A 144,179-nucleotide genomic window follows, 5' to 3' on the forward strand; every position below is an offset into this window, starting at 1 on the left:
GATCTTTACTCTTGTATTCTCTGCCATTGCCAGATTTTAGTACTTTTAGTTCCAGACCTTCTGGTTCTCTATGAGATTCTTGTACACTTTCTATTTACTTGATACTTCGCTTTTGTTCTTCAGAAAATAAACATGTATAGTCCTTGTTGCATCAATGATGAGCATCATGAAATAACATTTCCCACTCATGGATTCCACCTCCAGTGGTCCACGCACATCAGTACTGTATGCACTAACTCCAATGGCACTTGTTCTCTGAATGCAAACTTAGGAAAGATAAAATGTGCTTGCTTGCCCTTCATTTAGCTGTCAGATGCTGGTCTTACAGGACCGTCCATTGACATACTAGTCGACATACCACTTTGAAGCTTCTGTACATTGTTATAGCCTGCGTGTCCTAGCTGCCAGCATCACAGTTCCATTGATTTGTTGAATTCAGCAGCTGCCAATTCATGGCACTCCACAGTGTCTAGGGTATAAAGTTATTGGTCCCTGGGTTGATGTCGGAATTACCCCTCTTTAGTTGTACACAAAGCACCGACCCTTTGCAAATAGGACTCTGTATCCTCGCAATTAGATTAGTTCCTAGGTTAGGCACAAAAATACATTTTCAATATCTCTGATAATTGCATTGCTTTTCACCTTTAAGCATAGAGTAATTGTCCTGACTTTTGTGACATTTAGGACTTGGTATCCAATTTCTCTGACATTCACTGACTCATGTCTTTAATGATTTTAACCAATATTTATTATAGCTAAAATGCCTTGTGCTCCTGAGTCCATGTACCAGCAATCCTTATGTTGGATATCTGCTGCATTTAAGGCCGAATCATTCTCACTATCTTGACTAGGTGATGAGGTGCCACTTTAAACTTTTGGACAGTAGAACAGAATTCTTAGCATTTATTCTGTAGGTATGTGTTCTTGAAATTGCAATAATTTAGAATGTATAGTCTCTGTGGTTAGCTTTGTAGTAGTGTACTTGTTCCTAATGCTACTACCAGGTAGTTGTACTTTTGTGTAAGATTTTGCAGCATTACCATTGCAACTCTTTGTCATCTATAATGACGCTGTCAAGCCCAGGGATAATTGACTTTCAGGTTTGTCTTCAGTAGCCATGCGGCTAGGGTGAATTGGAGGCAGGAGACGAGGTGGCTGTATCTAGGTCTTCCTCATAAGCATTTCCCAGATGTTTATGAAACCTAGTCCACTCAGTGGTGTTCACCAGTGACCCTTCCAAGCGGGATATGGGTTTTTGCGGCACCAAGTGAACAGGTCACGGCCCCCTAGAGTAGGTATCTGGGAATAGCAAGGAAACGAGAGCAGTGTGACTAGACTGGTAAACCAGACTAAGAAAGTGGCAGCACTGGAAATGGAAATCAGCCTGAATAGAGATGTTATTACTGGAAAGGATTTAGACGCTGGATAGAGATGTTAATGCTGGTAAATGCCCATATGCTGATTAGAGGTGTTAAACTCGGGAACGCAACTTAGTGAGAGACACTTAGGAAAGTGTGGAGCCTTAGGACGCAGTCTCAGTGAGTAAACACAACAGAAGCAAAGTTGCACAGGGAACTTCCTGTTCCAAGAGTCAGATTTAAATATCCTCATTGGTCGAATGAGGCAGCTGGCTGACCATAGACTACCATTGGAGAATACCCATCAGATGATTTGAACCAACATGGCGGCATCCATGTCCATGCTAATGGTAACTAAGACGCGCACATGAGGATTCTAGTGGGCCCTGGGGAGAATACTCAGCCGCAACGGGACCTAGGCCTGGCATCCACATGCCTTGGAGGACGGAGACGCCGGCATAGGGGTAAGAAACGACCAATCCCAGGCCGCATTCTGACAGACACCCACTGAAGTCAATTGCTTAGAGATGGATAACATTCTGTCTATGTATTAATTTATGGTCTTACACGGACTAAGCTTGTTTGCATACAATGTGTGCCTTAAATTATTCTTCTCATTAACCCGTTATCTTCATAAGCCATCTGCAAAGTCACCCACATATCATGCATAGTTGCTTTATAGTAAATTATGGAATATACATGTGATTCCACAGCTAGACCAACAGGCAGCTGAAGGCTACAGATTTTACTGGGAAATGTTCTATAACAAGGAAACTACAGACTTCGGCATGCAATAGGCTGCAGCAGGAATGTGAGGAAAAACTACCCCAAATAATGGTAGAAGACTGGAGCAGTTCCTGGGGAGAGGGGGGAGTGAAGGACTCCTCCCCCTGGAAGATCTCCATAGAGATAGTTCCCTTAGGAGAGACTCCACAGACAGAGTGGAGTGCTTTGTCCATAGCTATACCCGAGCACTGAGAGCTGCAGCACATCCTGGAGACCATCTGCTTAGTTACCTGTTTAACTCTATGGATGAAAGCAGCGCGGGAGTGCTTCTCATGCAACATTTAGGTCACTTACTGTGTAAATAAGGTGCTCCTGTCTCTGGTGTGCACCTCAGTGCAAGGTTTTATTTAGGGGGGTTGAGAGTGAGTGGATGAAATGTGTCCAACCACAGCCAGATTAAAGGGGGTGGGCACAGAGTGCATGTCCTAAGACTCACCCTGTTTTAGGGAGTCCCTTATCATTATTTGCAGATTATTGATAAATAGCAGGTAGAGCTGTACTCACTGTTACATGCACACTGGTGATGGAGCGGAGCTTGAGAGAAGCAAAGTTCTATGCAGCTCACCAGCAGGTGAGTGTATGCTGCTTGTGGGTAGTGGTGCAGGATGCTGGAACAGCATTATATGCAGGTAATTAACCAAGTTTCTCATAGGAGCTAAATAGGAGACTTCTGTCTCCTTCAATGTCACTTTACACAGATAAAAGACAAGATGGCATCTGCACATGCTCAGTAGTGATCTCAGTGGCCATCTTGAAACAGGGTATAAAGCCTCCCTGTAGAAACAGGAAGACTGGGGTCAACGCAGTAGCGCACTCTTTTTTTTAACAAGGTGAAGGGGCAGGGTCTCAGGCATGGAGTAGAAAAATAGATAGATAGATAGAGTAGTGGAGAGGAGGGGACATGAGGGGAGGGGTTATCAGGCAGAGACAGAGGGAGTAGAGGAATAGACAGACATTGTAGAAGAAAGGAGGGGGTGGGGACTTTGAGGGAAGGAGGAGTTGGGGTCTTAGACAGGGAGGGACTTCACTGTGCAGTACAAGCACTAACAGTTGGCTCTGGAGTAGGAACTAGCCACCACTAATCGGCTCACCATGGGGGGATTTCTCCCCAGCTGCACCCCCCACCCTCTATCACCTGGTGTATGTGCCTTGCCTCCACCCTCCCTAGCTGCGCCCCTGATTAGTCACACCTCTTCAGTGATTTGAATAAAAATTAAAGTAAATAAAATTTTAATGCACATAAGAGCTACATTACTTTGCTGTATTTGGTGGATTGTCCCCATTGTATTAATTTTTTTATTTCTGAATCCTAGGACCCATTTCTAGGATGTATAATTACCCTTTTAATCTCTATGGGAATGCAATTTATTTAGACTATTCTCATGTCCAGCTAACTGCTAGTCAGGCAGACAGCACAGGCAGTGATTTTATTTTACCATGTCAAACAGGTTTTATGATACTGTATTTTGAGTCAATAAACATTTAACGGCAATCTCCTGGAAACACTGTAACTGGGAGATGAGGTTCTGAAAGGTCAGGGATATGGTCAAAGTAATATTATAATTAGCCTCCTGGGGTAATAGTTTATTCCACTGGAATATGAAGGCAGTATTTAATCTTAGCCTGACAAAACATGCAGATGGCAGCCCCCACCTTCATCTGGACATTTATATGATTTCCAACTTGTCTGGGTATATAAATACACAAACTTCTTAAAGGGTCGCTAAACCTAAAAGTTTAACCTCCTAAAATGTTTTCACCATATCTTATTCTTAGCGCTAGTCTTGATATAATGTAATCCTCTAAGACACAGGTTCTCAAACTTGGTCCTCGGAACCCCAAACAGTGCATGTTTTCCATATCTCCTCACAGAATCCCAAGTGAAATAATTAGCTCCACCTGTGGATCTTTTAAAATGTGTCAGTGAGTAATGACTTCACCTGCGCGCCTGCTGGGTGACCTGGAAAACGTGAACTGTGTGGGGTCCTGAGAACCACTGCTCTAAGAGATGATAGAAAACATGATAACAAATAATGTGTAGTAATGTAAATAAGTCTTAATAGTTAGTATACACACCATAAGGGTTTTACTGACGAAGGATCAAAGCGGTTAAGCAGGGATCGAGAAACTCCCTTCTTGTGTAGTCAGACAGCGCCATTCCATCTGCACCAGCTGAGGAATTATACACCTGAGGTTTATCACTCCAACACTTTGGGGTCTATTTACTAAGCAGTGTTAGGTGACAGAGTGAAAAGTGATAAGGTGCCAGCCAATCAGCTCCCAACTGTCATTTTTCAAACACAGCCTGTGAGATGACAGTTGGGAGCTGATTGGCTGGTACTTTATCACAGACTTATCACTTTTCATTCTGTCTCCTAACACTGCTTAGTAAATAGACCCCTATATCTTTGTCACGACAATGGATTAAAACGCGTCAAGTAGGAATCGAGTAACTCCCTTTTAATCCAGTCAGGCTGTTCCATTCCATCTGCACCAGCTGAATAATACACCTGAGGTTTATGAGTTCTCGGGGCTCGTATTCTCTAGCGTGATATTGTTGAGTTTGACACTGAATTTTAAGTGCCCATCAATTAAAAGGCCGGATTTAAATGTAGCAGCGAACTCAGCGAAATAACACAGATTCCTTTCGTAATCTTGTTACATAACCCCTATTGTGTGGACTATACATGGATCGCTTAGATTGCTACACTATAATTGTTTCTATGTTTTCTATTATTGTCTCTGGGAGGATTACATTATATCAAGAATAGTGCCAAGAAAAAGATGCATTCATAGTGTAAAATAAAAATGATTTTGTAGTTTTGGCGAAATCTTCTTTTGTATCTTGTGGCTGTTTCTTGTCTTGTTTTGAGCTGTTGTTATTCACAATAAAAAATAAAAAAGTTATTGACTACACAATATTTAGTATTTTTGGTTGTAAGCTGAATACTAGGGAATCGTTTTCTGTAACCTTCCAGAAAGATTTCAATTTTATTTCTGTGATTCTCAGCCAATACTTTTCATCTTTAGGAGTCTTTGTACTAAGCCTTGGAGAGATACAAAGTACCAACCAATCTGCTGCTAGCTGTTATTTTTCAAACACATCCTGTAAAGTGATAGCTAGGAACTGATTGCTTGGTACTTTATCATTCTCCACTTTACCTTTCTCCAAGGGTAGTATATCTCCCCTCCCCGGGATACAATTGTACCTAATTCGGGAAACAACCTCAGACTAAAAAAAAGAATGCACTCTACCTGATGATGTAAATAACATTGTGAAAGACACAGAAGAAAGCCAGCGATATATTGAATACAACTCACAATTCACATGTCAATACATTCAAGTAATCTGAAGGTGGACAAGCCTTCAATGCGAGGTATAATAAAGAGACACAAATATACTATATTACACATGTGTTGGAATGTATACAAATTCACAGATTCCTCTGGAAAACCGTTTTTAAAGCTATTAGCTAAGTATAATAACGTAACGCCCTAAGGGGCATATGTATCAAAGCTTGATGTGAGATAAAATTGTGAAATATATATCACCAACCAATCAGCTCCAAACTATCATTTCTTAACACAGCCTGCAAAATGTAAGTTAGAAGCTGATTGGTTGGTGATATATATCTCACAAATTTATCTCACATCAAGCTTTGATACATATACCCCTAAAACCTGACTGTCCTGGGGAAATGCATTAGACTAAACGGAATCTTTGTCATACAGTTTATCTCTATTGTTAGGGATGTTTCCCGTAGTGAAGTGATACTTTAACAACGATCTGAAGTGACACTTCGTTGCCATTAGTTCCTGCACCGTACATGTTAGGAGGTTATATGGTTGCACATCTACAGTTAAAGTTTTCCAGAAATGCTCCTTTATAATAACTGTGAGGCTCTGCAACGAATATCTGTATCTCGCTCTTACTTGTCCCGCATTTCAGGATTAACCTCTTCAGTGCTGGAAATCCTAAAACGGTTGCTTGAAAATTGTATTTTATTATTATTATTATTATTACTGTAATTATCTTTATTTATATGGCACCACAAGGGTTCAGTAGCGCTGTTCATACACGTGTGAAACATATAGCAATGTACAGACTAATGCAGACAAGCACGTATTTTTACAAATGTACATAATTCAGTGCTCAGATTACAGGATTACATAACGAATACAAGGGGAAGAGGGCCCTGGTCACAAGAGCTTACATTCTAAACTCGAGGTAAAAAATCTAAATGTTTTTCAAAGAATATAAAGCAAACTTTTCAGAGCACAAAATGGTAAAAGGTCCTATAAAAAGTGACTTATTCCTCTGCTTCATACGGATCGATGGACCCCAGCCCCCAACTCTTTGCAGCGAAACAGACTACTCCTCAGCTATCTCTGGATATTGACTCCTGTGTTTGTTAATAAACAGTGCAGGTATCTCTTTAATTGTGCACAGAGGTGTGTGCTCAGGCAGGTATAGCACCGCCCTGGGCCTTGCCTACTTCCTAATTACAGCATGGAGAGAGCATTTATTTTAATGTGACCTTATATATTAAGCCCAGTGTCACTGTTCCCTCTTAGAGGTAGATGTGTGGCTGTCAGGTGCCTGTATTTTCCAATAAGGCTCCAGGAGGCTTTAATTTTATTTTATAAGACAGGTTGAAGTTACTTTGCACAGACTTCGAAAACTTTACATACTTTAATATTTAACTGGTTTTTAAAAGCACTTTTAATATAAATTCTACGAGGCTGCCACCTCCTGTAATCTAGTTTCCTATCTTGCATCTTAAACCAGTTTATCAAACGTTTGCTTAATTAACCCAACTGAACTGGAGGCTGTGCTAGTATTTTATCTAGGACAATCCAGGGGGGACCCATTGTGATAGTCAGTTGGAGCTTGGAGCCTTGTGATGCATTAACACACAGCTTTTACTCTCTATAACGGAAAAGAGTCGGAGGGAGGCCGCAGGGGTTTTAGGGTGACGCTGTTTATTATTATTTATAAGCATGGGGATATTTTACTGTAATAAAGCTTCCGGGATAACCAGTAACGTCTGGAATGGGATTAAGAGCCAGATCCAAAGCCACGCACCTGAAGGGCTGGAACTGGATGAGATTCACTTGCTGCAGCAGAAGTGGTGAGTAGGAATCTGTAACAGTCATTTGTCCTTTTTTTTTTGTTTGTTTCATAATAAAAGGTGGAATAGATTTGGGGTTTTAGTGACCGGGTTTGATTGATCTTCGGTGGCATATTTACTGAAGTGGCTATTATCTTCTAGAACCGTGGTTCTCAAACTCTGTTCTCAGGACCCCACACAGGTCATGTTTTCCAGTCACCCAGCAAGAGCACAGGTGTAGTCATTACTCACTGACACATTTTTAAAGAGATCCACAGGTGGAGATAATTATTTCACTTGTGATTCTGTGAGGAGACCTGGAAAACATGCACTGTGTGGGGTCCTGTGAATCAAGTATGAGAACCTGTGTTTTAGAAGTTGCTAGGTAAATTTGAAGTAGAATCTATTTGGTTACTATGGGCAACATCTCCACTTTTAAAAACTTGCACTTTAGTAAATCTGCCCCAGAGTGTGTGACTTCTGCCCGTACGATGACAGTTGCATTGTACACAGACACAGTTACTGCCGGTCTCTGACATTCTTGTTTGTTTAAAATAAGTTTCAGGTGAAGATTTGTCACCATTAATATGCCATATATCTCGCTCTATATACTGGATCTAGGTCTAGCTGTCGGTTATCCTCCTATACTGATAAGGTCACAGTACCTCCACTCTCACCTTGGATGCCATTCTGGGTATCCGTGTTATTGCATTTGTATAGGGAATATGAGCAGTATCGCTCCTCTTATCTTGTAATTCTCTGTATCCGTAGGCCCCTATGTAGTAAGTCCGAATCCGCGGAAAAGTATCGCGGGTGATGTCATTTCGCCAGGCGAAAACTTATCTCCGTATTCAATTCCCAAGACTTTTTGCGTACGTGGAAAGTCAATGCATTGGAATATGCTAAAAAGATTTTCCTATGAATAGGGGGTGGAAAAAAAGTGCAGAATTGCAGTTTTGGGGTGCACACTTCTGGAAGCCCCCCAGCACCCTTGGTACAGTCCCCCAAAGGTAAACTGCATCAACAAATTTTAAAAAATCACTCCAAAAAAGTACTTTCATTTAGGGGGCAAAAAAAAATGAAGTTGGGGGAGAAAGTTAAAAAGTAGCTAAATAGACTCATGGGGGGTCCCCAAGTATGCCCCAGGTGTTTTTTTTATTGCAGGTGATTGTAGCAGGTGGCTTTTTTACGTTTCATTAAAGTTCACTTTATCAACTTAAAAATATGCTAGCACTCATTTTCATGTACCCCAATATTGCTGGGATTACTTATTTAAAAAAATATTAATGCTAAATGCTATTCTTCACCACTTATGCAAAGACGCTAAATAGCAGCTATTGACATCATCTAAGTACCCCAAATACCTTCAGCAGGGTTATTTGGGGGGATCCATAGTGTTCCCCCATGTCAGTGCATCTTTTGAGGGGTGTCAGGCTGATTTCCCCAAATCTGACAGCACTTTTCGCCTATTTGAGTTTCGCCAGGTCCCGTTTTCTTGTCCATTGAAATTGAATAGGGCGAAAAGCGGGTGCGCGCCCGGAAAGTGTTTTCGCTAAAAACACGTGATGTAGGCGAAAAGTCCGGGACTTTTCTCCTGCAATTAAATACGGGCCATAGTCTGTGTGCTGGATGTGATTCTCTGTATCCATAGTTTGTGGATTTAAGTAACTGCACAGTACTACTTCTGTATGCTGAATAGGATTCTCACACTGTGGGGGATGCCCAGTACCATTCTCTAAGTGATTTACAATGAGCTATATTCAATAATTAAGAATGAAATCTCAGAATCTGGTTATTAATGGTTATTTTGGAGCTACATGACCTACAGTACTTTGTGCAGGATTAGTGCACTGTACGCACTTAAAGTGTTCTCTGTAAAATAGGCTCATTTACTGATGTACTGCTCGATAACTGGTGTCCTTAGTGCTGTAAATTCCTTGTGCTATCCATCCAGCTGCTGTGTATTACCATCAACTATAGTCTAGCTGTGTCCTGTGTAAGGGGGAAACGGTGTATGTGTGTAAACTCCTCGTTTTGAATTTTACTTGTCACATGTTTGGTGTAAAATCCACATCTGAATGTTTAATAAATGATCTTGATTCTGAGGGACACAGTGACAGCATGAGCCTATGTAAGTACCAGGGTTGGGTTTTGCCATGAAAAAAAAAATTTTAAAGCAGCAAAATTGCTGTAAAAGTGCAGGTTTTTTTTTTTTCAAACTCCTAGTTTATTACATCGTCCTCCTGATGTCTTTTTGGCCGTAAAGGCATGATGGAACTTATAGTTGCACGGATTTACTATCTTGTTGAAAGACTTTATGGGAGGAATTAAATTGAGCGTGATGGACGTGTTGTGCTATTCCAGATCAGCAAGTCTCGTCTATCCACATTGAAAGTTTTGCCTCGTACCCCATAGAGGTGCACAGGAAAAAAGTTGTGATGACAGCAGCACCGTTTATGGCACATGGTATGCGGCCAGTGAAATCCCGGCATGGGACTAATGATAGGCATTGAAATCCCAACGCCTATCATTATCCACCCGCCAAAATCCCAACGCCCGATATTCTGAACGAAGGTAAGCTGGCCGTCGGGAGCAGACAGCCGCATGGGGGGGAGGGTTAGGTTTAGAGGCTCCCAGGGGGAATTGAGGTTAGGCGCCCCCCCCCCCCCTCCTGCCGGGAGGGTTAGACTAGGGGAAGTGGGTTTAGGGTTAGGTACCCCCGGGGGGAGGTTACGGTTAGGCCATCCCCCCCGGAGGGTTAGGTTTAGGCATTAGAGGGGAGGTTAGGGTTAGGCACCCCTAATGGAGAGTTAGTGGGTGGATAAGGTTAGGGATAGTTAAAATACTTACCCTGTCGAGTTCTTCAGTCTTCTGCTTTTCTGCCGCTGGGCTTATGTCCGGCAGTGTGTCATACTGATTCCATGGCCGATATACGTGCATGAGAGCATTGTGGCAGTGAATTGAATTCCTATTAAAGTACAGGATGGTGGTCTGGTTTTGGACCATATTATCACAATATTTTCAGAAATTGGACGTTCTGATGTCAGAATGTGCCAGTTATTCTCTGTTAGATTATATACTATACAAATCCAGTTGACGTCACTCCCCAGGGCTGCGCTCATATCCTCATTGCTGTAAGGCCCTAGTTAAGAACAGCTCTATATAAAATCCTTGGACCTGATCATCGCTGCGGCGCAGGGGACGGCAGTAGCATCTGCTCCCACAGAGCAACAAGATGGGCAACAGTAGGGGATGGGGGAACGTCTGTCATTGTGAGTCTGGGGGTCTGTCAATGTGAGTTTGACCTGATCTAAGGTACAAATTCAGTTAGTTTATTATCTGTATAATAAGGAATAAAGTGCCTCAATAAATTGTTACTTGGTCACCATGGAGTTATATAAGCACAGTGACTGCATCCTTATGCTTTAATTTATTCATAAAATTATCATATGATATCTAATACCCCTATAATTTACAGTGTGTGAGGTGAGGGAATCAAATAGATCTCCTACAGTATATTTATTATACTACCATTATTTTTATATCCTCTACATTAATTCTTAGAGTGTAAAATAAACGGATTTGCAGGGGGTGATTACTGAAAGCCAGATACACAGATTACACACTAGATTCAGGCACAAGTCTTCTACAGCCTGGTATGGTCTCTGCTCCAGCCATCAGGGATATAGTAGTTGGCAAATGGCAACTAAGGGCGGTATCCAATTGGCCCTGAACATTGTTCGGGCACTAATGGATTTCCGCGATCAGCGACAAAACGGGGATTTTCCGCCGTTTTTCACCAATGTTTTTTTTTACCCTATCCTATTATTTCTAGGGATGAGTGGTTCTGGTTCTCCAGAAACCGGACCCACCCGAAATTCGGGGATCCGAGACACAGCTCTGATCTTCCTGCCTGTCCGGATCCCTTATTGAGGCAAAACCTCGCGATCCCGCTGTCTGATTGCGAGGTTTTCAATCGAGCGGGCTTAATGCTTATTGGCTGAGAGAGCCATCTGTCACAGCTCTCTGCCAATCAGCGTTAAGCCCATTGAATATGGGCACAGGAGGAAATTGGGAAGAAGCCACCTGTCCATCCCACGCTGCCTGACACCGCCGGCACCCTCTGCTGCTGACCACCACTGGCAGCATCCCCTGCTGCTGACACCTCTGTTGCCGACACTGCTGGCACCCTGCACTGAGCACCCATGCACTGCCAACACCATCAGGACCCCCACATTGACGACACCCCCGCTCTGCCAACACACCTGCACTGAGGACACTGCCAGCACTCCTGCACTGCTGCCCCATGTACTGAGGACACCATCAGTGACCCGACACTGCCGACACGCCCAACTGAGGACACCACCGGAACCCCTGTACTGCCAACACTGTCAGCACACGTGCACTGAGGACACCGCTGGTATCCCCGCTTTGCCGACACCCTGCACTGAGGACACTGCCAGCACCCCCGCACTTCCCACCTACTGAAGACAGTCAGCAATCTCACACTGCCGACACTCCCATCCTGAGGACACCACCGGCACCCCTGCACTGCCGACACTCCCATCCTGAGGACACCACCGGCACCCCTGCACTGCCGACACTCCCATCCTGAGGACACCACCGGCACCCCTGCACTGCCGACACTCCCATCCTGAGGACACCACCGGCACCCCTGCACTGCCGACACTCCCATCCTGAGGACACCACCGGCACCCCTGCACTGCCGACACTCCCATCCTGAGGACACCACCGGCACCCCTGCACTGCCGACACTCCCATCCTGAGGACACCACCGGCACCCCTGCACTGCCGACATTCCCATCCTGAGGACACCACCGGCACCCCTGCACTGCCGACACTCCCATCCTGAGGACAACACCGGCACCCCTGCACTGCCGACACTCCCATCCTGAGGACACCACCGGCACCCCTGCACTGTCGACACTCCCATAATGAGGACATCACCGGCACCCATGCACTGCCGACACTAACATACTGCGGACACCACCGGCACCCCTGCACTGTCGACACTGTCAGCCAGTGGCGGGCTGGGCAGGGTGCCATGTGACCCCCGGGCCGCAGCGCCATGCGGGCCACGGGCAGTCTGTGTCTTTGTGACACAGCTGCACCGCGTGTGTAGCGCTGACCGGACGGAGTTCAGTCAGCACTACACAGTGACAAACACACAGCCGTCAGCAGCTGCGTGGTTGTTTTAAGTAGCAACCAATGAGTCTGTCAGACTCTCACTGACTGCTGCTGCGCCCACTGCAGGAGCCGCTCCATCTTCCGGCTCCTGCAGTGGGTAATGGGATAGGCGTCATGACGTCTCTCCCATAATGCAGAACGGGCCGGCCTGGGAGGACAGACGGAGGAGCGAGGATTCAGGTAAGTGTTTTTTTTTTTTTTTTTTTTTTCATTTTCATTTTTTATTACGTGTCTACTGGGGGGGGGCTACTACTAGGGAGGACTACTACTGGGGGCACTACTAGGGAGGACTACTACTGGGGGCACTACTAGGGAGGACTACTACTGGGGGCACTACTAGGGAGGACTACTACTGGGAGCACTACAAGGGAGGGACCACTACTAGGGGCACTGCATAGGGGGGAGGGGACTTCCACTTTGGGCACTGCATCGGGGGACCACTGCTGGGGGCTCTATATAAAGGGCAATATTGGGGGTACTGCTTAGGGGGGAGACTACAACTGGGGCCACTATTTAAGGGGCACTGCATAAGGGTTACCACTATTGAGGGCACTGCATAAGGGTGGATTCAGTATGAAACACCGTCGGCCGCATGGCCGTCGGTTCAAATCCTGGCAGCGCCAGCCCGACCTGGAAGGAAATCCCGATCGTCTACAAGGTAAGTAAATACTAACCTAACTGAACCCCCTAACCCTCCTTTAGGGTGCCTAACCCTAACCTCCCCCCCCTGTGCCTAACTCTAATACCCCCTCTAAGTGCCTAAACCTAACCCCCTCCTTTCCCCGCCGCCTAAACCTAAGTCCCCCAGGGGGGTGCCTAACCCTAACCCTCCCACCCCCTAACCTCTCGGGGGGGGGGTGCCTAACCCTAGGTCCCCCACCGGGAACCCTAAACCTAACCCTACCCCCTAACCCGCGGCAGCCCCCGCGGCTGTCTGCGCTCGTCTATCGGGATGACGGGCGCCGGTCTCCTGGCATAGGTTAGTTAACCCTTGCCGGGATACTGTAGTCTAGATGTTGGCGGCCTGCATTGTGCCCGCCGGCATCATAAGCGCATACCCATAAGGGTTACCACTACTGGGGGCACTATATAAGGGGCACTGCATAGGACGTACCACTACTGGGGGCACTGTATAGGGGGGATCATTACTGGAGGCCTGCATAAGGGGGTACTCTACTGGGGCACAGGGTTGGCACTGCATATGGGCACCACTACAGGGGGCTGGCGCTGATTTTTATTATTACTTTATATTAATCCCATATGGACCCGCCTCCTCCCTGGAACACTTGAGGAGGGGGAGGGGGGGAGCACCGTAGCACGCATGTGCTCTGGGCACACCGGCTACACGCTACTCCTCTGCCAGGGCCGCCTGCATGCATTTGCCCCCCAGGCTAAAAGTTGCCAGCCAGCCCCTGCTGTTGGCACACATGCACTGAGGAAACCGTTGGCACCCCCGCTTTGCCGACACCACTGGCATCCTGCACTGAGGACACTGCCAGCAACCCCGCACTACTGCCCCACGTATTGAGGACTCCGTCAGTGACCCCGCAGTGCCACTACTCCCACACCGAGGGCGTCCCCGCACAGCCAACACTGTCAGCACTCCTGTCAGGACACGGCTGGCACCCCCGCTCTGCCGGCACTATGCACTCAGGACACTGCCATGACCCTCACTCTGCTAACACCGCCACACTGCCAACACCGCTGGCACTTCTGCTTTGAAGACACCACTGGCACTCTCGTGCTGAGGACACCGCCAGCACCCCGCACTGCCTGTCACAGTAAGTGCACTATTGGTGTATCCAACCCACACTCAGTGGCGTAAGTTCATCCCAGATGCCCGGAGGCAAGTTTTAATTTGGTGCCCCCCTGTCAAAGCTGCTGACACTATAATGTAGCAATTTGCATGCAGACAGGCTATAGGTAGACGAAGGCAGCAGCTGACATCGAGCTCTCCACTAGTGTATGGTGGTTTCTCGGGTGCCGGGAATGGGTGCTGTGTATTGGGCGGCCGTGATGGTACACTCTGTGTATATAGTTACAGCCCTAAGTGGGGTGAATATGTTGTGGACAAGGGGCCCCTTCAGAGGTGGAGCCCGGCGGCAGGCGCCTCCATTGTCTCCCATAGTTCTGCCCCTGCCCACACTGTATATCACACTGTATCCGTGGTGCAAGCTGAACTGCCACACGTTAGTGCTGCCCACTGCTGTCGCTTAGCTTAGTCAGCCAGCTAGCTGGATGCAACCTTTTGGACCTAAACTAAATGAAGAAAAAAATCAATATTGTGAGGTGATCAATATAAATAATACTATAATACTGTAGGAACAAAAACAGGCCCAACTCATACTTGCCTACCCTCCCGATTCGGCCGGGAGCCTCCCGAAAATCGGGAGCCGCTCCCGGCCCCCTGGAAAGGTAGGCAAGTCACCCGGCCCCAGCGACCCACCTGCATAAACCCCGGTAGCTGGGGGGCCGATGACGCGATTTGCGCTGAATTGCGTCATCGTAGTCCCGCCCCCTGTATCACAATGCCATTAATATCGGCATTGTGAAGAGGGGGCGGGGCTACGATGACGTGATCGCGCTGTCACGCCCCATGCCCCGCCCCCAATGACATGTCATCATCCTAACCACGCCCCCTTTTTGTCGTGATACTTTCCACTGTGATTGCCCGACAGCTCCATATATATATATATATATATGTGTGTGTGTGTGCAGGCTCGGATAGGTTCGAGTTTGCACGCCGAGTTCGGATTTTTCCCTCCAAAAAAACGGAACTCAGAGGGTAAACGTCATCTTGCATGGACAAACATAATCATTCCTTTTTTTTTTTTTTCCGGCAAAGTTCAATTCAACATACATCACAGGGGCATCAATATGCTCTTTAAATACACTAAATAATTTTTTTTTTAAGAAAAAATATCCAAAACATGGGGGTTGGCTCACATATCTAATTATTTTGGACAAATAATAGGATATATCTTGCGAAAACACATAGGGTCCACGATAAGCTCTCAGACCTATGTGTTTTCGCCTATTTTGGGGTGAAAAAACATTCTTTTTCGGGATGCATCTGGGGCGGGATGTACCAATCATCGCTTTTAGAATGTGATAGTTAACGGCGCCTACCGCATTTTACTAATAACTTTTGTTTTCTACCGCCAGTATGTGCTATCGCTCACCCGACACTCGGGTCATTGCGGTAACCAGCCCTCTCTGCGATCTCCGTCCGGTAGGAACCGGTTGCCACTGTACAGGCGCAGGGTGCAAGTTTCTAACATGTGCAGAGCATCTACTAGCCTGGAGGCTAAGGTCTCAGTCTCCGGTACCATTTCTGACAGGGAGGCTGTGGCTGAAGCTGTACACTGATACACTGATGTAGTATGTATGTACTATGCTGGTTATCTATGTTCGTCTCGCTCAGTTTTTTTCTTTGTATAATGTATCTATACATTATAAACTTTGGTCACCGCTACCACTGGCTAGCAGTAGGTGTTGTTACAACGCCTCCTGCCAATGACGCATACCCAGAAGAAGGGCTCGTCATGAGGACCAATGGAGTCCCTTCGCTCTGACGAAAGGGAAGGGTATACGATCATTTAAGACAGTGCGGCGGCGCTAACAGTTATGCTGCATATGCGGTCCCTGCATTTTTCGGGAAGTTAGTGCCGTTTGCTGTGATATTCAATTGGTGCATCTTTGGTGCTACTTTAGCGCTGCTAATTGGATACCCTCCCCTATGTATCAAACATTGAAAAAATGAATGTGTGTCCTGTAATGTGTGCGTGCATCTCCATGAGACCAGCAGAGATACAGTGATGGGTTTAAGAGGAATAATGGAGATGGCCTGATACTGTAGGTGATCATTTCCCCTGGGTGCAGTAACTGTAACAATAGGTGTGTATTTTGGAGTGTGTTTACTAAAGGCTCATTCATGCTTCTGTATAGTGACTTGGATTTAGCCTGAATGCAATTTCGAGAGCAGGGTTTCCACAACCCGGAGACAGAGGGTCCTTTCCCATCCACGATAAACAGAGACTATGTGCAAGCCAACGTGTACCAGCAGAACAGTCCCTGCCTCTGCAGATGACACCAAGTTCTGAGTGAGCCGAGTCATGTAAGATAGGGACTGCCCCACCAGAATCACTCTCCTACCTGTTCTTCCAGCTTTCACTACCTGCTGCTGCTCGTGACCTAAGCTCCGTGGCAGCTTGTCTGGATCCTGGAATGCTGAGGCTCTGTTTGGAGAAAGTCCATGTCCTAGGGAGCCTAGCAATATGCAAAGCCAAAATCTCTATACCTCCCTCCCCGCAGCCAGCCTCAACGGCAAATTCGGAAAGGGGTGTGGCCTCACAGGATGGGGGCAAGGTCTCATAGCACGCCCTGTTTTTGAACTCCTATCTGAGGGCGTTCACATCTCAGTCCCCCACACTGTTTAGGGGATGGGGCCTATTGATAGGGCCCACCCCCACCTCCAGTCAGCTGCATTTCTCCTTTGGACCTCTCCTGGAAGAGAGAGTACAACAATAGGCAAGATGATCTATATATATGGTTGAGCGCCTGCTCTCCAACCTCCCCTCCCTGCGGGAAACTGCTGTCTGTGAGACAGTGCCCCAATAAACGGGACTGTCCTGCCAAAAGCAGGATGTTGGGGGGAGTACGCCAACCTTCTCCAAAACTCATCCCAGCATTATACATTTCCCCCCCCCCCTCCTCCAAATCACTGAAGTATTACATTGATAGTAGTATCAGCCAGGTTGAGTACAAGATGCCGCCGGTCAGGATACAGACAGCGGCATGCCGACAGCCAGAATCCCGACACCAAGAGGTAAGTATGCTAATGCTAACCCTTCCCCCACCCCTACCCGGTGTCTAAACCTAACTCCCCCCCTCCCCCTGACCAGATACTTGCCTATGCGATGCCGGCGGTTGGGATATTGAAGCCTGGACCGGATTCCAGCGCAGGTATCTTGACTGTCGGCATCCCACATGCCTGGATGTTGACTACCTCCCGTATCAGCCCACCGTGATCTCATTATCCAACACCACCCTCACCATTAACATAATACCGAACTGCTACACTCCCTTTCTTCCATCTGGCACTGTATGTTTCAGGGCAGACTCTTCAGTCAGTTGCCCTTTCTGCCTGCACACGTGGAACAGCGCCCGTCGGGTAGAGAAAGTCCCATCTGTGAGGTGCATTTAAGAGGGGGTGGCGCACACAGGCTGGGGTAGAGGAACGGATCGGTGCAATCCACTGTCACATGCAGAAAGACTGCTTAGGAAGGGAACACTCTTACATACTTCATTCCCAGACATGACCCCCCCCCCCCCCTTTCCCAAGTGCACCCCCGATATGTGCTTTATACATACACTTGTGGCCAAAATTGCAGACACGGGGAGATGTATTAACGGCAAAATGCGGTAAAACCCCCGAAAATGCAGTTTTCGGGGGTTTTACCGCATTCCCCGTATGTATTAAGCAGCAGAATGCGCTGCATTCTGCTGTTTCGCGTCGCTAGGTAACGCCACCTTCAGGTGGCGTTACCCAATAGAAGCCTATGGGCTTCTTAGCGCGACGCTCGGGGCTGGGAGGGATCCGATCGAATCCCTCCCATGAGCCCCCACGGCCAGCGTCCTTCTGCGCATGCGCAGAAGGACTTCTGGGTGTTCAGCCCGGAAGTCCCTCTGCCCGGCAGCATCGCAAAGTACAGCTCTCATCGAGAGAGCCGTCCTTTGCGAAATCCTTGGTACATACCGCGGTAATGAACCGCGGTATGTACGCGAAGTCGGGGGGGGGGATGTACCGCAACGGCGATGTCGCCGTTAATACATCTCCCCCACATTTTGAAATGTGAATGTTCTTCAACTTTCGAATGCTTATAAAAACTGCTTCACTTCACGCAGTGCAATGATTCATATATCAAATGAAAGGAAATTTAATGCTGAATTCAACACAATAAACAGAGGTCAACTATTTGCATTACAAGGGAAGTTATGCTACTTTCAGTCAAAGAAGCACAGATGCGTGAGATTCAAGAAGCGGATTGTAGTAACAGCTACTACCAGCCAATCGGAATCGTCGTTCTGAGGACCAATCAGCTGTCGTTTATGAGCAGGTGCGAGGTCATGTTCAAAGGTGGGAAAGGTCAGTTTGGCTATTTTATTTTGCAGAATAAAGTTGGTTACTGAAGTGCAATTACGGTTGGATGTTTGTGTGTATTATTTAGTGCTAACGACTGTGTAAAAAATAAATACAACAATGTCGTCCAGGCAAAGTGGTGACTGGTCACCCAGGAAGAGATCCAGGATTGTGGTGTTACGTGAATGGTCTTTCGTATGCAGCAATTGCGAGAGAAGTTGGTGGGAATGTGAAAAATCAGGAGCACGAAAGTTTTGTTTACGCTATCAGGTAACACAATCTATACAAAACAAAGAAGGAAAAGGCCGGAAAAAGTGCACAACAGCTGTTGATAGGAGAATAAAACTAATTTGCGTCAGGGACAGATGGATGTCATCTGCGGCCATTAGCAGTACACTGAGTGCAACTGGTGTTTTTGTCAGTGCAAGAACGGAACGAAGAAGACTAACGGAGGTTGGCCTAAAAGGTAGGATTCCCCGAAAAAAGCCATTGCTGAATAAAAAGCAGCAGCAGAACCGAATACAGTGGGTAAAAGAACACATTGCATGGATAGAAGGTCAGTGGAAACAAGTGATATGGAGTGATGAAACTAAGATATCGATATTTGGTAGTGATGGGAGAGAATATGTGAGACGTCGCATTGGGGCAGAGGTGCATCCAGATTGCTTTCAAGCAACAACAAAGAATCCTACAAGTGTTATGATCTGGGCATGTATGACAGCAGATGCTGTAGGCTGCCTTTATGTCATAGATGGCACACTGAACAGCAGAAAGTACATTGACACCATCCTACAACCAAAACTTCTACCTGCTGTTGAATTCGTCAATAAACCTTTTAATATATTCCTTCCTATAAACCTCTAAGATTCACCTGCCTAGAACCTCTAAGACAAAATCCTGCCTAAAACCTCTAAACAGAACGCGAATTGCGTACGCAGTTTAACCGCAAATAAAGACAGGAGTGGAATCTGTGTTTCCAACGCACAAGTATTATTCAGGTAAAAGTACAGTCAGTTACACGCAATCTATACATACACAAGTTAGGCGTAAAAGGAAATAATACAGACCCAAGTACGGTTATACATACGCTGCGCCTCTGGACCCAGAGATAGACTTCTGACTAGATATCCTCAGTTCACCCAAAATTCAGCATGAACTGGCAAACCAGTGTTCGGACACATGTATTTATTCCCCCCCAGACTGAAACAGGACAAAGGGGGAACTTCCTGCTGATCTCATTGGTTCCCAGAGGAGAAGCATATGTAACGACACATTTAACAGGTTGTTTCAAATAGACTTTTTCCCTGCCTCTAACAGCCGGAGTCTTTCTGGTAACGCCTCCTGTAACATTCCATCAACTAAACATTTTGTTGCTTGTAAGTTCTGCGATCCGTAACTTGTTTGCATGATGCGATCTCTCCACCAATAACACCGGGATTCTGTAAAAAGCGTACGCATCAGAACGAAACCAAACACACCTTGCTTATCATGTATAATACCTTAGATATCAAAAACCTCTCTTTCTTAGCACTTAAACTAACTTAACCAACTTGAATCATACAATTTGATGCTAATGGAACCTTGTGTGCGAATATGTAGTGTGTGAGTATTCGGAGTTTGATATAAGGACGCTAGTTATTAATGGGTGAGATTTAAGTGCATAATTTCTCATACACGAAGTGAACATCCAGCAGTGTGGATGGCTGAGGGTTGTAGTTCTACATGCCCTCTGTCAGCAGGCCCCCACCTGTTGTGTGTTCAAAGGAAAACTAAACCTCTTTTGTTCTCACAGACTCTTGTGTGAAATGCAAATGTATTACCACCTCAAGCTGTGGAATTTGGGGCCATCCTGTCTAGGATTCAGACAAATCCAATTGTGTAGATATTATATTACAATTGCCACAACTATACTTTATCTGCATCCAGGGATTCCCAATTTGTATGTAAAAATACCCATTGTCTCTTCTTATTTACTTTTACTCAGCTTGTTTTTCCTGTTGCCCTTGGTAGGTTAACAAAAACATTGCCATCTGTTCTTAGCTCCTGAGTTATAACTTGAATTGACGCTGACCACAAAAATGGTGTCTTGCGATCTCATTTCCAAAATGGAGTCTTGCGGCCATTCGCAAGATGGCATCGCCGCGATTAAATTTTAAACTGAACTTGTCTCAGCCAATTATTCAGCTTCGACACTTCTATCAGGGATCTTTTTCCAGATCATGCCCCATTTTTTCCACAGCAGGATTCAGCTCCCTGCCACACTGCACGGGCTATTAGTCTTGTTGTGCGCGTACACGACACTTTGTAGCTAAAAAAATGGGCATTTAAATGCGGATTTGTCATTTACATGTACAACTGGGTACACTTCAATTTTTTCATCCTTTATAGAAGATAACACAGAGCTAACGTGGGAACGTGTCCATCATAATATATGCGCATGTTTTACAACACCCAGATTTAAATATACACGTCTTATATATGTAAAATGGTTCTAAGAAGTTGTTCTAATTTATTTACCAGGAATTACATGAGCGCGCTCGCGGGCAGGGAAAATAGTGCAATTACTAATTATGAGAGTGTTCGGATCTCTGAGATACGAACCCACTCATAATTAGTAATTGCACTATATGAATTTCGGGGATCCGGGGTGATCCGAGCGCCTGCCCCGGGACCCTGACCCGAGGCAAAACCTTGCGACCCCTCTTTCGAGTTGCGAGGTTTTGTTTTGAGCTAATTGGCTGAGAGAGCCGTCTGTCACAGCTCTCAGCCAACCAGCCTTAAGCCCATTGAAAACACAAAATAAGATAAGAAGATGGCACCCGCCGCCTGAGACCGCTGGCACCCCCTGCTGCCGGCACCGCCGGCATCCCCACTGGCAGCATCCCCCGCTGTCGACACTCCTGCACTGCTGCCCAACGTACTCAGGACACTGTTAGCGACCCCCACACTGCCGACACTCCCACACTGCGGACACCACCAACATCCCTACACTGCTGACAGTCAGCAAACCTGCACTGAGGACAACGCTGGCATCCCCGCTCTGCTGACACCACCGGCACCCTGCATTGAGAACACTGCCATTCCACGTACTGAGGACACCGCCAGCAATCCCCGCACTACCGACATCACCGGTACCCTTCACTAAGGACACTGCCAGCACCGCAGCACTGCCATTTCATGTACTGATGACACCGTCAGCCATCCCGCTCTGCCGACACTGCTGTCACAGTAACTGCACTATTGGTGTATCCAACCCACACTGTATAACACACTGTATCCGTGTTGGAAATTAGAAGCTGAACTGCCACATGTTAGTGCCGCCCACTGTGTCACTTAGCTTAGTCAACCAGCTAGCTGGATGTAATCTTTTGGCCTTAACTAGATGAAGCAAATAATATTGTGAGGTGGTTAAAATTGATTGGAAATTACTGGAAATAAATGTTATTGAGGTTAATTATACTGTAGGAACAAAAACAGGCCCATTTTATGTGAAATTTAGCTGTTTTTATGATTTTTAAAGAAAAAATCCAGATACAAAACCAAAACACGAAAACACGGGGGTCGGCGCACATCTCTAGTAATTACTCATTGCAGAGAGGGTCACCTTAAACAGCTTTTCAGGATAAGATATAATTTTATTGCCTTTTTAATAAAAGTCTGCAAAGGGAAATCTACACTGAAGTGCCAAAAGTCATGGGATGGATGCCTAGTATCGTGTAGGGCCCCCTCTAGCCCGGTGAAGTGCAGCAACTTGATGTGGCATCAATTTCATAAGTGCACAGAAGACCTCTGGAGAGATGTTGACCCATACCGCCTAAATAGCTTTCCCACAGCTCCGATATTTGTAGGTGCAGGATCTTTGGTGCGAATGGACCTCTCCACCATGTCCCATAAATAATTGATTGGGTCCATGTCGGGCGAACGTTGTGGCCACACCATTCGTTGGAACTCTCCAGAATGCTCTAGTTGCCGATGACATGGCGCACTATCCTGCTGGAATATTCCATGTTTTTTCGGGTAAGAAAAAGGAAAAACTCCTTTACATCCTGCTATGGGCGTTGAATGGTGGGAGTAAGGGGGCTGCGGATGGTCAGAGGCTGTGCTATATAGCAATAGACTGCACAGCCCCTATACTGCATGGAGGTATAGGTGTGTAATGTGCAGTCTTTAAGTTAAGACTGCACATTACAACGGAATCCGTATGATCCCGACAGCGGAAGCCTGGCAGTGAAGATCCCCACAGGTAAGTATTTTTTTCTATTAACTAACCTAACCTCCTCACCCTAACCCTCCCTTAGGGGTACCTAACCTTAACCTCCCCCCCCCCCCCCCCCTTCCCTGCAGCCTAACCCTAAGCCTCCAGGGGGGTAGCCTAACCCTAACCACCCCCCGGGAGCCCCTCACCTAACCCCCCACTCCCCATCGGCTGTCCGTGCTTGGCGCCTGGCTTACCTTCGATCGGTAAGCCGGGTGTCGGGCTCCCGGCGTAGGTCTAATGTCAGGTGTCGGTCATTAGACGCTTGGCGGGATTAGACAGTCAGGATGCCGACTGTCGGCATACAGACCGCATCCCCATTACACCTCCTCCATGCAGTGCAGGGGCCATGGCCACCGCTCCAGTCCCTGCAAGCCCAGCAACAGGTAAGTGGGAGGGAGGGTGGACCTCATTGCATTGAGGCAGGGGCGTTGGAATGATTTTATGTTGCCCCCCCTCCCCCCCAGCCTCACAATATAAAAACGTTTCGACGCCCCTGCATACTGCTGTACCATAACTATTGGCACTTCAGTGTAATGAGGCTGTTTCATTGAATCAAGGTGCCCAGTGTCTCAAGTTTACTTGTCTATTAGCCCAGCACCATGATCATGAATTTCCTGAACAGTCGTCGGCTCTCATTTATTTTGTTAAAAGAAAAAATATATTATATTATTTTTTACTTCTATTTAATTTTTTTAATGTTTTCATTGTGTTGCAAGAACTATTTGTACCTATATATACTTTCAAATGTTTTTCCTGTACACACTCACTTCAACACCTTAACCTTCATACTTTGCTGCCTTTCAGCCCCTTGGTTTGTATATATAAAAATATTGGTATTCTTGCTGATGTTTTGTGAGAGTCCTACGGGAAATGCTGGCGGGAAGTAAGTTCTCATTTATCGAAGCCCTGCCCGCAGCCCTTGCTCAGTTTCTCCCCCCTCTCCCTGCCCGTAGATCCTGCTCTGTGTCTCTCCTTCCCCACTGGTGTCCCAGACCATCCTTTCCGCGAGGCCACGCCACTTTGTTAGGCCACGTCTCCTTTTTGGACATACTCTGCTCCTCAATTCGCGTGGGGGATATGCAGTGCGCACTGAGTGTAACCAGATCCGGTGATGCCGCTGACCAGGACCGTAACTAGGGTAGTGCAACCAGGGAATGGATATGAAATACCGCCAAGTGCGACGCAGTGGAAGCCCGACAGCGCTGGAAATCCCGATCGTGGATAGGTAAGTATCCACTAACCTAACCTAACCCCCCTAGCCCTAACCCTCCTTAGGGGTGCCTAACCCTAACTTCCCCCCCCAAGTGCCTAACCCTAACCACCCCCTTCCCCGCTACTGAACCCTAAGTCCCCCGGGGGGGGGCCTAACCCTAAGTCCCCCCCGGGAGCCCTAAACCTAACCCTCCCCCCCCCCCCCGCGGCTGTCCGCTCGCGGCGCCCGGCATCACTACGATCGTGATGCCGGTCTCCCGGCGTCGGGGGAATGTGGGCGTCTACATCTAGACGCCTGGCATTTCACCCTTGCCGGGATAAGACAGTCGGGAAGCCGGCTGCCGGTATATAGGCAGTCGGCTTTCCGATTGCTTCCCGCAACCAGTGCCATGGCACAGGGCACCGCAGGGCAGGGGGCGCTGTTTGGACCTGTTTATTATCATTCTAACTTGTAGCTTCCTCTTCTTTTATCCCCAGCATCTCCTGGCCTCTCCTATCTCTTCCCTGGCCCTTCCCCGCGAGGCCATGGCCCTTTTTCAGGTGCACTATATTATGTCCCTATTTATCCTCAGCATCTCCTGGCCTCTCCTATCTCTTCCCTGGCCCTTCCCCACGTGCACTATATTATGTCCCTATTTATCCCCAGCATCTCCTGGCCTCTCCTATCTCTTCCCTGGTCCTTCCCCATGAGGACATGGCCCTCTCTCAGGTGCACTATATTATGTACCTATTTATCTCCTGACCTCCCCTATCTCTTCCCTGGCCCTTTCCCATGAGGCCATGGCCCTTTTTCAGGTGCACTATCTTCTATCCCTATTTTAAAAAAAAATGGGGAGGGGGGCACCAATGCTTTCTCTGGCACAGGGCACCAAAATGTCTAGTTACGGCTCTGCCGCTGACTGTAACCACACAGTTCCCATTCAGAAATGGCAATTTCATGGGTGGAGAGAAGAGGCGAGGCAGGAAGATCAAGACGAAAAATCTAAATTATTCTGCAAATACCCGGCTGGCACACGTGGATTAGCGGCTGATTGCCTGGGAACACTTAGGTGGTTGTAAAGATAAAGGGAGAAGTATAAACAAAGTGAAAGCATTTATTTTAGAAGTTCTGCAATCACCTGTGTGGGCATGGGAAGCTGCAGTGTGGTTATGAGAGGAAAGAGCACATAGCTGAGATTATTTACAGTCAATAGATCAGTATCTTCACACAGTCTCTTGGGTTACCAGTGGCTCTCTGGCTCCAGTTACATGCTGTGTTCCTCCCCACCGTCCTACTTTGAATGCAGCTGGCAATTCATGGGAAGGGAAGCACCGTTACTTGGTTACGGACGCCAGCTGTCCGGATACTGGGAAGACGGTCCTGATTTGAGGGCGCTGCTTCAATTTTATTGTTTATGTACCGTGGGGCAGGAGGTTCAGAAGCAATGGAGTATCTATAATGGGTGCAGGGTGTGCATTGCACATGGGGCCCTGGGTCCAGAGGGGTAGTGGGGGTGGGGGGTATTGAGAGAAATTGTCTCTGAGTTATCTGCTTTAGGACCTATCAACAGGGGCGCCGAGAGGAGGGGGGGCAGCGTGTACTAATTGCCCGGGCTTGCTGGAGGGGCACCGTGGGGCTGCGGTCTGCTTTGCGGCGCTGCAAATTTTTTTTTTTTTTTTTTACCTAAGGTGGCGTGACCACGCCTCCCGCGATCAGGCCACGCCCATTTTTTTTATATATTTTTTTTTTTTTTATTTATTTATTTTTTTTATACCAGGGCTTGGCTCTTGGCGGGCCTACCTATCAATGTTTGTTGTGTCAAATGTAGCTGGTTATAGCGCATGTGACACTTACCACCTTTTTTTTTTTTTTTATATCTCCCCCATAGCCCCAGCAAAATGGTGCTTGCATGAGCCGAATTGAACCTGGTCGCGGGGTGTGGTGCCGGCCCCTCATGACACCCTGCACCCATTATAGATACTCCTGTGACATTTGACACTTGCTGCCTCCACACTAGGGGGTCTATGTACTGAGCCTTAGGGCTCTATTTACTACAATCCGCATATTGAATGCGGATTGTAGTGTGATATTACCGAGTGAATTCGCATTGCGAATTCAGGCAATATCACAGGGATTTGCGATAAAGCTCTGTCCCTGCGGATCCCATCCGCACTCTAGTCGCTGTATTTTTGGAAAAAATACCACGACTAAGAGCCCGCTCATGCGCCGACCCACCGTCGCTGCTACCCCCACCGATGCTAAGCCCCGCTCCCCGCGATCGCGGACCCCCGCGACCCCCCCCCCTCCCTTCATTACACTTACCTGCATCCTCCTGGCCTCCGGTGATCTTCTCCGGGCTTCCTGATCAGGTGATCTCCCATACTGCACTGGGACCCAATCATCCGATCACCGGTCCCTGGATTCAGGTAAGTAAAAAAAAATTGTTTCAATTTTTTTTTTTATTAATTTTTTTTACAGCAATCGGCTTGCGGTCTGTTTAGACCACATAGCTGATTACTGGTACCGGCTCCCGCCTCTGCTCTCCCCGTTAGAGCAGAGTGGGAGCCCGGCAACCGGGGGAGACCCTGGATAACGCCACCTCCAGGTGGCGTTATTATCACAGGGCTTCCCCCTGTATTTTTTTACAATTTATTTTTAGTAACTCTAGTTGGATCACATTTCCCATTACAGTTATGGGAAATGCGATCTGCTTTACTAAAAATAAGTGATACTTAGGGGTTGGAGTAGAATTTTACTAATTCTACTCCAATTGCCCTGTAATAACTACAGGTGAAACTAAAATAATGTGAAAAGTGTGTGACAACACCCTTTTTCACTTTATTTTAGTAAAAATAATGTTAATAGAGCCCTTAGAGAGTTAAAAGTGGATGGAGATAAAGTACTGACCAATCAGCTCCTAACTTTCACAATACAGGTGATTGAAAAATGACAGGCACTGATTTGTTGGTACTTCGGGGTCTGTCATTTTTCCAACATCACCTGTATTGTGACAGGAGCTGATTGGTTGGTACTTTGTCTCTCCAAGGGTGGGATGCATGACGCATTGCAATTTGCAAGCAATGCATCCCGCCGCTCTTTGCATGCGTGCCAGTGTTTATTACACCGATAAGCATGAAGAAAATCGCAAAGGACAGCTCTCTCAGTAAGAGACTTCCAGGTCTATGACCCAGAAGGGGGTGCTGGGAGGGATCCGATTGGATCCTTGACACATCTTGCTATTAGAAGCCCATAGGCTTCTATAGGGTAAAGCAAGGGACGGTTCTAGGGGCGGGCTTACAGGGCCATCGCCCAGAGCGCCGGCCCCTCTAGGGCACCATTGAGTCCCCGAAAGGAAAAAAAAAAGCTGGGGAAGTCCCCTCACCTCCACCCTGCTAGCAGTCGCAGGGAGGCTCCATTTGCTGGGCACCCGCTGAGATTTGTTACCAATGGGCACCCGGCCCCCTCCCCGCTGTGGCAGCCGAAAGCTGGAGCTCACTTTTGACCGGCTCCCGCAGAGAGCACTATGGGAGAGATGTCAGGACGTCTCTCCCATAGATCCGAGGAGCTGTTTGACCGGACGGCAGCGGCTGCTGGAGCAGAGCTTAAGGTAAGTATTGTGTTTTGTATTTTTATTGTATTTTTTTTTTTTTTTGAGAAGCATTAGCACTGGGGGCACTACTATAGAGGGCATTACTACGGGGGCACTACTAATGGGGCCACTGCATAGGGGGTACCACTACTGGGGGCATTGTACAAGGGGCACCACTGCTGTGGGCATTGCATAAGAGTCACTACTACTGTGGGCATTGTGTATAGGGGGACTAATTTGGGCATTGTGTAAAAGGGGCACTACTGTGTGTCATAACATGAATAAGGGACTACTGTGTGGCATAATTTGAATTGGGGATAATGTGTTATAAACATTACTGCGTGTGGCATAATGTGTTATAAAGGGCATTACTGTGTAAGACATACTGTGTAAGTCGCATTACTGCGCATGGCAATTATTCAACATGAGGGGAGAGCTTGGGGGAAGCCCAGCACCACCGTAACTGCTGGGCACGCCTCAAAGTGTGATGAATTGGGGGTGTTCCACAAGGACACGCCCCCTCCCCGATCGGCCATGTCCCCTTTCTGGAAGTGCATGCACCTTCGACGCGCGCAGAGGAACGCAGTCTATAAAATTTGGATTTCTTTTTTTTTTTTTTTTTTGGGGGGTGGGGGGGTGCAACTGGGAACTTTTGCCCTGAGCTCCACAATATCTAGAACCGGCCCTGAGTAGTGCCATCTAAAGCATTCCAGGGCTTGGTCAGGGCTGCCGATATTCTGGCTGCCTCTTACGGGAGGGAGCGGCCAGGTCGTCATTGCAGGGGCACACGTTCGTGTCATTTTGGCCCCTGTTACCGGTGTTGTGAAGCAGGGGTGGGACCAAATAAAGCGATTCAGCAGCAATTGTGTCATTGCCCTCCCCCCCTGCGGGAGTCCCTTTTATAACTGGGGGGGAAGGGCGGTGAAAGGGTCGTCAGCCACCAGGCTTGCTTGCCTGCTTTTCCGGCGGGGGGGGGGGGGAGGGGGGCTGGGAGCGGCACCTGATTTTCGGGAGGGTAGGCAAGTATGGGCTTGGTGCATATGAGAAATGCGGTCAGACCCCCGAAAACTGCATTTTTGGGGGTTTGACCGCAATTATGGCTTTGCTACGTCCCACTCCAAGGCTTAGTACATAGGACTGCTCATTGCTAGATCTCTCCCATGGGAAAAGCCAGGACAGGAAATTATGCAGCCTGAGGACCTATTTACTATTTTGCATTCATAGGAGGTTTAACAGCTTAGGTAATTAACATGCTGGCACGGTATGGTTCATAATATATATTGAAGCGCTACAAAATATTGTGTAATGTGCAGTGTTCCCGTCTAAATACATTTACGCTGTAGAACAGTCCAGAGTTTTTCTACACCCGATCTAGTAGTGGAATCTATACAGATGTGTCCTCATAGACTGTGGCTTGTCTCGTGCCAAACAACCCCTCTCTGCGCCAGATCCTGGGTGGCTCGGCCGTGTCTCTTTCGCTCAAAATGCGCATCCTATTCACAGAAATAAAACAGTTGGAAGGGACAAAACTACTTTGCTAGATTGCACTGATCAATTCTATGTGTGACGTGTGTGTCTGTGAGTCTGAATCTCTATACAAAGTGCCACAATGCAGCTTCTTTTTCTCATGCCAAGTTACTATATGCTGCGGCTTTGCATGTGCGTAAAACTAATTCCCGTGTGGTTAAAGTCGCAGCCTGTAGTACACTTTGAGAGGTGTTTTCGCTGCAAATGAAATGCAAAATTTCAAGAAAGACAGTACATTACTAGTGTATGGGGACAGCGGGACAGACTGGGGCTATAAGGTAAGCAGACGATATCTGTGACATCTCCTGCATTATCTTTTTTTTTTTTTATAATGAATAGCTTCAATGCTTTAATTTTTTTTTTTTTTAAAGGCTCTTTTAGTTTAAGCATTTTTCCTGCAGACTGCCTGGACTTGAAATGGGGCAGATTTAGATTGAGAAATTCAGCAGATGGTTTCTCCAGCAGGTGGAAAAAAAACACTAAAACCTACCGTACTGTGTATTTTAATTACCAGCATAAAACCAGTTCAGGCTCCTTAATATTTAATTATGCCTTAATATAGTATTTGCATAGCTTAGTTGGATGAGGTTCAGATGAGCTGTGTCATGAGGCAGAATTGGCATGTTGAGCAATGCTGTACATGGACTAACGTGTTGTAAAGAGCAGGTAAACCTCATATGCCCCTGTGATGTATGTTGAATTGAACTTTGCCTATATAATATATATATATATTTTGCTAGGCTTGGCATGAACAAAAATGGTCTCCTAGGTGAAGGCACTGTATGTTTAGGTACAGTACATTACTGACCTAAGTGTAGTATTGGAGGCACGAGGCCCATCTTCTGTGGTGCTGCAGGGGAAAAAGGCAAATTCTGCTAGACCCAAAAGGCGCACCATGGGTAACTGCTCAGTTTACAGTAACACGCACCCAAACATGGCAAGTAAGAGCCATCACCACACCCAGGCCCTGATTCAGAGCCGGACGCTCTGACAGGGCGTCTCTTTTTTTTTTTTTTTTTTTTTTAATGGAGCGGCCTCCTGGCCCCCTCGAATTGCTGTGGGTTGCCACCCACAGCTAATGCGAGTGGCCAGGATGATGGTCGCGATAGTCAAGACCATCGCGACTCTCGGGCTTGCGACGAGACCCTTGTGGTAGGGTCTCATGGCCGCAAGCCCCAGAGGCTTTCGGCTCAAACAGAGCCGAAAGCTCTCCCACTGACATCACTTGCCTGTCGCTATCCGGGTCTCACGCATGCGCTCGACGGAGCCAGCTCCGTCGTGTGTGTGTGTGTGTGCGTACAGCACAGCGGACTTTCCCCAATGGAGATCCCTCCCTTCACACAGATCTCCCCTCCTATGCGTATCTCGACTGCTGTTTGGGATCACCTACTGAGTCTGAGCACATTGACATCAGTGCCTGTGGGTGGGGGACATAGGTTCCCATTTATCAACAAAGGAAAATACTAGCAGTATTTGTCATTTAGTATCGTTGTGATACAAATGAAAAATCCAGGGATACAGATATATATATATGTGTGTGAGCGGGCTTGGATTTCTGAAATCCGATCCCGAGTCAGGCTCGACTTTTCCCGTCTGGCTCTGATCTGAAATCGATGCAAAACGTCATCATCCCGCCTTCCGGGTCTCGCAGGTTTTGGATTCTATATAAGGTACCTGCGTCGGCGCCATTTTCTCACTCGGCTGTGGACAGTGAAGAGGGAGGGTGGCAGTTAGGGCTGGCTGGGCTGTGTAGTGTAGTGTTGTGCTGCTGTTGTCCGTAGGGGCTGTGTCCACTCCAAAGTCCTGTGCAGTGTCCCAGTCCTAAAGGGGTGCTGTAGTGTTGTCCAGGGGGTGCTCTGTCCAACAGGGGTGCTCCCCCCAAGTGCAAAAAAATAAATATTTTTCTGTGTTTGTTGATGCACGTGCGGCTACTGCGCGCACAATTCACAAAGTAGTGCCAAGCGTGCGCCTGTGTCATAAGTAAAGGGCCGGCTGGCTCGTCTGTTAAAGGGTGCTGTAACCCCCAAAGTGCATTCCAAACAAAATAAAAAAATATTTTCTGTGTTTGAGAATTGTGTGCACTGTGGCTGCACGTGAAACAAAGGAGCAGCGCCAAGCGTGCGCCTGTGTCCCATAAGTAAAGGGCCGGCTGGCTTGTCCGTAAAGGGCCGGCTGGCTCGTCTGTTACAGGGTGGTGTAACCCCCAAATTGTACTCCAAAAAAAATAAAAAAATATTTTCTGTTTGTGAATTGTGTGCGCAGTAGCCGCACGTGCATCAACAAAGTAGCGCCAAGCGTGCGCCTGTGTCATAAGTAAAGGGCCAGCTGGCTCGTCTGTTAAAGGGTGGTGTAACCCCCAAAGTGCACTCCAACAAAAATAAAATATTTTCTTCTGTGTTTGTGAATTGTCTGCACTGTATGTGCATCCTCAAAGCAGCAGCACCAAGCGTGCATCTGTCTGTTAAAGGGTGGTGTAACCCTCAAAGTGCGCCCCACAAAAAATAAAAAAATTCTTTTTTTCTCTGTCTTTGTGAATTGTGTGGGCTGTAACCGCACCTGCATCCTCAAAGCAGCAGCAACAAGCGTGGGTCTGTCTGTTAAAGGATTACATCAGTGACATCATCCAAGTAGGCATGTCAGACAGTCCGTACCTGTACTGGCAGGAAAAAAAGGCAATTTGGAGGCCCCTGTACACACTGGAGGGGGGGCAACTCAGGTAAAATAGAGCCAGTGTGTACTCCGATAGAGTATTTAGTGCATCCGGGAACCTTGTCAGCGAAAGGAGTAGGAGGTTGCTTCCACAAAATGTGGAGATGATGTTCATAAAACTGAATTACCAACTCTTCCAGGGAGACCAGCCTCCAGAACGTACAGAGGGACCTGTGTTTGTGGATTCCAGCGGGGATGAATTAATACTCTGTGAGGATGAGGATGTACACAACACTGAAGAGGGTGAGGAATCGGTGGATGAGGAGGATGAGGATGACATCTTGCCTCCGTAGAGCCAGTTTGTGCAGCAGAATAATTGCCAGCTTGTTTTGTGGGGGCCCAAACGAACCAATCATTTCAGCCACAGTCGTGTGGCAGCCCTTGGTGCTGAAATGATTGGTTTGTTAAAGTGTGCATGTCCTGTTTATACAACATAAGGGTGGGTGGGAGGGTCCAAAGATAATTTCCATCTTGCTCCTCTTTTTTTTTCTTTGCATTATGTACTGTTTGGGGCCTAGTTTTTCAAACTGCCATCCTGTCTGCCACTGTAGTGTCACTCCTAGATGGGCCACGTGTTTGTGCCGCCCACTCGTGTCGCTTAGCATAGTCATCCAGCTACCTCGGTGCAACCTTTTTTACATAAAAACACTATTGTGAGGTGTGAGGTGTTCAGAATAGACTGGAAATGAGTGGAAATTAATGTTATTGAGGTTAATAATAGCATAGGAGCAGAAAAACCCACAAATTCTGTGATATTAGCTGTTTTTATGCTTTTTTTAAAAAAAAATACAGATCGAAAACACAAAACCCAGAACCCAAAACACAGAAGGGTGGTTTTGGCAAAACCAATCCAGATCCAAAACACGAAGAAAGATCCAGATCCAAAACACGAAGAAAGATCCAGATCCAAAACCAAAACCCGAAAAGTGGCCGATGCACACCCCTAATATATTAATATACATATATGTGTATATATATATATATATATATGTATATGTGTATTTACCACTCCGGCGAAGTCCTCCTCGCCGGCGAGGTCCTCGCTGGGCTGCTGGCAGCCTAACAATGCCAGGGACGGGGGTCTTGTGTACTGCGCATTTAAAGATGGCAAGACCGAATCTGGGGCAAACAGCAGACCGCTGTCTGTGAAATCCAGAATGGACACCAGCGGCCATGTACCGACTGACATTTTGAGCAACCATAGGCTTGCTTGAATGACTATTGGTGCGGCCAGTGTCCAATTGATGGTACGCCTTTGTGTGCACATCGGCTGACTCATGCCGCGGGCAGTAGGTGTCTCCATAGGATGCCCATCGACCGTGACATTAGCATAAAGACTCAGTAGCGGCTGTGACTTTGTCGCAGCTGCTGCCTTAACGTTCTCCTCTAAATCAGGTCTTTAGCTGCCTACCCAGCAAGGGCGTATCTTCCCATTGGCCAGGATGGCACTCGCCAAGGGCGCCGACCAAAGGGGGGGCGCCGTCCAGCAGTGTCACCACCAGACAAGGGGTGGACTACCCCGCTAGTCCCCCGGCCCCACAAGTGTAGGGCAGACCGCAGTGAGAGCGGTCTGCCCTACACAGTTTACAAACACAAAGCCGCCAGCGGCGGCTGAGTTTTTGTTATAGCAGTCAGCCAATGAGAGTCAGACAGACTCTCATTGGCTGCTGCGTCCACGGAGGGAGCAGGCTGTAGTTCACTCATATGCTCCGTCTTCCGGCTCTCCCCGCAGCGGGTGATAGTAGAGACGTCTCTCCCATAGTGCAAGAGAAGAGCCGGGACTCGAAGCGGCCAGTGGCGGTTGCTTCGGGAGCGAGGATCAGGTAAGTTGTATTTTTTTTTTCTTCTGTGTGTGTGTGTAAGCCTGGCACAGCAGGGGGGGGTGCACTGTATAGGGCGTGGCCACTACTGGGGGTTCTTTATGGGGGGGCAGGAGCGGATCTATAATGGGTGGGCCCCACACCGCACCCATAGTATTACTTACCTCTCCGGGGTCCCACGTTGGTGCGGGGGTCCAGTCGTATGCGCAGTACAGGAAAAATGGCCTCCGCTGCCATTTTCCCGGTGACCTGCACATACTCTATAGACTCTGGACACATTCTAGTGCCCAGAGTCTATAACTCCGGTGCTGGCTGCGCACAGCTCAGTGCACTGCCGGCCGTTGGTCAGAAAGGAGGGGACCCGTGTCGGAGACTGCACAAGGGCCCCCTCCTCTCTAGAAATGCCCCTGTGGGGGGGTACCCACTACTGGGGGCACTGTATAAGTGGGTGCTACTGGGGGTACTTCTGGGGGGTGCTACTGGGGGCAATGCAGCATAGGGGGGACTACTACTGGGGGCAATGCAGCATGGGGAGACTACTACTGGGGGCAATTTTTTAGGGGGGAATACTACTGGGGGCACTGTATAGGGGGGGACTACTACAGGGGGCAATGCAGCATAGGGGGAATACTACTGGGGGCACTTTATAGGGGGGACTACTACTGGAGGCAATGCAGCATAGGATGGATTACTACTGGGGGCACTGCATGGGGGGGGCGGCGCCAGTCCATTACATTGCCATGGGCGCTTGGATCCCCAAATACACCCCTGCTACCCAGGCCCCTACCTAGTAGCTGCTATCCCAATAGAATTGTTATGAAGGACATATGTCTGCTGAGACCGAAGCATCAGAATAAGGAGACGGTTTTCCAACATTAAACAGAAAGTGCTGGTCATATAGATATGTTCATGATGTTCCCAACCAAGCACAACTTATTACTGTACTTATGTAGTGTAGCCCAACAAACTGTGTGTGTGTGTGTGTGTGTGTGTGTGTGTGTGTGTGTATCATTTTTGCCTACTTCTCCCCTGAAGAAGCCCGGGCAGGAGAAGCAGGTAGGTTGTGAAGTGGGTGGAGTCTGACTGTTCACGTAATGAAACCCCGCCCCTTCACAGTAAATTGCTGCGATAGGTGCAAATTTAAATGGGGGGCGAGGCTAAATGACTAAGCCCCCCACACACACGGGGACCCGCAATCGCCGTGGAGATTCTCCCCATTCTTCCCACTTTACTAGGAGGTGGGAAGAATGCGGTAGAAATGCCCAATCTACCAAGGGTGCAGGTATTACCTGAAAAATCGGGAGTGTAGGTGTGTGTGTGTGTTTATAATGTGTGTATGTACGTGGGTGGATATGTGTGGAAATATATTATTATATTGCTGTATTTTTCCAGTGCTCACAAAGTTTTGCTCCCTGTATATAGAAGTCTGCACTGGGTGCTGTTACTGGGAGAATTGTGCATCACCTGTTCTACTCTGACCTATGAATGACCAGTCCTCATTTAGCTAATTAATGACGCTATTGTAATTACCTTCTGACTTCAGTGTAGTAACCGTTTCCTCTTTTAAGTGAATGGTTGTCTGTATATAATTATTGAAACATAAATGTGTATAAAAATGCAAAAGGAAACTCCATTCACATAAATACAGTTTGACAGTGAGCGCTGAGGCCCGGAGAATGCAGGATATTGCTAGTGGGGATTAGACTTTGATTTTCATCAACATACTACTGTACACAGCGGGGCTCCTGCTGAGTTGAAGCTTGAAGGTCCGTTTAGAGGATATCTTGTGAAGGTTTTAGCGCTGCGCACGCTACAGAACTGCACACATGGGCAACACCATGTCATAAAGAACTCTGCTTGTGTCTGAATGGGCATAACTGGGTTGTAATGGGTATAGAGATGAGCAGTTTGGTTTTGCTGAAAACTGAAGACACCGGAACTATGGCCCTGATTCAGAGCCGCTCGCTATTTGCGGTCGTTCGTTCTAAAACAAGGGGTGGCTATTCAAATGAACCGTTCGCACTTTGCGGTCTGTTCACGCCTCTAAGTCTGAACGAGCGAGAAAAACTTGTGGTTGTAATTTTGAAAAATACGCCCCCTTGCTGCTCGCACCATACGTCATGTCCGCTATTTATTAGATTAATCAAGTACATCGAACAGCGTGTGAACTGCTCGCTATTCTTGTGGCTGGTTTTTTCAACCGCTATTTTGCGAGCAGTTCTGAGTAAAAAAAACCCCAGTGACTTGGTCAATGACGCTGCTGTATTACTTATGCACTCCCTTAAAACGCCCGTTTTGACCTTTAAGCACGCCTGCGTTCGAATTCCACACCCACGTTTTCAAGCACCTTCCCCTGTTACCACCCTCATACGCCTCCTTCTGTCACTCAAAATAGCAGACATTCGCTATATAGCGAACAAACGATTTTCGGCCGCACTGACTGGTTCGCGCGTGCGTATTAAAATCTGTACGCATGCGCAGATGTGCGAACATCGGTCAGAACGAACGAGCGGCCGCTTACGAGCGGCTCTGAATCAGGGCCTATGTCTGCATTTTGTTATGTGCACACAATGTAGAGGCAATTTCAGTCAACATGCATCAACCCCAAAAGATTTAATATTTATAGCAGTCATTTAATGCAATTACGCCACCCTACAAAAATAAGTGAGGTGGTCTTGTATCACTAAATTGCGTGTGGATCCATGGGACGGGCTGACCACACAGTCTTGGTGTCACGGCCTCCAGATTATATTATTATAATCGTGCACAGCGTACTGCGCCTTCCAGCTGTCCAGATTTCACCAGGACCGCCCAGATTGAAGTTGGGAGGTATGTACGTGCAGGGCCGCCGAGACAGACAGCGGGTCTGGGTAATGAGGTGAGGACACAGCAGGTTCAGCCCCAGCCGGGCCCCCAGACAAACTTTTATTATCAATGGGAAAAGACATTTGCTGATTGTGTTAGTCCGTTACCACACCTGTGCTCCAGTCGACCTTCTGGTGTCGACCTTTATACCACACCTGATATAAGTGGTCCTTGACTGGTAAAGTGGTTGAGGTCCAGAAAAATAGAAGTATACTGTAGAATGTTTTAGAGTTCAGTTATTACATGTGTTTATGTCCTTGACATACAGTAAGTAGTGCTTTCCCTCTCAGTTACTCCCTCATCGCTCATTGATTAGTCATCCTGTGGTGTGTGCTTGGCCATAACAATGTGTTTGCAGTGTGCCTCTAAGGCAGATGATAGATGAAAAGGATTATCTGCCTCCGCTGTGCCTGTGTGAGGGTTCTGTGCCACTATTTATTCTTAACCTGGGGACACACCTAAAAGATATATCTGCAGATGATGTTTGTTCGTACACACTGAACAACCATCATCTGTCATCTTCAGAGATGAATGGTCCGCATTACCTTGAGTCCGGACCGCTCCGAACTTGTAAATCAGAGCTGCGGCTGAGTCCTGGCTCGGGGTTTCCCGTGGCATTCGGATGTCAGATCGAGGCTGAACATCATTCACCCAGTGTTGGATTGGCGCGGGTTTTGGATTCCATATAAGGAGCCGCGTCCGGGACTCAGCGTCATTTCACTCCAGTCCAGTCACGTTTCTGTATGCTGTGCTCTGCTCTGCGGTGTCCAAGTGTGCTGCTGGGGCTGGGTCCATATCTATGGGGCTGTGCTGCTGGGGCTGGGTCCATATCTATGGGGCTGTGCTGCTGGGACTGTGGGCCTGATTCAGACCCGGTCGCAAGCGCTGAGCGCTCGCAACCGGGTCGATGGTGGCCCACAGCGCATGCGGACCACAGAGCCGGCTCCGTCGTGCGCATGCGCGAGACCCGGCTAGCGACAGGCAATCCGTCGCTCCGGGTCTCGCACCAAAGGGGGCGACCTGTTGATGTTGAGTGACAGCTCGCCCCCTTTGGTGGGTGGGCCGGGGGGGTGGCTGCCCAAACGGAGATGTTCCCATGAGAACGCCTGCCGTTTGGGGGCGGCCCCACTGACATCACAAGTGATGTCAGTGGAGAGCTTCCGGCTCTGTTAGAGCCGAAATCTCTCTGGGGCTTGCGGCCACGAGACCCTACCCCAAGGGTCTCGTCGCAAGCCCGATGGTCTTGACCATCATTCTGGCCGCTTGCAATAGCTGTGGGTAGTCACCCACAGCTATGCGAGCGGCCAAGAGGCCGCACCCAAAAAAAAAGCCCGGCCCTGATTCAGAGCGAGCGGCTCTGAATCAGGGCCAGTGTCCATATCTATGGGGCTGTGCTGCTGGGACTGTGTCCATCTCTAAAGGACTGTGGTGCTGTCACTGTGTCCATCTAAGTGGCTGTGCTGTGTCTATCCAGTCCCCTTAGTCTAATTCCATCAAAGTGGTGTTGCACTAATTCCACAGGCCCCACACACTGCATTTAGTGTGACTCCATATTTGTCAGTACCCCAGGTTTTTTTTTTTTTTTGTACTGTGCACTGCACCCCAGTATGCTGTATTACCGCAGAGCATATGCTTAAAAGCGGTCTGTATCCAACTGTGAATCCAGCAAAATTGACTGGAAATTAATGTTATTGAGGTTCAAATCCAGCAAAATTGGTCCGGCACACATCCCTAGTCCTCTCGGGTCCCGCTGGCCAAAGGTTGTGTCGCACCCCCCTTTTCGCAGCCTCTGCTGCAAGTGTACGGGCGGTCGGCTGACCGCGTGTACACACAGCACGATGGACAGATATATCTGCAGATGTATTGGGCATCGTCTGTGCAGCACAGCCAACGCGATATATCTGTGAATGATGTCGTTCAGACATATAACTGGTACACACTTGTAATACTCCACTATGTGAAGTATTATGTCTTGACACTATACAGCACATGATTTGGGTGCCATTACATAGGCATAGCACAATTTCCTATACAGGCATGTGCTGATTCCTATCCCAACATCGGGCCATATTCAATTTGCCGCAAAAAGCCGAGATCCGTGGAAAGTATAGCCGATCTCGGCTTTTCACGTGCATTCAATTCCAGTCGCTTTTCGCATACGCAATGTAAAAGGCGAAAAAGATTCGCCTATGAATAGCAGGAGAATAGAAGTACACTTTTTATTTTGGGGTGCAAAGGTGGGGAAACCACTCAGAACCCTTGGGACAGCCCCCAAAGGTCAACTGTGTAAAAATATTCCAAAAAAAAGAACACCCCAAAAAAGTACTTTCATCATGGGGGTAAAAAAGTAAAAAGTGTGTGTGGGGGGGACAAACATAAAAACTAGTGAAATAGACTTTTGGGGGGTCTGCAAGGATGGGTCAGGTGTTTTTTTTGTTTTTGTTTTTTATTGTAGGTGCTTGCAACAGGTGCGTTTTTCACAATTTTTTTAACTTCACTTTAGAGACATAAAAATATGCTAGCACCCGTTTTCAAGTACCCCAAATTTGACAGGATTTCTTATTTTCACCAATAAATACCGCTTAATGCCATTCTTCACCACTTGTTCAAAGACGCTAATTAGAAGCTATTGAAACAACTTAAGTACCCCAGATAGCTTTATTAGGGCTATTCGGGGACATCTAAATTGATCCCTAATGTTAGTGCATCTCTTTGGGGGGTTCAGGCTGATTTCCCCATTTCTGAGAGCACTTTCCGCCTGTTCCGACTTCACGACTTGCCGTTTTCACGTGGTTTGGAATTGAATAGGGTGAATAGCGGGGACGCGCATGATAAGTTTCCACATCCAAAACACGCGATGTCGACGGAAAGTCAGGCAGGCAAAACTTTATCGCGGACCCGAAACTGATTGAATACCGCCCATAGACTGCAGAGAAGTGAGTCAGATAAAACCTCATCCTATATGTACATGGTTTATCAGTATTGTCCATAGCAAGAAATACCCAGTACTGCGCAGACTGGTCCCCCTCAAGGGAATTGGCAAAATAAAGGAGCCCAGGGAAGCAGCCAGTTACACACTCATCTCCTGACTTATTGTGGCAGTGATAACATGCTTTCATTGGTGCACGTATGATTCTTAGCTTATTGGCCAACAAGTGTAGACTCTACAAGGGGAATTAATCTAATCCAAACTTGTTTTTTAAGAATAAAAGTAGTGTAGTGGACTGAGGGCCTGATTCAGAGCCGTTCGCTAGATGCGATCGCTTGCTCCCAGTGTATGCAAATCCAGCGCACACCCAGCAAGGCAGGTGATCGCTCGTCAAGGCATTAGCACGCCCACTTTGTCTTGGCGAGCGAACACTTTGCGTAAGTAGACTCCCACCAGCCATTCATAATACGCCCACTTGCGCACGTCATCTACAGGAAGTGCATGAAAAACATTGGTACATCGAGCACCATCAGATCTGCTCGCAGCTCTTGAGCTTGACTATACCTGTCCGCAAGCACTGCAATCCCTTCAGTGTAAAATACAACCAGGTGACATGTACTATGACGCTTCTTTGCTAATTATGCACACCCACAAAACTCAGTTTTGACGGCCAGACACGCCTGCGTCCGCAGCACCACTTCACAAGCACCTTTCCCTGTTACCACCCACAAATGGCATATTCTGTCACTCAAAGTAGCGGCCAGTCTGTGTACTACGAGTGCACGATTCCACCCCGCACAGACTGGCTTGCGTTCACGCACTGCGAATTATACGCATGCGTAGACTGACGACTATCGGTCAGTGCGAGCGTCCGCATCCTAGCGAGCAGGTCTGAATCGGGTCCTGAGTTATGTATATTTATTGTAACGCATAGGAATACAAAGTTGCTAAATGAATTCTTCTGAAAAAGTGTAATGAGATAGGTAATTAATGTTACAATGTGTTTATGAAAAATGTTGCAGAATTGAAATGGGAATGTAGCTCTGATTGTTGTATAACATTTATATAAATGTGTATAATTTACTAGTGTTTTACCCTTTCATAAATGGTTCCTGGATTTCAAAGAGTTCCTGCTTAATAAAGAGAAAATAATTGCATTTATTGTGTCACTTTACTGTGGTGGGATTGGGGACCACCTGCCTCTCTGCTGTGACGTGGAAAAGGAGAAACGACGTAAACTGTGAGAAATACATCAGAAGGGTATTACTTACTGGCTGATGGGCACACTATATGCTGATCAACTGATCGACCAACATGTTTGCCAGTGTGCGCCCAGCGTCAGTCTACATCTACTATGGACGTGAGCCTGTTCTAGGATAATATAAAACTGATCGCAGCCTTCCTTTGTGTGGTGCATTATGCAGTTCCCCTCTGGCTTTTCAGGATCAGACCACAGGAAAACACAAACTAACAAGGAGCAAACATGACTTCTCTGTACAGTGCAATAAATGCTGCGCAAACACGGAGCCACATTCTGGCCTGTCTTTGCCAAACTCTTGGAAAGTGAAAGTTTATTCAGCCCAGTGGTGACAGATGGGGGTTATTTTCTGAGGCAGATAACCAGGGGTGTATCTAGGGGTCTGAGCGCCCCCTGCAAAGTAATGGACTGGCATCCCCTCCCTCCATATTTTCTGAATAATTACATTTGGTCTTCCCACCCATGCCCCTTCTTTCTCCCCAGCCATCCCTCTTCTGTGTCCCTAGCCATCCCTTTTCTACCCCCCCCCTTGCAGCCCACACTGTTACTTGCCATCTCTTCTGGGCCTGGCTATGGCTGCTGCAGGCAGGCTCTCAGTGAGTGCCTGTCATGCGTGCCTTGTGTCAAAAATGAAAAAAACTTTATTAAATGCTTGTACCAGGCAGCTGCCGGCAAGCACTAGCGGCTACCCGGCCCTATAAATCTACCCCGGGTAGGAGCCAGGGGTGTACCCAGGAGCCGGGGCTCCAGTCCTGGCAGTCCCGGCCTGATTCTACCCCTTGGCAGCGGGTGGCACTGCCGGGTGGCACCCCTGGCGAGTGCCTTCCTGGCCAATGGTTTACATACGTCATTTTTGTATGATGTTCGCCAAGATACAGGAAAATACAGTTTGGCGTCATTTGACCTGGCCGGTTCACCTTGAAGCTCCAATTTACCTTTTTCTAGACCGGCTTTTCTTTTTCTTTTGTGCTGTTATCTAATATCATGTTAGTGCGAAGTTTTCTCTGTTTTTAGACATCCGTTTTTATTATTATTATTATGCACTTTTAAGATGTTGAATGTTTATGTACTTGTATATTTTTAAGTGCACCTCCCCATAAACATGTCTAGTTCATGCTGGCTATACAGTGTATAAACTAGAGATGTGCGCTGATGTGCCCCATGTTTTGGTTTTGCAATACCACCCTCATGTAGTTTTTGGATCTGGATTTTTTTTTTTCTTAAATGATAAAAGGTTTTTAAAAACTGCTAAAATCTTGACATTTTGGAAATCCAAAATCCGAAATTCAGATTTAAAAAATTCAAAGTCCGAACTGCTGGAAGATCAGAACCGCCACTCTGATTATCAGGATCTCCTCAGGAGATTAGAACCGCGACTTTGTTCTGTCCGGATTTCCAGAATTCGGATGGATTCGGATTTCTGGAGAACCGAACCGCACATCTCTAATTCTAATTAATCATCGTGTTCATTAAAGAAAACTGCTACATATTCCTGATCAGATGGACTTATCATTATTTGCAACAAGATGAAAATGTAATTAAAGTGTTACAAGTTCAAAGGCTGACTTAGAATCTCTGTCATCTACTCTCTATAGAACTATATGTCTCTGACCGGTCACTCCATTTCAGAATAGCCAACACTATAACATAAGACAGTTACCAAAAGCCAAAAGTAGTATGTATAGCTTGTTCCCATATATGAACACCCATATGATCTCCATGTGCCCAATAGAATAGCAATAGGTGTGAATAAATAATTAATGTTAACCGAATGCTATACATCTATCCAGGGCCGGCTCTAGGGGTGTTCGACCAGTGCGGTTGCACAGGGGTGCCACCCATAGAGGGCGCACACCTCCCCAACATCCCGATTCTGTTCCACCCGTGGGCCAAAGTGGCCCGCGGGCGGTCAAACCGGAAGGTTGGGGACCCCCAACACCGCGGTGGTGCTGGACCCCTGGAGTGTGAATGGATGCAGCACGCATGCGCGCGGCATCCATTCACTGATGGGAGAGGGCTGGGGGAAGCCCAGCCAGTGACGGAGGGCTGGGCTCCACCCCCCAGCATGATGTTATTTGGAGGCGTGGCCTATGGTAATGAAGCCGCGCGTGGTTGCAGGGCGCAATCTACTGGGCCGGCACAGGGTGCTCAGACCCCTGGATCCTGCCCTACCTACCATTCATCTCTTCTGCCACAAATAAATGATCGGATGTCTGTGTATATATATATATGTGTGTATATAATAGATATATATATATATATATATATCTATCTTCAATGGAGCTGAATTATGAGCATCAAATGACCACATTCCCAAACAAGCTGCCATTATGTAATTTATATTTTATAATCAAAGTATAGATTATATATTTTTTTCAATGTATTATTCTTAAGGAACCTAATAGGGTACAAGTATGTGAAGATGGTCATGGTAATTGAGCTATGGGGTTGATGCTATGCTTTTTTTGAGAAATGCATTGTTCCTTCCCCAGGATCAGGGATTGTCCTCTGCTTAATGCTGCCAAAGAGAACGACGTGGGAGCAATTAGAAAGCTGCTGGACTGTCCGTCAACCGACCTGTATGTTAGAGGTAAGTAGAGCTCTGAGCTGGAATATTATGAATTCATTGTTCAGTGATTTTGATAGTTCTCAGTGTCCCTTCTTTATTCCCTGTGTTAGGGGCCGTGGGAGAGACTCCCCTACACATTGCGGCATTGTATGATAATCTGGAGGCGGCTGAGTTACTGCTGCAAGCTGCTCCAGACCTCCTCAACCAACCATTCACTTCCGCCTTGTATGAAGGTCAGACATTCTGTGAGCTGGACCAAATGTGTTGCGTTTCTAGTCAATGGTCTTTAAAAATGTTGCAGATTAACATTTGGGTAACCCCTGCTTTAATTTTAATATATAAATTTGGATTAAAGTTCCTGTCCATATTTAGTAGAATTCTTTGGAATGGATTCTGTATCCTGATTTATGGATTCAACGCTTAGATTGTCCTCAAATCGTTATTCTTCATTTTGGGGTTTCTGTAGATCATGCTAAAAATTCTTCTTGAATTACTGAATGGGGCACAACACATGATGAGAAAACCTCATCTACAGTATATCATGAATATTTTGGGTCATTGTCTTTTAGAACTACTATCTTAATTTCTACATCTCACTTCCTTGTCTTCATATTTCATTATGGCTGTTTTTATGCTTTCGTTATTATTCATATAATGATTTTATTGTTTTACAGGACAAACTGCCCTGCACATTGCTGCTGTCAATCAGAACCTGGAGCTGGTGAAGCTGCTGATTCAGAAAGGGGCTGACGTCTCGTCCCCCCGCGCCACTGGGAGCTTCTTCTCTTACGGCACTGATAACCTGTTTTACTTTGGTTAGTGACCAGCGTGAGGACGTTGTTGACATGTGCAACTGTATGGAGTATATTTAGCCATTTGCATGAGTCTCTGCCCCAGTGGAACTTTACAATCTATATTCCCTATTAAACTAAGGGAGGATTCAATTCGTCGCAGTAATTTACCGCCGGCTGATTGACCCCCCCCCCAGGGCTATCTGCCACCGGCAGCTTTTATTGGGTGTCAGATTTTTATTGGAGCCTGCTGAGGTCCCCCAAAAAAAACAATTAGCCTGTTTTCGGGAAGCCGGCAGCGAAAACACATAGGTCCGCGAATTTATCACAGATTTTGTGTGTTTTCACCCAAAAACGGGTAATTTTTCAGGCGCAAAAAAAAGCGCCAGGGGAAATCCACATACACTGGAGTAAAACATTCAAACTACATAGGTACAGATATAACTATACTTGTTGGTTGGAACTCAGGGGGCGATTCAGACCCATTTCCTAGGCTGCGATCGCTCGCAGCCGACAGGGGCCGGGTATGCAAATTCCATGATCGCAGGGCCAGTCTAAAGGACGCCCTCTATGTCTTAGAGTGCGACGGCAGAGTGATCGCACGCCAGTCCAAAGACTCCTCCTTCCCTTCGCAGCACACGTCATCTCCAGAGAGCCATCAGAGCTGCACGCAGCCCTTGAGGTCGACCCTACCCCGCCGCAAGCACGGCCATCACTGCAGTGTGAAACACAACCAGGTGACGTGTACAATGACGCTTCCATGCTAATTATACATGCTCATGAAACGCCGTTAAAAACCACAGACATGCCCGCGTTCACACATCCACTCCCCCGTTATCATAGACCAGCCCCTGTCACCACCCACAAAGGGCACTGTCACTCAACCTAATGTTCAAAGTAAGGCTAGCGTGCGATCATTTTCTGATCGCAGTAACTCATGCGCAGTTTGCAACAATTGCCCGGCTGCGAGCAATCGCAGCCTAGCGAGCGAGTCTGAATCAGGCCCTTAGATCAAACCCATGACCCCAGAGTTTAAAGGTAGCAATTCTTTTACTGCAAAACCCAGTTAGAGGATATTGCAGTAGCCAAGCGTAATTATACAAATGCATGTATGACTTTACACATATCAAAGTGGAAGCTTCTCAAATCAATTTGGAGCATGAAAGGGAGAGGTCATACTAAACATGACTATAGGCAAATCTTCTGAGGGAATTGAGTGCTTGATTCTGGCTATGTTTCTCCGATAAAATAATATTTTAATTATGGCTGATGCCTGATGTTTAAGTGTCAGATGCCACAATCCAGGACAACACGAAAATTCGGTGTTGTACAAATCTGAACTACCAAGTCCAATTGGTGGGCTATACGGTAGTCTTGTCCTCTGACGGTGAGCTCCTATGACAAGGACCTCTGTTTATCAGTCACAGCCAACTGGCTCCTGCATCTCAGTTAGACAGCGATTTATGGTTGTTATTGGGTTCTCGGTACCCAGACCAAAAGACTGTTGTGTATCATCTGCATAGCAGTGGTAGACCAGGTCATGATGTCTGGTTATTGTTGTGGTAGAATGTATACTGCAAAAAGCATGGGAGATGGGATAGAACCTTGTGAAAGACGGCAGTGGCACTGGTGATGAGGAGTATGCTCCTGTAGATACTCTGTGACCTGCTGTTGAGAGACTCTGCCATCCAGGCCACAGACATTTTTTCAGGTGCTCTATTAGAACCCCATAGTGCATGGTATAATATGCTGCCGAGAGACCCAGAAGGATTACGATTGAACAGTCACCTCTTTCTCTTGCCATCAGAAAATCATTAGGCACACGTACCAGGGCTGTTTCAGTTCTATGTCATCTCCTGGAATGCAACGTAAATATCATGCGTTGACAGACTGGTTTCCAGTTGAGTTGCAACCACTTTCTCAATAACCTTTCCTGTAAAAGGAAGCTTTGATACCGGTCTGTAAATTTTTATGCAGTCAGAGATAAATTAAACATCTTTTTAAAATGTTTAACAATTGCTTCCTTTACTTGTTCAGGCAAAATGCCTGTCTGCAAACCGCATTGTACTAGTCTTGCAAACACCAGGCCAATTATATCAGTACACCCTATGATTCGCTTGGATGAGGCAGGGTCCATACTACAGGTTGTGGGCCACAACTTTTGGGGGATTTTCAGCAATGTCTTCTACTTCCAATCAGTCAAAGCTAGTCCAAGGTGCCAGATGGCTTACATTGGCAGGCCTGGAGCCTTGGTACTCATTAGACAGCACGTTTGGAGTTCTAGTCCGAATGGAGGATACTTTAATCTAAAAAAGAAGATTGCAAACTCCTTGCATCTTGCCTGGGAGAGGGCTGCATCGGGCTGCAGACATGTTGATTTACAAGGCATCTCCTCATTACGGAAAACATGAGCTGGCCTGTTTGCTGCCATGATGCCACTTGTCAGGAACTCCTTTTCTTACAGGTGATTGTGGATTGGTATTCGGCAATAGTTTTAGCTTGACTTAAAGAGTTTGGTGGTGTGATATATGCGGGGGGTCGTTTACGCACAGCAGTGAGGGTATCCATTGCAGCTATCACATCCCTATTATAGTAACTGACCTGGGAAGAAGAATCCTCAGTCACCCAATACCTTTTAATCTGTACCACTGAGACATCAAATTCGGTGGTCAAGGTAGCATTGGTGATGGAGAGATAAACACTAATGTCAGCCAAGAACAAAACCAAGCAGGTGATTTGTCTGTCAGTTAATGCAGAGTTTGATGCATCTTTCTTCACTCAAACATTGCAGTAGGTGTGGTTCAGGTGATAATGTCAATCCGAAGAGTATACCCTATATACCCAATATATATATTGTGATGACTTGGGGTATTTAGCTCGGCAGTGGATGGGTGCAGTGTTTAGGTGCTTATTGAGGGTCCACACATGGTTTTCAAGTAAATAAACAATGCTTTTACTTCCAGCTTGTGAATTCAGGATACAGAAAATAACAAAACACAATCCTGGTGGCCTTCCCTGTATCACACAGATATAGGCCCTGGCTTTCTCAGCCTGCAGCTTTACTGCTTCAATGTTAGAGAGTTTTGTGGTCCCCCCTTGCCTCCTGCAAGGTCCAGACACCGGCCTCCTGGCCCCCAATTACTCGCTCAGCTTCACTGGGCTCTCTGTCTGTTACAGTCCCAACTAGACTGTCTCTCCCGGCCTGACTGCTCGGCCTTCTCACTAGCTCACACCTGAGCTCTCTCCACCAGGCAGGTGTATCACCACTCAGTATTTCAACCCTGTGTGGGAGGATCTCTCCAACCCCACACAGAATCTGCTGCTCACCAACGCCATCTCTGGTGATACTGCATATTATATATATATATATATATATATATATATATATATATTATTTCACAAATGGTTCCTCCCTATAAAAAAAATGACGTACAGTATTATACCATCTTCCTTTTGTTGTACCCACATGATCCAAAATGAAGATATGAAATCCATAATCCGACATGTGGCTGTTTCGAAAACCACATCTTATTAAATTTCCCCTTAATACGTGGAATAAATATCACATTTATGTATATACTTTACAAACAGCTGTTTCACACATTAGAAACGTACATTCAGCGATCATACCGTAGTTCTTTTAAGATAAGCTGAAATCTCATAAACTCCTTTTTATCTTTATGTCCCCCCACTTTTATTAGGTGAACACATACTGAATTTTGCTGCATGCGTTGGCAATGAGGACATTGTCCGTCTACTCCTTGAGAATGGAGCCAGTGTCCGAGCTCAGGACTCCTATGGTGAGCAGTAGTTCAAGAGATGGTTTTAGTAATCGTTTACGTATGTCAGCTGCTGTAGTAATGCCACGTTTATATACTTAATTACTTGTCTTGTCCACTATTATCCATCTGTAAATTAAATTGGGTACATCATTTTGTTTATATATACAGTAGCACAGTGGTTATAAAGTGCTGGAACTTCTGTTATTTGGTGGGTTCCATATAATTGAAGCACACTTTGCTGTTCATATCTACAACCATGAAGGGATATTGACTTGATTTTGACTAAATAGAATGAATTTAGTAATAAATACCTTTTTTATATTTTACAGGCAACACTATACTCCACATACTCGTCTTGCAACCGAACAAGACCTATTCCTGCCAGATGTTGGACCTTCTATTGTCCTATGATAAAGAACAAGACGATTTGGACCATCTAATGATCCCTAATTACATGGGATTTACTCCCTTCAAATTATCAGCAGTAGAAGGGAACATTGTGGTAAGTGGTTTTTTTTTAATCGGCATTAAACATCCACGATTTGCTTGGAAGAGTGTTGAATGTTATAAGATGTATATATTTCACCTTAGCTGGCATCTTCAAGGCCTCTCGAACGCTGCCCTTTCTGACTTTCCCAAAGCTAGCAGCCCCAAATGACTTGGTCCAATTTGCCCTAAAGAAGTTGTGGCCAAAAGCCCACTGGATGTCTGTTGATATTACTTGGGATACAGGGGCAGCACAGACGGTGTAATGGTTAGCGGGTTTGATTCCCACTATGGCACTGTGTGGAGTTTGTATATTCTCCCTGTGCTTGCGTGGGTTTTCTCCAATATACTGGTACAGTAGGTTAATTGGCTCCCAACAAAATTTAACCCTAGTGCATATGGCTGTTTGAATGTGGTAGGGAATATAGATTGTAAGCTCCACCGGGGCAGTTACTGATGTGAATGGCCAATTATTCTCTGTACTGCGCTGCGGAATATGTGTGTGCTATATAAATAACTGGTAATAAAATAATGATGATAAATAATAATTCCTTGCAAAATCACGCTATCCTCTAATGAATAACATCCCAATCTTCAATGGCTGATTTCGCGATAAGTCTGACTACGACTAGTCCCTGCTGAGACATGGAAAAAATCAGTGGGGTGGGGGTACAAAGTAAAGCATACCAGAACTAATCGACACAATGGGGTATATATAACTGCTCCTATATGGCGAGTTTTAAATTGTATTTTTATATATTTAGAAGCCTTTCAAGCTGCCACATATTAGTTCTTCGGTGGGGTCCCCCTTCCCTGAGACCCATACAGTTTGCATGTGTTTCATAGGGTCTCTAAAGGAGTGTTTTGAAGACTGCACAGTTTAAAAGGAGACTTTTTTGTTTTGTTTTGTTTTCCTTCTTGACTCCCTTCTTCAGATGTTCCAGCATCTGTTGAAAAAACGGAAACGGGTGCAGTGGACTTTTGGTCCAGTCAAATCCATTTTATATGACCTTTCAGGCATTGACTCCTGGGGAGAAGATCAGTCTGTCTTGGAGCTTGTGGTGTCTTCCAAGAAAAGAGCGGTAAGTAGATTGTAGTCAATGTCTGAATGTTTGTTTTTGTTTTGGCTTATTGACCTGTGAGAAGTGGCTGACGCTGTAACTCTCACTTCACCTGACATTTATTTTAGGCTCGGAATATCCTAGATCTCAGCCCTGTAAAAGAACTGGTCAGCCTGAAGTGGCGGAGCTGTGGCCGGCCATACTTCTGGCTTTTAGCGACAGTCTACCTGCTGTATATGGTCTGCGTAACAATGTGTTGCACCTACAGACCACTCAAGCCCCTGTCAAACCTTCCTAATCATTCTCGTGATGCAACCATCTTAATTCAAAAACCTCTTCATGTAAGTGACTAAGGCAAGAGGGTCGAGTAACAAAAATCTGCATCTAAGCTTATTATCTTTGACTTTCCTATTTGTTTGGACTCAAACAGGAGGCATATCTAACCTACCAAGATAATCTCCGTCTGGCTGGGGAACTAATTAGCGTGATTGGAGCAATTATCATTTTGCTTCTCTTGGTAAGAGATCCTCCAAAGGCAGTTAATGGTTTTTTGTTTTCCTTGATGATTTATCTTATTTTTGTTTTGGTAATCTTTGGTTTTGCTCTCTTTAGATTCCGGATCTACTTAGGGTTGGAGCCACCAGATATTTTGGACAGACTGTTCTTGGTGGGCCATTTCATATTATCATGTAAGAATCTTAAGGTCAGATTTGGTAAAGCAGGAGCCCTGGGTTCAAGTAGATTTGGGAGTCATTTCCTGCCGAAAACAAAAATTAGTTTCTCCTTACTTTTTATATCGACGTTAATAAAAAAAATATAAATAAATAAATACCAGATTAATGGAAATAATATGTAATATGAAGATGTATCACAAATTAAAAATTACAGTATCTAGAGTTGAGTGGTCAAGGGAAATATATGGGCCCGGCTTTTAGCGTTCAGACCAGAAAATATTGATGTGGTGAATACTGTTACATTTGGTACAATAAGTAAGTTAATAACCAAAGGTAAACTATGTACATACACCTGACACATGAGGCTTTTTTTCTTTTATTTTTTTGTTTAATGCTATTAAGTATCTTGCTTTTTGGTCTGATCCAACAATTTGTGTCTGATTTTTTTTTTTTTTTGTCCTATGTCTGTTTCTTTTCAGAATTGTTTTCGCCTGTATGGTGATGGCCGTGTTGGTCATGAGATTGACCAGCAGCAATGGGGAGATAGTTCCCATGGCGGTGGCTTTAGTCCTAGGATGGTGCTATATAATGTATTTCACAAGAGGTTTCCAGATGCTTGGACCCTTCACCATCATGATACAAAAGGTAAATCCGGTGACAGAGCATACAATGTACTGTACACACTACAAGATCCTCCTGACTTCTAAGATAAGATATCGTTAGAAGGTTTGTCCCATTAAAGAGATTTTCCCTTTGTGTAGCAGATAGGTGGGGGTCTTTTGGAATCTCGTTATTTCATACTGCTCAATGTCTGTGTTGGAAACCAAGGTAGATTCATTTTATCGCAGGTTGTCTGTATCCAATTAGGCAGATGCAAATGGCAGAAGATATTCAAAGATTGCTGTGCTGTCTCCAGAGGAGGCAACATTGTCTATCTGGAGCTCCGTAAAATGAGGTGCAGCTTCGAAAAGGATACTTCCTTAGTTGTAAAATGTATATCTGTATTGTTCTTGCTGCAACACTGATCCTCCATGATGTGTGATCCTGATTTTTTTTTTTTTTTTAGATGATATTCGGGGATCTGCTGCGCTTCTGCTGGTTGATGGCTGTGGTCATTCTTGGATTTGGCGCAGGTGAGGAAAAACATTGAGCAATGATCACTTTGTGTTTTTAATGCAGTGTTTTTAATGCAGTTGGCTGACCAGTTTTGAACTGTTTGCGGAACTTTCTGCAAGTGCTGCTAAGGGTTTGTTTTGATGCCATGTGCCTTACTCATGTGCCATTGCCGCTGCTTTTAAGTGTGCACATGTGAATTAGAGGGTGAAGATGACAAGGTGTGCACTTTTTGATGGGGGGAGAAGTTTGGTGGATTAGGGCATTCCTTACGAACTGTGCATTCAGGGTTGGACTGGCCCACAGGTGTACAGGGGAATCCCCCGGTGGGCCCCACAGTCTGAGGGCCCACCCCCTCCTCTAGGGATCAGGTTCCAGACTGTGCACTTGAATTATACAATATACATATGTTACAATATATTGTACAGTACTATGGTGTATTTCATACAAACTATTGTTGTTATTAATCTGGTACATTATCATGCATGCACTATACACTGTGTATATATTTTTAAAGGGGACCATACCATGCACTTTCTAATGGTTAGCCAAGCCTCTGTGGAGGCTAGCCACACCCCTTCTGGAGGCTGGCCACACCCCTAAGTATGGGCCCCTATCACTGCATTCCCCCAGTGGGCCCTTCATGTCTCAGTCCGACACTGTGTGCATTAGGGACACAAGATTGTCTGTCTGTCTGTCTGGTTTTGTTCTTCAGTTGAAATATAAGATTTTATTTTGTGGATGGAGTGTTGCACAGTCTGTCACCAATTTACTCTTAATTTTGAAACCCAACCTCATCCCTATGCTTATCATTTTCTGTATCTCACGGGAAGTGTCGGTGGGCCATCCACACCAGCGGCTGTAAGAATAACGTGTGGTCCCTATTCCTTAAAAACCTCGTAAAGCCTAAGGATTGCCCTGTGCATGCATCCGGTGATAATAACCCATACCTTGTTGAAATAAAAACATGGAGACCATGTTAGCTATTTTAATTAAATGACAAATTAAATGATATACACTGCTCAAAAAAAAATACAGGGAACACTTAAACAACACAATGTAACTCCAAGTCATTCACACTTCTGTGAAATCAAACTGTCCACTTAGGAAGCAACATTGATTGACAATCAATTTCACATGCTGTTGTGCAAATGGAATAGACGGATGGAAATTATAGGCAATTAGCAAGACACCCCCAATAACGGAGTGGTTCTGCAGGTGGTGACCACAGACCACTTCTCAGTTCCTATGCTTTTTGGCTGATGTATTGGTCACTTTTGAATGCTGGCGGTGCTTTCACTCTAGTGGTAGCATTAGACGGAGTCTACAAACCACACAAGTGGCTCAGGTAGTGCAACTCATCCGGGGTGGCACATCAATGGGAGCTGTGGCAAGAAGGTTTGCTGTGTCTGTCAGCGTAGTGTCCAGAGCATGGAGGCGCTACCAAGAGACAGGCCAGTACATCAGGAGACGTGGAGGAGGCCGTAGGAGGGCAACAACCCAGCAGCAGGACCGCTACCTCCGCCTTTGTGCAAGGAGGAACAGGAGGAGCACTGCCAGAGCCCTGCAAAATGACCTCCAGCAGGCCACAAATGTGCATGTGTCTGCTCAAACAGTCAGAAACAGACTCCATGAGGATGGTATGAGGGCCCGACATCCACAGGTGGGAGTTGTGCTTACAGCCCAACACCGTGAAAAGGCATTTGCCAGAGAACACCAAGATTGGCAAATTCGCCACTGGCGCCCTGTGCTCTTCACAGATGAAAGCAGGTTTACACTGAGCACATGTGACAGACATGACAGAGTCTGGTGACGTCAAGGAGAACGTTCTGCTGCCTGCAACATCCTCCAGCATGACCGGTTTGGCAGTGGGTCAGTAATGGTGTGGGGTGGCATTTCTTTAGGGGGTCGCACAGCCCTCCATGTGCTCGCTAGAGGTAGCCTGACTGCCATTAGGTACCGAGATGAGATCCTCAGACCCCTTGTGAGACCATATGCTGGTGCGGTTGGCCCTGGGTTCCTCCTAATGCAAGACAATGTGGCTCGAGTGTGTGAGCAGTTCCTGCAAGACGAAGGCATTGATGCTATGGACTGGCCCGCCCGTTCCCCAGACCTGAATCCAATTGAGCACATCTGGGACGTCATGTCTCGCTCCATCCACCAACGCCACGTTGCACCACAGACTGTCCAGGAGTTGGCAGATGCTTTAGTCCAGGTCTGGGAGGAGATCACTCAGGAGTCCATCCACCACCTCATCAGGAGCATGCCCAGGTGTTGTAGGGAGGTCATACAGGCACGTGGAGGCCACACACACTACTGAGCCTCAGTTTGACTTGTTTTAAGGACATTACATCAAAGTTGGAGCAGCCTGTAGTGTGTTTTTCCACTTTAATTTTGAGTGTGGCTCCAAAACCAGACCTCCATGGGTTAATAAATTTGATTTCCAATCATAAATTTTGTGTGATTTTGGTGTCTGCACATTCAACTATGTAAAGAACAAAGTATTTAATAAGAATATTTCATTCATTCAGATCTAGGATGTGTTATTTTAGTCTTCCCTTAATTTTTTTGAGCAGTGTATTAACTGTTTAATCGCTAATAATATCAATTAAATTTTAAATATGGTCACAAAGAGCGAACAGCTAAAAACCTCACAAACCCACTATAACTACTCTAACCACAAAAAAGGCATTTACTCAAACCGTCTACTTGGACTACCCACCCGGTTTGGTGATGATGCTGCCTCCGACAGGGTGGTGCAGCAGACCTAAACAGTCAACGAAGGTGAGCGCACCTAAAAACTACCAACCAATCAAACGCAAGCCAAGATCTACACCACTAACCGTAACCTGCCATTCTTTCCCGCCAAAAATAGTCAACGAAAAAGTGCACCAAACACATAGAAATTAGGAAAGGATGGTGGGAAGTCAGAAACAAAAGATGCTGACCCAGCCTTCAGCAAACCCTTATATCACAGTTAAAACCTACACCCCTAAATCCCATAGGACTACTTAATCACATGATGCCCAACACAGCTCTGCCCCAGCCTTCTAGGTTTAACCCACTCCATTCCCATGTGTTCATTTCAATCTCTTATATGGGTTGAACTATTACGCAATATTTGTTTTATGTATTTATTTAATTGGACTGTTTTCTATGGGTACTCACCAGAATAAGAAATGTTACTATATCTATAAAAAGAAGAAAGTAAATTATATGCCCAAAAGGAGCACTCATTGGGGGGAATAAAAGTAATAAAATTACAAATTTTTGTATTTTTTATTAAAAAAATTTACCGTAGGAATGTTCTATAAAATAGTCAAATATAATGATATTTTGAAGAAATAGTCCTCGATTTCATACTAATATTCTATGTCTTGGTGCTTTAATCTATTTTTCTAGATATGAGAGCAGCTTGTATCTGGGGAAACCCAGAATTGTGCGTTTGATTTAGAGGTCCTTTAAAGTTCCTAACCAGACTTCTCTAAATTCATATCATTTAATAATTGAGTCCCGATTTTAACATTTCACTACAGTTTGCCTGCTGGCCAAAAAGTCTTGAGAGAAACCAGAGCAGTGACGGACGCGAAAAAAGATGAGGGGAAATGTTTTGGTTCTCTTTTTAGATGAACAATTCCAATCATTTAAACAGTAAATTCACATTTTTGCCTCCTTTCTCCACAGCTTTCTTTGTAATATTTGACACCCAAGATCCCCAAAAACTGGGTCAGTTCATGACCTTCCCAATGGCCCTGTTGAGCACTTTTGAACTTTTCCTCACAATCATCGATGGTCCGGCCAATTACGAGGTGGACTTGCCATTCATGTTCAGCCTTCTGTACTCTGCGTTTGTGATGTTCGCGGCCCTTCTGATGCTGAATCTTCTGATTGCCATGATGGGGGATACGCACTGGCGGGTGGCCCACGAAGGAGATGAACTGTGGAGAGCACAGGTGAGGGACAAGGGCAATAATGGATGATCCATTTCCTGCCTGGGCCGGAGTATTAGAAAGTGGTATAGATTATCTGCAGTTTCAGTATCTATATGGCATTCAATATTTGCCGGGTCGGCACTACTAAATCTGGTTTGTCTGGGCCTACTGGTTTTGTCTGGCAGAGAAAGCAAAATGCAGAGTGGAGTGTGCCTGGGTTTTAGGGGTTGTGGTACCATCGAACGCCATAGTGGCCACAAAGCAGACAGATGCTACAGCAGCGTCCCGTGATCAACCGTATATGCTGTGTTTTAGTGATGTCTTTAACTCCTATTAACAAGTTCTGTCTCTGGGGTTGTGGCCAAATCCAGGAGGTGTGTTCACTTCCCCTCCAGGGAGAGGGAAATCACTGCGATCACCCCCACCTGTAACCTCATCTGCACCCTACTACTGGCTGCACCCATACAGCAGTGCAGCCACACAACATTTTGGTGCCTGTGCCACAACGAGCATTGATACCACACAATATGGGAAATAGGAGAACATCACATGCCAAAAGGGTGTAGTGTCGTGGGGAAGGGGCAGGGCCACACAATAGTACCCCTAATTCAAATTATTCCACACAGTGGTGCAACCTTATTTACATGACGCCATACAGCAGTACCCCTTATAGGCATTATGCCACACAGTAGTGTCCCTAATGCACATTATGCCACACAGTAGTGCCCCTTATACGCATTATACCACACAGTAGTGCCCCTTATACACATTATGCCACACAGTAGTGTCCCTTATTCATGTTTTACGCCACACAGTAGCACCCCTTATACACATTATGCCACACAGTAGTGCCAGTTTTTTGTTATGCCACACAGTAATGCTTCTTATAGTATATTATGCCACAAAATAGTAGTGCCCTTTATGTACATAATGCCACACCGTAGTAATGCCCTTTATGCACATGTCACACAGTAGTAGTGTCCCTTATACACATAATGCCACACAGTAGTAGTGTCCCTTATGTGCATTATGCCACACATTATTGTCCCTTTCACATTACGCAACACATTTGATGGTTGAATTGAATTATAATGTTCCTCACCTCTCCAAGGAAGGTTCTAGCTACTCTGTATTTGTATTAACATTTACACAAGTACATAGCTTTAGGAGCTTCCATTGGGTGAGCCTCACTGTCACTGAGAGACAGTCTGATTCTCACTGTGAAAGAATAAAAAGCCGCCTTGCTGTGCCCATCGCCCAGTGGCTCCTCGATCGGCATGTGGGAGAGGTCATGATGTATTTCCCTACTCGCTGTGCGGGAACCAGAAGGCGTAGCTCCGGAGTGGGCACTGGAGAATGCATGGAAGGAGTGGGGCGCACCACTGGTAACAATATTGCAGCCGGCGCCCGGCAAAAGGAGATCGCGGCGGTGGATGGTTCAGTCTCAAGGGCATCCTTGCACGCTAACCCTAACACTCCCTGTTAATGCCTAAACCTAACCATGTCCCCTTGGTGCCTAAACTTAATCGTGTCCCCTTGGTGCCTAAACATAACCGCCTCCCCCTCTTAGTTACTTACACCCCCTCCCAAAGCCTAACCCTAACCCCGTGGCTAACAGCGAAGATGCCCCAGTGTACCTTTCAAGATACTGGTGTTGGGATTTCCATGCCTATCTTTAGTCCCGGGTAGGGCTTTCGACGGTCAGCATCCTGTCGGACGAAATACTAACGACATCCCCATAGAAGTGCCTGTTTTTTCTTTTGAGTTACAAAAGAAGAGATTTATGGTCGTTCCCATAGAGGACATGGCAGTATTCTGATGATGAGGTCCCAATAGTTGAGAAGGAATATTCCCGCTTTCTCCTGCATTTAGAGTTTAATTAACCTGACTAAAACAAAACATTCAGAAAAATACAATTTCCGCATGTTTTTTTGGAAAAACAGGATGGATCAGCAGCCTCCTAAGTGTAAGTAAGATAAAATAGAGCGCTTTCAAGTAGCCCCAGTTTAAAGCTAATTACTTCCAAATAAAATGCAAAACATACAAAGAAATTATTACATATACTGTACATGACTGGCGTAAATTATAACTTATGTCCCGTAAGGAAATCATAAGGAAACAGACTATTACATAATAAGTATGCAAATATGATTACACATCTATAGTATTGGTGAGATGCAATGACCTATAGTTATAGCACATACATCATTTTGGATAAATTGGCATTTATTAATTTAAATAGTGCAGCTACCACATTTTGTCTAAGCCTTGGAGATCAAGTGGAGCAGGGCCAGATTAAAGGGGGGGGCGACAGGGGCGGTCGTCCCGGGGCCCCCACAACAAGCGCAGGTAGGACGGGTTCTGAGTACTTAGAAACCCCCCCTGACGGACAAATCTCAGCAAAGTGGGGGCGGAGCCAAAACAAGCCACACCCCAATATTACCTGCGAATCGCGGCAGAACGATGCAAGGGGGCGGGACTTAAAGTGAGGTGCCCGCCCTATTTTCAACCTGCAGCTGCAGCATAAAAATTATGTACTGGTTTATTGTGTGTATACATGTGTTTGTGTGTATATACTAGGGGTGTGCACCGGCCACTTTTCGTGTTTTGTGTTTTGGTTTTGGATCTGGATCATTCTTCGTGTTTTGGATCTGGATTGGTTTTGCCAAAACCACCCTTCCGTGTTTTGGGTTCTGGGTTTTGTGTTTTGGATCTGTATTTTTTTGAAAAAAAGCATAAAAACAGCTAAAATCACAGAATTTGTAGGTTTTTCTGCTCCTATGCTATTATTAACCTCAATAACCTTAATTTCCACTCATTTCCAGTCTATTCTGAACACCTCACACCTCACAATAGTGTTTTTATGTCCAAAAGGTTGCACCGAGGTAGCTGGATGACTATGCTAAGCGACACGAGTGGGCGGCACAAACACGTAACCCATCTAGGCGTGAAACTGCAGTGGCAGACAGAATGGCAGTTTGAAAAACTAGGCCCCAAACTGTACATAATGCAAAGAAAAAAAAGAGGTGCAAGATGGAATTGTCCTTGGGCCCTCCCACCCACCCTTATGTTGTATAAACAGGACATGCACACTTAAACAAACCAATCATTTCAGCGCCAGTGTCTGCCGCACAACTGTGGCTGAAATGATTGGTTCGTTTGGGCCCCCACAAAACAAGCTGGCAATTAATCTGTCCCTGCACAAACTGGCTCTACGGAGGCAAGATGTCATCCTCATCCTCCTCATCCACCGATTCCTCACCCTCTTCAGTGTGTACATCCTCATCCTCACAGAGTATTAATTCGTCCCCGCTGGAACCACAGGTCCCTCTGTACGTTCTGGAGGCTGGTCTCCCTGGAAGAGTTGATAATTCATTTTATGAACATCATCTTCTCCACATTTTGTGGAAGCAACCTCCTACGCCTTTCGCTGACAAGGTTCCCGGCTGCACTAAACACTCTTTCGGAGTACACACTGGAGGGGGGGCAACTCAGGTAAAATAGAGCCAGTTTGTACAGGGACCTCCAAATTGCTTCTTTTTCCTGCCAGTACAGGTACGGACTGTCTGACATGCCTACTTGGATGCTGTCACCGATGTAATCCTTTAACAGACAGACGCACGCTTGTCGCTGCTGCTTTGAGGATGCAAGTGCGGCTACAGCCCACACAATTCACAAAGACAGAAAAAAGAAGAAGAATATTTTTACTGTTTGTGTAGCACACTTTGAGGGTGTCACCACCCTTTAACAGACAGACGCACGCTTGTCGCTGCTGCTTTGAGGATGCAGGTGCGGCTACAGCCCACACATTTCACAAAGACAGAAAAAAAAAGAACAATATTTTTATTGTTTGTGTAGCACACTTTGAGGGTGTCACCACCCTTTAACAGACAGACGCACGCTTGTCGCTGCTGCTTTAAGGATGCAGGTTCGGCTACAGCCTACACATTTCACAAAGACAGAAAAAAAAAGAACAATATTTTTATTGTTTGTGTAGCACACTTTGAGGGTGTCACCACCCTTTAACAGACAGACGCACGCTTGTCGCTGCTGCTTTGAGGATGCAGGTGGAATCTAGTCGGGATTTGGAACCGGGGACTCACTACCTCCATCAATTGTCTAAATCCCACTGCACTAATGGCGGATACCGGACGCATGTCTAACACCAACATAGCAGTCAAGGCCTCAGTTATACGTTTTGCTTCAGGATGACTGCTGTCGTACTTCATCCTTATCGCTAGGGACTGTTGGAGGGTCAATTGTTTAGTAAAAGTAGTGATGTTCCTACTTCCTCTCAGGGATGATGAACAACTCCCAGCAGCAGCAACAGCACTAGGAGGAAGTGGTTCTTGATCTTTCCCTATTTTATTTTTATCGGAGAAAGTTTGGTCCTCCATTTATGTTATATTGATATATATACGTGCGGCTAAAGCGCACACAAACACAGAAAATATTGTTTTATTTTTGCTGGAGAGTAGTGCACTTTGTGGGTTACACCACCCTTTAAGAAATGAGCCAGTCGGCCCTTTACTTATGGGACACAGGCGCACGCTTCGCGCTACTCCTTTGTTGATGCACGTGCAGCCACAGTGCACACAAGTCACAAGCACAGAAAATATATATTTTTTTGGTTTGGACTGGAGTGTACTTTGGGGGTTACAGCACCCTTTAACGGTCAAGCCAGCCGGCCCTTTACTTATGACACAGGCGCACGCTTGGCACTACTTTGTTGATGCATGTGCGGCTACTGCGCACACAATTCACAAACACAGAAAATAATTTTTTTTGGTTTGGACTGGAGTGTACTTTCGGGGGTTACAGCACCCTTTAACGGTCAAGCCAGCTGGCCCTTTACTTATGACACAGGCGCACGCTTGGCACTACTTTGTTGATGCACGTGCGGCTACTGCGCACACAATTCACAAACAGAAAATAATTTTTTTTTGGTTTGGACTGGAGTGTACTTTCGGGGGTTACAGCACCCTTTAACGGTCAAGCCAGCCGGCCCTTTACTTATGACACAGGCGCACGCTTGGCACTACTTTGTTGATGCACGTGCGGCTACTGCGCACACAATTCACAAACACAGAAAATATTTTTTTTTTGGTTTGGACTGGAGTGTACTTTGGGGGTTACAGCACCCATTAACGGTCAAGCCAGCCGGCCCTTTACTTATGACACAGGCGCACGCTTGGCACTACTTTGTTGATGCACGTGCGGCTACTGCGCACACAATTCACAAACAGAAAATAATTTTTTTTTGGTTTGGACTGGAGTGTACTTTCGGGGGTTACAGCACCCTTTAACGGTCAAGCCAGCCGGCCCTTTACTTATGACACAGGCGCACGCTTGGCACTACTTTGTTGATGCACGTGCGGCTACTGCGCACACAATTCACAAACACAGAAAATAATTTTTTTTTTGGTTTGGACTGGAGTGTACTTTGGGGGTTACAGCACCCTTTAACGGTCAAGCCAGCCGGCCCTTTACTTATGACACAGGCGCACGCTTGGCACTACTTTGTTGATGCACGTGCGGCTACTGCGCACACAATTCACAAACACAGAAAATAATTTTTTTTTTGGTTTGGACTGGAGTGTACTTTCGGGGGTTACAGCACCCTTAACGGTCAAGCCAGCCGGCCCTTTACTTATGACACAGGCGCACGCTTGGCACTACTTTGTTGATGCACGTGCGGCTACTGCGCACACAATTCACAAACACAGAAAATAATTTTTTTTTGGTTTGGATTGGAGTGTACTTTCGGGGGTTACAGCACCCTTTAACGGTCAAGCCAGCCGGCCCTTTACTTATGACACAGGCGCACGCTTGGCACTACTTTGTTGATGCACGTGCGGCTACTGCGCACACAATTCACAAACACAGAAAATATATTATTTTTTTAGCACTTGGGGGGAGCACCCCTGATGGACAGAGCACCCCCTGGACAACACTACAGCACCCCTTTAGGACTGGGACACTGCACAGGACTTTGGAACTGACTGCACAACACAGTCCAGCCAGCCCCTATGGACTTTGAAGTAGTGGACACAGCCCCTATTAACAACAGCAGCACAGCACAACACAGCCAGCCCCTATGGACTTTGAAGTAGTGGACAACAGCAGCACTACACTACACTACACTACACAGCACTAACTCCCACCCTCCCTCTTCACTGTCCACAGCCGAGTGAGAAAATGGCGCCGACGCGGGTACCTTATATAGGATCCAAAACCCGCGAGACTCGGAAGGCGGGATGATGACGTTTTGCCTCGATGTCAGATCCGAGTCAGGCGGGAAAAGTCGAGCCTGACTCGGATCGGACTCGGATCGGGGGGGCTCGGGGGGGTTCGGATTTCAGAAATCCGAACCCGCTCACCCCTAGTATATACTGTATGTGTTATGTGCATACTGTGAATGTGTTAGTATGTATATATGTGAATGTATGTGTTCATTTGTATATATGTGTTAGTGTGTGTATACGGTGTATGTATTTGTGTGTACACTGTATATGCGTGTTAGTATGTATGTAATATATATAATATATTGCTACATGTATATGTGTGTGTGTGTGTGCATATTTAACACGAGACACTAACGCCCCCCCACAAGTGTCTGATCATAACCTCCCCCTTCCCACACCCTAACCCTCGCCCCAACCCCGCTACTACCTTCGGCATCCCGGCGATCGGGGTGCAGGGATTCTGACCGGCGTTGGTAATGTAAGTTTCGGCATCACATGTTAGAACCCCCCAGAAAATCCTGCGTCTGCCCCTGCCCACAGTTGGTGTGAGCCTGCCGAGGCTCCGTGTGGCTTGGTGGGGCCCACCACAACTTAGTTGCCCCTGGGCCCCCACAAGCCTTAATTCGGCCCTGAAGTGGAGGGAGATTAAGTACCAACCAAACAGCTCAGGGCTGGTTCATAAAATATGGGGGACCCCTACACGTTTTGTCCCAGTATTTTTAGAACCAGGACTGGCTCAGGAGCCCGGGGCTGGTTATGCTTTGGGGGGGAACCCCACATCATTTTATTTATTTTTTTTAAATTACTATTTAAAACCCTTTTTAGGCTAATTAAAGGCATTAACATACACTGCTCATTCTGATCTGTGTGTCTCTGCAAAACACGCAGCTTAGGAGATAGGGCCTGATTCAGACCTGCTCGTGAGCGCAGGACGCTCGCAAGTGAGTCGATGGTGCCCTACTGTGCATGCGCACGACGGAGGGAGCTCCGTCGTGCGCATGCACGAGACCCAGCTAGCGACGGGGTAGCCGTCGCTCCGGGTCTTGCACCAAAGGGGGCGTGCTGTTGATGTTGATTGACAGCACGCCCCCTTTGGTGGGAGTGCCGGGTGCGTTGCTGCCAGACGGAGGCGTTCCCATGGGAACTCCTACTGTCTGAAGCCGGCCCCACTGACATCAGTAGTGATGTCAGTGGGAGTGATTTTGGCTCTGATAGAGCCAAAATCACTCCAGGGCTTGCGGCAGCGAGACCCTACCGCAGGGTCTCCGTCACAAGCCCAATGGTCGCGATGGTCTTGACCATCGCGACCATCATCATGGACGCTCGCTATAGCTGTGGGTGGTCACCCACAGCTATGCGAGCATCCAAGAGGCCGCTCCATTTTCATGTAGGAGGGCCCTGATTCAGAGCGAGCGCTCTGGTCAGAGCGTCCGGCTCTGAATCATGCCCATAGTCTTTTTGAAACTTCATTTAGGACAGAGTATGCTAAAATTACACCTTTTATTATAATCACGATATTTGGTAAATTTCCGAGTTTTATTTCTGGTTATGAAAAGTACTGCCGTTTTCAGACGATGGTGTAGTCATTTCATTTCTATTTGTGTTTTCAGACTTCGCCCATGTTTTTAAAGAGTTGCACAAATTCTCACCAGAGTTTGCTTTTAGTAGATTTCTGAGTTCTAAAAAATGGCCAAGTACACCAGTGATTGCAATCTCGACAAAACACAGAGCTTAGTAAATTTACCCCTTAGTCTGAGGCTTCCTACTGCCTCCATTCTCTTTTTCACATCATGTCACTGCTCCTGACACATGCAGCTCTGTCCTCACTGACACATCACTCATCTCCTGATATACTCTGTGCTGCTGGTGACCCTGCTCCTCCCACTATATATCTCTCTGTGGCTTCCTGTTGCCTCCATTCCCCTCCTCACATCATGTCACTGCCCCTGTCACATGCAGCATACTTATGCCCCTACGTATGAATAATAGGTGGCTGTTGGGCTGTTACTAGTAAAACGAATATATTGAGCATATATTATGTTAATGCCTCTCTCCCGTCCTCACGAGCTCGGTCTTTGTATGGCTGCAATTACTATATTCGCAGACTATGCACATGACTGACCCACACCCACTGTCTTGTATGTACATTTAAGATATTTATTTTTATTGTTACAGGTTGTAGCCACCACCCTAATGCTTGAACGTAAAATGCCAAAAGCCCTCTGGCCTCGCTTGGGGATCTGCGGAAAGGACTATGACTTAGGAGACGCCTGGTATCTCCGGTGAGCGACCTCCCCATCTATCTCTGTGCCTGATGATTGCAGACAGACTATTTTTTCCTAGTGAAGTGGACAGGATGGGAAGATAATTGCAGAGCATCGCAGCATAATTGTCAGGAATCGTGGCTCCTTATGGAGGAGGCGGCGCTAAGTGACACAAAACCGTATCATTTAGCTCCGCCTTGCAGTCCCGCAATTTGCGGCAGTTTGCTGTTACAAAGACTGGGCCTAATGCCATAGCAACCCAGTCCCACCCCTCCAAAGTGCCTGTCTGTGTCTCCTCTCTGGGCATCTCCCAGAGAGGAGATATTAAAGTCTAAGTATGAGTGATATATTACAGGTGCCACCTGTCGGGAGCTAGACTGTATAAGCGCTCCATTTCCCAGCTCATAAGCAATACAGAATTGGGACAGCACGGTTGGTCCAATGGTTAGCATTATTACCTCACAGGATTTGTTTGCCACCAAGGCCCTAACTGTGTGGAGTTTGTATCTTCTCCCCGTGTTTGCGTGAGATTCCCCTGGGTTCACATAATCCTTCCACACTCCAAAAATAAACTGGTAGGATAATTGTCTTTCTACAAAAATTTACCCTAGTGTGTCAGCATGTGGTAGGGAATATAGAGGCCTATTTACTAAGCTTTGTTAGGAGAGAAAGTGAACAGAGGTAAGGTACCAGCCAATCTGCTCCTAACTGCCAGGTCACAGGCTGTGTTTCAAAAATGACAGTTGGGAGCTGATTGGCTGATACCTTATCTCTTTTCACTTTGTCTCCTAACACTGCTTAGTAACTAGACCCCATAGATTGTAAGCTCCAATGGGGCAGGGGATGATGTGAAAGGTCGAAATGTGGAGAATTATGAGCTTGGAAATACCTAATGCCTGAGGTCTAAGTGCCCTGTGTACCAGCGGTTGGTCATTTGTATCTTCCGGCCATTGTGGCTTATTCTGTCAAACGCTCTTTAATTTAGCTGTAAGGCAATAATGTACAGTATATTACCATAGTACTAGGCTGTGGCATTAGCTCAGTCACCAAGTGCCCCAAGCTCTTCTAAAATGCCCTGCTGGCCTGTCCTACGCTGTTACCACTGACCCCAATAATAGCTGTAGGCAGGACATGGGAAAACCAATATTCGTGCGTCTTCTAGGGGGCTCCGTGTTTTACACATATATATGAGCAACTTGTAATTTTATTATTCAGCGCTTTTCTGACATGTACTCTATAATAGGAAGCAAATTACAAAAAAAAAAAATCAAATGCAGTAAAAATCACTCCATTCTAGGGTGCACGTAATATTGGGTGAATCTGGACACCGATAAACACCAAATGGTATTTTATTTATACTTAAAAAGAAGGATCTCTAAACCTTCATAAACATGATTTTTAATGAATGTATTCATGTGTAAATTATAATAACCCTACTACTGAATAGCAGTATAAGGATCAATGCATATACAGTATAATATGAATCCTACCTCAGCTCTATAAGTGGTACAATCTACCTTATGTTCACCGGACTGTTAATGTCCTCTTTTCAGTTAAGAAAACTTATTCCGCAATCACTTAAATAAATCCCACATATAACGATTCAAAAGGGATAAAAGCTGTATTATATTCTCTTAGGAGCAAGCTCTCCAAAAGTCCTTTGTCAGCTGTTCCCTCTTAGATATACAGTAGGCTTAGTCCCAGTATTGATAAATTACCAGCGCCCAACTCCGGGGTAATATAAAGTCACCTAGTTTCAGTCAACTTGCCGCTCATTCCCGCTAGCAAATGCAATTAGCGGCACGTACTCACAATATCCCAGTTGATCCTCCCAGTCAGTAAATGTAACAGTGGCTGTCTCCAGCAGACTTGTCTACCGCGATGGTTAGACTTGATCCTACTAATACCCCTTTTACACCAGAGCAAAAACCTGGGTTTTTGCTGGGTCTACCCAGGTCGCAGCTCAGTGTAAAAAGGTCCCTGAAAAATAACCCAGGTCAAGTGACCCAGCAATCCAACCCAGATAGCTACCAGGGTTGTACCCAGGATGGACCCGGGTAATGGTGCAGTGTAAACGGTGCAACCCGGGTTATGTGACCTGGGTCATGCCTAAAATGGTGGTTGTCGGGCATTCATCTCCCACTTTTTATGACCTCACAGGTTTAGCAGGGCAGACCTGAGTTCAGTGTGAACAGGGCTGACCTGGGACTTACCCAGATCGAAAGTGCAGTGTAAATGGGCCTGACCAGGGTTGGAACCATGTCCAAAATCCCAGGTCGGACCTGGGTTTTTGGTGGAAAAGAGGTATAAGAGGTAATCCGAGGTGGGTGAAAGGTATTGGTCCGCATAAATCCAGTATTCGAATAAAGGGTTAGGAGTAATCCATACAGTCCCAGTATTCTTGCCCTTAACGCGTTTCTCCATTTAAATATAGTCAGTTTCTTCAGAAGGTAAGTAAAGAATGGGACTCTACTATCGCATTATATACCTCTCAGCCAGTACATTGCTGTCAATAATTGGCTAATTAGGGTAATACATAATTATAAAGCACCTGTGTCCTGAATTGCCATACAATTATTTACCAGTTAAAAATTGAATACTCATTATAAACTGATTGTCTCCTGTTTTTATAAATAAGTAAAAACTCTGTCTCTCTCTAAACAGGGGTGAGGGGAACCTTTTTTTCTGTCAAGAGCCATTTTGATATATAGAACATTATTCACGGGCCTGGTTCAGGTCACAACCCCTCCGTGTGACATCACACAGGGCAGGGCCACAATCGCCGGTGATTACAGCAATGCCCGGATCATCCTCAGGATGCTCTGGGGAGCTGTAAGGGCAGCAGTGTGACCGTCTGAAGTGTCCTAAGGACGTTCCAGGTGGCACTGGTGCATAGATTCTGACGGCATTGTGACATTCTAGGCACCCTGCTAGCCAGATGAGGCTAGCAGAAGAAAGCTCCGAGGGCCAGACCAAATGATTCCGGGGGCCTTATATATAAGGCCCCCGGGCCTGAGGCTCCCCATCCCTGCTCTAAAATGTCAATCAAGAGAGTTATTATTTATTAAATCTTTATTCATGTAGACCTCAAAGGGAGCATAAGAATTAGAGATGTGCGCCGACCCCCGTGTTTTGATTTTGGATCTGGATCTCCCCTGGTTTTGGATCTGAATCTGGTTTTGGATTCTTTTCCTCCGTGTTTTGGATCTGGATTTTTTTCTTAAATAATCATAAAAACAGCTAAGACCACATAATTTGGGCCTATTTTTGTTCCTACAGTATAATTAACCTTAATAACAATGATTTCTAGGCATTTTTAACACCTCACAATATTGATTTCACAATTTTTCACCAATATAGGCCAAAGGCTGCAGTGAGCTGGCTGGCTAAAGTAAGCAACAGAGCAGCAGCATAAACGCACGGCAGTCTAATAAAATATCAAACATCTATGAAACATTGCCATACAGCAGTGGCAGACAGGATGGCAGTTTAATAAACTATAATAATGTCAGTCGGCAATGCCCCAAATTGTGTCAAATGTAAAGGAAAGAGGTGCAAGATGGCATTGTCCCTCCCACCCACTCTTATGTGGGATATTAAAAAGGACATGCACAGTTTAAAAAAAAAAAAAAAAAAAAAAAAACTTTAGCGACTAGGACTGACACTTTCGTGGCTGAACTCCTTGGTTTGTTCGAGCCTCACAAAACATTTTTTGGAAGGACTACCTTCAATTATTAAGGAGGAGGTTGATGATGAGGGTGTTGGTGGTGGAGATTGCATGTTATGGTCCAAACTGCTGGTAGCTGATACTGGACTGCTTGTTATTAATTTACAAATTATAATTTTGTTAAACAAATTGCATGAACTTGCTGCAAATGACGTAACAGGGAGGAGGTGCCTAGATGGCTAACGTCCCTTCCTCTGCTAACTTTGGCTTTACAAATGGAACAGATGCCTTCACAACTGTTGTCAGAATTTAGATAAAATAATTCCACACCCAAGACGTTGCTTTTCCGACTTTCTTTTATCATGAGCAAGAACTGCTGCCACTGGTGGCTGATTTACCACATCCTTATCATCAACATCCACATTAGCGTCAGATAGGACACAAATTTCCCCCTCATCCTCCTTTTGCACTTCCTCCACACTATCATCCTAATTTTTTATTATTTCACCATCTAATACTAGCACAGCTGTCATGGCGTCAGTGATGCGCTGTGAAACTGGGTGACAGCTGTTAAACATACTTCCTCTATTAAAGGACTGTTTAATAGTCAATTGTTTTTTTTAAATTACTTCCGATCACGAATGAGGATGTAGGTGATGATGTTGGTGTTGGAGATCGAAGGCGCTTGGATCCCAAAGAGAGGGAGCAGGTAGGTGACGCTGAACTTGTTACGTTTTGAGTTTTAGAACTTGGCGACATACACTTTGACATTTGACGAATGCGCTCCAAGTGAGGTAACAAGGAGGAGGTTCCTAGGTGGTTTAGGTCCCTCCCTCTACTCACTCTTGCATGGCAATGGGCACATATGGCTTGACAACTGTTGTCCGGATCGGGATGGAAATAATTCCACACGTGAGAAGTAGATTTTTTTGTCTCTTGTCCCGGCATGACAACAATGGGCTTTGGCTTTTTCAAACCATGGGCAACAGCTGTTACCTTACTTACACAAAGGACATCCTCGGCATCAACATCCTCATCACCAACATCTTCATTATCAACATCCCCATCATCCTTAGCGCCTTCATCCACCAAAATATCCTCCTCCTCCATGTGCAATTCCACAGAAGCATCCTCAATGACTACGTGTGCAAGATGTTGACTGCCCTTCCCCACATTTACAGAGGGCGCACAAATGTTGGAACTTGGAAGATCCTCCAGTACACTAGTATTTAGGTTGGGCTCACACATGGCAACCGCGGACACACTTGCACTCTCCTCGGGGATTTGTGATTTCGATTTCTCAGGGCACACAGTTGTTTTTCCCGGAGCTGTCTTAACAACTTTCACATTTTTAATTGGACCACCACCACTACTACTACAAGCAGAAGGGCCATCAGAATCAGCAGTCTTCATAAAGAAAGAAGGCCAAGGCCTTATCCTTTCCTTGTCACTTTGTGTAGTGAATGGATTATTGCCAATTGTTTGTTTATCTAAAGGCAAATTTCCTTTCAATTTTTTTTTCATAATTTCAGTAAAAGTTTCTTTACCATATCGATGGCGTGACTTAAGCCCTGGGGCATGGGCCTTCCTAGAGGCCGAGGAAGTCGACGGCCTTGTACTGCTGGCAGAAGCTACAACATGTGGTTCTTGGCCTTGCTCTCCTGTCATGCGACAGCCCTCCATATTTTTTCTGCAGTCTAGAAGCAGTGTCACAATCACCAATAGTGTAGCCAAGGTGCGGTTACATAATTCACACACGTGCAGTCGTGCGCACACACAAAAATATTAGAAAAAAAGACAAATGATGATTTTAACTTTTTGTCCGCTCCAGAAGAACTTGGCCCCAGAGTTTTTTTGTTTTTTTTTGGAGCACGACTGGAGTCGGGCAGCACAAGGTTGCAACTTGCGGTGCTGGCTGGCTCTTGTGCGCTACTGCGGTTAAGCCGAACACCCACGAGCACACACAGAAAGATATAATAAAGACACTTTGATTTTTTTTTTTTTTTACTTTGATTTTTTTTTTTTTGAGTCCAGAACTTGGGCCCAGAGCATATTTACCTACCTTTAAAAATCTCTTCCCGGGAGAAGCCCGGGCAAGAGAAGCAGCAGAAGGCCGATGGGGGTGGGGCCTAATTATGCGCGTCATTAAGCCCCGCCCCCTCGCTGCAAACTGCCGCGATTGGGTAAAATTTACATAGGGGCGGGGCCAAATGCTGTGATTCATGCAGAATCACAAATTAAGCCCCGCCCCCTTCACGGAGACCCGAGATCACCGCGGGTATTCTCCTCATTCTGCCCACTTCACTAGGAAGTTTGCAGAATGCGGGAGAAATGCCTACTCTTCCGGGGGTGCGGGGGGTTACCCGAAAAATCGGGAGCCTCCCGCGAAAACCGGGGAGGGTAGGCATGTATGGCCCAGAGATGAACACAGCACAAGCCCAGGACACAGCAGACAACCCTGATGTATCAGTAGACAGCACAGTGATAGTGACAGCACCATGACCAGAGACCGGAATGGATCCGGAGACAGCACAGTGACAGAACCGTGATCAGCACCAGCCCAGGACACTGCAGATAGCACCAGCACCTCTCCCAGCCCTACACTACCCACCCTCCCTGTTCAGTCTCCACAGCTGGAGTGAAATGGCGTCTGTCGCGTGGTTCCTATATACTCAGAGACGAAAGCTCGCGAACCGTGAGATTTACGTCTCTATGGTTTTGCCTCGGTTTCGAGAACCGAGTAAGGCGGGAACCTCCGAGCCTGCTTGGATCTGACTCTGATATGCTAAATTCGGGTGGGTTCGGTTCTCTGGGAACTGAACCCGCTCATCTCTAATAAGAATAGCTCATTACTACGGTATGTGTCTAGCTTGTGGCTCAACACATTAAGCACACAGCTCTATTAGTAATTGGTGATGGGTTCGAGTACCACAAAGAAATTATTTTATTACATTTTAATATATATTTTATTTATAATCCGAATTTAAGACTCATAATATATTTCTATTAACTTATCCCCTTTAGGGGGTTTATAATTGATACTATATCTCGGTCATATATCATTATTCAGAGAGCAATGGTTTCTACACTAATTTATAAAATAGGTTTTTACCTCCCCTTTTATTGCGGATTTTTTTTTTCACATTTCAATGCTATAACTGTATTGACCCTAAATCAATAATGTCCCATACTATGGGCAAAATACAGTTAGAGGCAAAAAGACACAGCCGGCTAAATGCATTCGCCACTTCAATTTTTTTGCCTCAATCACCTGTTCGGAGGTGAAGTTTTTGTGTACTTTTAACTATGCACGTTCCCGCTTTTTGCCGTATTCAATTGCAAAACAGGCGAAAACGCAGATGTGCGAATGCAGCGATTGGCGAAACTAGCGAAAAGTACAGCACATTTTGGGGAAAGCAGTCTGTGCCCCTTAAAAAGCCTGACACTGGAAATCAATATAGAAGTGTATTAATAGCCATAATTAAAGTATTTAGGGTTCTTAAATTGAGTTAAAGGTCTGTTATATGCAGAAGTGTGGAAAAATGTCATTTCCAAAATATTTAGGGTAAAATATAATAGTTGGATTTATTTTGGGGGTACATTAAAAAGGCTACTAGTATATTTTTGTGTTAATAAAGTGCATTTTAAAAAACTTTAAAAAAATACACCTGCTGCAGCCACCTGCAATCCTAAAAACACCCGTCCCATCCATTCTGCACCCCAAAATATCTGACTCAGTACATTTATACCCAATTTCAAACATTTTTTACATGTTCACCCCAAAAATGACATTTTTTATTTTTATGGGGGAATTAAGATGATTTCGTTATTTTTTTTTATTTTTGCCTAACTAGTAATTTATGGGGTGGCCAAAAGGGTTCTGAACCAAGTCCCCACTTTTTTAGTTCAAAATAGGGATTTTGCACAACGTTTCTCCTGCCCCTATGTGGTGAAACTTTTTTGCCTGTTTTTGTTAATGGAGTTTTCCGCACATGCGAAAACTTCCTGGAATTGAATGACGCGATACGCTGGTATGTGGCAAAAGGCTCGCATTGGCGAATGCAATTTGCCAAACGTGACTTTTTGCCTCAAATTGAAGCCGGCCCTATGACGGTAAAGGGTGGAATACTAGATACGATAGTAGAGATTAAATCGCTTCAAAAATGCCAATGTTCTATACATCCCAATGCACCCTGTAAACTACAGAAATTATTTGCTAGCATCTGGCCTTCGAGTCGCTATAAAAATAAAAATGGTCCGACAACAGTGCAGCTTGTGCGGGATGCTGAATACTCGCAGGGTTGTTGTGGGCTTTTTTGTTTATGATTTAATAACTTGTCCTTTTTTGGTTCTGACAGAGTTGAGGAGCGGAAGGACTTGGACAAGAAGCGCGTGAAACGCTACGTGGACGCCTTTCATGGCAACGACGAAGATCATGATCTTCCCGAGAAGCTCTCTCTCAGATCGGACTGCCATGAAGACAAGCCTGTCTGTAAGAAAGTATCGTTAGCGGAATCTCCTAATTTGTTTAGGAGGATATCTCAGCGCAGGTCGAGTAGAGGTTGGAATATCCTTAGAAGAGCCACGCTTGGCCAGCTCCAGGGCAAAGTTAACTATGCCCTTGACATTGACGAGGAGGTCTACGAAGTGTGAATCGATGGCCGACTGTTTATTCCTGCTGTTGAGAACAAACTCCTAGAATCAGCTTGATCTGCGATTTTTAAATCCTTTCGGGATGGACGTAGGATACGGCTGTTCTATTGTGCTCACAGTTGCATCAATCTTGGATAATGGCTTCCTGGAGAAAATTTATTCTTCTAGCAGTGTGGGGCTAAACGAAGATACTGTAAAGGTTTTTAAGAGTAGTGTCCCGCAATACAAATCATTACAGCGGTTACTGTGAGCTCGCCATTCATGCCTATCCAACTCTTTAATCCAGCTGCTAATTAAATAGATTCTGACATTTACTTTTGTTTGAGGAAGATTTCCGATGGCATCCCCCGGTGGATTAATTTCTGCTGACTATCCAGGGACACGATAAATTCTTCATCGCTACAGTCTTATCGTCGTCTTTAAATAAACATTTACCCGCGTCGTTAAGCTATGGAAAGAATCTTAATGTAAACAACTTTCTGTGCGTCTTAATTTTTTCTGGCTTCCTGGTTGTTGGCACTTGAGTTAAACTCTGAGTTTTTGACTGTCCTTCTAAAAGAATTCAACTACTTTTGTATGTTCTTGCTACGTAAGTTCTAAACTTAAACGTCTCTACAGTCACTTGGAATAGTTGAAGTTGTGTAGAGGGATGACTTTGCTGTGGTCCCCAGACCTATATTATCACTCATTCCTGAAACATGTACAACTCCCCCCCCCCCCCCCCCCCCCCAGTGGGCTACATACAGAATGGTTAAGAGTTGTCCCGAATCCACTACTTGTAATGAGAGAGAGAGAGAGAGACTGAGAGAGAGAGGGACAGAGAGAGAGAGAGAGACTGAGAGAGAGAGACTGACTCTCGCTATAATATGCACCCCATCGTTGCTCAAATTAGAGGATGGTGGTTTAGGAACCAGAGCTAATATGTCTTGTTCACCCTCAAAGGCCACTGCAGACTTTCTTGGTTTAGCACCAATGACTCTGGAGGGGCTGCCCGGGGTGCATAAAGTTCCCCTCCTGCTCTCAGAAGGCAGCTCCTCAAACTACAATATACCCACTACGCAGAGAGGCAGAGAAAACCACAGAGGTGCAAACATTACAAAAAGTGTTGCATCAAATTAAATCTTAAATGCCATTTATTTTAATAAAATTAACCTGTCTGTTTTTTCCTAAAATACGGTCTCATCTGAACTGTTTTAATTGCATGTGGAAATTTTGTACAGAAAGATTTTATCATATAGCTTGAAAAAGGGGCCTCTCTGTCGTAGTGTAATCCCAGATCTGGTTCCAAGGACTGGCAGCTGTCATAACCAAGTTCTTCATTTCTGGAGTAGAAATGGCCTCACATTACCTCTTCACGCATTACATTAATCTCACACTGGCCTAATGTTTAACCCTTACCCCCAGGAGACTCTGGGGATGGTATAAAATAAGGAGGACGGTGCAAAGTAATGATGCCAAACGCTTTTTCATTGAAGAAGAGTGTACGAGGTCCCTAATTGTGCCATTGTGCCCCGTCCACTTAGTGCCTTATCATGGTATGTGACTCCCCACTGACACTTGGAAGAGTATTTCTAGGGATGCCCAACGTAATCCTGGGTGCAGCAGTAGCAGACCCAGGAGAGGTTGTGACCATTTGAGTAAAAGGGAAATCCCTTGTCCATGCATACACTTTCTAAACTCTTTAGAATGGTCTGGATGGATCCAAACCTCAGTGACCCTGAACTTCCTGTACAGCGAGAAATCTACTATATATGGACACTACCCATCACTTGAGGATCGTACATACAGACCTGGACAGTGAGGGCCTTGAATGGCATTTTGAAAGTAACTAAAATCATGTAGTCTAACATAACCCTCAACATACTTGTTATGCCGTCGCTTCAGTGTTGCGGGAACGGCTCCAGTAATCCACCTGCGGCGGTGTTTCCAGAGCTAATATTTGTACAGAGCTATTCTTAATGACGTTAAACAGTACATGAATCTGTGTATTCAGTTCTTATTTTCTTGGCTCTTGGCAAACCTGGACTATCTCTTAAGTACAATGTGTACTAAAGGAATAAAATACATATACATTGTACACAAGAGAGTCATACTGTAATACATTCATCTTTATTCTGCGCTTCACAAAAATGTTTGCTTTAATAAATGATACAGACTTTGCTTGGGATTACTGCATAAAGGTATTGCGTCTTGCGATTGATAGTTTAAAGGGAACTCTGCTTCTTTTTCTCAAAAAGAGAGCCCTTCCCAAATAGCTAGACCAGGCTAAGGAGGGGTTTGTATACAGACCTCAAGCACTGAGCAGGTATTGATGGTGCTGCCTTCTGGAACCCTAGTACCTGGCCACCTGAACACTAAGTCAACGGGCGTCCTGCTTAGACCTGAGGCACCTAAAGTGTTACTAGTTAGGGTCAGGGGTGTTTTACTTGAAACAATCACTTTGCAAAAATATTTTAAAATCCATGATTTTTTTTATTTTTTTTAGAATGTAATTTGTTATCCAATGCAAAAACACAAGCTGGGGGCTTTTAAAACGTCCATGTAAATGTGCATTCCAACTTGGGAGGGGTGGGTGCACTGGGTTGGGGTTACTAGTAAGACAGAGGCCCTGATTCAGAGCCGTCGCTCTGGCAGAGCGCTCGCTCTGAATCAGGGCGTCTTTTTTATTTTTTTATGGAGCGGCCTCCTGGCCACTCGCATTGCTGTGAGTTGCCAAGACCATCGCGACCATCGGACTTGCGACGAGAGCCTTGTGGTAGGGTCTCGTGGCCGCAATCCCCCAGAGAGTTTTCGGCTCAAACAGAGCCGAAAGCTCTCCCACTGACATCACTTGTGATGTCAGTGGGGCCGCCCCCAAACGGTAGGCCTCCGTCTGGGCAGCCACCCCCCTGGCCCACCCACCAAAGGGGGCGAGCTGATACTCAACATCGACAGCACGACCTCTTTGATGCGAGACCCGGAGCGACTGATTGCCCGTCGCTATCCGGGAATCGCGCATGCGTACGATGGAGCCTGCTCCGTCGTGCGCATACGCTCTGGGCCACCATCGACCCAGTTGCGAGCGCTCAGCGCTTGCGACAGGGTCTGAATCGGGCCCACAGTCAGAAGTTTTCATTTTATGAAGTGTAATTTACGAACTGCAATAGCGCAAATCCTCTTGTCACAAACCTACTGTACCTTTTCATTTTTCTAGAACGTGCTGCCTGTAAATGAGATGAAGGGCTCTCCTTGCTGTGCCAGTGGTCATGCGGCCCCTTCTTACCCACTGCGGCTTAGCCGGTCTCCATCCATACTCTCATTCTGCACCTGCCGGTTATGCTTCTGCAGGAACGTGCCGATGGTCGGACTGGCCCACAGGTGTAAAGGGAAAATCCCCGGTGGGTTCCATTGCATGAGGGCTCTACTTCCACCTCTAGGGGGGTCGGTAACTTAGTGGAGCAGTTTCATAGCTGAACTTGGGTACTTGGTTTGATTCTATGGAAACTACAGCAAGACTAGCCTTCCTGACAATCAAAGTGGGTGGTCCTGACACACCCCTGCCCCCTCCTTTTATAAAGGAGCCCTGTTCTTTGCATGTTCTCTCTAATGGTTGAGCAAGTTCCTTTGTGGTGGCTGCCCACATCCCTTCTGATGGCTGGCCACACAACTTACGCTTGGGCCCCTACCTCTGTATTCCCTGGCGGGCACTTTATGTCCCTGTCTGACACTGAGTGCAGATCTAGGTGAGTTTTCCGTCCACCAATGTAATAAACTGCTTCACACTGTGTTTGAACCAGTGTCCTTCACCATTGATTTTTAAGCCATACAATATTCAAAACTGAGCACCACTCTAGAAGACAAACATAACATTTGAAATGACGTAGAATGAATTTTGATGTGATGTTCCCATCATTCACATTTCCTGTAGTACCCGCCAACCTTGGCACTGATTAACTTTCTGGGGGTGTTAAAGGTCAAAATGTGGGGGATACACCTAGGCATGTGCTTGTTGGACTAGTACGATAGCTACACCGACATGCACGCAATGTAGTATGGCAGGTCCACAGATTTTGCTGTTTGTAAGTCACCCTTTGTGTCTTTCTAGATTGATGCAAGCGAATCCTCTGGCCTCATGGCACTCTGCGCTTATGCTAAGTAACATCATTTGTGTTGAAAAACAATAGAACATTCTTTTTAATCATTTGTTTTATTTTTTGCACTACTGTTGTAAACCTACAGGGACGGGTTATTCCTAGTTTTATACTGCTACAATTCCTACGGAGTCCCTTTTTCTCTTGTTTTCATTAAGATGCTGCAAACATTAGTGAAATGACAGAATAAAGGCGAAATAAATACCAGTCTCAAATCTGTTCAATACAAGAAACGTTTTACAAAATAACTATTCAGAATAAGGATACATTATAAATGTTAATACAGTACGCTTGGAATTAAAATGTATTGAATGTATCATTATACTTTTATATAGATTTCTGTCTGAAATCACCCATTGAAACTTGAAAAACACACTGCTGCTGCCGCGTCACAAAGAAGCTGACAATATTTAGCCACATATGTAGCCAAGGAAATAAACTGGGGACTGTTTACTTGGTTACAGATCTCCCCTCTAACCCAGGAAGATCTTTTGCATAACCTATAAATTGGCAGCAACAGTGTGTTTTTTAGCTTTCAACAGGTGATTTCAGGCCCTTCGATTTACAAATGGAAGGTAGTCAGGACTTTTACAGATTCCCCATTCATATTAGTTCTTCTTACTTATTTAAAACACCAAACCTTGGCATACCTCCTATTACTTCTGACTACTTTTCTATTTAAAGCACATTAACCATCCATTCTAGAGAAGATGTATTTTGTCCATATGGCAATGGATTCATATAACATGGAATATGGCTTACGTTTTTAAGAAGCGCTGCTTATTTTGCACTTTTTAATTCTGTTGATAGTGAATTATCTTATTTAGAAATAAAATTGTATTTTGTGATAAACCAATTGTGCAGTCTCATTTCAATGTTCGTTACATCAATAAAAAACAATGATGGGTGAAAAACTGTGGTAAATTGAACATATGGGAACACAGGGCCTGATTCAGAGCCGGACGCTCTGACCAGAGCGCTCGCTCTGAATCGGGGCCCTCCTACCTAAACTTGGAGCGGCCTCTTGGACGCTTGAATAGCAGTGGGTTACCACCCACAGCTTATGCGAGCGTCCGTGATGGACGCTCGCATAAGCCTCCGTCTGGCCTCCGTCTGGCAGCCACGCACCCGGCATGGCCACCAAAGGGGGCGTGCTGTCAATCAACATTGACAGCACGCCCCCTTTGGTGCGAGACCTGGAGCGACTGCTTCCCCGTCGCTCCCCGGGTCTTGCGCATGCGCTCAACGGAACTCCCTCCATCATGCGCACTAGGGCACCATCGACCCGCTTGCGAGCGCTCAGCGCTCACGAGCGGGTCTGAATCAGGCCCACTGTATCATTGTGAGCTGCAGATGTTTGGAAAGAGAATATTTAGAAATATCAATAATTGGGGATTTCCGATTGGCGATTGTGCAGAAGCTGTGGTATTAATGTTATAAATTTGGGTGTCATAGCGTGGTGTAAATGTGTGTGTTCTATAACTATATTTTACACAAGGACATATAAAAAAAAAAAATTCCATGCCCTGGGTGCAAAAATTCTAGTTAACCCATTAGGAGCTAAGGGCCTGATTCAGAGCCACACACTATTTGCGCTCGCTCGTTCAGAAAAAAGGGGTGGCTATTCAAATGAACAGTTCGCTCTTTGCGGTCTGTTCACGCCTCTAGGTCTGAACGAGCGAACCAAACATGCGGTCGTTTTTTTGAAAACTACGCCCCCTGGCCGCTCGCATCCTACGTCATGTCCGCTATTTATTAGATTAACCGAGTACATCGACCAGCGTATGAACTGCTCGCTATTCTTGTGGTTGGTTTTTCCTACTGCAATCTTGCGAGCAGTTCTGACTATAAAATAACCCAGTGACGTGGTCAATGACGCTGCTGTATTAATTATGCACACCCATAAAACGCCCGTTTTGACCTTTAACCACGCCTGCGTTCGGATCTCCACTCCCCGTTTTCAAGCACCTTCCCCTGTTACCACCCACATACGCCTCCTTCTGTCACTGAAAATAGCAGGCATTCGCTATTTAGCGAACAAACGATTTTCGGCCGCACTGACTGGTTCGCGCATGCGTATTACGATCCGTATGCATGCGCAGTTGTGCAAACATTGCTCGGAACGAACGAACGGCCGCTTACGAGCGGCTCTGAATCAGGCCCTAAGTCCATAAACATTAATATGCATCTGTGGGGGGTAAATGATTTATTTATTTTAAGTGATGCAACTGCCTAATTTTTCTTAGCTGTCCTTCTATAAAATCATTAGCTGCTTTATGTCTCTGGAAGAGAGACCAGTACTGTATGACTTCCAGTAAAATGCACACACTGCGCTTAGCATATATATTTATCAAATTTATCTTCACCCAGGTAGACCTTAGATATTGGCGGTTTCCATTTCCATCTCACCACTCCAGTAAAACATTAATCCTCCACTTCTATCGTAAGTCATTACCCTCCCTCTCCCATTTTGTAACACATTTAACATTCCCCTCCCTCACACCTGTAGTAACACATTACCCTCACTCACACCTGTAGTAACTTATTCCCCTCACTCATCTCTGGAGTAGCAAATTCCTCTCCCTTGCCCGTGTTGTAACACATTTAACATTCCCCTCTCACACATTGTCCTCTCTCCCCTGTGTAGTAACACATTCCCCCTGCAGCAACACATTCCACTCCCTCACATCTGTAGTAACACATTACCTCTACTCACCCCTGTAGTAACACATTCCCATCCCTCATCAGTGTTGTAACACATTCCCTTCCTTCACCCCGTAGTAACACATTTGACATTTCCTTCCCTCACCTGTGTATTAACACAATTTCCTCTTTCACTTCTGTAGTAATACATTCCCTTCCCTCACTACTCAAATAGGGGAGCCACACCAACTGCCAGTGATGTTTGGCAGCACTTGGGATGACAGTTGGTGTTTAATAGTAGCTGTAGCACAATTCATATTTAGACAGTCAGTCAGGACATTGCACAGGGGGAGGAGAGATTTCAGTCCTTTTCACCCCTTAAGAGTTGAATTAAAAAAAAAAAAAAATCCCTTCTTAGTGGGCACATATGTCATAGAAGGTATATACTCCCTGAAATTCATGTTTACAGGTCCAGGGGCTTGGGCTGGGCATTGCTGAGTCAGTCAGTGAGTCAAGACATCTGATATTTCTATATTTTAGTATAACTGACCTGGCTCCGCCACCCCCCTCTCCCTCCAGTCTGTTAAATCTCCATCCCAACCTCCCCAACACACACACACAACATGCAGCTCCCCCTCCCCCATTCCCACTCTTACCCTGGAAGTCAGTCTCCTCTTCCATGTCGGTCCGTCTCCCTCGCTTGTAGTGGGAGACAATGGGGGGCGCGCCCAGTCTTCCACTGCATGCGCAATGAGGAGACGGGACAACCTTACACAGTTTTCTTATATATACTGTATGTATGTAATATATATGCTCACACATATACTATTTTGAAAGAAGGCACTCCAAAGGGCCTTTAAAATAAAACTTCTCTTGTGTAGAATACATTTTGTCCTAGGACAGTTAATGAGAGGTTCAGGGACTGAGGGGGGTGATTCCGCTTCAGACGGAATTGCAAAGCTGCACGCAGGCTATAGATATATGATGTATGCACGCAGGCTATAGATATATGATGTATACACGCAGGCTATAGATATGATGTATACACGCAGGTTATAGATATGATGTATACACACAGGCTATAGATATATGATGTATACACGCAGGCTATAGATATATGATTTATGCACGCAGGATATAGATATGATGTATACACGCAGGCTATAGATATATAATGTATGTATGCAGGCTATAGATATATGATGTATACACACAGGCTATAGATATATGATGTATACACGCAGGCTATAGATATATGATTTATGCACGCAGGATATAGATATGATGTATACACGCAGGCTATAGATATATAATGTATGCATGCAGGCTATAGATATATGATGTATGCACGCAGGCAGCTTTGCTATTCTGTCCTTGCTAATATACAAATGCAGCAGGAGGTGTATGACGCATCATTCTGTGCCCCGTGTTGAAGGTTTGAGAAAGCACCGAAACAGCTGTCGGGCTGTGATACGCCGGCTCCTCAGGACAACAGCACGCTTGTTCCATGGTGGTGACTATGCACGAGAATATTGCAGCTGCCTTTATAAAATTATTGGAACCTCACTGTTTGTTCCCTATGCTTGAGTAAGCCTATAGGAGCCTGGTGATTGTATACTGCTGCTGAGTACACTAGCACATTCTTTGTATGTGACTGTACCTGTTCATGCCATTGTGAATTTCAACACTAAAGGAATCTTTTTGGAATATTTGGAGTGCTGTTTTTTTTCTGTGGATGCAGAGAAATTTTCCTGTGTTTACTGAACCGTGCACCCGTTCTTTGGATATTGGGAGTGTGTGCATTTGTTCTATGGACTATGTGTGTGTGTGTGTATATATATATATATATATATATATATATATATATATATATAGAAATAACGCCGGCACTCCACAGTGTAGTCAGTACCTGCCTGGGTGCCCTCTAATGGTGTGTGAACCAAGTATATAGGGAAAAACAGCGGCACTCTCAGGACTTGAAATATAAATGAGACTCACGACTCCCAGAGATCAGCGTCCAACGTTTCAGTCGGTGTGATTTTTATCAAGAACGCTCTTGATAAAAGTCACACCGACTGAAACGTTGGACGCTGATCTCTGGGAGTCGTGAGTCTCATTTATATTTCAAGTCCTGAGAGTGCCGCTGTTTTTCCCTATATATATATATATATATATAATCTATCAGGTCCATAAATATTGGGACATTGACAGAATTTTCAGATTTTGGCCTCTATTCACCACCACAATGGCTTTGAAATAAAACAAACAAGATGTGCTTTAACTGCAGACTTTCAGATTTAATTTGAGGGTAATTACATCCAAATCAGGTGAACGGTGTAGGAATTACAACGGTTTCTATATGTGCCTCCCACTTTTTAAGGGGCCAAAAGTAATGGGACTGTCAACTCAAAAGCTATTTCATGGACAGGTGTGGGCTATTCCCTTGTTATTTCATTATCAATTAAGCAGGTAAAAGGTCTGGAGTTGATTCTAGGTGTGACATTTGGAATCAGTTGCTGTCGACTCTCAATATGAGATCCAAAGAGCTGTCACTATTAGTGAAGCAAGCCATCATTAGGCTGAAAAATCAAAACAAACCCATCAGAGAGATAGCAAAAACATTAGGTGTGGCCAAATCAACTGTTTGGAACATTCTTAAAAAGAAAGAACGCACCGGAGAGCTCAACTACACCAAAAGACCCGGAAGACCATGGAAAACAACTCTGGTGGATGACAAAATAATTATTTCTCTGGTGAAGAAAAACCCCTTCATGACAGTTGGCCAAATCAAGAACACTCTCCAGGAGGTAGATGTATATGTGTCAAAGTCAACAATGAAGAGAAAAGTTCACAAGAGTGAATATAGAGGGTTCACCACAAGAGGTAAACCATTGGTGAGCCATAAAAACAGGAAGACCAGATTAGAGTTTGCCAAACAACATCTAAAAAAGCCATTACAGTTCTGGAACAACATCCTATGGACAGATGAGACAAAGATCAACTTGTACCAGAGTGATGGGAAGAGAAGAGAAAGAAAGGAACTGCTCATGATCCAAAACATACCACCTCATCAGTGAAGCATGGTGGTGGTAGTGTCATGGCGTGGGCATGTATGGCTGCCAATGGAACTGGTTCCCTTGTATTTATTGATGATGTGACTGCTGACAAAAGCAGCAGAATTAATTCTGAAGTGTTTCGGGCAATATTATATGCTCATATTCAGTCAAATGCTTCAGAACTCATTGGACGGCGCTTCACAGTGCAGATGGACAATGACCCGAAGCATACTGCAAAAGCAACCAAAGAGTTTTTTAAAGCTAAAAAGTGGAATGTTATGCAATGGCCAAGTCAATCCCCTGACCTGAATCCGATTGAGCATGCATTTCACTTGATGAAGACAAAACTGAAGGGAAAATGCCCCAAGAACAAGCAGGAACTGAAGACATTTGCAGTAGACGCCTGGCAGAGCATCACCAGGGATGAAACCCAGCGTCTGGTGATGTCTATGCGTTCCAGACTTCAGGCTGTAATTGCCTGCAAAGGATTTGCAACAAAGTATTAAAAAGTGAATGTTAGATTTAGGATTGTTTAGTTTGTCCCATTACTTTTGGCCCCTTAAAAAGTGGGAGGCACATATAGAAACCGTTGTAATTCCTACACCGTTCACCTGATTTGTATGTAATTACCCTCAAATTAAATCTGAAAGTCTGCAGTTAAATCACATCTTGTTTGTTTCATGTCAAAGCCATTGTGGTGGTGAATTGAGGCCAAAATCTGAAAATTCTGTCAATGTCCCAATATTTATGGACCTGACTGTATGTATGTATGAATATATATATACACACACATATACTATTTTGAAAGAAGGCACTCCAAATAAAACTTCTCTTGTGGAGAATACATTTTGACCTAGGACAGTTAACGAGAGGTTCAGGGACTGAGGGGGGTGATTCAGCTTCAGACGGAATTGCAAAGCTGTACGCAGGCTATAGATATATGATGTATGCATGCAGGCTATAGATATATGATGTATAAACTGGCTTTGCTTTACTTGAGCTGCCCACCCTCCAGAGTTTTCAGCACAGCTGGGAACCTTGTCAGTGATCGGCCTATGAGGCTACTTCCCCAAAATGTGGAAAAGATGATGTCCATCAAAATTAACTACAAATTCTACGAGAAAGACCTTTACCATCAATTACGTGCAAAAATTACAGAAGCCCGTGTAATGGTGGATTCCAGCGGGGACAAATTAATATTGTGTGAAGATGATGTATACACTGATGAGGGTGAGGAATCGGATGATGATGATGGTGGCGACAACATCTTGCCTCTGTAAAGCCAGTTTGTGCACGTACTGTAGAGATCATTGCTAGCAATGTCAGCTGCCCATTGGTAGCTTGTTTTGTGAGGTGCAAACAAACCAATCGCTTCATGATTGAGGATGTTGTTGATGAAGGTGTTGGTGGTGAAGATGGCAGGTGTTTGGATCTAGCAGAGAGAAGGGAGCTAGCTGATGCTGGACTGCTTGTTGTTACTTTTTTAGCCAAAGTTTCTGAATTTTGCAAAAACGTTTTTGATGGATGCGCTGCAGATGACTTAACCGGGTGGAGGTTCCTAGATGGTTAAGGTCCCTATCTCTACTAATTTTGGCATTACAAATGGTGCACCGGCCACTTTTCGTGTCTTGGTTTTGGATCTGGATCTTTCTTCGTGTTTTGGATCTGGATTGGTTTTGCCAAAACCACCCTTCCGTGTTTTGGGTTCTGGGTTTTGTGTTTTGGATCTGTATTTTTTTGAAAAAAAGCATAAAAACAGCTAAAATCAAAGAATTTGTGGGTTTTTCTGCTCCTATGCTATTATTAACCTTAATAAAATTAATTTCCACTCATTTCCAGTCTATTCTGAACACCTCACATCTCACAATAGTGTTTTTATGTACAAAAGGTTGCACCGAGGTAGCTGGATGATTATGCTAAGCGACACGAGTGGGCGGCACAAACACGTGGCCCATCTAGGAGTGACACTACAGTGGCAGACAGGATGGCAGTTTGAAAAACTAGGCCCCAAACAGTACATAATGCAAAGAAAAAAAAGAGGTGCAAGATAGAATTGTCCTTGGGCCCTCCCACCCACCCTTATGTTGTATAAACAGGACATGCACACTTTAACAAACCAATCATTTCAGCGCCAGGGTCTGCCACATGACTGTGGCTGAAATGATTGGTTCGTTTGGGCCCCCACAAAACAAGCTGGCAATTAATCTGTCCCTGCACAAACTGGCTCTACGGAGGCAAGATGTCGTCCTCATCCTCCTCATTCACCGATTCCTCACCCTCTTCAGTGTTGTGCACATCCTCATCCTCACAGAGTATTAATTCGTCCCCGCTGGAATCCACCACCGCAGGTCCCTCTGTACGTTCTGGAGGCTGGTCTCCCTGGAAGAGTTGATCATTCATTTTTATGAACATCATCTTCTCCACATTTTGTGGAAGCAACCTCCTACGCCTTTCGCTGACAAGGTTCCCGGCTGCACTAAACACTCTTTCGAAGTACACACTGGAGGGGGGGCAACTCAGGTAAAATAGAGCCAGATTGTACAGGGGCCTCCAAATTGCCTCTTTTTCCTGCCAGTACATGTACGGACTGTCTGACATGCCTACTTGGATGCTGTCACCGATGTAATCCTTTAACAGACAGACGCACGCTTGACGCTGCTGCTTTCAGGACATTATCATATGCAGTGACAGTACAGTTGTCAGAAATTGTTGGCACGTCCTTCAGTCCGGACCAGATGTCCAAACCGGCCCTTGACTTATGACACAGGCGCACGCTTGGCGCTGCTACTGTGTTGATGCACGTGGCTACATCGCACACAAGTCACAAACACTGAAAAAAAATAGTTTTTTCTTTTTTGGAGCACTTTGGGGGTTACACCACCCTTTAACAGACTTATGAGACACAGGCGCACGCTTGGCGCTGCTCCTTTGTTGATGCACGTGCAGCTACAGTGCACACAATTCACAAAGACAGAAAAAAAAGAATAATTTTTTTATTGTTTGTGGAGCGCACTTTGAGGGTTACACCACCCTTTAACAAACAGACGCACGCTTGTCGCTGCTGCTTTGAGGATGCTGGTGGAATCTAGACGGGATTTGGAACCGGGGACACACTACCTCCATGAATTGTCTAAATCCCACTGCACTAATGGCGGATACCGGACGCACGTCTAACACCAACACAGCAGTCAAGGACTCAGTAATTCATTTTGCTTCAGGATGACTGCTGTCGTACTTCATCCTCCTCGCTAAGGACTGTTGGAGGGTCAATTGTTTAGTAAAAGTAGTGGTGTTCCTACTTCCTCTCTGGGATGATGAACAACTCCCAGCAGCAGCAACAGCACTAGGAGGAAGTGGTTCTTGATCTTTCCCTATTTTATTTTTATCGGAGAAAGTTTGGTCCTCTATTTATGTTATATTGATATATACGTGCGGCTAAGGCGCACACAAACACAGAAAATAATTTTTTATTTTTGTTGGAGACTAGTGCACTTTGTGGGTTACACCACCCTTTAAGAAATGAGCCAGCTGGCCCTTTACTTATGGGACACAGGCGCACGCTTGGCGCTGCTCCTTTGTTGATGCACGTGCAGCCATAGTGTACACAATTCACAAACACAGAAAATATTTTTTTATTTTGTTTGGAGTGCCCTTTGGGGGTTACAGCACCCTTTAACGGACAAGCCAGCCGGCCCTTTACTTATGGGACACAGGCACACGCTTGGCTCTGCTCCTTTGTTGATGCACGTGCGGCTACTGCGCACACAATTCACAAACACAAAAAAATATTTTTTTTTTATTTTGTTTGGAGTGCACTTTGGGGGTTACAGCACCCTTTTAACGGTCAAGCCAGCCGGCCCTTTACTTATGACACAGGCGCACGCTTGGCGCTACTTTGTTGATGCACGTGCGGCTACTGCGCACACAATTCACAAACACAAAAAAATATTTCTTTTTTTTGCACTTGGGGGGAACACCCCTGATGGACAGAGCAACCCCTGGACAACACTACAGCACCCCTTTAGGACTGGGACACTGCACAGGACTTTGGAGTGGACACAGCCCCTATGGACAACTGACTGCACAACACAGTCCAGCCAGCCCCTATGGACTTTGGAGGAGTGGACACAGCCCCTATGGACAACAGCAGCACAGCACAGCTCAGCACAACACTACACTGCACTACACTACACTACACAGCCCAGCCAGCCCTAACTCCCACCCTTCCTCTTCACTGTCCACAGCCGAGTGAGAAAATGCAGCTGACGCGGGTACCTTATATAAAATCCAAAACCCGTGAGACCCGGAAGGCGGGATGATGATGTTTTGTCTCGATTTCAGATCCGAGTCAGGCGGGAAAAGTCGAGCCTGACTCGGATTGGCATCGGATCGGGGGGGTTTGGATTTCAGAAATCCGAACCCGCTCACCCCTAGTTAAAATAATTCCAAACTCAAGATTTGTCTTTTCTGGTCTTATGCCCAGGCATCACCCTAGCCTATAACCCCAGTTTATATCATCACCCCAGATTATACCAGCACCCAAGCCTATATCGTCATCCCAGCCTGTGTTGTGTATAAATTACTGTTGCGCTCCCTGTTAGATTGGGGATTCCTAGTCCACTTTAGTGGATGTGAGCTCCATTTTAGTCCATATCACCACACTCCCTACACATCTTCTGACCTAGGCTATAGGAGGAGCAGCTGCACTCTGGAATATGGTTGCATGGAGTTGCCCCTCTGACTCGCTGAAATTCAGGTAGAGGGACCATGGGTAGGGCTTATGGACACTATAATCCGAGAACGCAGATTTGGCTGCTTTATTCCATTTTTTTGAAACCATATACTCTAATTTCACCTTTTGAAAATATGTTTGTGTATCTCAGCTGAGGCGTTTGTGATGTCATTATGTTTAATATATTATACACGTTATTTAGCACTTTGTTGTGGTCTTGTAGTCGACATGTAGACTAATCATTTATTCATGATTGAGGAAAAAAGTGAAAAGTTGCATTTTTTTATTGCTAACTTTGTGTTATTAAATTGTAAAATTGTGAAGTTTCCACTCCTCACTGTCACAAATTAATTTAATACATGTTGAATATTACACTGTGGTGTGACAGGCAGCGTCACCATAAGAAAAAAAAAATATATATATAGTACACTGGGGTACAGCACAAAAAAATATATATTTTTTTTATTAATTATATTATTAGCTTTTATTTTTTTATATACTGGGCACCCCTGGATGGACACTGCAGCCCCACCCCTGGATGGACACTGCAGCCCCGCCCCTGGATGGACACAGCAGCCCCGCCCCTGGATGGACACTGCAGCCCCGCCCCTGGATGGACACTGCAGCCCCGCCCCTGGATGGACACCGCAGCCCCGCCCCTAGATGGGCACAGCAGCCCCTGCCCTAGATGGGCACAACAACCCCTGGATGGACACAGCAGCCCCTGCCCTAGATGGGCACAACAACCCCTGGATGGACACCGCAGCCCCGCCACTAGATGGGCACAGCAGCCCCTGCCCTAGATGGGCACAACAACCCCTGGATGGACACAGCAGCCCCTGCCCTAGATGGGCACAACAACCCCTGGATGGACACAGCAGCCCCTGCCCTAGATGGGCACAACAACCCCTGGATGGACACAGCAGCCCCTACCCTGGATGAACACAGCTGTCCCTGGATGGACACAGCTGTCCCTGGTTGGACACAGCAGCCCCTGGATGGACACAGCAGCCCCTGGATGGACACAGCAGCCCCACCCCTGGATGGACACTGCAGCCCCGCCCCTGGATGGACACAGCAGCCCACCCCTGGATGGACACTGCAGCCCCGCCCCTGGATGGACACTGCAGCCCCGCCCCTGGAAGGACACTGCAGCCCCACCCCTGGATGGACACAGCAGCCCCGCTCCTGGATGGACACTGCAGTCCCGCCCCTGGATGGACACAGCAGCCCCTGCCCTAGATGGGCACAACAACCCCTGGATGGACACAGCAGCCCCTGCCCTAGATGGGCACAACAACCCCTGGATGGACACAGCAGCCCCTGCCCTAGATGGGCACAACAACCCCTGGATGGACACAGCAGCCCCTGCCCTAGATGGGCACAACAACCCCTGGATGGACACAGCAGCCCCTGGATGGACACAGCAGCCCCTGGATGGACACAGCAGCCCCTGCCCTAGATGGGCACAACAACCCCTGGATGGACACAGCAGCCCCTACCCTGGATGGACACAGCTGTCCCTGGTTGGACACAGCAGCCCCTGGATGGACACAGCAGCCCCTGGATGGACACTGAAGCCCCACCCCTGGATGGACACTGCAGCCCCGCCCCTGGATGGACACTGCAGCCCACCCCTGGATGGACACTGCAGCCCCGCCCCTGGATGGACACTGCAGCCCCGCCCCTGGATAGACACAGCAGCCCCACCCCTGGATGGACACTGCAGCCCCACCCCTAGATGGACACAGCAGCCCCTGCCCTAGATGGGCACAACAACCCCTGGATGGACACAGCAGCCCCTGCCCTAGATGGGCACAACAACCCCTGGATGGACACAGCAGCCCCTGCCCTAGATGGGCACAACAACCCCTGAATGGACACAGCAGCCCCTACCCTGGATGGACACAGCAGCCCCTGGATGGACACAGCAGCCCCTGGATGGACACAGCAGCCCCTGCCCTAGATGGGCACAACAACCCCTGGATGGACACAGCAGCCCCGACCCTGGATGGACACAGCTATCCCTGGTTGGACACAGCAGCCCCTGCCCCTGGATGGACACAGCAGCCCCTACCCTGGATGGACACAGCAGCCCCTGCCCCTGGATGGACACAGCAGCCCCTGCCCCTGGATGGACACAGCAGCCCCTGCCCCTGCATGGACACAGCAGCCGATGCCCCTGGACAAATACAGCAGCTCTTTGATGGACACAGCACATCCGTTCACTACACTCTCCACAGCCGGAGTGAAAATGGCGCCGATCGTGGGGACTTTTATATGATCCAAAACCTGTGAGAATGACGTTTTGCCTCGTTTTGTGATCAGAGTCAGACGGGAAAACCCGAGCCGGACTCTGTTCTCGCCTCGGAACTGCAAGTTCGGGTGGGTCCTGTTCTCTGAGAACCGGACACACTCATCTCTAGTCACAACTGCTGTATGTCCTGTATACAGCATAGCCTATCTAATAAATCATATCTGTTGCTAGGGTTCGTGCTAGAATTTCAAAAGTCTATAATACATTTCTTTAAGATTTGAAATTGGCACAATTCACTGTCAGGGGAAGGAGGACTAGCAGCAGTGGGTATGCAGGTCTCTGCATTGTGCTATTGCTACCTCCAAATGCCATGTACTTATTATATGGTATAGTAGGTGCACCCTATCCATGTAGCCAGCCATGAAATCCCCAATTCCATCCAGCCAGGGTCCACCCAGGAAGGGTACATTTGCTTCCAGTTAAACAACTGCTAAACAAGTTAAAAAAAAAAAGAACAAAGCGTAATACCATGATATTTAAATAAAAAGAAAATACTATTAAATAGTTAAAGGATTTACATTAATGTGATGCAAGATTATTACAACTTCGTCAATCCACCATTTTTGTTATCTGAATATTTAAATAAAAACAGAAATCTTTAGAAATAACGAGGCAAAATGCCCCTCAGCCAGTGATACTCACAGGGGAAGGTTAACATTTTCCCACCACAGGGGCAGATGGGGCTGGTGGTGGTTGGTGACCTGCTGCAGACCATCCAAAGAATATGGTGCATGGGAACCTCTTGCTTGCATATCGGTGGCAGCATCTTAGCAATGTCACATGATGTCTGCAGAGAATCTCTGTACAACGTTTGCACATCTGCTGTCTTCAAAGGGAGATCCCAGAAAAAGCTGATAACTGACTGCGGGGCTAATCCGCTGGTGGCCTGCTCTCACTTTGCAGTGACTCCAGAGGCCCCTCAACACAATCCTCAAATGCAGTTGCAGCAGGTGGTGACTGCAGGAAGCAGACATGTCCTTTATGCATCTGCAATCCCAGCAACCTCAGGAACACCACTGCAATCAGTCGCCATGGCTGATCCTTTGGCCAGGCTGCAGTTGCTGAAGCTTACTGCAGCCTGGTCAGGTCCTGGCAACTGCAGGGCCAGGAAATCTGGAACCACCGACACAGACCTATGCCTTGTCCCTCCCAGGAACTGTGGTCAGCCACGCCCCCGCTCCGCCCCTAAACACAGCAGTATTTCAAACATGCTGCACATTGGGGGGGGGGGTATCTGCGAGAGAGATTGCGGGACTCATTCTGCGCATACGCTGACATGCACGGACCCTAAACCATCGGAGATGTACGCTAACAATGGGGTTAGCGTACATCTATGAATCAAGCCCTAAGTTCATCATTTAATATGTCTCCATTTATGATGTACCCTACGTGACTTGTTCCGTCTATGCTCCCAATAGATATGACATACTGTTTATGCGCTCTGTATGGTCTACATTGTATCCTATATACACTGATAATTTCATTGTATGTGGTGATTTCAGTATGATAGTTTAGAGAGAGATGGATTGTCAACATCCATCTCGCCGATCTACACACACACCTAGATTTGGTATTACATAAGTTATGTAGCAGTTACATCTAACGGATATATGGAGAGCCAAACATCCCACTGAAAAGGATTATTCATGCTTGTCGCCTGCCCATGGCTCATTATCTCGTCTGGACTATATTTTGATGTCCGACTCTATTTTCTTGAAAACGTTAGATTGAGCCAATCGGTTTATCAGACCATGCTCTCGTCTGGGCTACATTGGCGGTTAACATAGATAAGGGTCCATTTCGGCAACGGCGGTTCCCTTCTCATTTGATGTCTTCATTAAAATTTTGCAGATTGAATCCTCGTGGCAGACCTACCGGCACAGGATGACCCAAAGTTGTTTTGGCAAGCCTCAAAAGCTGTACTCAGAGGGGATATAATTTTGTATGTTACTCATAATCGAAAAAGATTTTTGTCGATATTTAAATCTGCTCAACAGTCTCTTACAGAATCTTTTTCTATATATAAATATTCTCCAACTCCTGACCACAAAAAAACATATTTGGAATGCAAAACTCACTTTGATGGGATTCTGACTGATCTGGGAGATCGGTATACCTTTCATAAAGGGTTTCAGTTCTATAAACATGGCAACAAAAGTGGACGCCTGTTATCTAATCTTTTGAGAGGTCCACGATCGTCGACCCTTATTAAGAGGTTACAAACTGAGGGCCTGATTCAGACCCGGTCGCAAGCGCTGAGCGTTCGCAACCGGGTCGATGGTGGCCCAGAGCGCACCATCCGTCGTGCGCATGCGCGAGACCCGGATAACGACGAGCAATCCATCGCTCCAGATCTCATACCAAAGGGGGCATGCTGTCGATGTTGAGTGACAGCACGCCCCCTTTGGTGGGCGGGCCGGGGGAGTGGCTGCTAAAACGGAGGCATTCAAATGTGAACGCCTCCATCTGAGGCCGGCCCCACTGACATCACGAGTGATGTCAGTGGGAGAGATTTCAGCTCTGTTTGAGCCAAAATCTCTCTGGGGCTTGTGGCCACGAGACCCTGCCACAAGGGTCTCGTCGCAAGCCCGATGGTCGCGATGGTCTTGACCATCGCGACCATCTTCCTGGCCGCTCGCTATAGCTGTGGGTGGTCACCCACAGCTATGCGAGCGGCCAGGAGGCCATTCCAAAAAAAAAAAAATAGCCAGGCCCTGATTCAGAGCGATCGCTCTGTCAGAGCGTCCGGCTCTGAATCAGGGCCTCAATCCGGTTCTTATACCTCCTCCAGCAAACAAATAGTTGATGAATTCCGCTATTTTTATGCTCAGTTATATGCTGCATCTACCCCCGATGAAACAAACCGTGATTCTTTTTGGTCCACGATTACTCCTCCCCAATTGCCTTCCGACTTGGCTACATCACTGTCTGCCCCGATTTCTGTGTCAGATGTTCAAAAAATCATACAAGGTATGAAATCTGGCAAAGCCCCAGGCCCTGACGGGTATAGTGGGGAATTTTACAAGTTTCTATTCCCCAAAATTGAAGAAACTCAACTCTGGTATACAACCACATTTTGACCAGTGGCGTAACTACTGCCCCCGCGGTGGCTTGGAGGCGCCGAGGGCAGTGGTTACACCACTGCAACTGTGAGCGCTGGCCTCTGAAGTGATCGGAGGCTAAGGAAGCCTCCGATCACTTCAGAGGCCAGCGTTCCAAGAAATGCATTGCGCGGGTGACGTCATGACATCACCCGCGCACTGAGGAACCTGAGCAGCCGCGCCTGCAGCGCGGGAGTTGGGAGAGACAGCCGGATGACAGCTGCAGCCTGCACGGAGTCAGGCAAGTAGAGGGGGAACATCTACAGGGCGCACTAATTGAAGGGGCACAACTACAGGAGGCAGTGGGCACTGCTTGAAGGGGCACAACTACCGAGGCACTTCTTGAAGGCGCACTATTCTAAGGGGCATAACTACAAGGGGCATTACTTTAAGGGACACAGCTACAGGGGGCACTACTTGAGGGGTACAACTACAGGGACACTACTTGAAGGGGCACAGCTACAGGGGTACTACTTGAAGGGGAACAATTACAAGGGCACTACTTGAAGGGGCACAATTACAGGGGGCACTACTTGAAGGAGCAGAATTACAAGGGGCACTACTTAGAGGAGCACAACTACAGGGGCAATACTTTAAGGGGCACAACTACAGGGGCACAGCTACAGGGGGCACTGCCTATGGGCACAACTACAGGGGGCCCTGGATAATGGGTACTACTACAGGGGGTATTGCATAAGGGGCACTATTACAGGGGGCATTGCATATGGGGCACAACTACAGGGGGCACTATATAAGGGGCACTAATTTAATAGGTTATAAACTATGTTCCCAATAATCTGGTTCTACATAGACATAAAAGCTGTGCAAGCTGTCTTGAGCTGAGGTGATAGTCTGGCAGGAGCGGAGAGGAGGGTTGATGAAGTAGATCTGTCAGGTTGGAATGTAATGGGCATTATTGTGTGGCATAAAGTGTAATGGGCATTACTGTGTGCACAATGTGCTATTAGGGGCATTACTGTGTGGCATTATGTGTTATAAGGGGAATAATGTATAAGGGGCATTACTGTGTGGCATAATGTGTTATGTGGCATAATGTGAAATAGAGGCATTACGGCATGGCATAATTTGTTATAAGGGCATCACTGTGTGGCATGTGTACAGTGCATTGCTGTGTGGCATAATGTGTTGTAAGGGATATTATGGTGTGGCATAATGTGTTATTGGGGCATTCCGGTGGGCATATTGTGTTATAAGTGGTATTACTTAGTGTGTCATAATGTGTAAGGCACATAACTGTATCGTGAACATGAAACCGCACACCTAAACATCGTCTTTGGGTGTGTTTGTTTTTTGGGCGGGGGGGGCGCCTTGAACTTTTTTGGCATGGGGGAGCAAAATTTATAGTTACGCCACTGATTTTGACTACTAAATCCCTACCCCCCCCATTTTAACTCAGCGGTACTTAAAGTTCTGCTCAAGCCAGGCAAAGATTTGGAATGATCCAGCTCCTATAGGCCTATATCGCTCCTCAATACTAACTATAAGATTTTCTTAAAGATACTAGCGGAACGAGTGAAAGTATTACTGCCCAGACTGATTCATGAAGACCAAACTGGGTTTATCTGGGGACGACCAACGGCCAATATACGCAGGGTACTAGCAGCATCTTATTGGGTACACTCATTAAAGACTACTGATTTATATACTATTTTATCCATTGATACCTTTTGACCTCGTGTCCTGGGACCATTTATTTTGCACACTACATAAATTTGGGTTTCATTCTGATTTTATCTCGCTTCTGACCTCACTATATGCTACTTCATCCTCACAGATGGGTTGTAATGGCTATATTTCTGATCCCTTTGGTGTATATATAGGGGCACCAGACAGGGGTGTCCCCTATCACCTCTGTTATTTGCTCTTGCATTAGAGCCGCTTGCCATGGCCTTACGTGGTTCAACAGAGTTCCGAGGTATCCGGGCTGGGGCAATTGATCTTAAGGTGGCGTTATTTGCCGACAGGGCCGCCATCAGGGGGGATGGTCAGGCCTAAAGGCCCGGACAGAAAGGGGGCCCGGGTGGCAGCAGAGTGAATAAGGAACGTCAGCATATTGAAGGTGGCGCATACCGCAAGCCAATCTGAGCTCGCGGACTGGCAGCCGATCAGGAGCTCCCGATTGGCTGCCGGTCCGCGAGCTCCAATTAAATTGCGTCCGGCACCAAATTGGTGTCACTCACTGTTACCCGGGCCTCTCTCTCTGTCAGTGTGAGTGGAAGCGTCAGCTGCGTGCCTGGAGCAGGTGCGCTGTCCGGCAACTGCCAGCCAGCGAGGAAAGCCCGGGCCGGGAAGAGTACAGCCTGACCAGAGGGAGGAGCAGTAGCACTGGGGGGAGAAGCTATCTGCATCCGCTGCCGCGCGATAGTGAAGTTAAGGAGCTTAGACTGCAGGAGAGGCTACTGGGATCCCACTCCCATCCAGTTATTCTCGTGGAGACAGATCAGGTACAGAGACTCCTGCTCTCCCACCCTCACCCTGCTCTCACACTGTCACCCCGCTCCAACACTCCTCTTACACCCACACCCTCACCACAGCCCAAACTTTGAAAAATACATTTTTTACACTGGTTTATGCATCAGTAATGCCCCACCTACAGTATCCATAGCAATACCCAACTATGCCAAACTGCCCCCCACCGAAGGGGAGGGGCCCTGCCTGTTTTGTGAGTCCCGGGCCCCACAATCTCTGATGGCAGCCCTGTTTGCCGATGATATGCTTTTATTTATGTACGACCCGGTTTCCTCGGCTCCTGAGGTGCTTCGGCTGATGGATCTTTTGGGATCCTTTGCGGGTTATAAGGTGAATGTCGGAATACTTACCTCTTTCTGGTTCCCCTGCTGACTTCCTTTCAATCCCCCTTTTTTCACAATTACGCCTAGCGCGCCCCTGCTCTAAAATATTTAGGGATACATATCCCTTTGGATATGGAAAAACTATACTCAGTAAACTTTTCTCCATTGCTCCGCTCCCTCTCAAAATTACTGACGGACTGGCTATCACTACCTCTGTCTTTGCTGGGTCTTGTTGCTGTTCTGAAAAGTATTGTATTCCCTAAAATTTCATACCCCATGCAAATGTTGCCAATCTCTTACCAAAATAGACCTCCATGCCCTTCAAAAAGTATTCACTAAATTCATTTGGAACCGTGGCAAATCGAGGATTGCTCTGACTAAGCTTTGTCTTCCTCGACGGGAGGGGGGACTGAGTGTTCCCCATCTCAAAATGTTTTCGTTATCAGTTTCCTTCCGGTACATATTAGACTGGCTTTTAAATCGCTCTGTTTACACCTCTCCTTCATATAACCAGAAAATCAGTCCCTCAACAAATTCTACAAAACCCCAGGGATACCTACCTAGCCTGGATTGCTATGAACCGCAAATTGAAACGTGATTGGCGCTTTACCCCATTTATACCTATTTGTGGAAACCCGTTATTTCCCCCTGCTATGGATAACAAGGGTTTCACTGACTGGAATCAAAAGGGAATTCTATTAGTTAATGATGTATTTGCTCCTGGGGATGATATATTACCATTTGCATCCATTAGAGAGATCTTTAAGATTTCAAATAGGAATTTTTCTATGTATCTTCAACTACGACACTATATCCATAGCTTACCTAAAGCTTTTGCATCCCAAGATAAACCTGACCCTATAGTAACACTTTTAACATTCAAAAAAATCCCATCTTTATCACACTAGATTGTTAAATGCTATACTTATTAAGAATGATGCTTCTAACGTCTGGATATCTCTACATGCTAGTTGGTCTAAAGATAAACCATCATTTCCCGAACCTGTCGTACTCCTCAAACATTTTGATTCCACAATGAAACATTTGCATACAGCAATGCTCCAAGAAGTACATTATAAAGTTTTGAACAGAGCTTATATTTCGCAGCATCAGAGGAAATATTTGGTCCCTGGCGAAGCGGATCAGTGCCTTAAATGCCGCTATGCCTCAGCTTCCTTTTACCACAATTTCTGGGAGTGTGGTAAGATTCGCCGATTCTGGAATAAAATAATTGTTCTTATTAATACAATTTTTTCTCTACATTTAAACCTAGATCCTTTAGCAATATTATGTCTTCATTATGATAACTGGGCCTGAGTCATAGGTCTAAGTCACGGCAGCCAAAAAAAGCATTCTAACCCAATGGACCAGTAAAACGCCACCATTTCTCTCAACAGTACAACATCTGCTACTTAAAATTCTGTACTTTGACAGGAGGGCTTCATTCCCAGAGGTCGAGAAGGGAATTGTGTAATTTTATAAGAGATGGGGTCCATACATTGAACATTTGCAACTTCAGTCTCAGACTCAAATATTACAGGTGTTTGAAGGTACAAGTTGGTACTTATTGAAATAACTAACCTTGATGAGTCTAGTTGAATTATTTTACTTAAATTCCAATTTACAGTATCAGTACTTGCATTATTATTATGTTTGTAAAGTTAGGGATATGTGACCGACTGCTACAATGGGCTGAATTTCTGATTAAGTTTTCTTGTAGGATGTCAAGATGTTCAAAATAATTCTCTGTCGTATTGTCCCCTATGTTCCTCCCTATTGTATTATACTATTTGTATGTCTTGTCTTTCCCCCATTATTTGTGTTCATTAGATTATTGCAAAATATTGGTATGTTGGAGATGCCTTTTTCTAATATGGGCTACTGATTGCATTTTTTTTTTTTAAATCAGTATGTAATAATTTCAAAGCTGGACTTCGAATAATAGAATCTTATATATTTTTCAAGGTTAATATTTCATCCCATGTTATGTCACTGTTATTATTATGCCCATTGTTGAGTGATATTGTTGCTGGATTATTCTTATTTCTATTTTTGCTATATGCTCATTAGAGCTTAAATAATCCTCACCAACTATGTTCTTGATTCATACCATTTTATTTTTGCAATATATGTATGTTCTTATTACAAAATCCTTAATAAAAAGATTTAAAACATAGTATGTCTCCATACACATACCTGTACAAGGTTAAAAAAAAAATTATTAATAATTAGGGGTGGGCGGGTTTGGATTTATGAAATTCGAGCCCCCCCGATCCGAGGCCGATCCGAGTCAGGCTCGACTTTTCCCGCCTCACTCGGATCTGAAATCGAGGCAAAACGTCATCATCCCGCCTTCCGGGTCTCGCAGGTTTTGGATCCTATATAAGGTACCCGCGTCGGCACCATTTTCTCACTCGGCTGTGGACAGTGAAGAGGGAGGGTGGGAGTTAGGGCTGGCTGGGCTGTGTAGTGTAGTGTTGTGCTGCGCTGTGCTGCTGTTGTCCATAGGGGCTGTGTCCACTCCTCCAAAGTCCTTAGGGGCTGGCTGGACTGTAATTGCAGTCAGTTGTCCATAGGGGCTGTGTCCACTCCAAAGTCCTGTGCAGTGTCCCAGTCTTAAAGGGGTGCTGTAGTGTTGTCCAGGGGGTGCTCTGTCCCTCAGGGGTGCTCCCCCCAAGTGCAAAAAAAAATAATATTTTTTCTGTGTTTGTGAATTGTGTTCGCAGTAGCCGCACATGCATCAACAAAGTAGTGCCAAGCGTGCGCCTGTGTCATAAGTAAAGGGACGTCTGGCTTGACCGTTAAAGGGTGCTGTAACCCCCAAAGTGCACTCCAAACAAAATAAAAAATATTTTCTGTGTTTGTGAATTGTGTGCACTGTGGCTACACGTGCATCAACAAAGGAGCAGCGCCAAGCATGCGCCTGTGTCCCATTAGTAAAGGGCCGGCTGGCTTGTGCGTTAAAGGGTGCTGTAACCCCCAAAGTACACTCCAAACAAAATAAAAAAATATTTTCTGTGTTTGTGAATTGTGTGCACTGTGGCTGCACGTGCATCAACAAAGGAGCAGCGCCAAGCGTGCGCCTGTGTCCCATTAGTAAAGGGCCGGCTGGCTTGTCCGTTAAAGGGTGCTGTAACCCCCAAAGTACACTCCAAACAAAATAAAAAAATATTTTCTGTGTTTGTGAATTGTGTGCACTGTGGCTGCACGTGCATCAACAAAGGAGCAGCGCCAAGCGTGCGCCTGTGTCCCATAAGTAAAGAGCCGGCTGGCTCATTTCTTAAAGGGTGGTGTAACCCACAAAGTGCAATAGTCTCCAACAAAAATAAAAAAATATTTTCTGTGTTTGTGTGCGCGTTCATAAAAAGTTACTGTCAAGTTCATAAACTTTGGCTAAGACCGTAAGCAGTCCAGGGACACCTAAATCCCGTTGTCCTGTTGTATCCAAGCACCTGCAAACCACACTGTCAACTCCCTCCTCGTCAATTTCCTCCTTAGTCAGGATCGGAAGTAGTCCTGCAGGCCATGTCTCTGGCATGACTGACTCTCCTATCCGGGATTCCTCCGGAGGATCCTGCATTGCTACGCCTACTGCTGCCGCTGCTGCTGTTGCTGGGAGTCGTTCATCATCCCAGAGAGGAAGTAGGAACACCACTACTTTTACTAAACAATTGACCCTCCAACAGTCCCTAGCGAGGAGGATGAAGTACGACAGCAGTCATCCTGAAGCAAAACGTATAACTGAGGCCTTGACTGCAATGTTGGTGTTAGACGTGCGTCCGGTATCCGCCATTAGTGCAGTGGGATTTATACAATTGATGGAGGTAGTGTGTCCCAGGTTCCAAATCCCGTCTAGATTCCACTTCACTAGGCAGGCGATACCGAGACTGTACAGATACGTCAGAAAAAGTGTCCTCAGTGTCCTGAAAAATGCGGTTGTACCCAATGTCCACTTAACCACGGACATGTGGACAAGAGGAACAGGGCAGACTAAGGACTATATGACTGTGACAGCCCACTGGGTAGATGTATCACCTCACGCAGCAACAACAGCAGCGTCACCAGTAGCAGCATCTCAGAAACGCCAGCTTGTTCCAAGGCAGGCTACGCTGTGTATCACCAGTTTCAGTAAGAGGCACACCGCCGACAACCTCTTAGAGAAACTGAGGGAAGTCATCGCCCAGTGGCTTACCCCACTTAGACTCTCCTGGGGATTTGTGATATCTGACAACGCCACCAATATTGTGCGGCATTACATCTGGGCAAATTCCAGCACGTCCCATGTTTTGCTCACACAATAAGCTTGGTGGTGCAGAATTTTCTGAAAAGCGACAGGGGCATGCACGAGATGCTTTGGGTGGCCCGAAAAATTTCTGGCCACTTTCGCCATTCAGCGACTGCGTGCCGAAGACTGGAGCACCAGCAAACACTCTTGAACCTGCCCCGCCATCACCTGAAGCAAGAGGTTGTGACGCGGTGGAACTCAACCCTCTATATGCTTCAGAGGATGGAGGAGCAGCAAAAGGCCATTCAAGCCTATACATCCACCTATGACATAGGCAAAGGAGGGGGTATGCACCTGACTCAAGCGCAGTGGAGAATGATTTCCGTGTTGTGCAAGGTTCTCCAACCCTTCGAACTTGCCATATGTGAAGTCAGTTCAGACTCTGCCAGCTTGAGTCAGGTCATTCCCCTCATCAGGCTTTTGCAGAAGCAGCTGGAGAAAGTGAAGGAGGAGCTAAGATGGAGCGATTCCGCTCGGCATGTGGGACTTGTGGATGAAGCCCTTCATTCGCTTTGCCAGGATTCCAGGGTGGTCAATCTGTTGAAATCAGACCACTACCTTTTGGCCACCGTGCTCGATCCTAGGTTTAAAGCCTATGTGGTGTCTCTCTTTCCGGCCGACACAAGCCTGCAGAGGTGCAAAGACCTGCTGGTGAAAACACTGTCAGCTGAAGCGGAACGTGACATGTCAACAGCTCCTTCTTCATTTTCTCCCGCAACTGGGGCTGCCAGGAAAAAACTTATCCTAAGCATCCCACTGGTGGTGATGCAGGGCAGGCAGGACCAAGTTTGGACATCTGGTCCGGACTGAAGGACCTGGCAACAATTTCTGACATGTCTACTGTCACTGCATATGATACTGTCACCATTGAAAGAATGGTGGAGGATTACATCGGTGACAGCATCCAAGTAGGCATGTCAGATATTCCATACCTGTACTGGCAGGAAAAAGAGGCAATTTGGAGGCCCCTGTACAAACTGGCTCTATTTTACCTGAGTTGCCCCCCCTCTAGTGTGTACTCCGAAAGAGTGTTTAGTACAGCCTGGAACCTTGTCAGCGAAAGGCGTAGGAGGCTGCTTCCACAAAATGTGGAGAAGATGATGTTCATAAAAATGAATTACCAATTCTTCCAGGGAGACCAGCCTCCAGAACGTACAGAGGGACCTGTGGTGGTGGATTCCAGCGGTGACGAGTTAATAGTCTGTGAGGATGAGGATGTACACAGCACTGAAGAGGGTGAGGAATCGGTGGATGAGGAGGATGAGGACGACATCTTGCCTCCGTGGAGCCAGTTTGTGCAGGGACAGATTAATTGCCAGCTTGTTTTGTGGGGGCCCAAACGAACCAATCATTTCAGCCACAGTCGTGTGGCAGACCCTGGCGCTGAAATGATTGGTTTGTTAAAGTGTGCATGTCCTGTTTATACAACATAAGGGTGGGTGGGAGGGCCCAAGGACAATTCCATCTTGCACCTCTTTTTTTTCTTTGCATTATGTACTGTTTGGGACCTAGTTTTTCAAACTGCCATCCTGTCTGCCACTGCAGTGCCACTCCTAGATGGGCCACGTGTTTGTGCCGCCCACTCGTGTCGCTTAGCATAGCCTTTTGGAAAGAAAAACACTATTGTGAGGTGTGAGGTGTTCAGAATAGACTGGAAATTAGAGGAAATTAAGGTTTTTGAGGTTAATAATAGCATAGGAGCAGAAAAACCAACACACTCTGTGATTTTAGCTGTTTTTATTCTTTTTAAAAAAAAAATACAGATTCAAAACACAAAACCCAGAACCCAAAACACGGAAGGGTGGTTTTGGCAAAACCAATTCAGATCCAAAACACGAAGAAAGATCCAGATCCAAAACCAAAACACAAAACACGAAAAGTGGCCGTAGCACACCCCAATTAATAATGTGAATCTGTTGTTTGAGTTATTTTTTAAAGAACTAAGGGCAGATTTTCTAAAGCCTCTATAAATGAAAAGTGGAAGTGTTGCTCACAGCAACCAATAAAATTGTAGCTATAATTTCGCTGGTGCCTTCTAGAAAATGATAGACAGAATCTGATTGGTTGCTCTGGCCAACCACTCCAGGGGTGAGATTATTATTATTATTATTATTATTATTATTATTATAGAGATGTGCGGTTCAGTTCTCTAGAAATCCGAATCCACCCGAACTTTGTGAATCCGGGTAAATCCGAGTCCCAGTTCTGATCTCCTGAGGACATCCGGGTAAATCCGGGTCACGGTTCTGATCTTTTTGTGGTTCAGAATTCGGATTTTTAATCCGAATTTCGGGTTTTGAATTGCATAAATTATATGATTTTAGCTGTTTTTAAAACTTTTTATCTATTTTTTTTTTTAATACTAGAACCAAAACCAAAACACTTGAGGGTGAGTTTGTATAACCAAATCCAGATCCAAAACTTGAAGGAGATACAGATCCAAAACCAAAACAAAACACGGGGGTCGGCGCACATCCCTATATTATTATAATTTGTTTATACGGCACCACAAGTGTTCCGCAGCACCTTACAAAGTACATAAACAAATAGGTTGACCAATGACTTACAGTACAATACAATACAGGACATGGATAATATACATTGCTACATTAGCAATCATAACACCCAGATAAGCAACAGAGCAAAGCAAACCAAAGTGTTAGGTGCCCTAGTGGGGAGTAAGAATTAGATGAAATGAAAGTAAGGAGAAGCACAATAGGGTAGAGGGCCCTGCTTGTAAGAGCTTACATTATAAATGGTGTGAGTTTTGTAATAGTGTGTGAGAACAAGTGGCGTAACTAGGGCAGGGCGAGCGGGGTGCCTGCCCTGGGCGCCGTGGGATCGGCGGCGCGGGGGGGCGTCGCCGGCCACAGTCCGGCCTGCCCTAGTTAGCCACCAGTGTAGCACCGACCGCAATGAGTGCGGTCAGCGCTACACATTTACACAGGACCGGCGCTAGGCTTCCAGCGCCAGTCCTGTGCTTCACACCATAACAAATGCATCGCCGCCAGCGCTGGCGACGATGCATGTGTTAAACAGCAGCCAATGAGAGTCAGATAGGCTCTCATTGACTGCTGCAGCACCCACTGCAAGAGCCGGACTTCCGTCAGGCTCCTGCAGTGGGTAATGGGACAGACGTCATGACGTCTGTCCCATTATGCTGAGCACACCAGCCCAGGAGGACGGGCGGCGGCGGCGGGAGCGGCGTCGCGGACTGGAGGAGCAGCAGCAGCGTGGATTCAGGTAAGTATGTTTTTATATATATATTTTTAAAAACCTGTCAGCACTACTGGGGGCACAACGGGGGTTGGCTACCACTGAGGGGACCTCTACTGGGGTGGGGGCACAACGGGGGGGTGGCTACTACTGGGGGCACAATTATTGGGAGGACCTCTACTGGGGGGGGCTATTACAGGGGGCACTTAATCGGGAGGGGGAACCTCAACTGGGGACCACTACTTGGGGGGGGGAACTACTACTGGGGGCATTATAAAAGGGGCCTACTACTAGGGGCACTGCACTGGGGGGACCACAACTGGGGGCAATAACAGGAAGGACCACTACAGGGACCACTGGATAGGGGGGGTCACTACTGGGAGCCTGCATCAGGGGGACCACTACTGGGGGCACTGCATGGGAGGGGGGGACTACTGCTGGGAGCACTATATGGGGCTTACTGCTAGGGGCACTGCGGGGACCATTACAGGGGGTACTAGATAGGGGGGATCACTACTGGGTGCTTGCATAAGGGGGACCACTACTGGGAAACCTGCATGGGGGGGCCTACTACTGGGGGCACTATATAAAGGGCACTGCATAAGGGGATACCACTACTGGGTGCACTGCATTGTGGGGACTGCTACTGGGGACACTGCATAAGGGGGAACACTACATAGGGCACTGCATTTGGGGGGATCACTACTGGGGGCACTGAGTAAGGGGAACTAATTGGGGGCTGTATAAGGGGGGACCACTACTGGGGATACTGTATAAGGGGCACTACTATGGGCCTGCATAAGAGAGACCACAACTGCATACTGGGGGTACTGTATAAGGGGTACTACTGGGGTTAAGGTGCATATGGATAGGAATGTTCAGCGTGAAAATAAAGGGGTGTGTCATGTTGACACGCCCCATTTTTAAGTGACCACGCCCATTTTTTTCAGCGCGTGCTGAAGGCGCGCGCACATATTGGGATGGTGTGGGGGGGCTCCCTTTTCAAATTTGCCCTGGGCTCCAAATACCCTTGTTACGCCACTGGTGAGAACACACAAAGTAGCATGTTTCTCACACCCCCGCAATCACAATGGCAATACATGCATCCATTGTGAGCATAGAACTCGGGCAATGTAATAGTGTGTGAGTGTTTCACTTGCACACTATTACTGTCTGAAAACTCGAGAAAAAACAGACCAGCTTCAGGATAGCGAGTCTAGCCTGAGCAAGTCCAAGTAACACAGAAAGATGCACAAATTTGTGAGATCCATACATGTTTCTGTGTGTTGAAAAAAAGTAAACCGTTGATCCAGTTTAAAAAAACAGGGTAAAAAATGCATAGGGGGTCCTCTATATATTATGAACCAGCACTGGGCACTGTTGAGACTGTCCTGGTAGTGGAAATACAGGGGACAAAATAAGTAGGGGTCCCCTGCACCAAATTACGTTTGCCAATTTGTGGAAGTGTTTCTGGATCACTGCAACATAGAAAACATTCCGTCAGAGCAACCGTCAGAGCAACTCTGGAGTAGCAGCGCCCTCTTGTGGCTTAAAAAAAGCTTGAAATATCTACAATGAAAACAAATACTCATATTATTTTATTATATAAATGACAGTGTGGTTGGTAGTACGGTGGACAGCTCAGCCCCAAAGGGTGTAGCAATAGACAGCGTAATTGCATTATATTAATACATGTACTGCTGATGAAATTATATCTTCATAGCAAATGTTCTTATTCCATTTAGACTCCTTCTATAGGGCCTAATTAAGTTACTGTGCGTACTCGAAATTCCCTAAAAAAACTCCTATGGCGCTGTGTGATCGCACAAAGGTGCTTTTTCAATTGAGACATACAGTGTCAGAAATGTCTTGGAAAAGTGCTGGGCGGTGACTGGGAGGTGGCTAAACAGACACACGGAGCTCTGTCTTATGGGCGCGTTATGGCGTGTCGCTAAATTGTTTGCCTACAGTACATATATGTACTCAATCATTTACATAGGAGGCCATATACTGGTGGAAAATCTGCTCCTGCGTAGGGCTGGTGCAAGTTTCTCTGGTGCGGCCAATGATGGCATCTAAGGATTCACCAAGTAGTATTACAGTGTCTATAGACGCTCATAGTGATCGTCCCAGTCCTCGCACAGTCATATGCACAGATGTACACCAGGGAAGGGCTGTGTAGCAGCATTTGCAAAAAGTCGCAGATCAGCCACCAACAACTAGAGATGTGCGCCAACCCCCGTGTTTTGGCTTTGGATCTGGATCTGAATCCGGTTTGGGATTTTTTTCCTCCGTGGTTTGTTTTCGGGTTTTGGTTTTGGATCTGTATTTTTTCTTAAATCATAAAAACAGCTAAAACCACATAATTTTGGGCCTGTTTTTGTTCCTACAGTATAATTAACCTTAATAACAATGAGTTTCAGGCATTTCTAGGCATGTTTAACCCATACATGCCTACCCTCCCGGTTTTCGCGGGAGGATCACGATTTTTCGGGTAACCCCCCGCACCCCCGGAAGGGTAGGCATTTCTCCCGCATTCTGCCCACTTCCTAGTGAAGTGGGCAGAATGAGAATACCCGAGGCGATCGCGGGTCTCCGTGAAGGGGGCGGGGCTTAAGCCATGATTCTGCATGAATTACAGCATTTGGCCCCGCCCCTATGTAAATTGTACCCAATCGCGGCAATTTTACCGTGAGGTGGCGGGCCTTAATGACGCGAATCGTCAAGCCCCACCCCCGTCAGCCCCCTGCTGCTTCTCTTACCCGGGCTTCTCCCGGGAAGAGAGTATTAAAGGTAGGCAACTATGGTTTAACCACCTCACAGCTCACAATATTGATTTCACTATTTTTCACCAATATAGGCCAAAGGCTGCAGCGAGCTGGCTGGCTAAAGTAAGCAACAGAGCAGCGGCACAAACGCACGGCAGTCTAATAAAATATAGGACATCTATGAAACATTGCCACACAGCAGAAGCAGAAAGAATGGCAGTTTAATAAACTATAATAATGTCAGTCGGCAATGCCCCAAATTGTGTCAAATGTAAAGGAAAGAGGTGCAAGATGGCATTGTCCCTCCCACCCACTTTTATGTGGGATATTAAAAAGGACATGTACAGTTTAAAAAAAAAAACTTTAGCCACTAGGACTGACACTTTCGTGGCTGAACTCCTTGGTTTGTTCGGGCCTCACAAAACATTTTTTGGAAGGACTACCTTCAATTATTAAGGAGGAGGTTGATGATGAGGGTGTTGGTGGTGGAGATTGCATGTTATGGTCCAAACTGCTGGTATCTGAGACTGGACTGCTTGTTATTAATTTACAAATTATAATTTTGTTAAATAAATTGCATGAACTTGCTGCAAATGATGTAACAGGGAGGAGGTGCCTAGATGGTTAACGTCCCTTCTTCTGCTAAATTTGGCTTTACTCTATTCATCTTTGTTGTTTGGTTTTGCAAAACCACCCTCTCGTGTTCTAGTTTTGGTTTTGAATTTGTATTCTTATAAAAATAAAAAAAACAGCTAAAATTATGTAATTGTGACCTGTTAGCATGCAAACTAAAACCCAAGTCCCGTTTTAGAATCAGAGTTCTGAACCTCGGGAAAAGATCCGAACCGGGGCTCTGTTCGACTGGGTACCGCAAAGTGATTCCGAACTCTGACTCTGTTCGACTCAGAACCCCTAAATTCAGTTGTTGACGGTTCTATGAAAACTGAACCCGCACATCTGTACCGCCAACAGATCAAGGCACGTTCGACCAGTGCGCATAGAGGGCGCACCCCTCCCAACCATTCTCGATTTCAGCGGGACAGTCCAGTTTTTTTCTGGCACTGCCCCGCTGTTCCATCCGCAGGCCGAAGTGTCCAGCATGCGGTCTGGAGGTTGTGCACCTCCACCACTGCAGTTGTGCCGGACTCCTGGAGAAGAAAGTCATTTAGGGGGTGTGGCCTATGGTAATTAGGACATGCCCCCATTTCGCGCATGTAACGGGCGCTTCAGTCACGTTCTGCACAGGGAGCGGCTCCTTCTGGAGTCGGGCCCTGCAACAGATGCAGGCACATCGGAATCAGGTGCATTGGCTGGTCTCCTGGTCATATAGTGATTGACAGTCCTAGTGTCTATTGAGAAAAGGCCGCCATTACCAGTAATGAAATTAAGCAGTATTTTAGGACCTCATTCAGATTCGGTCGTTGCGGCTGCACGGTCGTACGCCACTGATGTTCGCTAAACTGCGCATATGTAAAGTTCGCAATGCGCGTGCGCAAACTAGCTGTTACGACCAGAAATATCTCTCTCCTTGAACACAGCCAGGTCGGTAGTTTGAGTGACAGAATGAGGCGTTTGTGGGTGGTAACAGGGGAAGGTGCTTGAAAACGGGGGTGTGGAGATCCGAACGCAGGCGTGCCTAATTATGCGAACGGCGTTTTATGGGAGTGCATAATTAACAAAGTAGCGTCATGGCACACGTGACATGGGTGGTTTGTACACTGACCTGATCGTAGTGCTTGAGAGAGGGTATGGTCAACCTTAAGCTCTACGACCAGTTCCGATGGTTCCCGATGGTCTCGATTAATCCTTATATGCCCGGAGATGATGTGTAATGCGTACGAGAAGGGGGCGTATTTTTGTCTTACGGCCGCATCCTCCCCTTGGTCGGCCAGCTAACGATCCGATCTTAAGGACGCAACTTGCGAGTGCATCATTTGCATATCTGGACCCTTTTCCCTTACGACCGTGCGGCCGCAACGACCGACTCTGAATGAGGTCCTCAGTCTTTTTGTTGTAGTATGGTTCTTAGATCATGTCATAAGTAAAAACTATTTCACAATAAATAGGAGTCATCCTGTAACGATACTAAATGTTGCACTCAGCTGTTTGCAGAATCTGTACATTACATTTGACTTCAGGGGCTCTGGGGGTCATTCAGACCCGCTCGTGAGCGGCAGTACGCTCGCAAGCGGGTCGATGTTCCCCCACTGCGCATGCGCACAATGGATGGAGCTCAGACGTGCGCATGCGCGAGACCCGGCGAGCGACGGGCTCTCCATCGCTCCGGGTCTCGCACCAAAGGGGGCGTGCTGTCGATGTTGATTGACAGCACGCCACCTTTGGTGGGCGTGCCGAGGGCGTGCCTGCCAGACGGAGGCGTTCCCATGGGAACGCCTACTGTCTGAAGCCGGCACCACTGACATCACTAGTGATGTCAGTGGGAGTGATTTTGGCTCTGATAGAGCCAAAATCACTCCAGGGCTTGCGGCAGCGAGACCCTACCGCAGGATCTCGTCGCAAGCCCGATGGTCGCGATGGTCAAGACCATCGCGACCATTATCATGGACGCTCGCTATAGCTGTGGGTGGTAGCCCACAGCTATACGAGCGTCCAGGAGGACGCTCCATTTTCATGGAGGAGGGCCCTGATTCAGAGCGAGCGCTCTGGTCAGAGCGTTCAGCTCTGAATCAGGGCCTCTATTCGGTAACTATCTGCAAACAAGACCCAATACACGATTCTCTCTAAAAATCATCCACTTAGGACAGCGATAATAGAATCAAGACATTCAAAAAAAAAAAAAAAAAAAAACATGTTTGAATTAAGCATAATGGTTAAATATGCTTTTATTTTCTCAAATAAATATAAAAATATATGTAAAAATCTATTATTGTTATTATTATTTGTTTGTTCTACAAAGTTTCAACTGGTCAATCCAATTAGCCGCGAGGGGTGCGAGTTGCCGTTGCAACGGTGTTAAAACGCCGGCAACAAACCGGCATCTTGCACTCTTCACGGCCCGCTCTGAGCCCGAGTTCGCGGAATTGGGTGCCCATTGTCACGATGACTCACGACGGCGAGATCATCGTGGCTAATAGGATCGACCCGAGTCCGTAGCTTGGGCTCATAGTTTCATTGCACACTCATGAGCTGGTATCCTGATTTTATTTATATAAATGTCATGAATAGGTGATAGGCGCTAGTAATGATAATAATTTATATAAATCTAATCAGTGATTGGTAATAATAATAATAATAATAATAATAATAATAATTTATATAAATGTAATCAATAATCAGAGATTGGTGATAATAATAATAATAATAATAATAATAATAATAATAATAATAATAATAATAATAATTGTGTCGCCACAAATGGGCTGTTAATAATGAGCTAGATTCTATTTGCATGTTTCTCAAAGGGACATTAAGATCTTTTTATGGTTTTAGGGTTAGATTTAGGCATCCCTGGGGTGATCCTCAAATCATTCGGTAACCTTGTGGAGCCCAGAAGTTAGTTTCAACAGCACATACTGGGTAGAGAGCGAGGAGGATGGTCCGGAGGTTCACCTTTGGTAAAGCTGCCGTTATGGTGCAGAGACATGCGTTAGGGGGACATCTTCTTTTATGCTTCACTCGCTGGATGGACTTGTTGTACAACACCTGAACTTTGGATTTCCGTGCTATTTTCAGGACCATCCTCCGCGCTCTCTACCCATCATGTGCTGTTGGAACTAACTTCCGGGCTCCACAAGGTTACCGAATGATTTGAGGATCATAGTGTGGAAGCACCTCTGACTGGTAATTATAAATTTCAACTGGATCCCCGCCATTATATAAGAAACCACAGGACTTTATGTCTTTGGGACTTGCATTAGCAGTGGGTTTTCTATAGGAGCGGGAGCAGCTATTTTATCCACCAGTTGCTATTTTCAGGTGATGCTTTATTCATTTTACCCAGCGGGTCTCTATACATGTTTTTCTGTGTGCAATTTTTTTGTGATTATTAAACCATTACTTTTTTTTATTAATATTTTTATGGTATTATTGTGATATCCTGCTACTGCATCTCAGCGCTACCACTTTTTTCTTTGAAGTTGATACTCCCAGGGGACCGACTACCCCTTATTGTGACAGCTGCTCTACTCAACATCCCAATATGGCATGGGATTGAAATATCAATCCTGACTGCACAAGCCAGACAGGAAGATATCCCGACTGGGGCTGGTAAGTATTCTAACTAGGGATGTGCAGGCTCGGTTCTACTCGGTTCCGTTCGTTTTTTTTTACCGAACCTTATTGGCTATCCGAAAGTCGTGACAGCTGAAACCCAATAAGATTCGGGAAAAAAATCCGTACGGAACCGAGTAGAACCGAGCCTGCACATCCCTAATTCTAACCCTCCCCTCTCCCAACCCCTAACCCTCCCTTGGTGGTGCCTAACCCTAAAACTCCCGCGGTAGTACCTAATTCTAACCCCCCTTCCCACCCCCTAAACCTAACCCTCCCACGGGGGTGCCTGACTCTAACCTCCCCCCAGTGGCGCCTCATTGGCTCCCACTTCTAAGGAGACGGGACAGACCTAGCGCCAGAGAAGAGGAGGACCGCCGTGTTACAGACGGGGGAGCTGGACAGAGCAGTCAGGAGGGGGCAGAAAAAGAGAGGGAGTGGGGCAGCAGATTGAGACTGGGCGGGCCTTCTGCCGGGTCCCTTTACTAGTGTTCAATAAAGGGGTTTTGCTTTGGGAGTCTCTTGTTCAATAACAGTTTTAACAAAATTTTATATTTATTTAATTTGTAGATTGGCCTTTCGAGCCTTAAAGATGTTTTGTTCAAAATTGATTGAAAGGGCAATTTGCCATTGTGGTTTCTTGTTTCACATAACTTTTATGTTACAGACCCATTCATCAATGTAGCAACGCAGGAGAAATGATGGATCTCTGCTGTGTGGACTACAGACCCGACATGCAAAAGTTTTCAGAGTTTGACTGCGGGAACTGATACCATCTTACCTATTCTCCTGGAACGTCCTGTAAACTCACAAATCTCTGGGAGGCTCTCCCGGACCCCGTGAACAGTAGACCAGTCTTCCGCAATAGACATCCCATTGGCCACCAAAGCCCAGTTCACGAATAAAATGGGCAGTCCGGGCAGATTGATGAATTGCTCCGGTAGATTGAGGTCGTCACTGCAAATGGCGGAGAGTTAGACGGTTAATTTGCAATTATTCGCAATTATTAATGGATAGTTTTCTTATTGCATTAAGATGGGTAGTCTTATATTTGTGTTAATCGTTTTGACACCAGGTGGCACTTTTTATTTGGTACCTATTAGAGGTATGCGCTGACCCCCTTGTTTTGGTTTTGGATCTGGATTCATATTCATGTTTTATTTTTTGTTTTGGTTTTGCAAAACCACGCTCTATAGTGTTTTGGTTTTGAATCTGGTTTGTTTTTTTTGTTTTTTTTAAATAGATAAAAAGTTTTTAAAAATAGATAAAATCATGTAAACTTTGTAATCAATTCCGGAAGTTTGGATTTAAAATCCTAATTCTGATCTGCGGTAATGATTAGCACCGTGGCTCGGATCTGTACGGATCACCTCAGGACATCAGAACCAGGACTGGGATCTGTCCGGATTCACTAAATTTGGTTAGATTCAGATTTTTTGGAGAACTGATCACTAGTACCTATAGATGGTGGTTTTGTTTTATCAGCCAGTCAGCAACATGGCAGCTACTACTCATATTCATACATATAAATATACATATAAAAACTTTATATACACATATAAATACGTTTCTCTGGGTAGGATAATTTATGCCAATACATTTTATTGTACAGTTATGAAAAAAATAAAATAAAAACCGCGTGGATTCTAATTTCTGTCCGTATTTTATAGTCTGATTACTGCACCAGAGTTTAAGGGGAATTTACTGTATTTTTCCAGGCACACGTACTGTACAAAAAAGCAAACTGTGAAAGATGATACAGCCCTGACTAGCTTCACCCTTGGCAGAGGAACAGGTCTGATGAGGATGGGGGTTGGTAATGAAGGACAACACAAATGAGGTGACTGCTCTGAGGAGAACGGAATCTATTGCTGCGTCCGGTGTCACTATGTTCATTCGCTCCCACAGTCTCTTTATATCCAGAGGCACCATGCCATAAGCTCCCTGCCAGCCGTCCGCGGGATGTTCTATCAGATGACGGGAGAGATCAGCTGTCAATCACTGGAGGAGGAGATGACCGAACTGATCCAGAGGAAGAGGTAGAACTCTATGTACTGTATTCTATAAAAGACTTTACTTACCATTTAGACAAACTGGGTCTTTGCCTGTTTGTGGGGCCGCAAAGATTTATTGGTTTATAATAATTTCGTGTTACTTTTTGCTTGTTACTTTTTTCTTAATTATCTACGACATGTGGGGGCACAGCGATCTACAACTACGGCATGTGGGGGCACAGCGATCTACAACTACGGCATGTGGGGGCACAGCGATCTACAACTACGGCATGTGGGGGCACAGCGATCTACAACTATGGCATGTGGGGGCACAGCGATCTACAACTACGGCATGTGGGGGCACAGCGATCTACAACTACAGCATGTGGGGGCACAGTGATCTACAACTACGGCATATGGGGGCACAGCGATATACAACTACGGCATGTGGGGGCACAGCGATATACAACTACGGCATGTGGGGGCACAGCGATATACAACTACGGCATGTGGGGGCACAGCAATATACAACTAAGGCAGGGGATTTCTAAACTCGGTCCTCAAGGCACCCTAACAATCCAGGTTTTAAGGATATCCATGCTTGCACATAGATGGTAAAATCAAACTGACTGAGGTACTAATTAAGTCACCTGTGAGTAAGTATGGATATCCTGAAAACCTGGACTGAATGCCAGGAGGACCAAGTATGGGAACCACTGAATGAAGGGATTGATGAATCAAGTAGTGAAAGAAGTGGAGAAGTTGCCCATAGCAACCAATCAGCTTTGTGCAGCATTTATCATGCACAGTCTATGAAATGATTGGCAGGAGCTGACTGGTTGCTATGGGTTACTTCTCCACTGCTCCAACACTTTTTTTACTGATTGATATATTAACCCCTAATTTGTTTAGGACAGAGGTTCGCAACTCCAGTACCACCAGCCAGTCATGTTTTCAGGATTTCTGTCTGAGGAGCAGTGGTGTAACTAGTGTATTTGGAGCCCAGGGCAAGTTAAAAACAAAGCCCCCCAAGTCTGAAAAGTGGGCGTGGCCACATGCCACAGAGCATGACCACTGAAAAATGGGAACATGTCTACATGACACACCACCATTTCTCATCACTCTGGGAACATATCTTTCCCTTCCATATGCAGTAGTAGTGCCCATTTTGCAATGTCCCCAGTAGCAGTGCCCCTAATGCAGTGCCCCCTGTAGTAGTGCCCCTATACAGTACCCCCATTAGTGCACCCTTATTCAGTGCCCCCAGTAGTGCCCCTTATACAGTGCCCCCAGTAGTGGTCCCCCTATGCAGTGCCGCCAGTGTTGCCCCCAGTAGTGGTCCCCCCTATGCAGTGCCCCTTATACAGTGTCCCTAGTAGTGGTCCCCCTATGCAGTGCTCCCAGCAGTGCCCCTTATACAGTGCCCCCAGTAGTACTAGTCCCCCCTGTGCAGTGCCCCCAGTAGTGGTCCCCCCAATGCAGTGCCCCCAGTAGTGGTGCCCCTATGCAGTGCCCCTTATACAGTGTCCCTAGTGGTGGTCCCCACTATGCAGTGCCCCTTATACAGTGCCCCCAGTAGTGGTCCCCCCTATACAGTGCCCCCAGTAGTGGTCCCCCCTATACAGTTCCCCTTATACAGTGTCCCCAGTAGTGGTCCCCCCTATGCAGTGCCCCCAGTAGTGGTCCCCCTATGCAGTGCCCCTTATACAGTGTCCCTAGTAGTGGTCCCCCTATGCAGTGCTCCCAGCAGTGCCCCTTATACAGTGCCTCCAGTAGTGGTCCCCCCTATGCAGTGCCCCCAGTAGTGGTCCCCCCAATGCAGTGCCCCCAGTAGTGCCCCTTAAACAGGTCCCCAAGTAGTGGTCCCCCTATGCAGTGCCCCTTATACAGTGTCCCCAGTAGTGGTCCCCACTATGCAGTGCCCCTTATACAGTGCCCCCAGTAGTGGTCCCCCCCTATGCAGTGCCCCCAGTAGTGGTCCCTCCTATGCAGTGCCCTCAGTAGTGGTTCCTGCCTATGCAGTGCCCCCAGTAGTGGTCCCCCCTATGCAGTGCCCTCAGTAGTGGTCCCCCCTATGCAGTGCCCTCAGTAGTGGTCCCCCCTATGCAGTGCCCCCAGTAGTGGTCCCTCCTATGCAGTGCCCTCAGTAGTGGTTCCTGCCTATGCAGTGCCCCCAGTAGTGGTCCCCCCTATGCAGTGCCCTCAGTAGTGGTCCCCCCTATGCAGTGCCCTCAGTAGTGGTCCCCCCTATGCAGTGCCCCCAGTAGTGGTCCCCCCTATGCAGTGCCCCAAGTAGTGGTCCCCCCTATGCAGTGCCCCCAGTAGTGAACCCCCTATGCAGTGCCCCTTACATATATAGAACAAAGACACACAAAAAAAAACTTACCTGAATCCCCGCTCCTTCGCCCGCACTTTCAGCTCCTCCGTCCTCCTGCTCGGCACTATGGGAGAGATGTCATGACTTAAAATGCTCACTTTAAATACATGATTTTGTGTTTAAGCATACACTACTGCAGTCTGCAGAGGTTCGCAAACGCAGTCCTTAAGGCATCCCAACAGGTTATGTTTTAGAACAGGGATGGAGGACCTCATGCCCGGGGGCCGTATAAAGCCCGCGGAATCATTTGGTCTGGCCCTCTGAGCTTTTTTTTCTGCTAGCCTCATCTGGCTAACAGAATGTCTAGAATGGCACCCTACAGCCAGAATCTCTGCATCAATGCCGCCTGGAGCATCCTTATTACGCTTCAGATGGCCACACCGCTGCCCTTACAGCTCCCCGGAGCATGCTCAGGATACTGCAGGCATTGCTGTAATCACCGGCGATTGTGGCCACGCCCCATGTGACATCATAAGGAGAGGGCGTGGCCTGCACTGGGTCCTTGAATAATATTATATATAAAAAAGGTATGGTTGAGCATAGGTGGATAAAGCTGAAATAGTACAAAGGTGAGCAGTAACTGCTAGAGGTAAAAAAAAATGTGAGAAAGATGAGGATTTTATAATACAGATGGAAGAAATGTTAAATAATTTCAGGAGACGAGGATATCCTGATCTACTACTCAGTGAAGCTTCCTCTCTCCTTAGACCTAAATTGTTGGGTGTAGTAGAAGGTCCTAGTTTACAACAAGAGGGTACTCATAACACTAGTGGGAACAAACCATATTTTCATGGTAGGAGGGAAATTGAAAGAGTAGCGAATAAAGAATTTATTCCCTTTATTTCTAAATTTAACAACAAGTCAAGAAAAATAAAAGTATTTTGAAAACCAATTATGAGATACTCAAACGAGATCCTGTTTTATCCAGACATCTGCAAGAGACCACCAACATTGTATTTAGGAAAAATATAAACCTTAAAAATATTTTAGCTCCTAGTGAACTTAGTGCCTGATTCAAACCCACTCGCGAGCGGCTGTCCGCTCGCAAGTGGGTCGATGGTGTGCACTGCGCATGCGCACGACGGCGGGAGCTCCGTCGTGCACATGCGCCAGACGTGACGAGCGAAGGACTTTCCTTCGCTCGTTGTGTCTGATCAAAGGGGGCGTGCTGTCGATGTTGATTGACAGCACGCCCCCTTCGGTGGGCGTGCCTCCCTGACAGGGGCGTTCCCAAGGGAACACCTACCGTCAGAAGCCGGCCCACTGACATCACTAGTGATGTCAGTGGGAGTGATTTTGGCTCTGATAGAGCCAAAATCACTCCGGGCCTTGCGGTTGAAAACCTCAACCGCAGGCTCCGGCTCGCAGTTTCGATGGTCGCGATGGTCAAAGCGCTCGCTCTGAATGAGGGCCGTCCTCCATAAAAATGGAGCTTCCTCCTGGACGCTCGTATAGCTGTGAGTCACCACCCACAGCCTATAAGAGCGTGCAGGTTGATGGTCGCGATGGTCTTGACCATCGCGACCATCGCCACTGCGAGCCGGAGCCTGCGGTTGAGTTTCTCAACCGCAAGGCCCGGAGTGATTTTGGCTCTATCAGAGCCAAAATCACTCCCACTGACATCACTAGTGATGTCAGTGGGCCGGCTTCTGACGGTAGGCGTTCCCTTGGGAACGCCCCCGTCTGGGAGGCACGCCCCCGGCACACCCACCAAAGGGGGCGTGCTGTCAATCAACATCGACAGCACGCCCCCTTTGATCAGACACAACGAGCGAAGGAAAGTCCTTCGCTCGTCGCATCTCGCGCATGCGCACGACGGACCTCCCTCTGTCGTGCGCATGCTCAGTGCACACCATCGACCCACTTGCGAGCGGACAGCCGCTCGCGAGTGGGTCTGAATCAGGCCCTTAGACAGGATAATAAGGTGTCAACACCAAGTTCTTGGCTCCCAAAATGACCTCGTGGATGTTATAAGTGCAATAAATCCGTGTGCCTAACTTGTAGATATGTTCAAAATAAGTACATCACAATTACATCCACCTCAACTAAAATGACGTTCCCAATTTCACAATACGTGAACTGTGAATCGGTGTACTGTATTTTTGTTCTGGAATGTCCTTGCTCTTTACAATACGTAGGTAGAACAACGAGATCAGTAACAACTAGATTTAGAGAGCACAGATACAACATCGTAAGAAAAATACAAAATCACAGTGAGCCTCGGCACTTTGCACAAACGCATGGAGGATGTTCCGACAGGCCTTAAACTCACAATTGTAGAACAGATATTGGGAACTAAAAGAGGTGATGATACATTTAAAAGGCTGTGTCTAGGGGAATCCTCTTGGATTCTTAAATTGGATACTCTACACCCAAAAGGCCTAAATATAGCTTTGTATTTTACTTGTTTGAAATGATCACTCATCTATTCACCTCTATAGGGAAACACTATTCAACTACATTTCTGCCTATATACTAAGGGTGTGCACCGGCCACTTTTCGTGTTTTGTGTTTTGGTTTTGGATCTGGATCTTTCTTCGTGTTTTGGATCTGGATTGGTTTTGCCAAAACCACCCTTCCGTGTTTTGGGTTCTGGGTTTTGTGTTTTGGATCTGTATTTTTTTTTTAAAAAGCATAAAAACAGCTAAAATCACAGAATTTGTTGGTTTCTCGGCTCCTATGCTATTATTAACCTCAATAACCTTAATTTCCACTCATTTCCAGTCTATTCTGAACACCTCACACCTCACAGTAGTGTTTTTATGTCCAAAAGGTTGCACCGAGGTAGCTGGATGACTATGCTAAGCGACACGAGTGGGCGGCACAAACACGTGACCCATCTAGGAGTGACACTGCAGTGGCAGACAGGATGGCAGTTAGAAAAACTAGGCCCCAAACTGTACATAATGCAAAGAAAAAAAAGAAGTGCAAGATGGAATTGTCCTTGGGCCCTCCCACCCACCCTTATGTTGTATAAACAGGACATGCACACTTTAACAAATCAATCATTTCAGCGCCAGGGTCTGCCACACAACTGTGGCTGAAATGATTGGTTCGTTTGGGCCCCCACAAAACAAGCTGGCAATTAATGTGTCCCTGCACAAACTGGCTCTACGGAGGCAAGATGTCATCCTCATCCTCCTCATCCACCGATTCCTCACCCTCTTCAGTGTGTACATCCTCATCCTCACAAAGTATTAACTCGTCCCCACTTGAATCCACCACCACAGGTCCCTCTGTACCTTCTGGAGGCTGGTCTCCCTGGAAGAGCTGATAATTCATTTTGATGAACATCATCTTCTCCACATTCTGTGGAAGCAACCTCCTACGCCTTTTGCTGACAAGGTTCCCGGCTGCACTAAACACTCTTTCGGAGTACACACTGGAGGGGGGGCAACTCAGGTAAAATAGAGCCAGCTTGTACAGGGGCCTCCAAATTGCCTCTTTTTCCTGCCAGTACAGGTATGGACTGTCTGACATGCCTACTTGGATGCTGTCACCGATGTAATCCTCCACCATTCTGTCAATGGTGACAGTATCATATGCAGTGACAGTAGACATGTCAGAAATTGTTGCCAGGTCCTTCAGTCCGGACCAGATGTCCAAACTTGGTCCTGCCTGCCCTGCATCACCGCCAGCGGGTTGCTTAGGATACCTAAGTTTTTTCCTGGCAGCCCCAGTTGCGGGAGAAAATGAAGAAGGAGCCGTTGACGTGTCACGTTCCGCTTCAGCTGACAGTGTGTTCACCAGCAGGTCTTTGCACCTCTGCAGGCTTGTGTCGGCCGGAAAGAGAGACACCACATAGGCTTTAAACCTAGGATCAAGCACGGTGGCCAAAATGTAGTGGTCTGATTTCAACAGATTGACCACCCTGGAATCCTGGCAAAGCGAATGAAGGGCTTCATCCACAAGTCCCACATGCCGAGCGGAATCGCTCCGTCTTAGCTCCTCCTTCACTTTCTCCAGCTGCTTCTGCAAAAGCCTGATGAGGGGAATGACCTGACTCAAGCTGGCTGTGTCTGAACTGACTTCACGTGTGGCAAGTTCGAAGGGCTGGAGAACCTTGTACAACACGGAAATCATTCTCCACTGCGCTTGAGTCAGGTGCATACCCCCTCCTTTGCCTATGTCATAGGTGGATGTATAGGCTTGTATGGCCTTTTGCTGCTCCTCCATCCTCTGAAGCATATAGAGGGTTGAGTTCCACCGCGTCACAACCTCTTGCTTCAGGTGATGGCGGGGCAGGTTCAAGAGTGTTTGCTGGCGCTCCAGTCTTCGGCACACAGTCGCTGAATGGCGAAAGTGGCCAGAAATTTTTCGGGCCACCCAAAGCGTCTCCTGCACGCCCCTGTCGCTTTTCAGAAAATTCTGCACCACCAAGTTTATTGTGTGAGCAAAACATGGGACGTGCTGGAATTTGCCCAGATGTAATGCCCGCACAATATTGGTGGCATTGTCAGATATCACAAATCCCCAGGAGAGTCTAAGTGGGGTAAGCCACTGGGCAATGATTTCCCTCAGTTTTCTCTAAGAGGTTGTCGGCGGTGTGCCTCTTACTGAAACCGGTGATACACAGCGTAGCCTGCCTTGTAACGAGCTGGCGTTTCTGAGATGCTGCTACTGGTGACGCTGCTGCTGTTGCTGCGTAAGGTGATACATCTACCCAGTGGGCTGTCACAGTCATATAGTCCTTAGTCTGCCCTGTTCCACTTGTCCACATGTCCGTGGTTAAGTGGACATTGTGTACAACGGCATTTTTCAGGACACTGAGGACACTTTTTCTGACGTTTCTGTACTGTCTCGGTATCGCCTGCCTAGTGAAGTGGAATCTAGACGGGATTTGGAACCGGGGACACACTACCTCCATCAATTGTCTAAATCCCACTGCACTAATGGCGGATACCGGACGCACGTCTAACACCAACATAGCAGTCAAGGCCTCAGTTATACGTTTTGCTTCAGGATGACTGCTGTCGTACTTCATCCTCCTCGCTAAGGACTGTTGGAGGGTCAATTGTTTAGTAAAAGTAGTGGTGTTCCTTCTTCCTCTCTGGGATGATGAACGACTCCCAGCAGCAGCAACAGCAGCAGCGGCAGCAGTAGGCATAGCAATGCAGGATCCTCCAGAGGAATCCCGGATAGGAGAGTCAGTCATGCCAGTGACATGGCCTGCAGGACTACTTCCGATCCTGACTAAGGAGGAAATTGACGAGGAGGGAGTTGACGGTGTGGTTTGCAGGCGCTTGGATACAACAGGACAACGGGATTTAGGTGTCCCTGGACTGCTTACGGTCTTAGCCAAAGTTTCTGAACTTGACAGTAACTTTTTATGAACGCACTGCAGGTGCCGTATAAGGGAGGATGTTCCTAGGTGGTTGACGTCCCTACCCCTACTTATTTCACCTTTACATATGGTACATATGGCAAGACAGTTGTTGTCCGGATTTGGATAGAAATATTGCCAGACCAAAGAGGTGGAATGTTTGGTCTTCTGCCCAGGCATGACCGTGATGGGCTTTTTCATCCCATGGACAACAACTGTCTCCCCCGGAGCCTGATTTAAACAAACCACATCACCATCAGAATCCTCCTCGCCAACTTCCTCCTCAGCGCCAGCTACACCAGTATCCTCATCCTGTTGTACTTCAACAGTGACATCTTCAATTTGCATATCAGCAAGTGGACTGTGGGTGCTCCTTTCAGCACTTGCAGGGGGCGTGCAAATGGTGGAAAGAGCCACCTCTTCCCGTCCAGTGCTGGGAAGGTCAGGCATCGCAACCACCACCACACTTGGACTCTCCTTGGGGATTTGTGATATCTTCTTAGAAAGCACAGTTCTTCGCTGTGCTTTTGCCAGCTTAACTCTTTTGATTTTTTTAGTGGGAGGAGGGCTTCCATCGTCATGTGAAGCTGAACCACTAGTCATGAACATACTAGGGATCGACCTTAGCCGTTCCTTGCCACTCCGTGTCGTAAATGGCATATTGGCAAGTTTACGTTTCTCTTCAGCTGATTTAAATGTCTTTTTCAAGGACATTTTCCTGAACTTTGCCATTTGGGATTGTATGTGCCCTCTACTATGACATTGGGCATCGGCCTTGGCAGACGACGTTGATGGCATGTTATCGTCTATGTCATGACTAGTGGCAGCAGCTTCAGCACTAGGAGGAAGTGGTTCTTGATCTTTCTCTATTTTATTTTTATCGGAGAAAGTTTGGTCCTCCATTTATGTTATATCGATTTGATATATACGTGCGGCTAAACACAGAAAATAATTTTTTTTTTGGTTTGGACTGGAGTGTACTTGCGGGGGTTACAGCACCCTTAACGGTCAAGCCAGCCGGCCCTTTACTTATGACACAGGCGCACGCTTGGCACTACTTTGTTGATGCACGTGCGGCTACTGCGCACACAATTCACAAACACAGAAAATAATTTTTTTTTGGTTTGGATTGGAGTGTACTTTCGGGGGTTACAGCACCCTTTAACGGTCAAGCCAGCCGGCCCTTTACTTATGACACAGGCGCACGCTTGGCACTACTTTGTTGATGCACGTGCGGCTACTGCGCACACAATTCACAAACACAGAAAATAATTTTTTTTTGGTTTGGACTGGAGTGTACTTTCGGGGGTTACAGCACCCTTTAACGGTCAAGCCAGCCGGCCCTTTACTTATGACACAGGCGCACGCTTGGCACTACTTTGTTGATGCACGTGCGGCTACTGCGCACACAATTCACAAACACAGAAAATAATTTTTTTTTGGTTTGGACTGGAGTGTACTTTCGGGGGTTACAGCACCCTTTAACGGTCAAGCCAGCCGGCCCTTTACTTATGACACAGGCGCACGCTTGGCACTACTTTGTTGATGCACGTGCGGCTACTGCGCACACAATTCACAAACACAGAAAATAATTTTTTTTTTGGTTTGGACTGGAGTGTACTTTGGGGGTTACAGCACCCTTTAACGGTCAAGCCAGCCGGCCCTTTACTTATGACACAGGCGCACGCTTGGCACTACTTTGTTGATGCACGTGCGGCTACTGCGCACACAATTCACAAACACAGAAAATAATTTTTTTTTTGGTTTGGACTGGAGTGTACTTTAGGGGGTTACAGCACCCTTAACAGTCAAGCCAGCCGGCCCTTTACTTATGACACAGGCGCACGCTTGGCACTACTTTGTTGATGCACGTGCGGCTACTGCGCACACAATTCACAAACACAGAAAATAATTTTTTTTTTGGTTTGGACTGGAGTGTACTTTGGGGGTTACAGCACCCTTTAACGGTCAAGCCAGCCGGCCCTTTACTTATGACACAGGCGCACGCTTGGCACTACTTTGTTGATGCACGTGCGGCTACTGCGCACACAATTCACAAACACAGAAAATAATTTTTTTTTGGTTTGGACTGGAGTGTACTTTAGGGGGTTACAGCACCCTTTAACGGTCAAGCCAGCCGGCCCTTTACTTATGACACAGGCGCACGCTTGGCACTACTTTGTTGATGCACGTGCGGCTACTGCGCACACAATTCACAAACACAGAAAATATATTATTTTTTTAGCACTTGGGGGGAGCACCCCTGATGGACAGAGCACCCCCTGGACAACACTACAGCACCCCTTTAGGACTGGGACACTGCACAGGACTTTGGAGTGGATACAGCCCCTATGGAGAACTGACTGCACAACACAGTCCAGCCAGCCCCTACGGACTTTGAAGTAGTGGACACAGCCCCTATTAACAACAGCAGCACAGCACAACACAGCCAGCCCCTATGGACTTTGAAGTAGTGGACAACAGCAGCACTACACTACACTACACTACACAGCCCTAACTCCCACCCTCCCTCTTCACTGTCCACAGCCGAGTGAGAAAATGGCGCCGACGCGGGAACCTTATATAGGATCCAAAACCCACGAGACTCGGAAGGCGGGATGATGACGTTTTGCCTCGATTTCAGATCCGAGTCAGGCGGGAAAAGTCGAGCCTGACTCGGATTGGACTTGGATCGGGGGGCTCGGGGGGGTTCGGATTTCAGAAATCCGAACCCGCTCACCCCTACTATATACATAATCCTGCAGGAGGACGTCCGTCACTGCAGGTTATTATGTATTATATACTATCATGCATTCTGTATGCAGTTTTGCCTTCCTACAGTATTAGAGTTGCCTAATATACAACCCCTCTCAGTTTTTATCTATACAATTGGGAGAACTAGTTGTGGGGATATACATAAGAGCAATCTTTCTATTTTGAAGCTAAGCAGAGTGGAGTCTGGCTGTTGTTGGGATGGGAGACCATTAGACCATGTTTCCTGAGTTAGGCACCTACACTTTATGGCACAGGTTCTCAAACTCGGTCCTCAGGACCCCAAACAGTGCATGTTTTCCAGATCTCCTCAGAATCACAAGTTAAATAATTAGCTCCACCTGGGGATCTTTTAAAATGTGTGAGTAATGATTGCACCTGCTGGGTGACCTACAAAATGTGAACTGTGTGGGGTCCTGAGGACAGAGGGCTATGCGCTCGCAAGCGTCGATGGTGGCCCAGGACGCATGCACACGACCGAGCCGGCTCCATCGTGCGCATGCGCGAGACCCGGATAGCGACGGGTAAACCGTCGCTCCGGGTCTCGTACCAAAGGGGGCGTGCTGTCGATGTTGAGTGACAGCACGCCCCCTTTGGTGGGCGGGCCCGGGGCATGGCTTCCCAGATGGAGGCGTTCCCATGGGAACGCCTACCTTCTGGGGCCGGCCCCACTGACATCACAAGTGATGCCAGTGGGAGTGCTTTCGGCTCTGGTGGAGCTGAAAGCAATCTAGGGCTTGCGGCATCTCGACCCTACCACAAGGGTCTCGTTGCAAGCCCGATGGTTGCGATGGTCTTGACCATCGCGACCATCTTCCTGGCCGCTCGCTATAGCTGTGGGTGGTCACCCACAGCTATGCGAGCGGCCAGGAAGCCGCTCTAAAAATACAGGAGGCCCACCCTGATTCAGAGTGTCCGGCTCTGAATCAGGCCCAGAGTTTGAGAACCACTGCTTTATGGGAATAGTATTTTACATCAGGCTTGCCGACATTTACCTCCCTTCTTCCGGGAGGGAGCTGTCGGGCTTACACTGCTGGGGGTGTGATGCGGTGAAAGGGGGCGGGGCCCAGCTGGTGACACGTCATGGGGGCGTGACAGCGTGATTGCGTCATTGTGGCTCCGCCCCCTCTTCACAAAGCCGTGATTAATGGCATTGTGCAGCCGGGGGTGGAGCCACGATGACGCGATTCAGCGCGAATCGCGTCACTGGCCACCCGCTGCCGGAGATTATACTTACAACCAAAGGGGGGTGCAGACACGTCGCCGGGGGCCCTGGACTTTTTGCCTCCTTCGCCTGTTTTCCAGGCAGAAAAGTATTGCGCGCATGCCCGCTATTCCCCATATTCAATTTCAAAGTAGGCGAAATCGGGAACTGGCAAAATTTGGATCCGAGAAAAAAAATTTGAGTTTTTGGGAAATAATCCTAGGACCCCCCTAAAGATGTCCAGACATGGGGGATCACTATGGGTACCCCCATTTTTGCCTGCAGAAGAAAGTCGGGTTTTTATATAGCCGCGGCAGATGCATAAATACGGCTTTGAAGAAGGTGATGCAGAAGAGCATTTAGAAGTTTTTTTTGGGGGGGGGAAATAACTATGGCCATCATATTTGGGGTACATGAAAACGGGTGGAAGCATATTTTTAAGTCCCTTAAATGTTTTTTAAAAATTCTGCAAAAATGCACCTGTTGCTACTCCCGCAATGAGGAAAACACCGGCCCCTCTGGACTCCATTCCACTAATTTAGAAGTGTGAACCCTATTTATTTATTTTTTATTTTTTTAACCCCAAAATTTAAATACATTTTTTGGGGTGTCCTGATTTTTTTTTTTTTACCTTTTTTTCAACACAGAACATTTTTTGGGACCATTCTCAGGGGTGCAGGCTATTTTTTTAAGCCTGCAATCCTAAACCCCAATTCTGCACTTTTTTTCTCCAGTCTTATTATCCCCGTTTTTTTAACCCTGACTTTTCGCACCGGCGAAAAGTCAATGTACTTGAATACGGGGATATTGGAAATAGCCGAAAATGTTATCGCCGATAACGTCTTTTCACCTCAAATTAAATACTGACCATAGTATTATTTACTCCTAACTCCTAAATTGGCACCTAACACTTGGTTGCTGAGACCCTGCTACTTGTGTTATGCAGCTATGTGTATTAACCATGTCCTTGTCCTGCATTGTTTTGCATTAGTATTACTGTTTTACTTGTGTGCTCATTTATGTACTGTGTAAGGTGCTGTGGAACCTTTGTGGCGCCATATAAATAAAGGATAATTATAATAATAAGTGGCTATTACCGGCTGTTACCAGAGGCAACTGATCCCCACGGGGAGGACTCAGTGCGACCAGTGCTGGGATACCACACCAGGAGGAGAGACATACAGCGGAGGCACACTGCCGCCATCCTCCACAAATTATACGGGGAGGCAGACACTAATATTGAGTGAAAGCATTTCCTCTGGATCCCATACACTTAAGCTAAAGGAAACCCAATTTGTGCTTTTCAACTTTCCGGTGAGCATCGCACACAATGGACCTGATTCAGAGCCGCTCGCTAGATGCGATCGCTCGCCCTCAGTGTATGCAAAGTGATGGCATGGCAGGCGCTCCCTCGGAAAGGCATAAGCACGCCCACTTTGTCTGTGCGAGCGATCACTTTGTGTATGCAGATGCCCATTAGCGAATGTAGAGACGCCCAGTAGCACACGTCATCTCCAGGAAGTGTATTAAAACATTGGTACATCGAGGTCCATCGGAAGCTAACGCAGCGCTTGTGGTTGCCTTACCTTACCGCAAGCACTGTGAGGATTTCTGTGTTAAAAAAAAAGCTGGTGACGTGTACTATGACGCTGTCTGTTAATTATGCATGCCTTAGAAATGGCGTTGCAACACTCAGGCACGCCTGCGTTCGCACCTCCACTCCCCCGTTATTAGTGTCCTGCCCCTGTTACCACCCACAAACGGCCTCTCCTGTCACTCATTACACTGGACTGTCTTTGCTTGGCGAGCTATCAGATTCCGATCGCTCTGAGTAGTTTGCGCACGCGCAGTACGGAGCGCGTGCATGCGCGGTCGCTTAACATCGGCCACGTACGAGCAAGCGGCTGCTTGCTACCAGGTCTGAATGAGCTCCTATATTATGTACGCAACTAAACTATACAGGAGACTGTGACTAATTGCATTTCTTTAGTGAGGATTTATACTCAAGTTACCTGGTTTCATATTTTACATCGTTTTATACAAGGACCGATTTAAGCCCAAGGGACACTATTTTATACATGTATGTTTTATTATGTGGTAGATTTGTTATATCTCATATGTGTCAAAATTGCTAACTTTGATTATATTAAATTTGTTATATTTTACTAAGAGAAGCCTTGTCTAAATATTTTGTATCAAAGTCAAGTGGTTATTACATTGTAGTAAATTTTAGTAAGCTTCACTCTGAAGCGCAATCCAACAATCTTTTGGGTCTATTTAGTTTAGAGGTAAAGAAAGAAAATTTAGGTTACTGAAAAATAATGCGCATTTCAGAGTTATAAAGAAAAGCCTTCTTCAGGGAACAATTAATGGGTGAAGAACTTACAGCTGTTCTATAGCAATGAATAAGAGGCTGTCTGGGATATGAAGGAGGTACTGAGGGATGGAAGAAGGGCCCTCATTCAGAGCCGTTCGCTATTTGCGTTCGTTCGTTCAAAAACAAGGGGGTGGCTATTCAAATGATCCGTTCGCACATTGCAGTCTGTTCACACCTCTAAGTCTGAACGAGCGAGCAAAACATACGCTCGTTTATTTGTTAAAAACGCCCCCTGGCCGCTCGCACCATACGTCATGTCCGCTATTTATTAGATTAATCGAGTACATCGAACAGGATATGAACTGCTCGCTATTCTTGTGGTTGATTTTTTCAACCGCTATTTTGCGAGCAGTTCTGAGTTAAAAAAAAACAAGTGACGTGGTCATTGACGCTGCTGTATTAATTATGCACACCCATAAAACGCCCGTTTTGACCTTTAAGCACGCCTGCGTTCTGATCTCCGCTCCCCGTTTTCAAGCACCTTCCCCTGTTACCACCCACATACGCCTCATTCTGTCACTCAAAATAGCAGGCACTCGCTATATTGCGTACAAACGATTTTCAGCCGCACTGACTGGTTCGCGCATGCTTACTAAAAACCGTACGCATGCGCAGATGTGCGAACATCGCTCGGAACGAGCGTACTGCCGCTAGCGAGTGGCTCTGAATGAGGGCCAAGGTCGTATGGAGAAATTAATCAAAAGTTTTAATATTTGGTTCATTACTTAAGGTTTTTGTAGGCAAAATGATGGTTCCGCAGTGTGTGGGGTTTATTTGTAAATGTAAGGGGTGCAAATAGATGTATTTATTATTTTTGCATGCAGGGTAAATAGCGGCTGCTTTTGCATGTAGCCCACAGATGCTGGACAGTTATATTTTTACACTGCAATTTAGATTTGCATTTGGACACCCCCTCCCAAATCTAAGGGCTTTATTTAGTATAAAACTGTAAAAATGGGTTGAGAAATGTTTCGCTTGTTTTCACGGCATATCTCCAAACTATTTTATACTCTATTTAAATGAAATGCAACGCTGGGACAGATCTTGGCTAATGGCCGCGATTGGCTAAAACAAGTTGGAACATGTGTCACAGCGGCATTGCAACCACACAGTAAACTTTGTTCCTACATTTTTACTGCTGAGCTATGGCTGCCCCTCGGACCCGTGAATCTCTCCTGACAACCGCAAAGTCTACAGTGAGGAAGCCTACACTTTTGACCTACAGGAGCCCGGGGACCGGCTAATATCTACAAGACTTTACCGGTGAACGCGCAGAGCAGGACGCCGGTGAGCGCGCAGAGCAGGATGCCGGTGAGCGCGCAGAGCAGGACGCCGGTGAGCGCGCAGAGCAGGACGCCGGTGAGCGCGCAGTGCAGGACGCCGGTGAGCGCGCAGTGCAGGACGCCGGTGAGCGCGCAGTGCAGGACGCCGGTGAGCGCGCAGTGCAGGACGCCGGTGAGCGCGCAGAGCAGGACGCCGGTGAGCGCGCAGAGCAGGACGCCGGTGAGCGCGCAGAGCAGGACGCCGGTGAGCGCGCAGAGCAGGACGCCGGTGAGCGCGCAGTGCAGGACGCCGGTGAGCGCGCAGTGCAGGACGCCGGTGAGCGCGCAGTGCAGGACGCCGGTGAGCGCGCAGTGCAGGACGCCGGTGAGCGCGCAGTGCAGGACGCCGGTGAGCGCGCAGAGCAGGACACCGGTGAGCACGCAGAGCAGGACACCGGTGAGCGCACAGTGCAGGACACCGGTGAGCGCGCAGTGCAGGATGCCCCCACTGCTTATCTGCACTGCTGAGGTTTACACACATTTGGTTTACAGCACCACAGTGTAAAAGGAGACGTATACACACCTACTGCACAGAAGGTCCACAAAAGGGCCATCTCATATTCCAGTATATACTGCAGTGGTTCCCAAACTTTTACAGTTCAAGGCACCCTTAGGGTCTCCTTCATTTTTTCAAGGCACCCCTAAGCCAAATTAATTACCGAGCAGTATCTTTTTGACCCAAGTAGTTTTAGACAGTAGCAGTGACTCCCATAGCTATCTGTTTCCCCACCCCCCCCTATAGTTAGTATACAGACAGTGTGTGCCAATCATAGCTGTCCCTCCACACCATAGTTAGTATACAGACAGTGTGTGCCACTCATAGCTGTCCCACCATTCCATAGTTAGTATACAGACAGTGTGCGCCACTCATAGCTGTCCCCCCCACCCCATAGTTAGTATAAAGGCAGTGTGTGCCACTCATAGCTGTCCTCCCCACCCCATAGTTAGTATACAGGCAGTGTGTGCCACTCATAGCTTTCCTCCCCACCCCATAGTTAGTATACAGACAGTGTGTGCCACTCATAGCTGTTCCCCCCACCCCATAGTTAGTATACAGTGTGGGCCGCTCATAGCTGTTCCCCCCACACCATAGTTAGTATACAGGCAGTGTGTACCACTCATAGCTGTTCCCCCCACCCCATAGTTAGTATACAGGCAGTGTGTGCCACTCATAGCTGTCCCTCCCACCCCATAGTTAGTATACAGACAGTGTGTGCCACTCATAGCTGCCCCCACACCCCATAGTTAGTATACAGACAGTGTGTGCCACTCATAGCTGTCCCTCCCACCCCATAGTTAGTATACAGTGTGTGCCACTCATAGCTGTCCCCCCACCCCATAGTTAGTATACAGACAGTGTGTACCACTCATAGCTGCCCCCCCACTCCATAGTTAGTATACAGTGTGTGCCACTTATAGCTGTCCCCCCCACCCCATAGTTAGTATACAGACAGTGTGTGCCACTCATAGCTGTCCCCCCCGCCCCATAGTTAGTATACAGACAGTTTGTGCCACTCATAGCTGTCCCCCCCACCCCATAGTTAGTATACAGACAGTGTGTGCTGCTCATAGCTGTCCCCCTACCCCATAGTTAGTATACAGACAGTGTGTGCCACTCATAGCTGTCCCCCCACCCCATAGTTAGTATACAGACAGTGTGTGCTGCTCATAGCTGTCCCCCCACCCCATAGTTAGTATACAGACAGTGTGTGCCACTCATAGCTGTTCCCCCCACCCCATAGTTAGTATACAGGCAGTGTGTGCCACTCATAGCTGTCCCTCCCACCCCATAGTTAGTATACAGACAGTGTGTGCTGCTCATAGCTGTCCCCCCACCCCATATTTAGTATACAGACAGTGTGTGCCACTCATAGCTGTTCCCCCCACCCCATAGTTAGTATACAGACAGTGTGTGCTGCTCATAGCTGTCCCCCCACCCCATAGTTAGTATACAGACAGTGTGTACCACTCATAGCTGCCCCCCCACTCCATAGTTAGTATACAGTGTGTGCCACTTATAGCTGTCCCCCCCACCCCATAGTTAGTATACAGACAGTGTGTGCCACTCATAGCTGTCCCCCCCACCCCATAGTTAGTATACAGACAGTGTGTGCCACTCATAGCTGTCCCCCCCACCCCATAGTTAGTATACAGACAGTTTGTGCCACTCATAGCTGTCCCCACTCCCCATAGTTAGTATACAGACAGTGTGTGCCGCTCATAGCTTTCCCCACACCCCATAGTTAGTATACAGACAGTGTGTGCCACTCATAGCTGTCCCCCCCACCCCATAGTTTGTATACAGACAGTGTGTGCCACTCATAGCTGTCCCCCCACCCCATAGTTAGTATACAGACAGTGTGTGCTGCTCATAGCTGTCCCCCCACCCCATAGTTAGTATACAGACAGTGTGTGCCACTCATAGCTGTCCTCCCCACCCCATAGTTAGTTTACAGGCAGTGTGTGCCACTCATAGCTTTCCTCCCCACCCCATAGTTAGTATACAGACAGTGTGTGCCACTCATAGCTGTCCCCCCACCCCATAGTTAGTATACAGACAGTGTGTGCTGCTCATAGCTGTCCCCCCACCCCATAGTTAGTATACAGACAGTGTGTGCCACTCATAGCTGTCCTCCCCACCCCATAGTTAGTATACAGGCAGTGTGTGCCACTCATAGCTTTCCTCCCCACCCCATAGTTAGTATACAGACAGTGTGTGCCACTCATTGCTGTCCCCCCCACCCCATAGTTAGTATACAGACAGTGTGTACCACTCATAGCTGTTCCCCCCCTCCCCATAGTTAGTATACAGACAGTGTGTGCCACTCATAGCTGTCCCCACACCCCATAGTTAGTATACAGACAGTGTGTGCCGCTCATAGCTTTCCCCACACCCCATAGTTAGTATACAGACAGTGTGTGCCACTCATAGCTGTCCCCCCCACCCCATAGTTAGTATACAGACAGTGTGTGCTGCTCATAGCTGTCCCCCCACCCCATAGTTAGTATACAGACAGTGTGTGACACTCATAGCTGTCCTCCCCACCCCATAGTTAGTATACAGGCAGTATGTGCCACTCACCATAATAATCATACCCAAGTGGTTATAACGCGATCACTGCACACCAACAATAATTCATACCCAAGTGGTTATGTCGCGATCACTGCACCCCATAACAGTAATTTATACCCAAGTGGCTGTATCGCAATCACTGCACACCATAACAATAATTCACACCCAAGTGGTTATATTGCGATCACTGCACACCATAACAATAATTCACACCCAAGTGGTTATATCGCGATCACTACACACCATAACAATAATTCATACCCAAGTGGTTATAACGCGATCACTGCACACCATAGGGCATGCTGTTTTAGCGGGGTGCTGCTAAAAGGGCAGGGCACATTTTAAAATCAGGCAGGGCACAGCACCCCACTAAAACAAGCTAGCAGTAACACTAGCAGCACTGCGCGCTGAACAGGGGGGCACTGTGAGACCCTCAGCAAGAGTCACATCCAGGGGGAGGATGATTTTTTTTATTTGACACTCTCCTGTTAAAGTTTAAAGCCATCAGCCAATCGAAAGAATTTATTTCTGTCCTGCATCTGTTGCTTTCAAGTGTCTGCAGGAATAAAGCTCTGGAATATTGAAGCCACACTGGCTTACTTTTGGGTCCAAGTGGCAAGAGCAGGGGAATTGGTGACGCATTTCGCTTTATTATGGTCCTGCCCTGCCGACTGCATAATGATATGTTTTGTGGTATTGCACAGCTCGGGCTCTCTGATAATGAGGTGATTTTCTGCAAATTGCATTATAAAGACTCTAGCAAATGGGGAATGACTGGGGGGCAACCAATAGGACACCCTTACTCCTGCAGCTTAAGGAGAGAAAAAGGATTCTCATCCAACCTCATAGAATAGCATGAAAAGGAGGAATATCTCCGGCGCTGGAGGAGGTGATAGCGACAATCTTGGTTATAACCTGACAAGATGTGTTTGTGGCACAGTCTGTGACTAGACTGTCCATTACTCTCTATCGAGTGACACAGAGTGCATGGGTCACTCGATGCATGTGCATAAGATCTTCTGGGTCATAAACTCAGAAGTCCTTCTATCGCAAAGGAGAACTCTTACTGGCTTTTTTCATGAATCCCACCCACAGTGATCTATGGGGTTGATTCAGTCCCACACTATTGCTATCGCAGCTGCTACCATGGCATTGTTATGGTAACGCAGCAGCAGGCATCACAACTGTTCCTCTGCCGGCTTGAGTAACCATGGGGTCACTTAAGACGGCGAGCGCAGTTTCTCAAAAGAGGCCAGAAAATCTCAGTCAGCCGACGTAGATCCTGGCCTCTTCCCTCCCAATGGTGGTGACACCCCCCCATTTGCGGAAACAGTGGCCATTGTCGCCCCCTCCCCACCCAGAAATGGCAGCAGACTGTCAATCACTGACAGTCTGCTGACGCTCTGCATGCAAACACTCAGTACACGCACTGCACATGCGCATTAAGGGAATTGCGCCAACGCAGACCGGCACAATCGGAGATGTGCCCTAACCATTGGGTTGGCTCACACCTCTGAAGTAGACCCTATATTACGAAGTAGGAATAAGCAAGGACAGGATGCATGATACTTCGCAATTTGACTCCTCCCTCCCCCACAGCCTCTTACAGTAGGCGTTCCCCAAGGTTCTGTTCTTGGACCTTTCCTATTCTCCCTCTATACATCCTCTCTAGGTGAACTCATCAGCTCTTTTGACCTCCATTATCATCTCTATGCTAATGATACACAGATCTACCTTTCCTTCCTCGACGTCTCCCTCTCTCTCCTCACTTGCATCTCTAACTGTCTCTCTGCTATCTCTCCTGGATGTCCCAGTGCTATTTTTAAACTTAATATGTTTAAGACTGAGCTGATCATCTTCCCACCTCCCACATAACCTCACTTCCAAAGTGCTCTGTCTTGCAGTTATCCTGGACTCCTCCCTCTCCTTCAAACCACATATCCAGAACCTCTCGCAGTCCTGTCATTCCACCTCAAAAATATTTCCAGGATCAGACCCTTTCTCACCCAGGATGCTACTATGACCCTCATACACTCACTGGTCATCTCCGGATTGGACTACTGTAACCTCCTCCTATCTGACCTTCCCAACTCCCATCTCTCTCCTCTCCAGTCTGTCCTCAATGCTGCCGCTCAGTTCATCTTTCTCTCCAAATGCTCTACATCTTCCTCCCCTCTCCTATAAGCCCTCCACTGGCTCCCCTTCGGAACCCAATTCAAGGTTCTCACACTCACTTACAAAGCCCTCACCCAATCTTCTCCAATTTACATCTCTGACCTCATCTTCCTTCACTCTCCTGTCCGCCCTTTTTGTTCAACAAATACACGCTGCCTCTCATGCCAATTGATTACTTCCTCCCACTCCCGCCTCCAAGATTTTGCCCATGCTGCTCCCCACCTTTGGAACTCTCTCCCTCTCCACATCAGACTCTCCACCTCTCTACAATCCTTCAAACGGGCTCTCTGGACCCACTACTTCATCAAAGCATTCCAGCTCTCATCCTACTCCATGCTCCTCCTACCCATCTGCCCCATCTGTGTTACACCTGTTCGTCTGCCCCTCCCCTTTATAATGTAAGGTCTTGCGAGCAGGGCCCTCTACCCTCTTGTGCTTCTCCTTACTTTACTTTCATCTACTTCTTACGCCCCACTAGGGCACCTATCACCTGGTTGCTTATGCTCTGCTGCTTATGTGGGTGTTATGGCCGCTAATGTAGCAATGTATATTGGGCCTGATTCAGCAAGGATCACAAGTGAGAGAACGCATGCATTCGGCCGATGTTTTTGCACTGCAAGTCCATGTGATCAGGTAAGGGTAGGCAGACTACACGCAGTGTGCACGCCGACCCTTCCGATACTGATTGACAGGAAGTGCCATTTGTGGGTGGTGGCAGGGGGGTGGTCAGGCGAACGCAGGCGTGCCTGTGCATTGGGACGCCGTTATAGGGGGTTTGCACAATTAAGGCAGTGCGGCGGCATACGCAGCCAGACGACTAGATGCACGCAGGAAGTGGGCAAAATCCTGCACGAGATCAGGTCAACCTCTATTGTGCATATGGTTCTGATGGTTCTCCATGTTACCGATGTTTCCGCTGTCTTGCGGACTGCTCGGGCTTTGAGTAAAGGGAAGTGGGTGGCATTGTGTAGTGTTGGGCGTCTGCATCTTGTGCTGCGGTTGCCGTGTGCATGCATTGATTAGCATATATTCACAGCGACCGAGTGCGTGCGTGTGCACACTTGCGTTCCTTGCTGCGCCGTAGAAATAAACGATAATAATAATTTAATTTTGCAAGGGCTACTGCACTTGGACAATAAATTGCATATAGGGCAGGGATCATTGAATAACTGGTGAAATGGGTCACATTGGGAGACACGTACTGTATGTATCAGCAGATTATTTTGTAGTAGATGGTGACCCCCATCCTCATAATGGCAGATGGAAAGTACATATATGTATAATATAGATGTATTGTCTTTTATTATAATAGATGCATAATAAAGACATTCTGGTGCCATTGTACATAGGAAATGTACATAAGTATAGCGGCACGAGCACGAGCAGACCTCTGCGTGCAGTGAGAAATAACTGCCACCAGCCCTAAGTGGGAGAGATAATGCTCACGGTTCCTGCAATGAAATACTGAGCAGGAAGCCAGGGAGTTGGCAGATGAGAGTTCTAGGACCAAGGTGTCTATTTACTAAGCAGTGTTAGGAGACAGAGGGCCTGATTCAGAGCCGCTCGTAAGCGGCCGCTCGTTCGCTCCAAGCGATGTTTGCCCAACTGCGCATGCGTACGGATCGTTATACGCATGCGCGAACCAGTCAGTGCGGCCGAAATTCATGTGCTCGCAAAATAGCGAATGCCTGATAATTTGAGTGACATGAGGAGGCGTATGTGGGTGGTAACAGGGGAAGGTTCTTGAAAACGGGGAGTGGAGATCCGATCACAGGCGTGCTTAAAGGTCAAAATGGGCATTTTATGGGTGTGCATAATTAAAACAGCAGCGTCATTGACCACATCACTGGGTTATTTTTTAGCCAGAACTGCTCGCAAAATTGTGGTAGCAAAAACCAACCACAAGAATAGCGAGCAGCTCATACCCTGGTCGATGTACTCGATTAATCTAATAAATAGCGGACATGACGTAGGATGCGAGCAGCCAGGGGGCGTAGTTTCCCAAAAAACGACCGCAAGTTTTGTTCGCTCGTTCAGACCTAGAGGCGTGAACAGACCGCAAAGAGCGAACGGTTCATTTGAATAGCCACCCTTTTTTTTTTAACGAACGACCGCAAATAGTGAGCGGCTCTGAATCAGGCCCACAGTGAAAAGTGATAAGGTGCCAGCCAATCAGCTCCCAACTGTCATTTTTCAAACACAACCTGTAACATGGCAGTTAGGAGCTGACTGGCTGGTAGTTTATCTCTATCCACTTTATCTCTCTCCTGAGCTTCATACATCTGGCCCTTAGGTACCTGTTAGCGAAGAGAGTCCTGTCTGCGTGAGGCAGCCTAATACATCCAAATAGCATAAGAGATACACCCTGTACATTCAAAGGTGGCCTATGAACTACAGTAAGCCTTAGAGAGAGATAAAGTGGATGGAGATATAGTACCAACCAATCAGCTCCTAACTGTCACCTTACAGGCTGTTTGAAAAATGACAGTTAGGAGCCGATCGGTTGGTACTTTATCTTCATCCACTTTATCTCTCCCTAAGGCTTAATGTGCAGTAATGAGGCTGCTGGAATAACCACCTTCAATAAAACAATGTACTATATAAAGATATAGCCTAGAAATATTATTAAACTGTTGACATTGATTGAACTCCTGCGGGTTATAGACCCTGTCTGGCATCTGAGGACATACCTTTAATCCTCTGACAACTAATCTGTTGAAAGTGGAGCTAATAAACTGTTAACCACTCCTGACATTATTACAGGTTAACGTTGTAAGGAACATAACACAAAGAAACAAGTATAATTTCAGTAATGGTTTCCTTGTAACAATACAGCCTCTGATAATAAGTACAACTGATACAAGCTAAGGAGCACAGACTCAAGTGTGCCCGTCCAAGCTCATGGAACTATTACAATAAACAGCAAATATTGAGATGTTTGCTAAGCCTGGGCAACAAATGAACCCAATGTGCACCACCGCAACAACACGGACACCTACAGAATTAGAGATTGTTTTGAATTATGTAAACAGCACTTACAGTCAGAATTACTAGTACAGGATAAATATATCAATATAACCAGCTATATCTAAATATATTGTTTTCTGTTCCTACAGTGATCTGTGTATGTGAATATGTATCCATAGGAAGTGCCTTATTTATTATATCATTATGCAGCCATATGTTAATTGGCTGGGAAGTAACTATATTAAAAAGAAGCTAAGGTTCTTTGCTCCGGCATATAGATGGAATACTCAGTAGGTGATTCAGCAGTGGATGGAATTGCAAAGCGGCAAGCAAGCACCTTTGCAATTCTGGGCCTGATTCAGAGCCGAACGCTATTTGCAAACGGTCGTTCAGAAAAGGGGACCGGCTATTTAAATTGAGCGCTCGCTCTTTGCGGTCTGTTGACGCCTCTATGTCTGAGCGAGCGAACGAAACATGCGCTCGCTATTTTGTATAGACGCCCCCTGGCCGTTGGCATCATACGTCATCTCCGCTATTTATTAGATTAATCGAGTACATCGAAAGGCGTCTGAACTGCTCGCAGTGCTTGTGGTTAGATTTTCCTACCGCAATCATGCGAGCAGTTCAGGCTAAGAGACAACCAAGTGACGTGGACGATGACGCTGCTTTGTTAATTATGCACACCCATAAAATGCCCATTTTGACCGTTTGGCACGCCTGCGTTCGGATCTCCACTCCCCGTTTTCAAGCACCTTCCCCTGTTATCACCCACAAACGCCTCATTCTGTCACTCAAATTAGCAGGCCCACGCTGTTTTGCAAGCGCACGATTTCCGACCGCAATGACTGGTTGGCGCATGCACATTACGACCCATACGCATGCGCAGATGTGCGAACATCGCTCGGAGTGAACGAGCGGCCGCTTACGAGCGGCTCTGAATCAGGTCCTCTGTCCTTGCAAATACGCAAATGCAGCAAGAGGTGTCTGACACTTCCACTGGTCGCAGGCTGGGATGGCGCTGGCCAGCTGAGTTAGCCTTCAGCTTATGCAGGCTGGCTAACTTGCGAGGCCAGGAAACTGTGTCAGGGGACGCAGCCCCTGGCCTTGGCACTCCCGGAAAATGGGGCCGACATACCCCTGTTTCCAGGAATGCCGGTGGTCTCCGCGCTGAAAATGCCTCTGCCTGTCGATGAGACAGAGGCATATCTGGAGCGGCAAGCAATCACGCAGGAACCATACTGCACATGTGATAATCAGGAATGTGTGTTCAGCACTGCACTAGCCTGCAATGCTGAATTAGCGCCTTATTTATTGGCTTTACCGCAGACTTGTAGAGTGTTAAAGTGAGTATTTTCCTGCTCAATGTTGACAGCATTCAGAGAAACGGGACTCCTTAAATCAATGGATGACCTATTCCTGTAAGATATGAACATATTATTTTACTTTACCAGTGTATAGTTACAGTAGTAAAATATATGCATGTTAAATATACAGTATTGGCCACTAATAAATAATATAGTAGGTTGCGGAAGGGCCAATGGGTAAGTGGCTTGGGTGGAGGCATAGATAACTAACATACCCTACCAGTTCCCTACACTTTATTACACACCAAGGATGCCCACAGCGAGTAAAGGGGGATTACAGAAAATGAATACATGCCTATTGTTGTAATGTAGGGGATGTAGTCTGGAACCCGATGGTCTAAATGCCGACCGCCGGCTTCCAGACTACTTTATCCTGACTAGGGTCGAATGACAGGCGTCTAAATCTAGACGCCTGTCATTTGCCCGACGTCGGGAGACCGGCGCCCGGCTTCCCGATCGAGCGGATGCCCGGCGCTGCAGTGGACAGCCGTGCGGGGGGAGGGTGGTTTTGGTTTAGGGCTCCCGGGGGGGACATAGGGTTAGGCATCCCCCCGGGAGGTTAGGGTTAGGCTAGGGGGAAGGAGGGTTAGGGTTAGGCACCCCCGGGGGGAGGTTAGGGTTAGGCACCCCCCCAGGGGACTTAGGTTAGACAGCGGGGAAGGGGGGCTTAGGTTTAGGCACTTAGAGGGGGGGTTAGGGTTAGGCACAGGAGGGGAGGTTAGGGTTAGGCACCCCTAAGGAGGGTTAGGGGGGTTAGGTTAGTAAATACTTACCTTTAGGACGATTGGGATTTCCTCCTTTGTCGGGCAGCCGCTGTCGGGAATACATATCACCATGCGGCCAGCGGTAATACATATCACACCCGTATTGTAGACCTTGTAAACACAGGTGCTTTAAGCCTGCTTATAGTGTTGCCTTGTGCCCAAAGACCAATCCAAAGTTTAGATTCACCATTCACCAATGGGCTTAATGAACCCTAATATCCCATGTGCTATCAATGCGTCTCACAACACCCTAGTGTGATCCACCACAGGCACCGTAACGATACTTGTGCATTTGAGACCCTAATGTCAGGATCCATAAGGAATCTCTTTTAGAGGTGCCCCACAGAACAGCTACCCATTTCCCCACCAATTCCCCCTTGCTCACAGTGTAATGGTGGCTCACTAGTACTGACCTATTTTTTATTGTAAGGATTCAAGACCTCCCACTACTTCGGGCTGCAAAAGAAAATGACATTCCCCGACTGAAGGAACTTCTGGAAGATGACAAGTGTGACCCGTTCCAAAGAGGTGAGTAAGAGAGTATTAGACTGGCACATAGAATCCCGTAAGTGCCATACTTCCACGATTCCATCGCATGGTAAATGCTGCCACTATACATCAGCCGAGGCAGAAACACACGGGCGCTTGTTGAAATTAATCCTTCAAATTTGGGGAAATTAAGGTCCTGCTCCATATATCGGTCAATGACCTCGTGCGCACCACGGTTTGAATCGGATTTACCACAGACACGATATAAACGAGCCTGGAGACCAGATAATGAGCATTGTACCATCTAGCTCAGGGGTAGCCAACCTCGGTCCTCGTGACCTACCAACAGTTCACGTTTTCCAGACCACCTAGCAGGTGCACAGGTTTATTCATTACTAACTAACACATTTGAAAAGATCCACAGGTGGAGCTAATTATATCACTTGTGATTCTGTGAGGAGACCTACAAAACATGCACCATTGGTAGCTCTTGAGGACCAGGGTTGGCTACCACTGATCTAGCTGAAATAACAAGTGATAACGCGCAGGTGCACATGAGACGATACAGAACCTGGACCTGCTTCTGAGTTACACCAACGCTGATGTTCACGGAGTTATGTGATAATTTGCAACTATGCATACATCCCTAAAATCTCCTAGGAATAGGTGCAAGATACCAAGATATCAAGTTTAACCAACCATGTTAAATTCTGCCACATGTAAATTAAAAACGAGCATATGCCAAGCAGTATTTTACAGTTATTATGCCACAAATATGAAATATTGTTAATAAAGGTGACACATTTTGATGATGACCAGTAGACTAATTGAAAACTACACAGCAGGTTATTGGGTTCACTCATTTTTATATAAGTGTTATCTGTGTTTGCAACATGGGATGTTGGTGGCTTTAAAATCTCCCTCATCTTTGCCACTTTTAGGTTAAAGTTGTATCATGATAATTATTTAATTTTCATTTATATCTATAATGATTACATAAAGTAAAAAAAAAATATATATAAATAAAATAATTAAAATATATTAATATAAATGTGTCTTGTTGCCTAAATATTTATAATATATTAATCAGAGATGGCTCAGGGCCTGATTCAGAACCGCTCGTAAGCGGCCGCTCGTTCGCTCCGAGTGATGTTTGCACATCTTCGCATGCGTATGGGTTGTAATGCGCATGCGCCAACCAGGCAGTGCGGTCAGAAATCGTGTGCTCGTAAAATAGCGAATGCCTGCTAATTTGAGTGACAGGGTGAGGCGTTTGTGGGTGGTAACAGGGGAAGGTGCTTGAAAACGGGGGAGTGGAGATCCAAACGCAGGCGTGCCAAACGGTCAAAACGGGCGTTTAATGGGAGTGCATAATTAGTAAACGAGCGTCATCGACCACGTCAGTTGGTTGTCTTTTAGCCTGAACTGTTCACATGATTGCGGTAGGAAAATGCTACCACAAGAATAGCGAGCAGTTCATACGCCTTTCGATGTACTCGATTAATCTAATAAATAGCGGAGATGACGTATGATGCGATCGGCCAAGGGTCGTCTTTACAAAATAGCGAGCGCATGTTTCGTTCGCTCGCTCCGACATAGAGGCGTCAACAGACCGCAAACAGCGAGCGCTCAATTTAAATAGCCATCCCCTTTTTCTGAACGAGCGTCCGCAAATAGCGTCCGGCTCTGAATCAGGCCCTCAGTTCGGACTCAAAACATGCGAGATCCGAGCTTTTCTAGGAAAATGGCATTTTGCTTCGCTTTCAGATGCAAACGTGGCAAGAATAACACAGTTGAATCTGAGCCGATCATCTTTAATATACAGTAAATATTAAGGGCCTCATTTACCAACGAGTCTCATCATTTACAATGAGTGATAAAACTTTTTGCGTATGATAAATGGTGCTCCAGCCAATCAGCTCCCAACTGACATTTTTCAAACAAGTGACAGATTGGCTGGAGCACCGTTATCATACGCAACGAGTTTTATCACTTGTTGTGAAAGGTAAAACTCGATAATAAATGAGGCCCTAAGTTATTATTTGTGTCAAGTGATCACATATGGTCATTTCACCAACCTGGGTGCTTGGGCTTGACTCCCATTTAGGCCCGTATTCAATTTGGAGCGAAAAGCCGAGATTGGCGAAAAAGTTTTGCCGATGACATAATTTCGCCAGACGGAAAAGTATCGCCATATTCAATTTCAAAGACTTTCCGCCTGGGCGGAAAGTCAATGCAATGTAATAGACGAAAAAGTTTCGCCTATGAATAGCATGCGGAAAAAAGTGCAGAATACGGGTGTTGGGGTGCAACGTTGCGGGAACCCCCGTGCATCCTTAAGACAGTCCCCCAAAGGTAAACTGCGTCAAAATAAAGAAAAAAAACACTTAAGAACACCCCAAAAAAGTACTTTCGTTTTTTGGCGAAAAAAACTAAGTTGGGGGAAAAAGTTAAAAATTAGCAAAATAGACACCAGGGGGTCCCAAAGTCTGCCCCAGGTGTTTTTTTGATTGCAGGTGCTTGCGGCAGGTGGATTTTTCATGCTTTTTTTAAACTTTACTTTAGCAACTTTTAAATATTCTGACCCCCATTTTCAGGTACCCCAAATTTGCTGGGACAAGTTATTTTCACACAAAAAAACTGCTAAATGCTATTCTTCACCACTTATGCAAAGATGCTAATTAGAACCTATTGAGAACATTTAAGTACCCCAAATACCTTCAGCAGGCCTATTCGGGGGTATCCATAGTGATCCCCTGTATCAGTGCACCTTTTGGGGCTGTCAGGCTGATTTCCCCAAATCCGACAGGACTTTTCGCCTGTTTCAGTTTCGCCAGGTGCTGTTTTCGCATCCTTTGAAATTGAATAGGGCGAAAAGCGGGTGCACGCGCGGAAAGTGTTTTCTCCAAAAACAAGCGATGTAGGCGGAAAGTCTGGCAGGTGAAAAGTCCGGGACTTTTCGCCTCAAATTGAATACGGGCCTGTGTCTCAGTGAACCCTGCGATTTCTGGTATAAAGTGCATTATTCTGAAAGCAGAGCGTCTTCCCAGACAAAATGGTGACCAAGACCACTGTGCGGTGATCCATAGAAACCAATCTATTATTAGCTTATGAAACTGCTGAAAGCTGAGCACGGATACGTTTCTATAGAACATCATTGCTGCTTGCACCTTGCTAGTAAATAAACAAAAAACATTATAAAAACCCATATTTGATAGTAAATCTCTATTATCTGTATAGGAGCCGTGGGGGAGACTGCTTTGCACGTGTCCGTCCAGTATGGAAATTTGGAGGCCGCAGAGGTCCTGCTCGATGAGGCTCCCCAGCTAATAAACCAGCCTATGACCTCTGATCTCTATCGAGGTAAAACTGGGCCCAGACTATGACCTCTGACCTCTATCGAGGTAAAACTGGGCCCAGACTGGCTCTCAGTGCTGATCTTTAACCTCGGTGGCCAACGCAATGATTTTGAAATTTTTTACTTCATTCTCAATCTTTATTTTTCACTGTTTGACTCTTTCGCTCTTCACAAGAAATAGCCTGTAACTTGTACAAAGCAATCTGCCCTGTATGTAACATCTGCCTCATCCTGTCCAGGTCAGACGGCATTGCACATAGCCGCGGTCAACCAGAACGTAGAGCTGGTGCTGGCCCTCACACAGAGAGGAGCGGATGTCTCTTCACCCAGAGCCACAGGAAGTTTCTTCGCGTTAAGTCCTAAGAACCTCTTTTATTTTGGTGAGTTCTGAAACTGGGCTGGAAATATTTTATTACTTGTTGTTATTTTCATGAGCGGACACTTTCACCCTATGGGGTCACCATAGTTAGGGTCGGGTGGAGTTTGAAGTCGATTCACATTTGCCTTGTTTGCTCTCGCTATTGTGGAGATGAATCAAGCCTTGAAGAGAGATAGGGGTCTATTTACTAAGCCTTGATGAGAGATAGGGGTCTACTTACTAAGCCTTGATGAGAGATGGGGGTCTATTTACTAAGCCTTGGATGGAGATAGAGTGAATGGAAGATAAAGTACCAACCAATCTGCTCCTTGTAATTTTTCAAACACAGTCTGTGGCATGGCAGTTAGGAGCTGATTGGTTGAGACTTTATCTCCGCTCACTTTATCTCCATCCATAGACCCCATAAAGTGGAGAAGTTGCCCAAGGCTTCTGTCATGTCATAGACTGGGCTAGATAATTGACAATTTCTCCAATTTATCTTTCTCCGAGGCTTGATACATCTCCCTCTATGTAACAATAAATGTAGAGATGTGCCCAGGCGCACCGACAGCCGCACCAGGCATGGGTGAAGGGGGCGTGGCCTAATTGCAGGAGGCGTGGTCACGTCCCCTTAGGAGAAGAAAATCGGCTCTGAGCGCTAGGGAGGGGGGCGCTGTGAGCCCCTCAGCCGGGTGCATAGCCAGTGGTGGGCGCGATCAAGGGTGATCGCTCCCCCCACAGGCATAGGAGACTGTCGCGGCTGCCAAGTAGCAGCCGCAAGCAGTCTCCCAGTGCAGCCCAGCAAACAGCAGCACGTGCTGGGCTGCTGTGATGTAAGAGGGGGGGAGGCGTCACCGGGCACGGGCACCTCCAGTAAGCACAGGCCCGGGTAATTAGTACATGCTCCCCCCTCCCAAGGGGGAGGGTCCCTGAGAGGAGATGCAGATCACTCCGGGGGGGAAGGTACTTCATATCATTAGGCCCCTGCATTATGTCATAACATAAATCATGGGTACGTAAGGAGGGGCACAAGAAAATGATACAAATTGCGGCATATTGGCCCCGCCCACACGATTCCTGCCACTAATCTCCCCCATCCTGCCCACCTGACTAGGAAGTGGCGGGATGCCAGAGAACTACCCACTCTTCCCAGGGTGTGGGGGATAACCTGGAAAATCTGCAGTCTCCCGCGCCTTCTGGGAGAAACCAGAAGTTTTGCGAGGAAAGGTTTGTATAAGTAAGCCTGCAGCTGCCAACTGTCATGATTGGTGTCTGCGAGTTACCCGTCTCAGGTGGTGATCGGGTTTCAACGGAGGCCGGCATGACTGGAATCACAGAGAATGTAAATAGCTCTTTCTACAAGACTTGGGTAGCAGTGAAAACTGCCTTTGATGATAAATGACAGGAACTGGAGGGACCGGACTGGGACCGGCAGGAAGACTTGTTGAATTGAACTGATTAACTGAGAACTTGACTCTGGACTGGAACAACGTGGACTGAACTGATGAGCTTGGAACTTGACTCAGGACTGGAATGTGACAATGGCTGAAGGGAAGTCAGGTAATGCTGAGACAAGGGCTAAACAGGGTAATCTGGAATTACTATGACAAAGGCTAGAACTCAGGTGCAGGCTGGATATGATAATTGGAAATAACAGGTTTCAGGAAGGAATGGGTAGGTTTGGGAATTTGCAGGCTGGACAGGATAATTGGAAATAACAGGTTTCAGGAAGGAATGGGTAGGTTTGGGAATTTGCAGGCTGGACAGGATAATTGGAAATAACATTTTTCAGGACGGAATGGGTAGGTTTGGGAATTTTAGGTTCAGGGAGGGAATAGGTAGGGAACAGGGGCAGGAGTTGATCCACAGCAGGAAGCAAGGCAGGGTAACACGATGCAGGTTTACAGAGAGCCAGGGACCAACCAGGAGTAGGACTAGCAGCAGAGCACAGGCCAGGTATTGCTGTAACAGGACGTCTGGATGCCAGGTATTACTGTAGCAGGTTTTCGGGATGCACCAGAGGTTGCTGTCAGCAGGCTTACTGGATTGCCAGGCTTGGCTGTAACAGGTTTTCTGGAAGCACCGGGGGTTGCTGCCAGCAGATTTACTGGATTGCCAGGTACAGCTGAAACAGGTTTTCTGGATAGCGCCAGGGATTTCTGTAGCAGGTTTCAGAGATATACTTGAATGCAGGAACAGCATGAACCATACACCACTGGAAGACGAGATGTTCAGGTCCAGAATGCTATCAGGAGAGGATATATATACCATGGGTCTGGCAGCAATTGGTGGATACGGACAGGTGGTCTGGTAGTAGCATTCTGAGTGGTGGAAGGCACAACATGCAGAGGGAGTATTCATCTCTGCAGCTCTGAGAATCAGAACCACACCTGTGATTCCAATCAGGGCTAGCAGTGCTCACAGACAGAGGAGAGGCCAGGTGCAATAATCAGAGCAAATCCTTCAGGCAAATTACACACACAGATCCATGGGGAAGCTGACAGGGGTAAGTCTCAAGGCAAAAAGGTGACAACTAGACAGGGTCGTGACACCAACATTCCCTGGGCTCACCCCCCTCCCCACTTAATCCGGCCCTGGTATCAAACCTTCGAGAGAGATAAATTGCAGAAGCTGCCCATAGCAACCAATTGGCTTCTAGTTATCATTTATTCTAAAAATACAGGGGCCAAAATGCGTAGGGGGCCCCTTTATATCAAGAACCAGCACAGGGCTTTGCAGAGCCAGTGCTGGTTTTGGAAAATCAGCGGACAAAACGAATAGGGGTCCCTTGAAAGTTACCAAACCAGCACCAAGCTCTTTCTAGTGGGGGGATAATGCCACAGCCAGGGAAAACATTTCACCGGTTTCCCCGGCCAAAGCATTATCCCTGACCGTTAGTCAGCCCAGGCCGGGGATCCCTGGGGAGTTGGGGACCCCCACAATAAAGGGGTCCCCCTCTCCAGGGCACCCCAGGGCTAGACT

General features: G+C 46.6%; 2 protein-coding genes across 4 annotated transcripts in view; both read left to right on the top strand.

Moving 5' to 3' along the window:
• The first annotated feature begins 6,695 nt into the window (after positions 1–6,695).
• On the top strand, positions 6,696–74,571 carry LOC148477856 (transient receptor potential cation channel subfamily V member 6-like). 2 transcript variants are annotated; one of them, XM_088456026.1, is made up of 15 exons: positions 6,696–7,276; positions 43,245–43,342; positions 43,432–43,554; positions 43,996–44,136; positions 47,814–47,912; positions 48,224–48,396; positions 49,316–49,462; positions 49,570–49,782; positions 49,872–49,958; positions 50,054–50,130; positions 50,595–50,760; positions 51,182–51,248; positions 54,913–55,181; positions 63,581–63,687; positions 71,695–74,570. In XM_088456026.1, exons 1-15 carry the CDS (start codon positions 7,146–7,148, stop codon positions 71,987–71,989), a joined length of 2,193 nt encoding a protein of 730 aa, XP_088312152.1. In that variant the 5' UTR covers positions 6,696–7,145; the 3' UTR covers positions 71,990–74,570. The 2 variants fall into 2 exon arrangements, with proteins under 2 accessions (XP_088312152.1, XP_088312153.1); XM_088456027.1 differs by lacking the exon at positions 6,696–7,276 and adding an exon at positions 7,557–7,640 and having other exon boundaries at positions 71,695–74,571.
• A 36,575-nt stretch (positions 74,572–111,146) lies between these two features.
• LOC148477857 (transient receptor potential cation channel subfamily V member 6-like) overlaps positions 111,147–144,179 on the top strand; it is a 62,824-nt gene continuing 29,791 nt past the window's right edge. For both annotated transcript variants that reach the window (XM_088456092.1, XM_088456093.1), the window contains exons 1-4: positions 111,147–111,319; positions 137,423–137,520; positions 140,722–140,844; positions 141,079–141,219. In XM_088456092.1, the coding sequence (XP_088312218.1) occupies positions 111,243–111,319; positions 137,423–137,520; positions 140,722–140,844; positions 141,079–141,219 (439 nt within the window). In that variant the 5' untranslated portion in view covers positions 111,147–111,242. The remainder of the gene's footprint in view (positions 111,320–137,422; positions 137,521–140,721; positions 140,845–141,078; positions 141,220–144,179) is intronic.

This window comes from Taudactylus pleione, unplaced genomic scaffold (assembly GCF_031769625.1).
Source record: "Taudactylus pleione unplaced genomic scaffold, aTauple2 ptg000685l, whole genome shotgun sequence".
Classification (NCBI taxonomy): Eukaryota; Metazoa; Chordata; class Amphibia; order Anura; family Myobatrachidae; genus Taudactylus; species Taudactylus pleione.

What these genes read in the sequence shown, in the direction of transcription:
- LOC148477856 (XM_088456026.1), top strand. Translation starts at nt 7,146, where the DNA reads ATGGGGATATTTTACTGTAATAAAGCTTCCGGGATAACCAGTAACGTC. An exon ending in TGATAACCTGTTTTACTTTG is followed by an intron (nt 44,137 to 47,813) that starts GTTAGTGACCAG and finishes CACTTTTATTAG; the next exon opens with GTGAACACATACTGAATTTT. An exon ending in TGTCTTCCAAGAAAAGAGCG is followed by an intron (nt 49,463 to 49,569) that starts GTAAGTAGATTG and finishes CATTTATTTTAG; the next exon opens with GCTCGGAATATCCTAGATCT.